Source organism: Barbus barbus (genome assembly GCF_936440315.1).
Source record: "Barbus barbus genome assembly, chromosome: 14".
NCBI classification, from domain to species: domain Eukaryota; kingdom Metazoa; phylum Chordata; class Actinopteri; order Cypriniformes; family Cyprinidae; genus Barbus; species Barbus barbus.
In genome coordinates, this window is record NC_136742.1 from 16,685,734 (window position 1) to 16,829,912 (window position 144,179).

General features: G+C 38.4%; 1 protein-coding gene across 4 annotated transcripts; it reads right to left on the bottom strand.

The window, feature by feature from the left end:
* Positions 1 to 21,289: 21,289 nt before the first annotated feature.
* LOC306880257 (ephrin type-A receptor 7) lies at positions 21,290 to 100,012 on the bottom strand. Of its 4 annotated transcripts, none has more exons than XM_079433672.1 (17): positions 99,817 to 100,012; positions 98,336 to 98,400; positions 96,322 to 96,991; positions 79,399 to 79,554; positions 70,723 to 71,058; positions 38,685 to 38,809; positions 36,563 to 36,737; positions 34,894 to 35,002; positions 33,997 to 34,052; positions 30,526 to 30,651; positions 29,888 to 30,073; positions 27,661 to 27,722; positions 27,244 to 27,453; positions 26,875 to 27,024; positions 24,071 to 24,264; positions 22,716 to 22,871; positions 21,290 to 22,440 (listed from the first exon to the last, which is right to left on the bottom strand). In XM_079433672.1, the coding sequence occupies exons 1-17, from the start codon at positions 99,908 to 99,910 to the stop codon at positions 22,326 to 22,328; spliced, it is 2,985 nt and encodes a 994-aa protein (XP_079289798.1). In that variant the 5' UTR covers positions 99,911 to 100,012; the 3' UTR covers positions 21,290 to 22,325. The 4 variants fall into 4 exon arrangements, with proteins under 4 accessions (XP_079289798.1, XP_079289800.1, XP_079289799.1 ...); XM_079433674.1 differs by having other exon boundaries at positions 30,526 to 30,639; positions 99,817 to 99,994; XM_079433673.1 differs by having other exon boundaries at positions 30,526 to 30,639; positions 36,551 to 36,737; positions 99,817 to 99,994.
* Positions 100,013 to 144,179: the final 44,167 nt, after the last annotated feature.

The window sequence follows — 144,179 nt, forward strand, 5'->3', positions numbered from 1 at the left end:
TCAATTCACAACAAAATTTACAGTCTGTAGTTACACTTGTCAGAAAGAACACGAAAGCACAATTAAAGTCGTAAAAGTGGTTGATTTTTATGATTTTGTTTTTTTTTCTCAGTTGATTCATTCAATTCACAAAACTGGTCAGAATGATTCATTTTCAAAGGCTGATCCAGTACTTGAACTCACTTCATTAGCTTGGACTGGTTGCAGTGGTTAACAGCTGACTGGATTGGAACATTTTTAGTGAATAACATCATAAGGACCATTATAGTAGTTTTTTTCTGATGCTTTTATGCCCTTTTTGATGCTTGAAAGCTTGTGTATTCCATGGACGAAAATCTCATACAAGGGCAGGTTTGGAATCACACGAGGGAGAGTAAATCATGACAGGTTTTTAATTTTAGGGTGTCCTATTCCTTTAAAAGGAAAACTGGCCCATTCAAAAGAAAACCCATTTCAATCTCCAACTGACACATTATTATTTGGTAACACAGAGGCAGAGGCGTCCTCCGGCATTGACCTCTGAAATGGAGGAATTAGCAGTGGTTATGTGTGAGGAAACATTTTCTGTCAATATCTCCTGTGACCTACAGATCCCAAACCAAAGTCTGTCTCCCCGCAGAATGATAGTCATCTTTACATGCGGCAACATACAAAAATAGCTCAGAGATCAGCCGATTGCATTGTGAGATGCCCCACAGCATACTGATTGCTATTCCTGAGCTCCTGTCTGAGAGAAATGAGTTCCCTCAGCATAAACACAAGCCCGTAAAATTAAAGCACTGTATGTCATGTAGGATGGCTGCTATAATATCTTTTCATCTCACTCATCTCATTGATTTCACGATGTGAGAACACGCACATACAGATGTTTACATGCAAGAGGCTAGAGGGACTCATGAACATCATATTAAAATACATTACCATGATGCAACAATTGGCAAATAATATCAGTTCAATCCAAATCACAATGCACCAATTTCCTGTAGTACTTCTTTTAGCAGACACCAACGCACCCCAGCAGTTGTTGGGTCAACATGTTGAGCCTTTTGCATTTGTGGGGTCAGTGTGAAAGTGACAGTTGCGTGAACTTGCATACTCAATGAATATGCAAAAAAAAATTATCAGCTATTACATTAGCAGAGAAGCAAAACCAACTTATCTGGATTATTTGACAGTGGTTATGGCATTGTCATAGGAGTATTCCAATATGCAGAAGAAAATAAAAGGAAAAGTATATGAAAAAACCTAGACTAAATGCAGTCAGGTCAAGGTTTCTTTAGGAAGATAGGTGAGATCTGAACAGATAAATGAAAGAGGACAGTAAAGATTCAACTACAGGGGTTGAGGGCGGCATAAGACACTGAGCACAAGGGTTCAGCTCACCTACAGTGGCAGTTTTGATGAGAGAAATGACCAGCAGCAGACAGCCCTGTCTGTACAACTGACCAGTCCAGGGATAGAGTCTGAAAGAGGGTCTCACTTCCATTTGTAAAACCCCACACCTGCATGTTCATTTCAGGATGGCTTCCTGGACAGCAAATGGTTCCCTCGTAGCGATTCTCTCCCGCTGTCTCTCTCTCATAAACTAATTAACGCACGTAGAACATATGGCCGCAAGCACAGGGAAGTAATCATATGCAAATCTCAGAGATGTATTTTAGGGGTTTCATTTTGCCTGGGACACATGCCATGAAGCCTGTCAGGACAATGCGACGAGGAAATATCCGACTCTGCGGTATTTGTGTCCATGGAGACTGCAAAAAATATCAAATTATGCTTCTCTCTTCCATGGATGGTAAGCTTAGGCTGTATTCTTTATTTAGTGAAAATAGGAAACTATTTCACCAGCCGCTGCACTTCAGCGCCATTATATATAGTCTTGTGGAACTAAAAGTACTTGGTTTATTTCAGAGGATAATGAATGTGACTATAAGCGCGACGTTCACGACTGTTCAATGATCTCTCTGGCTTCTTTGATAGATGTGTGAGTTCTTGATAAATCTCTGCTATAAGTGCCGTGGATATGTCAAACTAACATTCCTCCGTTAAGAGCCATCGCTAAACCATTTGTATCATTTTCCAGAACATTCTTCCTCGCACTTACCCTGCCTCGACAGATGTACAACACAGCTGACAGCTGCATTACTCACCAGAACAGTCATAACCCAAATCAAGATATCTCCTGAACAATTACTTCCGAATGGATGCCAAGAGGTTAATTTACTAATCATGAAATCTGCATAAATGGGAGATGGTAATGAATTATGTAAACTGATGGCGATGCTCGCCACACTGAGGAAAAAGAAACAGGATGCGTTTCAAGAGGGAATATTTATAGTTGTTGGCCCATAGGCTTATACAGACATAAATATGGCACCCAAAACAACTTGAAACTAGTAAGATTGGAGTTCTTTAAGAAGAACCTTACCTTTCCTTTAGTGAGTAATAAGGCTTCTTAAACAATCTGCAAATTACAAACTCCATCCCAAAGCGAGAAACAGAAACAGAAAATGTTTGCCTAAAAAAACGCCTCGTTTGTAGTCCTGCCATTATTTGCGTGACTTAGCAATGTCACCATGTTACACGTTTACATAATGTCTGTCTATGGCTGCTTTGGTCTGCCCTCAGCGAACAGTTGGGTAAGTGATTTTTTTTTTTTCTTTGGTAAGGGCCACAAAAAAGGACTTACAATACAGGCACCATAGTTAAACAAAGGGTGTTCCATTTCCAGTGTTGTGCAAGTTACTTCCAAACTGTAATACATTATAGATTACTTGTTACTGTTATTTAAAAGTAATCCCTTACCTTACAATATTACTGTCTCAGAATTGTAATGCGTTACATGACTCCTGTATTCGAGTTACTTTCACCAAAATATCTACAGAAGTAGAACTTAACATTCTAAAATGACAAAATGTACTAGAGCCCTTCCCTAATGGCAAAGTGTTTATATTTAGTTCTGGCTTTTTATCATTTAGAAAAAAACGTTTGGAGCATTTTTTGTTCATTAAATACGTTTTTTCTTTCTTAAAGTAACGACCAAGCAGCCAGCGGCAGACCGGCAGGCTGATCATAGCTTATGTTTGATCAATTTAGCCTTCTGAAATCATCATGACTTGTCTAAATTAAAATCTATAGATATATTAAAAGAGTTCAAGCATATAACAATGTTTAAACGTTAAACCTAGATAAATGTGCGCTGCATCAGTAGTTTGTGTGGAGAGTGGAAGCTAAAGCGCAGGACATGGAGGCACCAGCGCAATCAATTGCAATTTTTTTTAAATGGAAACAACCTACGCCATAATTTTTGCTCATAGAGGTAAGAGTAATACATCATTCCTAACTGTAAAGGGTCTACTTTTATTTGTGTGCACTCACAATATCAACAAAACGTCGTGCTTTTATCTTGAACAGGAGTGCTTCACAAAAATGAACCTAAAGTCAGCGACTACATGCCTCACAGACATGATAGATATATCTATAGAAAGCTTTAAATTACTACGTAACGAAATAAATAAAAACGAAAACAACTATTTAATATAATATTTATCCGTGAAGATGCACTTCTCTCTAAAGGTGCGTCTAACGAGGAGATGGCGAATCCTTACTATTTCCCCTCGGACACATTCGTGGTAATTACTTTTGCTGGGGCTTTTGTTTTATTGCGTGCATTTGAATGCAGAACTCTTCTGCTGTGCTGACGGCTCGCTGCTGCTGTGGGACACTAAACACAGTCGATTCGCTCTTGACAGTCGCGGCAGCATGGACTCATGTTATTTCCACCAGCGCGGCAATTTTTTTTCATCAATAATTGATGGATGTCTAAAATATAAAGATAAGGAGAAGCCTAAAACAGGCCCGAAGACTGGCCCGCCTCTGAACTATGACGTGAATATTGGCCCGAAGCCCGGGCTTAGGGACGTAAAAAAGTCGGAGCCCGACATTAAATTCAATAAAAAAAAATAAAAAAAAAATAAAAAAAATTGGGGGCTAAAAGTGTGTTGTAACGCAAGTGTTACTGAACATGTACCGAGTAAAATATTACTGAAAATTGATTAGTAATGCCTTACACTACTACGTTACATCAAAAAGTAATAAGTTACTGTAATTCATTACTTTTGTAACGCCTTACTCCCAACACTTTTCTAACACATGCTTTAAGCGGTTGACCAATCACAATAGACTGGGCCAGCTGACCAATCAAAGTAGACTTGGCTTTTCGGAAAGCATGCCTTTAAAGAGACAGGAACTGAAACAGAGCATTTCAGGCAGAGGGTGAAAAGGGGTGCAAGGCTCGCAAAATCCAATGTCCCAGGGCTATTGTGTCTTCCAGTCGGGCTACCAAAATGTACAGTATCACCGCCTGTGTGATTGGCTGTCAATGGTTTTTATCACTCAAAGGCTGGGAAAAAAAAATTATTCCAACAACTTTAATGTTATCATTATAGTTATTATCCTTGGTGTGAAGAGGCCTTAAGAGTTTGGGAATGTGAACTGCACTTGAGAATGTATCTATTTTCTCCCACAGGTACAAGTTGATGGTATATTCTCTGGTATGCTGTAACTGTGTTGCTCAGGTTTTAATGCTAGACCCAGAACATCATGAGCTCTGGTCAAGGGGGACATGGTTTCCCATGATCCTTATCACCATGCACAATGCTCCACAGGTAAAGGTGACAGTAAGCTAAGTAAGCTAACCCAGTTTACAATGAACACACCACATGAGGTGAGGAGGAGACATGTACACCATATATCATCAAGGCAGTTTTTCAAACAAGGACAATACACTGGAGGTTGACTAAGCACTATAGAGAAATACAAGCTTGTTATGTTGTTGTGGAACCATAGAAACATTTTAAGCCAGAAGCATTATAGTTTAGTCTGTTAACATGCAGCTTCCTTTGTAAAACAAACCCAATAAATGACATAGCTAGCAGAAATAACGCACACTCACAGAGTCATTAGTTTGGATTTCAATAATAAACCATAAAAAGGATTTATTTGCACCTACTGCTGCTGCTTATCAATTAGCCGAAGCACTTGCATAGTGTATCTATTAATCATGGAAACATTCATCATTGATAACAATGAGGACTAAATTCGTAGAAAGATACGCCAGCAACGAGAGCCATAATAGTTACTCCTTGATCTTGAAGATTTAGGAGAATTTTCTGCCAAATTCCCCCGTGCTGTGGTGGGATTACACTGTCTCATACCCCTGGGAGTAATCAATACCGAATGTCTGTTGTTGCCGCTCAGAGCTCCGCTTTCCTTCTTAAAGTTCAGCTGTGTTCCCATTTAAACACATCAGTAACACACTGGGACCCAATCAATGGCGTCAGTATCACCACCCCCTACAGAGGCATCAGGGTATCGACCCGCTCCGCTCACCGGGGGCTGTACAGCTCCAGTCGCTTGTTCTTTTCTTTTTCTTTGATTTTTGTTTTGTTTTCTTTTATTAATAATAATAAAAAAAAAGTTTTTCAAGAAATGTTTTTTTTTTTATATTGAATTATTAATAACATTTTTGAGGAGTTGCACCACTTAACATTTTGTAACCTGAGCTAGTGTTGCCTTGGTCAAATTTTGTAATATTTTAAGAAACTTGTATAATAATAATAGTAGTAGTAATAATAATAATAATAATAATAATAATCATCATCATAAATTATGATTCAATTCAGCTGTTCAGATGTAATTCGTCATACAATGACTTGAACCTTAAGATGAATTTCAGCATAAAATACTTTTTTTAAGGGTAAGATGGCAAGATCATAATAACATAATAATAATAATTAATTAATTATTGAAATATATATATATATATATATAATAATAATAATAAAAAAATATTATTGAAAAATTAAATCTTAATCAGTTTGGAACTGATTTAATCTTTTTGACTAATCTTTTTAATACTACTACTAATAATAATAACTACTACTACTACTAATAATAATAATCTTTCATCTTAATAAATGTACTTTTAATAAATAATAAAAGATTGTAACAAACTATTTATTTTATTTTATTATATTTATTTTATTTCTGTTTTTGAGGAGTTGCACCACACAACATTTTACAACCTAAACTAATGTTGCATTGGTCAAATGTGGGCAAATTTTTGGAAATTGATATGTATACATCTGAAATCTGAATAAACAAGCTTTCCATTGATGTATGGTTTGTTAGGATAGGACAATATTTGACCGAGATACAACTATTTGAATATCTGGAATCTAAGGGTGCAAAAAAAAAAAAAAAAAATCTAAATACTGAGAAAATTGCCTTTAAAGCTGTCCAAATGAAGTTCTTAGCAACTTAGCAATTAGTTACTAATCAAAAATTAAGTTTGAATATATTTATGGTAGGAAATTTACAAAATATCTTCATGAAACATGATCTTTATTTAATATCCTAATGATTTTTGGCATTAAAAAAAATCAATAGTTTTGACCCATACAATGTATTTTTGGCAATTGCTACAAATATACCCCAGCGACTTCTATCGATGATCTAATATATTAAGAAACTTGTAAAATAATAATAACAACGACAATCATCATCATCGATCATAATAATAATAAATAGATTTTTCCATAAGAAATAATAATGAGCAATTATACCAAACAGTTTAATTTCATTCTTTTAAAAAGGCCTTTTTTCTGACATTTTTTGTTTTCATGAAAAATTACACAGAAATTCATCGTAAAATGTGTATTCAAATCATTGAATTAAAAAAGTTCTTTCTTTCTTTTTTTCACCCTCATCATATCTTAATGACTGGCTCTTGCTCGTGTGAGTGGGTGACTGTAATGTTCAGCTGTGATTATTTGCAGCAGTGGAGTTGTTATCAGCTGTTTCTATCCAAACCTGCCATCCTACCAGAGCATCAGCCAAACATCTGTTGGCACCTCTGCTACCGCCGCCGTGCGGATAAATCATTACACATTCAGCACTTCTAACTTATGTCTGTCTGTCTGTCTGTTTTCCTCCATGTTACTCATTCTGGCTGATTGTCGTTTGTTTTTTCGAGCAATGTGTAATTACTGAGATGAGTAAAAACAAGGCAAATTGCATATGGATAGGAATAGCAATACGAAATTGTCAAACAGTTCAGCGTCGGTGTACCAGATGTCTTTCTCAGTGCTATTCAGAGGAACGAAAGTCATCAGTTTGGGCTTTCATCCATAGCTAAACTTCACATAGCAGCTTGGTGAAATTCAAGAAGAAAGTCTAAGATACAAATTCAAAAAACTGATTCCAAAAATGTGCTTTATGCATAATTATGGGGAAGTTGTTGCCTAATGGTTAACGAGTCGGACTCGTAATCCAAAGGTTGCGGGTTCGAGTCTCGGGCCGGCAGGGATTGTAGGTGGGGGGAGTGAATCTCCAGCGCTCTCTCCACCCTCAATACCACGACTGAGATGCCCTTGAGCAAGGCACCGAACCCCCAACTGCTCCCCGGGCGCCGCAGCATAAATGGCTGCCCACTGCTCTGGGTGTATGTGTGTTCACTGCTGTGTGTGTGCACGTTGGATGGGATAAATACAGAGCACGAATTCCGAGTATGGGTCACCATACTTGGCAGTGGGTCACTTCACTAATTAGCATCGTAACACGTGACTGGGCAACCTGTTGAGGTCAAAAACTGAATATGTCAACCATTAAAAGCTTAAATGCATCAGAATGCATGAAAACTTGACCATCAAAGCCTCTGGGATTCTCTGTTCTGCCCATTATTATGAGTAATATCCCACATCTTTTGCGAGATGAACTGATAATGGTGTCACAATGCTGTCACACATCTCTCCCCGAGCCTTATCCACAATGGGCTATTCTCCCATCTGTTGAGTATTTCGTGCTTTGCATGACTGTGTGATGAAGTCTGAGGCTGAGCCTCCATCTCTGACCCCACGCACATCCAGCGCTCGACCTGTGCTGATCTGCCTGCCAGACTCCCTTTTCACTTCAATCACTGCCATGTTGTCTAAAAAGAAATAAATCAAACAAATCAAAACATTAACTTCAAACCAAAACCAAATTATATCTTTTGATTATCACTGTCATTTTTCGATGCTCTCTATGAAGTAGCAGAGTATGTGACATTTTAATATTAGACACTTTTTATTTAAAATGTTAAATGTCTTTAAATGTTATGCTATGTCTCAAACTTGATATTCACACATCTACTCTCTTTAATTAGTTTGTTTCAGTTTAGAAACCTTATCCCTAAAAAAAAAAAAAAAACTTAATTTAAACTGAAATGTAACACATTTTGTGCATTAATGTATTGTGATCAAATTTATTGTAATTTGTTTCAGTACAAATACTTAAATATTATTAATATTAAATATTAACCAAAATGCCCCCACTCTCATGTTATTAAGTTATTTTAAAATAAATAGGAAACTTTATTTCTTCTTCATCATCATCTCAACATTAATTTTTACTAATTAATTCATTTATTATTATTATAAAATGAAATATTTTTATTAACTATTTAATTTTATAATGATGATGAAGACGATAACATTTGTAATTAAATATTTAAATTACTATTATTATTATTATTATTCTAAAATAGAATAGTTACAGGTTTTTTTCAACTGCTTCCACACATTTTCAAAACTTTGCCTCTTTTTTCAAACCTTTACACACAAATCCAAGAATTACACACACTAAATGCAAAATGCCTCTCATCTCTTGCAAAATTAAGCACTGCATTCAAAATATCACAAGCACATCTCAAAAGCAAACAATTGAAACACCTTTACCATAATATACATTCCTGTTCAATTTTTTGTGTGTTACATAGAGAACTGTGTTGTGTTTTGCAAAAAGTGTCTTATGAAATTGAAAACTGAGAATTAGTGTATGGTTTTGCAGATTTGTGTGGCTCTAATGTCCGAGTGTCAGGTTTCAAAAATTGTGTGACAAGTAAAGATTTTGTGTGTAAGCAGTTAAAAAAAACACTGTATATGTGATTGTATATTGTGAGTGAGGTGTGTGAGTGTGTGTGTGTGTGTGTGTGTTTCTTATAACTTCTACTATCATCTCAGGAGGTTGGTGGCCATGTGATTTTCACCCCTCTAGCTCATTTTTAATTGGTTAACCTGACTCTACAGTCTCACTTACTTTAGTTTTCGGTCACACAATAACAACATCACCCAATATAAAGGAGAGGATGAAAATAATGCAATATTTTCAAATTAAAACCAGTCTAAAATTCATAAGGGTCTGTTTTGTTTCTCGGTTCTGGAAATACAATGCTAATCCATTTATCTCGCTGACCTTTGAAATCTCTTCAGGCCTCAGATGCCGTAAGCGGCGTGGTTGCGGCCATCATTTCGAGCTCCATCCACACCTGCAGTCATTTCACCATCATAAATGAAATCTCTGTCCTTCCAAATATGAGCTGTCCATGCCACGGGCTGGCTAATGGCGGCACCCCTATTACTCACCCCGCTCCCGCGTGCCTTTGAGGAAACCATCATATCTGCCAGATCCATCAGAGGAGGCATCAGCCAGCCTGTGAAATTGATCATCTGCTCAGGAGATGGGAGAGGATGGCAGAGAGGGGACACATATTTTACTGGCTCCTTTAAATACTTAATGCCATAAGGTGCCGTGAGCCCGACTGTAAAAAAAGGAAATGTGCAGCAGTCAAAGCGCTCAGACCGAAATTGCCTTTAGGTGTAGCAGGGATACGATAAGAGCATCTAAAAGGCTTTTAATAAACAATACAATATCCCAGAGTCCAGTCACGCCATCGCTCTCCATTCACCGCTAAACCTGATATAAAAAAAGAGCAAAAGCCATAATATTGACTTTGAATTCTGCAGTGTATTTGCATCGGAAATGGAGATACCGGCGATCTTGAGCCAAGTGCCATCGGTCAGCGTGTGACCGAGGGGGAAAGATGTCTTCTTTTCAGCATGTTGATATGAATGGCTGATTATTAATGTTATTATAACAGGCATGCTGGATCCCCTGGCAAAGAAAGCACTTGGCTATCATTATTGCATCACAGTGCAGGGGATGGTAATTACTATCCAGAAACTTTTCTGCACCTTTCCAATTATATGCTACATCACGTTCCCATGGGTATTGTATAACCAGCAAGGAATGAGTATATTAAAAAGGGAAAAAATAATAAAGGAAGAACGGACAAAACACTGACACATGCGCAATAGATACACACATATATCAGACTGTGTTCATGAAGCTGCATGTGCTGACAGAACCATTAATGTAAAAGAATATTCTGGCTTCAGTACCAGCTAAGCTCGCAGGAAGGCATTATAATGTTGATTCCCACAAATAAATAAAATTAAATCAACCCATGCTTTGTTTTCTTTAAAAGAAATATGTGTATATATATATATATTAGGGCTGGGACTTTAACGCGTTAATTTAGATTAATTAATTACACAAAAATAACGCGTTAAATTTTTTTAACGCATTTTAATCGCACTTATTTTTGCACCGCGGAACGTTTCTCACTGGATGAGTTTCGGCGGACCGATTATACTGGAGCACCAACGAACGGACTTGCGTTCTCGTGGAGACCGGTCTTGGCAAGCTTCCTTGGAAGAACGAACTCGGAAGGACGCGAGAACACAGAACGCACACTTATGAGAACTGAGATGTACTGCGTTCCTGCTTAACTGACCGCATAGTCTCAGCATAAGCAGCGGCCATTGAACAATATTACAAAATGTCATAACTTATTAAAACATTTCATACTATTATATATATATATATATATATATATATATATATTACTTTCATATAATTGTATTGTTTTATTTTACAGCGTTATATGTTTTATTGTTAAGATTCATTTTAATATGCCAATAAAAATACAGACTTTCTCCGGGTCTTATAACTTTATTAAAATTAACCAAAATAAAACGATAAATGTTTACTTTCAACTTCAAGAGCCGTTAAGTATTTGAGAGAGCGAGTTTAAAGCTTACAGGCTTCCGTACACCGGCCGCCCACAGCGTTTTCTGGGATTTCTAACGGCTCGATTCTCTCAAGTCTGCAAAGTCTACACTCGATGCATCCTCAATTTCAAGAACATATCCGGGCACTTTCATGCATCCTCTGTACTTGCGTTCTTGAGAATTGGAACTGAACTTCGACGGTTAATGATGACGTAGAACGAGAACACAAGGACGCAAGATCGCTGAAGAACGCATATTGAGAAACAGCCAAAAACAAACCACAGTGAACACGGACAAAGAAGCTGATGAGACCGCTTTGGTTGGCCCTGTGGATGGGAAATTTAAAAATCCATATAAAAAAAACTTACTTCTCACTGTTCTCAGGTCAAATATTTATATGCGATTAAAATGCGATTAATTTCGATTAATTAATTACAAAGCCTCTAATTAATTAGATTAATTTTTTTAATCGAGTCCCGGCCCTAATATATATATATATATACATATACAGTATATGTACCTGTATGTGTATGTATGTATGTATGTATATATATATATATATATATATGTGTGTGTGTGTGTGTGTGTGTATATAAATATATATATATATATATACTGTATATATATATATGTATGTGTCAGAGAGTCACCACAGTCACCGTAGTCTCCACCAATGACACGCACCAGATCCCAATCCCCTGATTTCTTTTCACTGCCACCTGTCAGCATTAATCAGCAGCACTGGTCAGCGCTCTTCGAACAGCTCTCTCTCCGGTCACACACCCTCAGTCTGCCTCTGCCAGTCCCATGGCCATCCCTGCAAACTATTCCGTGAGGCGGTTGAATGTAGCATTTTTAATCCAAGTTTCACTCTACATAGAGATGCAATCCCATATATTTTCCAGCGAACGGGCTAAGGTTGCCTTCCTGATCTCCCTGTTAACCAGACGGGCATTGCTCTGGGCACGAGCCATCTGGAACTCACAGACCACTATAATTAACTCTTTCTATGCTTTCTCTTCCCACTTCAAGGAGGTCTTCGGCCTATCCACCGGCTCTCGCTCTCCATTACCGATCAACTCATCCGCCTCCGTCAGGGGGATTCTTCGGCCAGTGACTATACTCTGCAGTCCCGAACTCTGGCGGCCTCGTGTGGATGGAATCAGGCAGTGCTACTCACTGCTTACCGTCAGGGCTTGGATCCACAGATCAGAGCCCAGATGGCGATCTATGATGACACTGTCGGTCTGGAGAGCTTTATGCAGAAGGCCGTTAAGATCTCCCAACGTCTCACGGCTTGTCAGCCGGACATAACCGCTCATTCTCTGTCCTCACCAGCTGCCTGTCCTCTGGTACCACAACCTATGCAAACGGATACAAGACGCCCCTTACACACTGAGCGTGCTCGACGACTCGCCACGGAGCTCTGCCTCTACTGCGGAGTTCCGGGGCACTTCATTCGGGTGTGCCCCTCTCGCCCCCCATTTCATCTCACGAGCCCTCCTAAAACAGCTTGATTTACCCCGCCAGAGACAGGCCGAGCTGAAGATAGAGACCATAAAGGGAAAACCGCTCGGGCGTGGGCACATCTCCGCCGATCACTCTGCAAGTAGGCTGTCTTCATTAGAAGAGGATTTCCTTTCTGGTACTGGGGGGATCCATCGTCGATATCATCCTGGGACACCCCTGGCTATCTCAACATTCCCCCAAAGTCAGATGGGATACCAGCGAGATCCTCCGATGGAGTAAAACCTGCATCCAAAACTGTCTCTCCAATGTCCCTGTACCCCTGGTTAGTAACCTGAAGCTCCCGGAACCTGGCCGAACATCGCCATCACGTGACGCAGGTCCTACACTAACTCAGGAAACACCACCTCTACCTGAAGCTTGAGAAGTGTGAGTTCCACCGCCCCACGGTCCAGTTCCTCGGCTACATACTCAGTGCGGATGGGATCCAGATGGACCAGGAGAAGGTCCAAGCCATCCGGGACTGGCCCCAGCCTCAGTCAGTAAAGGAACTGCAAAGATTCCTCGGCTTCGCAAATTTCTACTGGAGGTTCATTCTGAACTTCAGTCTCCTCTCAGCCCCCCTCACTTCCATGCTCCGTCAGAAACCCAAGTCTCTGTCCTGGAACTCCGAAGCTTGAGCCGCCTACAAGAAGCTCCAGGAGGCCTTCTGCACTGCTCCCATTATCTCACATCCCGAACCCCAACTCCCATTCATAGTGGAAGTGGATGCCTCCACCACTGGCGTGGGACCAGTGCTGTCTCAATACCACGGAGAACCTCCCCGAATCCACCCTTGCGCTTACTTCTCCCGGAAGCATTCCCCAGCGGAGTGTAACTACAATATTGGAAATCGTGAGCTGCTCGCCATTAAACTAGCACTGGAGGGAGATCTCCATCTCCCTCTCACGTATCCATGCCCCTGACGAACCCTCCACACCTGAACCCATACTCCTACCCATACCTGGACCTGTCCTTGTGAGCCCCATCCGATGGGCCCTGGATGAACAGATCCGCATCGCCTCCATCACCGAACCCGCTCCGCTGGGAGGCCCAGAGGGCAAAACCTACGTGCCCACCTCCTTGAGGACTTCTGGGGTCCCTGCATGCTTTCCCGGGCTCTAGACACCCAGGCAGCCAGCGTACTCTCTTGCTCCTCCAAGCTCACTAGTGGCCCAGTATGGCCCGGGATGTCTCCCAGAACGTTCGTGGATGCTTAGTCTGTGCCATCTCCAAGACTCCACATCACTTACCCGCCAGAAAATTAGTCCCATTACTCATTCCACGTCGCCCCTGGTCCTACTTCGGAGTCTACTTCGTCACAGATCTCCCCAAGTCAGAAGGTTATACCTGCATACTCGTTGCAGTTGACAGATTCTCCAAAGCCTGCAAGTTAATTCCCCTTAATTCTGTCTCTCCCTCTGTCACAGAACACGACGAGCCTGCAGTACCTCCTCCTCCTGAGATCGAGGAGCCCCTAGTCTACAGGGTGCAGGAGATCTTGGACTCTCGGTGACAGGGTGGTCGCCTGGAATATCTTATTGACTGGGAGGGATACGGGCCAGAGGAAAGATCCTGGGTGGCCCGTGACGATGTGCTGGATCCCTCTCTCCTGGCCGAGTTTCACCAGAACCACCCTGACCGTCCCGCACCCAGAGGCCGTGGCCGACCCTGTTGCAGTAATAGGGCGTCAGGAGCCGCCCCAGGAGGAGGGGGTACTGTCAGAGAGTCACCACAGTCACCGCAGTCTCCACCAACGACACTCACCAGATCCCAATCCCCAGATTTCTGATCACTGCCACCTGTCAGCACTAATCAGCAGCACTATATCACTGTACTCCTCCCGTTCACTCACTGTCTGGTCTCAAACATTCTATGTTGACTAACCTGACCCACTTACCTTTTTTCTACCTACCAGTTGCTCCTGTGTTCCTATCCCCATTCTCCATCGCTCCTGTGCTCCACCGTCTCAACGCTCCGCTGTTGCCTCTGGATCCCCTGGATTAGGAAACAAGGACATTTACACTCAGATAAGCCCCAAGAGACTTTCCCATTCCCCGCCTGCTTACCCGGATTTACTGCTCATCTCATTCCCCTCTGCTGCTTTTCAATAAACCTGTTGTTTCTATTGCACTTACCTCTGTGTCCCGTGTCTGTCTGCTGACAGTACAGTATATATGCATGTATGTGTGTATATACATTTTTATTCAATTTTTTTTGCTTAAAAAAAAAAAAAAAGGAGAGAGAGAGAGAGAGAGAGAGAGAAAGGAGAGATGACTGGAAAAATTATTTCAGTCCTGTTTAACATTATATACATTATAAACATATTGATTGAGTTGTACTGAACCCAGAATATTCCTTTAATGAAAATGAATGACTGCTAATCAGCTGTGTTTAGTACAGCATATTCTAACTTTCAGTGTCTTAGTGTTGTGTTGTAGAGTGAGTTGGATTGAATGTCTTGGGAAACTTTGAGCAGGTTTCACGCTGAGCTGTTTTCATTAGTGAAAGCTGACATCTGAATGCGTTCAAGTCATGTAGCGCTTGTACACCTGACAGAATGAACGCTATACGACAGCTCCCTCGTTCATTAATGTCAAACACACACATACCTCCATGTCTGCGCTACAGCACAGTAAGCAGTGTCTAATGTTTTGCCTCACTATCTCACCTCTATATAGATTCCAGGACACTCAGATATCAGATAGGCAGACACTCGCAGGCCATGCTCTTAATTGACAATCTGTGGAAGATCTGTGTGAGGTGTTTGATGTGTCAGGGAATATGGCACGGATCAGTGCTCAATCCCCGCTAAAGTGTATCAATTAGTGAAGATCGGGAATGACACTGGCAAATTTTTCTATCATCATGATGGCAGGAGCAAAATGGACTAAAACAACAGTCTTAGTTTGAGCTGTAAAGTTATTGTTTTAAATTTTCTGTTAATTTATGTATTTAGTTATTTATAAATTGTAATATTATATCGTTTTATATTTAAAATATATATAATTAGATTAAGTAATTTTAAATAATTTTAAAATGAAAATTGTAAAAGATTCTTTAATGCTCACTGAAGCTGCATTTATTTGGTCAAAAATAGGCTACAGTAAAACTGCAACGGTTTTTTGAAATATTACAATTGTTTGTTAAAAAAAAAGAAAAATCTATTTTAAAATGTAATTTATTTCTGTGACGGAAAAGCAGCCATTACTCCAGTCTTAAGTGTCACACAATCCTCCAAAAATCATTCTAATATGTTGATTTGTTGCTCAAGAAACATTTATTATTATTATCAATGCTGAAAACAGTTGATCTGCTTAATATTTTGGTGATACACAGGTTTTTCAGGATTCTTTGATGAATAGAAATTTAAAAAGAATAGCATTTACTTGATAGAAAATCCTCTGAAACGTTCCCATAATTTTATTTATTTATTTATTTCAGATTGTCACTTTTGATCAATTGAATCTAATGCTAATGCTGTTGTTTAAAGCTCTAGGTGAAACTGAGTCTATTAGTGGCTATACTAGTGTTATTTTAGTATCATTAATATTTTATTTTAGTTTTTGTTAATATTCTTTTTAAAAATATTCTATTCCATTAATTTCTGTTTATTAATGAATTTTATTTTTTCCATTAATAATAGTGTTATTTAACAGCATTTGCAGAAATCTTCTGTAACAATACCATCATTTTTTTATTTTTAAAACTGTCACTTTTCATCAGATTAATCCTGCTAAGGCTGTTGTTTGAAACTCTGAGTCTATTAGTGTAAAGGACAAATAAACTTGAGTCTGTAGTGCACTTTGGAGAATGTGAAATTGGACCCAACACACAAACAATGTCTGGCTTAAAACAACAGCTGTGCAACATCTTGATTTGACTGATAGCCAAATAGTCGTTTAAACCAGCAGGTCATAATCCTTCATTCAATTCTTCTTACTTGCGAGAAGCTTGTCGTTTACAGGATCTTGATCCCTTTCATTTTGTTCTTTGGAATTACAATCTAAACTGAGCGAACACTAAACTGTAAATGTCATGGTATGAGTTGCACTGTTGTGTTTCCATCAAAAGAGCACAACAGCCTAGTAATTGTTGATGGAAGTAAGATTAGCAGGGATTTGGGATGTTCTGGCATCAGAGAAATAGCCCCGCTCGTCCAGAGTCTTTTGTATACAGCTTTTGAGACATGATGAGGTTAAGACTCCCCTCGAGTTAATAAAATAAATATCAGAATATCTGCAGAGATATAATCTTCATAAATCCATTAGGGCCTCTTTGTTTAACTCCCAAAGGGGCCGTGGCTCAATTTTCCCATGTCGGAGGCATTGGGTAATGTCTTTTTAATGACACTATCCAGGATCCTGTCATGAGCTGGGTCATCAAACAAATCTCCCACCCTCTCTTCCTTTCGCTCTCTGTCTTGTCAATACATAATGTTAATATTCAAGTCAAAGCACTTTAGCAGGGGACCAAACAATTCTCAAGGGTCACATTAGCTCTCGTTCCCTGTGTGTTTGCTGAATCACACAAAAAGCGAGTTAGAAAATACTTGGGTTACAATACCACATTCAAATCATCAAAAATTTGTGATGTGCAAAATTCAGAATTGAAGAATGTCTCACTTTCATGTGTAAATTATAGGGCTGTCAGTTTAATGTGTTAACTTAATGAAAAAATAAATAACGTGATTAAACTATTTTAATGCAGTTAACGCAGGCCTGCCCTCAGACCTGTACATCGTCTTACATTTCATACAGTTGACTGTTGACAAATATGATGCAGGGCAACAACTCCATAAATGCAGTTATGCCCTAAAATTCAAGATATTGGTGCAAAAATGCCCCTGTGTTTTTGTCTCATATTTATATCATCAATATCACAGGAGCGGCGAGAGCAATCTCACACGAGTGCTGATTGTCCCGAATATCACGAGTTTAAATGTGATTTTATACAACAGTTCAGTAAATAAGAAGTTGATATTGTGTTGTACTTTAAACACAATATTGTCTGTCTTTGCTCAGTTTTGCAGAGAACATATAACTTTTAAAGCCAATAAAGACAATACCAAACAATACCACTGTCTAACTGATAGGCCCCTATAGGCTTATGTCCTACTGAAAAAAACAATCAAACAAACAAAACAATAAAACCATCACAGAAAATTTTAACAGTTTCCACTACAAATACCATTACAAACCATTAACTTTTAACCATTAAAAATATGGTTTTCTGTAGTGTGTTTTGGGACATATTCCATTAGGATTTATTGGTTTTAACAAGCCACCAATAGAAGGCAACCAATTATCAGTAGAGACCCACAGGGTCCATTACAGTTTCCAGTAAAACCAATACAAGTCCCATTATAACCAGGGGTGCACATAAGTTTTTCAGCCTGGTTCTCATATGAGTACCTGGAGATTGGCTTTGGTCCTCACATGGGCCACGGCATGTAGTGTGACCCATAAAATAGAACTATAAATAATAATAATAATAATAATAGTGATAATAATATTATTGCACTTTATTTATTTATTTTTTAAATAAAATAAAAAAACTAAATAATCAAGTGTGATAATGCTATTTTATTTTAAAATAAAAAGGTAGTATTACATACAAATACAATTATTTTATAGTAAACTTAAAAATAAAATGCTACTATTTGTATTATTACTATTATTTAAATTTTCATTTTCATAATTTTCAAACGTAAAAGCAGCGCGCTTTTATTTTGACGGGTTGCCAGCAAGTAAGTATATGCGCTTCCGGGTTTAGCGCCGCTGATTAAAGCGCGTCAGTGAATGAAATGTCACAGTTTTGCTTTGAAAAGGGCAGCGGCTAGCCTAGATTATGCTTTCAGTTTGAATAGAAATCTTATAAAGTACAGTTTATCGATCTAAAATGGTAATTGTGCATCAACAGCTGTCATCAGAACTTATTTACACAACGCATTTTTAATTTTGGTCGCGCATGCGTACCTGCGGACCACTTATGTGCACCCCTGATTATAACCAGTAAAACCATTACTAATTTTGTAATGGTGTCTATTGATTTTTTTTTTTTCCGCAGGGGTTTTATTTTTTATTTATTTATTTTTATTTTATATATCCCTAAAATATATCATGAAATATCTGGATTCTCAAATATTTGTAAGTAAATGCATTTTGCACCTTTATAGATTATGTTATTTGGTCTATAATGGGCGATAGGCAAAGTAGCCTAATGCTGTAATCTATTAACTACGCTTACAAGCCTGTCTTTTTTTCTTAAATACCAGATATGGCTGTCATGCCATGGGTGTCAATACTTTTAATACGACTGACTTTGTATGTAATGTGAATTTAATAAAAACACTGTAAATTAATTAGCCTATAACACTTTCACTGTAGAAAAAGAAAACAAAGAACATTTTCACTTCAGTCCAGCGAGTTCAAGCAATCTCAAAAACTGCCATAATAATCTCTAAGGCTGTTTACACTGTGAAATTAATATCTTACTTACATTCATACATCTTCACTTGGTTGTTTCTGAAGAGAGAATGAACGTACTCCGAGAATTGAGTCAACCAGAGCGCACTGTGATGAAATAGCGGCACTTCGGCGATGACTCATCTGAACGCTTCTGATTGGTCTTTGCATTTCTAAGCTCAACAGAATCGCATGTGATTGGTTATAATGCGCAGCGCTTTAAAAATGTGTGCGTCTCTAGCTCTGTGCCAGCCAGCTAACGCAGATTTGAATTTAGCAGCTGGTGATGTTTTTATTTTTTATATAGTTTACAGGACAAACTGCGCATTTCACCCACAATTGTTTGCTGTGATATGATTTCAAATTTAGGGGGGCCAAGCTTGTTGACAGTGTGTTTAATAATAATGTGTAAAATTTAATTGATTTAAATTCAGTTCCGAATGGCGCATAACCCTGTTAATCATAGAGAAACAGAAATCGAAGGCACAGACACCACTATAGAGATTGCATTATATTTCCAAAAATATATGTACAGTCTATTACAAAGGTTACAAAGCAAAAGAAAAAAATGGTCTATGTAACAAGAAATCGTCTAGATAAATGTCCATACAGTTTCTCAACTGGGTAAAATACTTCTTTTTTTTTTTTGACCAATGAATACTCTCCATACTCTTGTCACAGAAAAATAAATAATAAATCGACAATTCATTTGTACTGTACATTTTTCCAACCTAAAAGAGAAAAGGAAAAAACAATAATACTCCTCTAAAATGGAAACCTATTAGCTCTCTTTGGTCCTAAATGAGAAATTATGTACAACTGAAAGAGTGAGGGTGACGAGAATCAGCTGCATGTGAGATAGAAAAATATAGTGCATTTCAATGAGCTCACTACAGAGTACTGAAGTGAAAAAACAAAGAAAAGAAACCACAATTATAAATAAAATATACAAGTTTTACAGCTAGAACGTACAAATTGTCTTCTGGTTTGTGATTACTCTGACACAATCAACAGTGCTGAACTCTTTGGAATATTCCACTTCACTTTTTGTCTAGGTGGGCTCTCTAGCATCTTCCCAGAAGTCTTTAATACCCTGCTGCACCATGAACTCAATCAATCCACAGTGCAAACCGTCTTGACTGAAAACTCTGCTACCATCAAACCAGAAAAGTTAGAAATGGCACAAAGCAGAAAAGGAGAAAAATTGACAGGTTTGTCATTGACCCGTACGGTGGCCTCAATGTGGGATTGATTGAATCCAGGCGTTAATCTCAAATTGGCTCAAACTGCTGTCTCTACAAGGGCCCCGGATCCGAGCGGAGAGGGTAAGGGCCTGCGAGGGGCCCCTTGGAGGCCGGAGTGTGAGATCAGAACGTATGGGCTGATCTGAGTGACTGCAGCTACTGCCGAAGCATGGGAGGTTTATGCTGACTGAGAGCCTTTCCGCTCGCATTCAATTCAAAGGCCTGGCGTGGACTCAATGCTGAGGTTAGCGAGATGGAAGGATAGCGGATCGGAGATGGGCCTCTAACCAGGCAACGATATGATCCGCATGAGACAAACCAGCTGGGTTCACAATGGAGACAGCGTGGTAAACAATGGCTTTTTTGAAGCGCCAACCGTTTGGCTAAATCCTCCAGTCATGCTGCGCTCCAACGGCTCCGCCTTTGCTTTCTTTCTAATCAAGAAAAATGCCACATGTTGGCACGGCTGTTGTGGTTAAAATGGCATTGGCTCCCCAAAATAATGAAAAACATGTTGTGTGTGTTTAAAATGTGTCACATTAAGGTTTCGTAGTAAATAAAACAAAACTACTTCAGCTCAAAGCTGAATAAGAGTTTTGTGGCAGCCCAGTTAATAAAAGGTCTACAGTACTCCTTAAAGTATTTAACACTAAAATGCGTTACATTTAATTGTCAACGAAACATTCAGTTGAGCGTGGAAGGCTGTTATGGCACTAAAACTTGAGCGTAAACCTCATCTTTGAGCTCAGCACAACAAAAGGGTGGAAGATACACACCAAAAGAGATCCTCGTATATAAATTCACCAACTCTCTTTGATCAAATTTCACAGCACTGCTGCTGATTTCCAAGCAGTACGTGAGTAAAAGTCTATACAGCACCTCAAATTATTGCTCATATTGGTCAGTCTCTCTCCAACTCAGCCGTGATCTCACAAAGTATCTAAGTACCTAAAAATAAGAGCAATAGTTGACTTGTTTAAGGCAGTATTACTCCTTTACACCACAACATTGTATGATTTTAAAGTCACCTGCTAGGAAACCAACTGATTCTAAACCAAAATGATACTGTTGCTGAAACAATTAAATTAAAATAGCCTAACATTTTTTTTTTTTCATTTTTGTGTATCTTTATGGAAACATATATTCATGGTAAATAATATCAATATTAAAAAGGACACATTCAACAACAGCACTGATAAATCCATTCACGTGGTAAATATAAACTTATAAAGAATATTGCCACCGTAATAGTTGTTCTTACATTAAAAAAACTCCACCTGAAGTGGTTAGCAATTCTCTTTGTACTAATTCACATCTGAATTGTCATGTAGGATCATAAAATATACCTAACTGTCTGCTCAGGCTGTTCTTAAACACAACCAGCCACTCTCAGGAGCTTCACGTAACCAAGCGGTGGGATATTTCTACTTGATATAAAAGACTGGCTCGACCCGACTCTCTGCCAATGCTTCAGTCTGGAGAGAGCTTCATGTAAATAGTGCTGGCTGGAGAAGACAAACCTCCTCTGTCGACTTTCAGCCTCTGGTTCTGTCTCTTTCCCTCCAGTTTTACCCTGTTGTCAGTTCCGTAACAATCCAAGAAAACAAGCTAACACAAATCGATCGAGTAGAAGAGTAACGTCTCACATTGTCTTAATGTGGATATTACAAACCAAAGCAAATGAAATCGCTGCAAATTCCCTCCTTATGATCTTGATTTGCGTGTTTTTATATTCACCCTTGATTTAAAAAAAAGAAATCAGTGAAATCTATAGCAACTATGAGCAATTCAACCTTTTGTGACGATAAAGACAGTCCGTACAAAGCATAAAAATCCTCTCGAATGCTCCATCTCAATGACGTGACGAGTTCTTTAGAGCATCCAGAGGTCACTGTCCGTTTAGGATTCTCTCTCTCTTGCCTGTTTGCGTTTTCCCTCCGTCTCTTGGTTTCCAGCACCTTCGCCAAAATCCTTCGCCAATAACAAAGGAATGATTCTGTTCTGCCAGTTCTGGAAGGTTAATCTCACCGCAAAGGTGCGGAAAGTTTTTTCTTTGTTGTTGATTAGATTTTTCATATTTTTTTGCTGTCACACACTTTGCGGTGCTGTCGTGGAGAGTTCTGGTTCATCCGACCGGGAAGGGCTGCGGATGCCCATCACACTTGAACGCCCGTCCCGTGAAGATGCAGCATCTGGGCTCTCATAGTCTGTATACTGCTCATGATCTTCTTCTGATGGCCCACCAAGGAGATTCCCAAACTCATTACATCCCTAAAGCAGAAACACAACATTTATAAATCACAGCAATGGAGCATGAAGCGCCCACAAGGTATTTCATTACCGAAGCAAAAGGAGACTGAGAAAAGGCCATATTAACTATAACACGATGAGTCTGAGTATGAGTCAAAGACATCTGATTAAAATGCAGCGCAATGTCAGGATGGTATTGTGAATGAGAACTGAGGGCTGAAATTACTCCTAGAAAGATCATGCGTTTCTATAGAGCGTGACTGTGTGCAGGAAAGATCATAGCAAGGCACTCTTACTCTATAGTCATTCTAGCAACAGATTCAAACGAGCTGTAGCCGGCAGCTGTGAAGTTGTCTATGTATCTCTCCATCTTGATGGCTTCCAACCACTCACTGACCAATCGGAAAGAGGTGAAATCTGGAGTGTTCTGGTCAAGCAGAGGGCTTATGGGTCTGAGGAAAAGAAGAGACAAATATGAGTGTTATGAAGGCACAGTACCATTATTTCTAAGTATAATATTTCTGGCATATGATACTGTTCTCAGTTGACCTATTTTGTACATTTAGATTATCACTGCCATTGTCTAACATCCGTAACATGAAAATAATTCTCAGTTTGGTAAAAAAAAAAAAGGGTCTAAACTGCCCAACTAATTTAAATTTCCTGGCCTACTGCTTGGCCAATGTATTATGTTTCAGAATCATGCAGTATAGACAATGCTAATAATGTAAATTGTTTTGATTGCTTTGGTATTTTCTTTTTTAATTTCTGAATTTTTAGAATAGCCGATACTGCTTTTAAATAATAAAAACAAACTTGGTCTGCATCCTTTGTTTCTATTTGTTTTACTGCTTGTAATTAGTTTCTTTGTCTAAATCAATTACATGAACAACTTGAAGCTGAACAACTGGAATGTTTACTTAATTGAGAAATATTTGAAGGCTGCATGCCATTGTTAAAATTTAATTTGTTAATTTAATAAGCATTTTAAATAAGTAGGAGGTGTTCAATAGCATAATATTTTTTGCAGCGGTGTTGGAACTGGTAATAATGAAATCTCACTAGTATCGTGCCAACCCTAACTCACATGGATTACAGACAAGGACACATGGTTTATTGTATTCACATTGTGGTGATTTAGTGAACTGTTGCTTTGCTTTACTTGTAAAAGATGGTTAGGTGGACCAAGGGCTTCTTCCCTAAGTTTTAAAGGTCATATCTTCAATGTGAGACATGGTTTCAGTTGTGATTGTAAACACACTTCCTTCCTTTGTCTTATATCACACTGGGGACTGGAGTTCCCACAAGGCTTTAAAGTCTCAAACACTCATTATGACAATTGATTTAAAGTGCTTGTTATCGAACATGAAGGCATGGAGGCTGTTTCGCTTTATTGATTCCCCGGGATTTATCTTTCATCAGTAAACCCTAGCAGATAAATCAAAAGCCGGACAGATGGAATTGTTCGCAAATTTACTCGCGAACCTATAAAAGGGCTCAAAGACATTGCAGGGAGGTGCAGGAGTATAAAAAAAAACAAGCAACTTCCATACGTCGTAAAAGCAAAGCTGGTCCGTGAACGGCATCATTTTCCTTGAGCAGAGATGGATAGCGGCAGGCAGTAAAAAAAATACTGAATGGGCGTCCTCACCGAGTACACGTTCCCATTGGCGTTTTTAAGGTGTTAGGATTGCGGATCATTTTGTCCAGGATGCCGACGATCTGATCGAATTTGGGCCGGTCTGCTCGGTCTTTCTGCCAGCAGTCCAACATGAGCTGATGGAGGCCAGGAGGGCAGTCCATGGGGGCGGGAAGACGATATCCCTCCTCTATAGCCTTTATGACCTGCAAGATCAGAGTAAGAGATGGAAAATTAGAAAATGTGTGAAAGAAAACCAAAAGTTCAGAGACAGAGATATAAGAAGACAAGGAAAAACGGAGTAGCTTAGCCATTAGCATCCAGAACAAAATGTACACAAAGCCTGCCTGCACCTCCAGCTCTCCATTTGCTCATCCTTTAATCAGGCATCTGTAAACAGCAGCTTTGCTGGATAAATCTGTTGTGGTTTACCTCCAGCATTACAAACTACAACACAGGGAAAAGTAGGCTAACCAGATGTGATTATTCTTGCATTGGTTATTGGAGAGCACGTGAGCACAAGAATAGGGCACCGCTAAAACTGGATGTGAATGAGGCAAGCGCACTAAAAGCCATCTGTTCAACAGCTGCTGGTGACTGTCATGAGTCTATCTAATTAACTAGCAAACAGGGTTACAGTTTAAACCAAAGATGAACGCATTGGCACTTGGGTGTCTGTGCAGTTGACTGGCTCCACATGTTGGGGTTTATGAATGTAAAGGAACCATAAAACAATAAAACCACCTGTTCTTCCACTCACTCAGCATGCTGCGTCTGAGTTATGTGTGCATACTAAATATACAGTACCGTTCAAAAGTTTGGTGTTGGTAGTTTTTTTTTTTTTAAGAAATTAATACTTTTGTTCAGTATAGATGCATTAAATTGGTCAAAAGTAACAGTAAATGCTGTTCTTTAACCTTTATGCTTAAATAATCCTGAAAAAAAAAAAAAAAGTATCATGGTTTCCACAAAATATTAAGCAGCACTATTGTTCCTCTTCAGGAACTTGAGCTGTGTCCGAAAATGCTAGGGGAACGCCTAGCGTTTTCAGACACAGCGTCTCATTCCCTCGAGGAACTAGGGTTACATACGTAACCTAGAGACGTTTTCAACATTGATAATAAAAACTGTAAAAAAATAAAAAAATAAATAATAATAATAATAAATGTTACTTGAGCACCAAATCATTATATTATAATGCTGAAACATCATGTGACACTGAAGACTGGAATAATGGCTGGTAAAAATTCAGCTTTGCCATCGCAAGAATACATTTTAATTGTAATATTTCACAATATTACAGTTTTTACTGTATTTCTAATCAGATAAATGCAGCTGTGATGAGCAAAAGAGACTTTCAGAAATGTGGACTCACAACTAGCAGCTAAACTTATAGAATTACTTGAATCTGAGTTGACTAAACTAAACAGAGAAAAGGCTTGTCCAGATCTATGATTTTTCCCCTCGTCTACTACCGAGGAATAGTAGAAGCAGACTGTTTATTTTCCCCAAATCCTCATCTGCTATTCTTGTCGTGTCTCTCCAAACAAGGCTTGAGCTATGGAAAGAAAAGTGTCAAAACAGAAAGAATTGAAGAAATGTAAATATTTCCTTCTTTTTTAGCAGGCCTCAAGGAGTTGTTCGCCTCCCTCTCAAAAGGGTATAAAAACATCTGACGCTGAGCCCTGACAAGTATTGTTCGAACGCAAAAGATAACATTAAAGACTGATACTAGCTAGTTGCTACCACTGAGAGCTAACGTTCACTAGTGAGCAGAGAATTACAAGTCATCATTAGTCTCAGTGATAAGGGCTGTTTACCTTCTCTGAGGATGTTCAAGCTTGTGTAATTTTGACAAAGAATCTGCATACACAAGACAAGTGCCTACATACAGCAGCAGATTAACAACACTTCCCCTCATACATATCGTTAGCCGTGACCATATCTGAATTTCAGTCTGCTTCAGCTTGAAAACTCTGCATGCATGTGATCAGAATGATGAACGGCACTTTGCTGTCCCAATTTCTTTGAGACAAAAGCTCGGCCCGCAGATCGTTCAGAAGGTTTTGCATGGCTAAGCAGATATCTTTGAATTGATTGAACTCTGCTAATGATGAATTTGGCTCGCATTATCATTTCTCATTATAAAGGTTGAAAGTGTAGCTGAATACAAAAACAAATTCTAAAAGCAAAACACTCCATTCATTTCCGCAGATCCATTAAACCTTTTAATGCTCAAAACATATCATTAAAACAAGGTCACTCATGACACCTGTGTTGATATCTAGGTAGAAAATGCTTGAATACCTACAGATCATGTTCACAGAGTAAAAATAGGCCTTTTGGTGCAAGCTGTGGTTTTACGAGACTATAAGTAAGATGAACGAACAAGAGAATTGTCTTTTCTTCTAAAAGTGCCTTGATGAAGTTGAAATAATAGTAGTTTCTGACTTTTTCATTTAAACCTCATGAGACATGTTTGAAAGTGAGCAAATATGTATAATAGCTGCATTAAAAATATGAATTAATGTAGACATGATCACAGAACCAACATACTGTATGCCTTGATGCATTAGTGCAGTGATAACTAATAATAATTAATACATTATTTTATAATTGTATATGGATTTTTATTTTATTATTTTGTACTATAATACAATTTGTAATCATTGTATAATTATATTATATATAATCTTTTAAATATTCTATGGATTTTTATTATATTATATTTTACTTTTATATTAGATTATATTATATTCAGAAACTATTTGATTTGATCGTACAAAACATTCATCTGTACAAAAACAGTAACTTACATCTTGATTGGACATGTCCCAGTAAGGTCGTTCTCCGTAGGACATGACCTCCCACATGACAATCCCGTAGCTCCATACATCACTAGCTGATGTGAATTTACGATACTGGATGGCTTCCATTGCTGTCCACCGAACTGGGATTTTTCCACCCTGTTTAGTGAGTAAAATTCACAATCAGTAAACTCTGCATCAAGCAGAGAAGAGTTAAAACACACTGTATTGATGTTCGGTACCATTCTAGCATCACAATGCAGCACAGACAGTATTTATATTTGTACTCCTATCTGATGCACGGATTGATTTGTTTATTCTGAGAGCGCCGTGGGCTTCCAAGGCAGGTAGGATGAGACAGCGGCTTAATTGACTCACTGTTGTTGTGTAGACAGCTTCGGGATCGTCGTCAATCACTCTGGATAGGCCGAAGTCGGACACTTTACATACAAGATTGCTGTTGACAAGGATGTTTCGCGCCGCCAGATCGCGATGGACGTAGCCCATGTCTGAGAGGTATCTCATGCCGGCCGCGATGCCGCGCAGCATTCCCACCAGCTGAATTACTGTGAACTGCCCATCATGTTTCTGTGCAAGCACAAACAGAGAAACGTTGTCTATCCATCACCAGAGCACAACAGACACAGACACATGCTCCATCCACCACGTGGAGGGGCTGACAGTAACACGGCCCGAGAATGAGCAATGAAATGGTAAATCGCAGTGGGTGTAATGAACAGAATAGAAAAGATATTGTATTCACTGACCAGATTGTCTAGGGTGGTTTATACGTACCCTGAGGAATGCATCTAATGAGCCATTTTCCATGTATTCAATTACTATCATGACTGGTTTTCCTGAAAGAGCAAAGAACAGACTCCATTAAAGTGAAGTGCAGCCAACACACACTGTACAAGAGCAGTAATGAGAAACAATTCGTAGACAATTCTACAACACCAGATTCATTTTAGTCTGTCGTCCAGGCTTTTCATAAACCCTTTTGGAGTGTACACTCTCCAAAAATAATAATAAACGACCCTGAGCCACAAATAATATTATCCAAATTATAAGATCAAATCATAACAATATGACTTCACAACTGAACTTAGGGTAAGTCATAACTCTCCGTTTAGAAGATTAATTGTATGCTTTAAAAGTTCAATTTCAGTCTGACTAAAATTATGATTTGTCTTGTTTAAATGTCATGTAAACACTTTAGTCTGACTGAAATCGCACGAGTCTGGTTTTTGCAAAGTCAGACTAACAGATTTAGATAATGTCATTCATCGGACTACAATTGGCCTTGTCATTTTTGATGTGTGTCCCTTCATTTCTTGACAAATCCTTGTGAAAAAGGAATACACTTTAGAATATATATATTGCTGATGTAATTAAATTTACTTTAAATTCATATTAAATGCAACTGGTTAAACGTTACAGTGCTTTTTTGACCCACTAAACACTACAGTGATTTTTTAAAGTAGGATTTAAGTGCATCTTTATATGCAATTTTATAATTACTTTTATTGTCTTTGAAATATGGTTAAAATGTACTGACAAGTATTTATGGTAAACTAAAATATACTTAATGTAACTGCTATTAAAACTTGTATGTCACGTATTTAAATGTATTTGTGATTGAACATTTGTTATTAAGCTGTTGTTTAGTAAATTTACTTTAAATACAATATCAATTAACACTACAGTGCAAATTATAATCAAGAACTTTACATGCGTTTTAGTACATTTGTCAACACATCAAGTATTTTAAAGTACTTTTTCACCCAAAAATGAAAGTTCGTTCCAAATCCATAACACCTTCATCTTTGGAATGCAAATTAAGATATTTTTTATTAAATCTGAGTGCTTTCTGACAGCTTTCATAGACAGCCATGGAACTGACATGTTCAAAGCCCAGAAAGGTAGTAAGAACTTTGTTAAATGTCCATGTGACATCAGTGGTTAAACCTTAATTTGATGAATCTATAAGAATATTTTTGTACGCAAAGAAAACAAAAATAATGGCTTTATTCAACAATTTATTCTCTTCTGTGTCAGTCTTCGAAGTACATTCATGAGAGTACCGCAACTTATTCTTGTAGCTTCATAACATTAGTGTTGAACCACTGACTATTTTAACGACGTCCTTACTACCTTTCATTGTTTCATTGCTGTATATGCAATGTCAGAAAGCTCTCGGATTTCATCTAAAATATCTCATTTGTGTTCTGAAGATGAACGAATGTCATTATGGGTTTGGAACGACATGAGGGTGAGTAAACAATGACCGAATTTTTATTTTTGGGGTGAACTATTCCTTTAAAGTACATTTTAAATCATTGTTTTAATATTTTTTTTTGTTGTGCTTTACAGTAAAACTTTAAAAAATTATATTACAAAATGTACTTTTTAAAAGTGTACTCGTCAAGAAACAGTCATGAAAATGAACTTAAGTACACTTAAATACACTTAAGTGACTTTTTATTTCATTGATATTATATTATCTGCAATTACAGTTTTTAAAATATATGGTAACATATGTATTTAAAGTAACACTTTATTTTAAGGTGTCCTTGTTACATATGTTACATGTACTTACTATTATAATAACTATAAATTATGCATAATTACATGCCTTATTTAAATGAAGATATTCAAGCAGCTTTTATAAAAATGCCTTAGAAGAAAATGTTACAGGTGTGCATCTTGAAACGGAACAATGGCACTGACATATTTTAAGATATGTCGGAGCAAGATATTTTCAGTTGAGACAGCTCATACAAGCATTTTAGTCTGGGACTAGCTTAAGCCTTGTCTGTGAAACCGGGGGGTAGTTCATTAATATTACTCAGTGCTTAAATGTATAATTAAACCATAACAAGGACACATCAAGTGTAAACAAATATACTTTTAAAATCTGAAGTACACTAAAAGTGCACATTCAGTACAATAAATTACACTTTTATTTCAAGAGAAGGAAGTCTTGTTGGTTAAGCTAGTTCTAGCATTCAAAGCTGCCCACCTCTGGTGACGACACCCTCCAGATGGACCACATTGGGGTGATCAAACTGGCCCATTATGCTGGCCTCACACAGGAATTCCCGCCTTTGTTTTTCAGTGTAGCCTACTTTCAGTGTTTTTATGGCCACCGACACGTCCCTCTTTCCCGGCAATTTCAGTCGTCCGCTGCACACCTCTCCAAACTCTCCTGTGAAAAACACAACCACCCGCAAGCTGAGTTCCAGAGATCCGGGCCACGTTTGACACCGTTGCCTGTACCTGTGCTGCTTCATACATAGCAGTCACACCAGAAGCAGAATTCAGCATTATATGACGCTATGCATGAGTACACAGGGGAGTGCAACCAAGAGAGCAGATAATTGGATATGCTATATAGAGGACACGCTAACACACTTATACGGTTTGTAAATAAAAGCGATGTGGCAGCAATTCATCAATGGCGATGCATTTATGTGCATCCTGGCCTTAAGAAAAGACATTTTAATTATAAACCAATCCTATAGCAGCGCTATCAATAACAAGAGGCCAAAGCGATGCTCAGGCCGCTATCGAAAGTGTAAATATTTGGTTGTCATTGTGATAAATGAGAGAGGTGTGTGACTAAAGCGAGGCAGCGGAGAAGACAAGGGAAGAGCTCACCTGCGCCGATAACCCTCTCAATCTTAATGCAAGAGGCATCCAGCTCCTTTGCGAACTGATGGACAGCCCTGTTCGGGTCCTCGTAGGTTTCAGGGTCAATGTACGTTTTGGTGCCTGGAAATTTAACTGTAGAAGGTTAAGAGGATTACTGTTACGATTAAATATGCATGCCACACACACATAGAGCCCCTGATGGACGGATGCGATTACTGGAGGGTAGAGGCGCGGGGTTGTGGGCTAAACAGCACACTGTGATGGAAGATAGCATGTCAAAAGGTCTCTTTCATCAAATAATAAAACCTATGCTTTTATTTTTCCCACATATTTCATGAAAGCGCTATTACATTTTCTTGTTAACCTTCTCACAATGGAGCTGAAAGGGTATTAGCCGTACAGCATGGCAGCAGCATTCGTAGCTGTCACTCATTGGATAATGGGTTTCAGAAGACTGAACTATTAGTTTGAATGCAGAGAAAGAACATTTCACTGCTTATGACCATGAAACTAACAGTTATTACAAACACAAAACTAGTCTTCTTCTGTTTTGTCTTCTTAACAAAAATATTAACAGTTATCAATGTTAAGTTTGATTATTATGTATTATTCATAGTAAAAAATGTGTGTGTGTGTATATATATATATATATATATACACATATATATATATATATATATATATATACACACAATATTGTTGTTGTTATTAATAATAATAATAACAATACAAATGTATTAACATTATCAACATTCAACAATTACATTATTATTATTAGTAGTAGTAGTATTAACATCAATATCATTGATAGTTGTCAGTGTTATTATAAATCTTTAATAATGCCATTGATTTAATTACTTATTCATTGTAAAAACTATTATTATTGTTAATAGTAAAATATTTACAATATTTAAAAACAACAACATTCAACAATTACAGTATTATTATTAGCAGTATTAATTATGAACATAGAATTAATAATTGTTATTATATATTATTCTAATAATAACACTTATTAATTATTAATTGTAAAAACTATCATTAATAATAATAATAATATTTAAATATATAAAATGTCATATTTAAAAACAACAACATTCAACAATTATATTATTATTATTAACATTATTAATTATTATTAAGATATTAATAACTGTTATTATGAATTCATCCAATAATAACATTAATTAATTAATTACTCATAATAATAACTCATTAATTAATTGTATTATTAATAATTAGTAATAAATATTATTTGTATTGTTAATAAATTTACAATTTCAATAACTATTTTAATAAAATTATTCATACAAGGTTAATTATATTAATATATTATAAAGCCCAGTTAGCAATATTGGACTTTCTTTTATCTATATACAACAATTTAGGCCCAATTAATGTGTTCACCCAGTTTGACTATCTAATCAAATCCTATAATTACATTGCTACCTGTCAACTTCAACTTTAAGCTCCATTTAATGAGATGCAAAAACTAATAGGCTACATCACGCTGGGATGAAAACGACTAAAATGGACTTGCTAACGAGTAATTAAGTTACTAATTTGCAACAAAAGCAATGTCGAGGAACAGAGAGAGAGCTTTTTCCCAATATCCCCCAGCTCCTTCATGGCCGTGTCGGCCTACACGATGATATAAGCAAATGGGCGGCATTGTGTTCCACTCATATGCAACGACAGCTGATATTTCCCTTCTTCTCGTCTGCTATAATTGCTTCGTCCATCTAGGCTGTCAGTAAATCTGATAGAACATGTTTATCACTGTTGCCCGCACAACATGAGCAACAAATTGGACGTACGAGTACGGTGCACACCTAATCTGCCTTTTGTCAAAGCAGCCAGCATCTTGTGCTTTTGTGCAGCCGAGCAGGTTCTCTTTACAAGCAGATGTTGTCTGTAGCGTCTGGTGCTGTTTTTGGCAGGGCTGTGCAGCGGCGAGAATATGGCAGTCTGTAAGCCTTAGCGTGTGGGCAAGAACGCTAGTGAGGTTGAGCTGCCCCTGTACAAGCAAGCTGTGCCACCTTGAACCTTTGTTTCCAAATCAGCAGTTTGCCTATAGCACTGATCATTAGCAGAGCAAGTCTAGGGAGGCTGTCGCCAGCACTATCTCCAGGGGCTTCATTAGGGCCTGCTGAGAGAAAACATCTTACTGGCCGAGAGGCCTGGGTGCAGGGGTTCAGAATCCAGAAAAGTCAAGCACCTAGAGGAACATCGTTTTTGCGCTTTTTTTAATTTTTTTTATTAGGATAGGACAGCATATATTGACAGGAAATGAGGTGAGAGAGAGAGAGAGAGGGGGGATAGGATTTAGGAAAGGATTGCGAGATGGGGCTCAAACTCGGGTCACCCAATGCGCAATGGCGCTATGTATAGGCGCACTGTCAATGAGGCTATCAGCACCAACAAACACTGGTTTTAAGAAGAAGAAAAAAAAGTGTAATGATTTGCTTTCTCATCTCTTAAATAACAGTCCATAATTTTATTAACAAAGTAGTATAGATCAGGCTTATTATACTACTTAAGGGGAGAATCACAGCTGAAAAGATGGGCTTTTAATAAAACTTGGCTGTCAATGCAGGAGAAACATGAAAACATTTGTGAAATCGAAGCTATGTGACTAGCGAAAACAGAGAAAAAGGGCCATGGTGTTTGGCGTTTATCCAACAGTCTGTGGGTGGAGGTATAAAAATGCGAAAGTTTGATCTGTAGTAGTTTTAAGAAAACCCCCGAAGTGGTCAAAAGTCAGCAAAAATTGTCAGCAAAAGTCTGCTAGATGCAAAATCTTATATAAATATGATGTATATTATTATATAAATATATATTATAATTATATTTATATAAATATTTATTCAAAGTTGCAACAAACTTAGGAACTGAAATAAAGTTGATGCGCTAAAACTATATATATATATATATATTTATTTAAAAAAACACTACAATTTAGTAAAACTAAAATTAAAATGAAAACTGAAAATATAAAAATACAAGCAAATTCAAAATATTAATAAAAACTATAGTCTATAAAAACTATTCAAATGACACTGCTACAGATTAATAATTACAGACCATAACATGAAAACAATTATTGACCAGAATGTCGATGTCGGTACATCCCTACTCTTATTGCTAGCTGAAAGCATTCAACTAAAAAGCAAATGTTCAAGATATTTCATCCAAACTGGAGCTCATGAGAGGGTACAGCTGTAATGGTTAACCAGAACATGATCAATGATGTACAGCGTGGCTCAGTCCTGCTCCTCCACTCCTGTAGAGTTTAGTTCCAGTCCTGCTTTAACACACCTGCCTGTAATTTTCAAGTGTGAGACCAAAGACCTTGATTAGCTGGTTCAGGTGTTTGATTAGAGTTGGAACTAAACTCTGCAGGACAGTTCTCCAGGAGCGCGGCTGAGCACCACTGATGAGCGTGTGTATAATGAGCTGATGAAAGCTGGCACTCACATTGAAAGTAGAGCTCCTCGTCCCCTTCCTGATCGGCCTTACTGTAGCCGCAGTGTCTACACAGGGAACAAAAAGAAACTAATTAGAGGCCTGCAGTGACCAGACATATAATTTCAAACATAACAGGGATATTGAGGGCAATACATCTCGGCTAAACCTGAAGAAATGGTGAAATCGGAAATGTTAATAAGAATGTTTTTCTTTACACAGAATAGAAATGCCATGAATTCCTGTTCCGGTCTGTTCCAAGCTACAAGCTTTGAGATAAATTAATCAATTAGATGATTTTGTGTGTGTGTGTGTGTGTGTGTGTGTGTGTGTTTGTGCTGGCAAATTATCTTTTAGAATAAATAGGTTTAGGAAAAATAAACACTGAGAATAAGTAAATGATCTGCATTCTGGAATTTCTGGAAATGATCTTGCCAGCTGATAACACATGAAATAACTCCATAATGAATTTAACTGATATGGAATACCAAAGCATTCAGAGCATTCAGTGCTAATGGACATGCAGGAGAGCAATACGTGTTTGTGAAGGATTCATGGGAATTAGTTTACTCCAGTAATATGACAAACACCATGAGTGAAGTTTTCAGATGGAAAAACACTGGCGATCTTAACAAACAGGTAAAAAATGGTGAGACTGAGAAGGGAGGATCTGCAGTTGTGAATCCCATTCTGGGTGTATGCTAGCAGCATGAGCTTGTGAGGGGGAAAATGCATCAGAGGTCACATTTCCACAGTGTACAACATGATGGTGGGTGGGTGTGATCACACGCAAGTGGGCAAGGGTGTGAACTCCACAGCTATGGTGGCCTTTGAGGGACAGAAAGGCAAACTGAAAGAGCGTACGAGACTCACAGTAGCGGAGAGTCAATGGGGGCCGCGAGAGCGTACCTTCTCCCTATGATGAAACCGAACACCATGAAGACCAGGATGATGGTACCGGCTACCGCCACCACCGCAATGATGATGACTGGATTCTGCTCACTCGATATAACTGTAGCTGCAATTAAAACACAAATAAATAACACAAGATGTCAATTGTAGTCCTGTAAGTTTGTTTATAAAATCTAGGAGTTCACAATATATTGGTACCATTGTTGTTAATAGCAAATATTCAAGTGTTTTTTTTTTTGTTTTTTATAATTTTGTTTTAAAATGGAATGCTCATTTCCCTTTTTTTACATTTAAGTTCCCTTTTCTGTCATCTAACACTCAAAATTTATTTTTAAAAAAACACTAGTAATTTAAAAAATACTATTGAATGTAATTTTTAGCAAAAAATAATATCCATTTTCATACAAATACATTGGGATGCATAAATTCACTTGTTGAAGTAAAATACTTAAAAATACATATTTTAGAAAAATAGGAAGATAGAAAAATATTTTATAATTAAGAATGTCTTGTTTTAGTTAAATTGTGGACACATTATACTATTTCATTCCTTTGTTTTAATTTAGTTAAATTGTGGCAACAATTTAATTAAAACCAGGGAATAAAATCATAATTTCTGTGACGAATTAATATAGCGTAGCCTCAGTTTACCTGAAGCAAATAATAAATTGTGAGAATAATTTTTAATAAATCATAGGAACAAATTCTTCACAATTTCTGCTTTGTCCCCTCATGTCATGTAACTATTTTGTTACAAAATATTTATATTTCAATTAAAAGCTGTTCTTTTAAACTTTCTATTCAAATTTTCATTATAATAAAATATGTTTCTTGAGCACCAAATGAGTCATTTCTGAAGAATCATGTGACACTATGATTGGAGTGATGACAGCAGACAATTCAGCTTTACCATGACAGGAAAACAATTACATTTTAAAATTACATATTAACAGAAAATAGTTATTTTAAATTGGAACAATATTTTATAATATTACTGTTTTTATTCTATTTTTGATCAGATTAATGCAGCATGTCATGCGTTGGGTTCTGTGGTTTTATTTCACATTTATTTACACAATAACAATGACTTTTAATCAGCCACTTACTGATCTGCTACTGAAATCATTCAGAATTGTAATATTTGTGTATTCCTAATTAACTATTTGGCAAAAGGAGCAGCAGAATATAGCTTAAAGCAAAGCTCCGCTGAAAAAGCATGGGGCGGTTGTAACCCCCTTTTCGTCCTCTCTCTGTTGCGGGGAGGGGTTGGCTCTATTTTAGGGTCTCGCTGAGTGCACGGTTCTACTGTTTCTGAAAGTGGGCTTAATAGTCCCAGATGGTAATACAGTGGCTTGCATTTGAAACAATGACACATTCAGGTTGGATTGTTTCTCGTTTGGTTTGTTTCTCCGAATCGAAAATACTGCACTCATTGACAAACTGCAGAGGGAACCGAAACTGAACATCTTATCGAAAATACACAATGTCTTAGGAACAGTCTGGGTCAGAGATTTTATCAGGAAGAAACTGGACCTTGCCTTTAAGTGTAATCGGATAGATCCTAATACAAAACCTTGCTAATTTAGAGCTAAACTAGCACACTGATTAACAAAAATTGATTAAAAAAATTGCTCGAAATAGCTGTTTTACATACTATTTTGCTCACCAGATCCAGTGGATTCTTCCTTGGTGGTGACCTCTACTCTGGAACCGAAAGTGCCGTATCCCGCGGCGGTGAATGCTCGGATCTGAAAGATGTACGCTGTGCTTGGCTTCAGATTATTGACTGTGGCTGAAGTAGACTTTGACTTCACGGTGGAGTAAATGCGATTCTTCTGGTCCTTTAGGTTCAAAAGAAGAAAACAAAATAACAATCTTGTTACAGGGTATCAAAAGCACAAATTGTACAAATTCTTTACAGAGAGGGGTGGTTACGCTGAAGTGTTTGGCAGTGAGTACTGGAGCATTTGGCCTTTTTCACACGCAAAGAGTTCAAGCAGAGGCAATATCACAGTATTACATCTGCAACCTAGGTAACCAGAAGCAAGCTGTTTGCAAGGAGCTGGTGCTTCATTTACAATCGGAATGTCAAAGAGAGCTTGAGGAAACACAAACACATGCACACCCACACAGAGTATACGGCTGATCCCAATTTGCATGCTATCCGTCCTATATAGTAGGCAAGATTAAGATTAGTGTGTAAGGTAATTTTCAGATAATGTTAAAAGTGAGAAATAAATTGTAAGGTATAAAGTCAGAGAAACAAGAAATTGGGAGATACAAAAGTTGCAATTATCCAAAAATAATGTTGCAATTAATTATTCAAATGAGATAAAGAGACAATTACAAGATTGAGATTCAGATATCACATTAAGATATTGTGGTTATATAAATGAGCTACAATTCTGAGAAAAAAGTTAAAATTACATGAACTACAGTAACAATTTTTGAGACATAAACTCAAAGTCACTACTGTCAAAAGTTTGGGGTCAGTAAGACTTTTTTCAAATAAATGAATACTTTTATAAAACAAGGAAAATACAGCTGATCAAATACATGCTGTTGTTTTGAACTTTCTATTTAAAAAAATCACAGTTTCCACAAAAACTGTTTTCAACATTGATAATAAAAATAAAAAAAAGTTTCTTGTTAAGATGATTTCTGAAGGATCATGTGACACTGAAGACTGGAGTAATACCTGCTGAAAAATCAGTTTTACCATCATATGAATAAACTGCATTTATAAAATATTTTAACATGTAATATTTCAAGATATTATTGTTTATATTGTATTGATCAAATAAATGCAACCTTGGTGAGCACAACATACTAAAAGAGAGCAATAGAGAAAGACAAAAAAAAAAATCCCAAGTTCCTTACTGTACATGCAACTGATTCAAAACTGCATGCCCCGTGTGAACACAGCATGCGTTTCCCACTGATCTGTAAATCTCTCATGGACTTCAGGAGAGATGAAAGAAAAAACCCTCTTAAATGGAATGCCACAGGCTGTTAGGAGTGAAGTCAAGCTTGCTTCTAATTTTCAAACAGGACAGACTACAGCCAGAGAGCGCTGCTCGGGAGACTGCTTCTGCTTTCACATTGCCTAAGAGACCGGAACCCAACAGGCCGAGCGAACGCGCTGGACCTTTCTGCTCATGCCTGACTAGGTGACATATGAGTTTGAAGGTAGACACTACGAAGCTGTGCTTTATAATGGATGGGGAGGGGGTGAGACTGAGCCGAGGTGAAATAAATTAAGTGTGTATGTGTTTGTGTTCATGTTTTTTGGGAGTACAATTCTGATTAATGTTTTAGTGGCAGCGTGTGAGTGCCTGCAAGGGATTGTTTTTGGGTTGTTTTTCATTGAACAAATGCTCAGGTACAATACCAGACGTACATGTGCTGCTCTGGTGTGTGTGTGTGTTTTTCAAGTGGTCTTAGACATGTACGAGTGTGGCTGTGGTAAACTGAGACGGTCCTGTGTATGTTTGTGTGGGATTGGTGAAGGACCTCAGTCTGATTAAAATCTAATGAGTGTCTCATTAATTATAGCAATTAGAGGGGAAGGATCCACTCAGACCGGAGCGTTTGACTGCGAGCTTCATGCACAGAGAATGCAAATCATGAAAAATAAAAATACAGGATAGGATGGGTTGCATGGGAATAGGAATGCTGATAGACAGGTAGACACACAGTCGTTGTCTCTCTCTGTCTTTCATTTTGTGAAACACACAGACATTTATTCATTAATAGGTTATGCTCTGGAGCAGGTGGTGTGTACTCACTTTCTCATAGTACTTGATCTCGTATTCGGTGATGACGCCATTGGGCTGCTCTGGTTCCTGCCAGGAGAGCTGAACGCTGTGCTGCTGAACTCGCTCCTTTATCACCTCACTCACTTGAGATGGGGCTGAAAGAAAGAAAACAGGAAAGATACTGACTTTTAGTAATTCTCTACACATGTTCAACTAGAACAATTAAAAGCAAAATAGTAATTGGCATCCACAGAAAAAACTAAAAATACATTTATTTCATACTAAGTACAGTTCAAATCTATTAACATATTTACTGACATATCGCTCGAGACTTACTGATATAAAAATCATAATTAAACTTTATTTGGAGTACTACTTGTGCACAATGCACATTTTTTAATATTAAGCCTAAAATGTGTTTTAATGTCAGATGAGGATTGTATGATCGTTGAATAATATCAGTCTTTAAATGCAAGATATTTAAAGTGTACCTAAAGTATGCTTGCAAACCTCAGTATATCCCTAACCTACTGAGTTAGGGATATACTGCTCCCTAACCTCAGTATATCTTTAGTTGGACTTCAGCACACTTAAAGTGAATTAAGTACACAATTAGTTGTTCCAGTTTAGCAGACTTTAAGTATACCAGTTTAGTATGCCAAAAGTACAATTGCAGAGTATTTTATTAAGCACATAAATAGTTAAATGTATTTGTAGTATACTTAGTATGAACTAAATGTATTTTAAATACATTTTAGTATATTATATTAGTATATTTTTCACTAGGGATATCATGCATTTTTAAATTTTTTCATTCATTCATTGATCTCTACAAAGCTTAAATGAATAGTTCACCCAAAAATGAAAATGTTGTCATCATTTACTCACTCTCACGTTGTTCCAAACCTGTATAAAGTCTCTTTTTTATGTTGAACACAAAAGAAGATATTTTAAAGAATTTTGAAGAACCAAAGATGTTGACTTACATAATGTGGGCCATCAACTGTTTGATTACCAGCATTCTTCAAAATATCTTCTTTTGTATTCAACATATGAAAGAAACTCATACAGGTAAATAATGACAAAATTGTTATTTTTGAGTGTTAATTTTGATCTCTTTAATATTTAATATTTTTTATTGATTTACATGTAATACTTACAATATAAAACTACATTATTGTACACTTTAAAAATGTTAAATTGCAGGAAGACAAGTAATTACCTATATTTAAGGTAATGCTTTAAACACTTGTTAACAAAATCATATATATAACAAGGAAAAATATTACTTATAGTATTAGATGGTGGTGTTTGGATAAAATAACCTAAAGCAAATCAACCTCATACTGAGCGAACAGCACCTTAATATATTCATATACGCATAAAAAAAAAAACCTATTCCCTTGCTTAAATGCAAATTCAGTACCTGGCTGGCACAAATGCACACAGACAGAATCTTGTGTCACTACTGCTCCTGCTGATGAATATTCACTTGGTGGCTGCTAAATGTTTACACCTCATAATGGAAATTTCAATTACTGAGCAAACAGCAGAAGACAGCCTTATCCCAGTCAGAGTAAAACTGCAACGTCTGGCTTATGAATGTCAATTAAGTCAAATTAATTCTGCCGACACATGCGGAAGCGCATTTTAGAGAAATGCACCCTAACCCCACAGCTGACTTTCCCGGCGTCTCATTTATTCCCTCCCTTTAGCACCACTTCCTGATCCACGTGTGCCTCCTATACATTTTCTTCTCCAGTGTGCCATAATTTTCTTTAAATTACAAAGTTATTGCACACTTTGTACATTGACTCTGTATACTATTTCCAAATGCTGTGTGAATTTAAAACAAGAAGCTTGTGGGTAACCCAAATTAAATTCCTTGTTTTTAATAACTTCAGAAATAAGATCCGTTCGAAGGTAACCTTCGGATAAGGACGTTCTGGAAGAAGTGCATGGAAATGTAGCGTTCATGCATACGCCATTAATGAGTGTCCATTCTCAGTGGACGTCTGTTAAAGAAAGAAAAGACTTTCCTCAAGTAGAAGGGAAGAAAAAAGAGAATTAGGCTTCGGGAGGAATTTAACTCAGGAGAGAGTGAGAGAAGCGGTGACGTCTCCGTATCGTGCCCAGTGATCCGTCGAGGGCAAAGTTTCAAGGTCACAACCTCATTTGACCCGGGATTTTGTTTTGCACTGACCTCGTGGTAATGAGCGATTCAGGATTAAAACCTCATTACAGGACCACGGATGGCAGCACAGATCCAAAACCGCAACAGTCAGATTGTGCTTTGACATATCTAGTGTAATCCAACTAAAACAATCTAATTTCCCATCCAGATCTGAAGGTCGGCCAGACCGACTCAGACATGAACGCCACCACACTGTGCCGACCTACATGCTCATTTGTAACAGCAGCCAAAATCCTCGCTCTCCTTACGAGGCTTTTCAATCCAAACCACAGCGATGGTACTGATGCATTTAGGGATGTTACATACTCAAAGTGTTTTAAACTCCCTCGGTTGGAAACTGTGCTGATGAAGAGCCTGGCTTTTTTTGAACAGGAGTGATTTCCTACTTTCAGCTGTAGTCAAAGCAGTCCGAGCATCTCAGAATCTGTGTTTGTTTTTCCTCTCTGTCCACATTCATTGTATGCAGAGGGTGTCAATTACCCATGAGGAGTGGGGCGATGCAGGCAGGACATAGCAATTTAAAGAGCACACTTGTAAGGCACAGAACCAGTTGTATTGGAGTAATTGGATCTTTTGGCCCTTTCAAACTGACTGCTTCTTCTTTAGTAGAGGGTATGAGGTGCTTGAATGTCTCTCGGAGTAATAGCCTCGCTCCTTTTAACCTGATCTGGCAAATAAAAGTTGTGACTGTTTCTCTGGAGTTACTTTTCGCACATGAAGTGTTTCCTTGTTATTCTTCTTGTATGTCTATTTCCATATCCAGCACACCCTCTGACTTCTGAATCTAGTTACACTATACAAATACACGTACGCTGCTTTTGAGGTCTCCGAGGCACAATTCCATTGACAAGTCAATCTGTTAGTCCCTTGTGTTTACTTGTAAAAGCACTAAATTTGACCCTGAAGTAAAAAACGTTTGTTAGTTTTGACAAGCCGTGGTGGTCACTTGTTAACCATAAAGTCAAATAATAGTAAGTGGATGTATTTGTAGAGACACTAGAAAAGAAATAAGTTCTTAAAAACCCTGTAAAATCCAAAGTGGACTTTTGAGGCTTTTAGTCCAAGTCTGTTAAATTACAGGCCATCTACAGTATAAGTAGTGTATGAAGGTAAATTGATATTCTGCCCGATATTGATAATTATATTGAAGTTATGGCTGATAACTGATCATTTTGTCTAAATAAATATAAATATATATTTAAAAAATAATGATTTTAACTGCTACAAGTTAATTTAGGTATCTTGTGTTACTAAAATAATCCAAATGTAAAAATAAAGGAATTGAGAATAAATAATTAAATATAGCCTACGATATCAACTGATAATTATTATAAATAAATAAAAAGATAATATTGGGCATTAACTTATAATACCAAGATATAATGTGTCCCTTCACTTATAACTAAAAACTTTAAATAAATAAAAAATAAATACATTTTTAAATAAATAAAAATCCTCAGCAACATTAAATATTATTTATTAAAACATTAAAAACTCATTTGATATGCCCACATATATATTTATTTGGCCCATAACTTTCAATACATCCCTCTCATGAAAGCTAAAACAAAAAAAAAACTTTTCAAATTTGACATCATTTACGGCAAAATCCAAACTTTTATCATAAATGTCTCGTGTTCCAGCAATGCGGGACCGGCTGCCGTCCCCTCTCTCCGCTGAGAACCAGCCGGGTAATTGAGAATCGAGCGTAGTGACAGCCCTCATATCGACTTGAATCTGAGAGCTGGAAGAGAGACCCTGAGTTCAGTGTTAATATGGATGAAATGTGTCCCTCACTCCCTCTCCGTGGCACCTTCCCCGTGGTATGTTTAACCACTGCCCTATAACAACCATTAAATGACATGCTTACCTCAGAGCGAGTCAACCCACTCCCACTTTTATCGCACAAAAGGGGCCTAGCGCAGCAGAAAATCGTATAATTGTTCCGTCTGTCCTGAAGCAGTTGTGCGCAGGGCATTTTGTGTGCAGTGATTGGGTGACATAAAAGCAGATATTAGTGACCTTCTCGAGCCTCCTAATGCATAAGTTAATTCAAGCAGAAGCAAGCGTCTATCATGTTCTGCATTAGAATACATTAGGGATACATTATGCATGGATGTTTTTATATACTCTCAGCTCCTTTCTCTCTTTCCCTCTGTTGGCCGGCTGTGGCGTTTCTAGAGTTTCTGAAAGCGCTAGAATGGCATTATATAACAGAAATTATTTTCTCTCTCCGCTTTGCTTGCGCAGTATTAACTTTGAAGTATTTTAATTATCCGGCCACTTAAGTCAAGGCTGACACTCTCACGTCCAGGGTTTCTTTTCATCCACCTCGAAACTATCAAATAACTTTGAGTGCTTATCAAGACATGCCGACTGAAACGGCGCCACAAACACGTTCTTAAGTGCTGCATTGCAGTTCCTGTTCTTTGACAGAAGCCTGAAATGGAAGAATGGAGGTTTCGCTTTAGCCAAGGGCATAGGAACAATCTGAGAAGCACATTGTAAACCTTATCATCCTGGCTCATGAATATTAATGAGGCAATGTGACTTTTGAGTTTTGATATATTCACGGTAGAAAAATTACAAAATATCTTCATGGAACATGATCTTTACATAATATCCTAATGATTTTTGGCATAAAAGAAAAATGTATCATTCTGACCTATACAATGTTTTGTTGGCTATTGCTACAAATATAGCAGTGCTACTTATGACTGGTTTTGTGGTCCAGGGTCACATATTGTAATAAATAAATAACCTTGCTTGGCTGTAATCTGTCATTTTATGTGTTCAACTACATTTTTTTCAGTAAAAGCAAAGAACCTAAACAAAATTATTAGTGCATAAAAAGTAACAGGGATGAATTTTAAACTTTCTAAAGGTGGTACAATAGTAGTCAGCGTGGCTTTAAATGTGGGGCAGTTTGACGCATGACTAAAGAAATCCTGCAGACATGCCGGGTTGGGGGTTAGACGGGTGGGTGGGACGTCATCTCTACCGATTCCTGTCGTTAGTTGGATATTTTGAATATTTACGGTCATCTCTCGGCTGGAGCGCTAGGCTTTAATAGGGCTGGGCCTCCCGTAGACGGCTTTTCCAGAGCCCTATGAAAACATCGAGATTGGCGACAGAGCTCTCGTCGCACAGACACTAACGAAGGCTGACGTAATCAACATTACTTAGCTTGACATTTTGACTCTGAGCCGGAAAAGAAAAAAGGCCCACGAAAGAGACGGAGCAGTATAAAAAAAAAACTCAAGGAGAGGCTGAACCAGAGTGTGAGAGTGTGTAAATGAATATGTGAACAGAGACAGAAAGCGTGGGTGTTAGATCTGCCTCATTATTGCCCCTGGGTACCACAAAGTGTGCGTGTGTGTGTCCTCTTGTTCCTCCTGTCTGCCTCTGCTTCACAAGGCCAGGAAAATGGTCTGTGTGTGTGTGTGTGTGTGTGTGTGTGTGTGTTTGTGCTTATTTAGACTAACCTGCATACTGAGTCTCAGACATGAGATTGTGTTTGAGTGTAATTTATATAAGTTGCTCTCAACTGGTGCATCATAACCAAAAATGACGACAAAATAAAAATAAATAAAATTAAAATTAATTAATAAATAAAAAAGCTGAGAAAATGCTGTTAATTTAAACGTCTAAATGGGCTAATAATTTAAATGGACTCAACAACTTTAAAAATACTTTTGAGTTTATTTATTTTAAAGTAACAGAATTTGATCCATAATTTTAACTGCTGCATACTTTTAAATAAATAAACAAATACAAATTTTGATAAAAAGTTAATCAAAATTAATCAAATAAAAATGTAAATAATAATAATAATAATAAATAAATTGAATAATATTAAATATATATATAAAAATTATTAATTAATATTATTAAATTCTAATAAATAAATAAATATGATATAATATACATAATATTACTTGATTTTTACGGACGTTTTTGTTTAATTTTTTGAAGTCCAATGTAAAATCTGGGTCCTGAAGTAAAACCAGCTGAAAACCATTGATGTACAGTACATCATAATTTGCTCGTGGCTGTGTGCGTTGGGACTGGCCTTACAGTGAAGGTTATTCACTCAGTATGTTGATAGCGCATATACAGTAGTTGAGTGCAAGCATTAGAAAGACTGAGTGAGAAAGAGAAAGAGAGGACAAAACCGAGAGAAATAAAGAGACAGAAGCCAGAAAGGGAAATAAAGCAAGAAGAGGAGAATTCACTCCGTCAGTAGAGGCTCAGTGATTCAGAAAATAAAGTAGGTAGCAGATGATGGCCCGCCTTTTTGATGAATGTTGCGGGAACTGGCAGAATTGCCGTGACAAGGTTTTCTCTTTTGCTGTCTTGTGCTGTCTCTCCCTTTCTCACTCGCTGTCTGTCCCTCGACCCCCAGCTGTCCTCCCGCTGCACACTACCAAACAGAAATGTGCTTTCCCAACCACCGTTACCAAGAGCTTTGTCACTTTCAGTTAGAGCGGGGCCAGGGGGACGCTCCGAATTGGCCCTCCACACAGGAACCGCTCAAGCTGCTAAGTAACGCTTTCATTTCTCTCAGGGATCAAAGCCCGAGCTTTTCGGCAAACCGTGAGACGCTTTAGAAGTGAAAAGGCCACTGAAACTCACACTTTTACAGTACAGTTTTGGGTCTAGTCACGTCTAGTTTGCTTGGTGTTTTCTTTAAATGATGTAAATGTAAGCAACTGCAACATTTTTGTCTCACAACCTATAATATTTTGCTGGAATATTTGAAAAGCTGAAAGCTTTTTCCCACTTCTCTCTCCTCACTTTCATTCCTTCTCGAATACTAATGGCAAGAATTCCTTATGAGAGTCCCTTATGACACATCCTCTGCTTTAGAGGGGTGTTTTTGCTATTAGGATAGCTGGATCTCAGGATTTTGAACTCTCCTATAGGGCTGTAGAGAGAAGTTGAATCCAGTTCAAAAGCTGCTACTGTACCCATGCAGAAAGGCTGTTCATTCTGGAGTCTGACTTTGGCAGAGCCGATTGATAAAGATGACTAATTAAAATCACTTATAGATGAGGACAAGCTCTGAAACATACAAATGATAGCATCACAATGTAAAATATAAAGTCTGTCCAAGACAAAAACAAATGAATACACACATACACACACACAAAGAAAAAAACTAAACAAACAAACAAAAAAAACAACAACACGAAAACCTCTTTTTCTAAATGAATAGTAAGAGTTTAAAATAATAAAGTCAAAATAAATTGACCATTTTTTTTTAGTCAGAGGCTAAATGAAAGCAGCAAAACAAAATAAAACAAGACATAGCAGAAAAAAAGGTTTATCAGACTCTAATATCTCTGAAGGAGGTCTGATCTGATCCAGCTTCTTTTAATTAATAAATAAATGAATTAAAATAATGAAGTCAAATTGATAAAAAAAATTATAATAATAGGTCAAATGTAATGGCAAAACCAAGCAAATAAAACAAAACAACAACAAAAATGAAGCAGACAAAAAAACAAAGATCTATCAGAGCCTCCAATATCTGAAGGAGGTCTGATCTGATCCAGCTTTATTTTATTAATAAATAAATAAATTAATTAAAATAATGAAGTCAAATTTATATATTATTTTTTTTACTCAGAGGTCAAATGTAATGGCCAAAACAAAACTAAACAAAAAACAAAACAGCAGAAGGTTATTCAGGTTTATTTAATATCCCTGAAGGAGGTGTGATCTGACAATTCAGCTTCTTTCAGTATTGTGATCATATAACCCTCGATCACATGTCTCACCATCCACAGGTTCATATAAACAGCCCAGCTGTCCTGTGCTGCGAGGCTGTCGTAAGTTTGGAATGGCATTCAGTCGAGTAGCAGATGCTGAAATGCCTGATAAAGCAAAGCTGGTGAAGACCCTCTCCAGACTTCCTCACATAAATTAGAGTCCAGCAGTGGCAGCCTATTATCCGCCATCACTGCTCCCATGCACCTTCTGACCCCACACACAGTCACCTGACCCGCATCAGAACCATTCATTTACTGACATTTAATCATACACTATTACTGACCCAAGATTGCCACTCTCCATACACTGTGAGGTCCACATGTCAGAGATCACTAATGAAAATGCTTCTATCAGGCTTTAAATTATCAGCATAGCAATTTTAGTCAAGAGTTGAATAAAAAAACAAAAAAAAACATGATTTTAAAAATGTCCTAGTATATAGTTTGTTTGTGCTTTAGTTTAGTTTCTCTGAGCGTTAGTTTAGTTTCTTTGATTAGTAACCCACAAACAGAATGTGAAATATTTTGCATTCATTTTACATCATAATGTTTCTTTGTTTTCTCACTTTTAAAAATCCCAAAGCTTTGTTTCTTCTAAATGTAATTTATACCTTGAATGTCTTTTGGGCCTCACTGTATATTAAATAGGATTCGTACTGCACAGTTAAACGTTTCCCCTTACATTACGGTCTTTGTAGTGTATTACTGTTATTTCATATTTCCTTTAATACAAATACCCAGACATCTGGTCAATAAGACTTAAGAAAGCAAAAAAGATTTGGAAGATAACATTCATAAACACAATGAGAAACCATCATCAACACAGAGACGTTACAAAACAAGCAACGGCGGAATTATGTTCTCATTTCCTAAAATGAGTAATGGTTAAGGGAGAGAATGAGAGACATCCGTGTGCATCCCTGAGTCTCTGCTGTGGGTGAAGAGAGAAGAAATAGAAATGGTGTGATTATGACTTGACTCCCATGTGCTAGAAAATACAGCACTCTGGATTTTAACAGGCTACCCAACATCCCCTCTACTCAAGCGTGATGGCCTCAGCCATAAGCACCTCATCATCTCCACAATACACACATCAGCGCTCTGCGTTCAATTCCCAACTCCGCCACAGCTTCCGTAGGAGAAACCCTCAGACCGCTTCTGACATTACACTCCCCACCTGCTGCCACGAGCTGCCCATGTGACTTACCAGCAAATCACCAATCAAAATCTTTGCATAAAACATCTTTGATCTGGATTTCTGCAGAAATAACAAGGTTGAAAATATGGAATTTGAGTTTGGGAGGCTTTTTTTTTTTTGGACTTCACTGGAAGTTTGTACATGCTCAGGCAGGCCTGTTCTTACAGCGTGTGCAAACACACACACACACACACACGGTGACTTAGCTAAATGGGGACATTGCATAGATTCCTATTGTTTTTATTTACAGTTAGTTATAAATACTGCAATATAATCCTAACCCACACTATAACTCTAACCCTATCAGTGTTATTTCAGTCTCACTGATATACTAATATAGTTTTTTTTTCTAATGTCACTTTTAAAATGTTGTGATTTTTTTGCTTGTCATTTTTATTAATTTTTAATGTCTCTATTTAGTTTTTGTTATTTTTCGAAACATTAATTTGTTTATTTAGTTTTAGTTATTTTAACGTCAAGTTCAAATAAACAAAAATGAGAAACGTCAAGGTAACTCGCTGAAATAAGTTTAAATATTTTTCTATTTTATTTTCTTTCTTTCTTTCTTTCTTTCTTTCTTTCTTTCTTTCTTTCTTTCTTTCTTTCTTTCTTTCTTTCTATCTATTTATACAAAGTGTATGTATATTATTATTATTATTAAATTGATCTTTAACAAGCTGAAATAAGTAGCTTATAAGTTTACATTTTTATATACCACTTTTGCTAATGAGAATATCTTTAAAGAAGGTTAGGTCAGGTTAAACTCACAAATTTGTTCCCAAAATATGGTTAAGTAGGCACACACACAGACACACCCACATGCACGCACAAACAAGCTTCACTCTAATAACAGACTTTTCAGGAACACAGAAAGCAGTGGTGGGGTTAAAGGTTGTGATGTAATCATAGAAATATGCCACAGACCCCTCTCTCACTGGGTGTTACATGCAATGTTCCCGACCACACGGCACATCGGAGCAAACAGCCAACCCCAGAAGCAAAGCAATCCAAATGAGGGATGAACGTCCTAGGACAGAGGCCAATTTCGGCCCACTCTTCCAGTTTATCTGCTGTCAGCCTGACCTTTGGCTATACAAGAAGCTACACGACTACAAGACATTCTCTGAGTGTTAACACGCGTTGTGCTTTTTATCGTTTGTCTTAATAAAGCGGAGGCTGTGTGACGATTCGCATTTGAAGGGCTCACTAAACAGGCAGAAGGACGTCAACCTTCTCATCTCAGTGAAATGTCAAAGTAATGCCTCAGGCCCGTGCAACACATTCACACTCACACGCCGTGCTGATTGCATATCTGAGCCGTGGCGGAACCGAAAAGCTAAGATTATTCACCAAACAAGCTGTGCTTTAAACTGATGGGTTTTTCAGGGTCAGAGGCATATAGCAAAAGCTATTATTTTAGATTCTGCATGCATTCAAGGCCACTTATCTTAGTTTCACCATAAGTTCAGTTCCTCTGACTATTTCTTAAAGAAACAGTTCACCCATAAATTAAAATCCTATCGTTTATTCAAACTTGTGTCATTTCAAACCTCCATGACTTTTTTTTTTTCCTAAGATGGCTTTGTATGAGAAACAGACAACTTTTATCAGACTTTTATGGTGCTTAAAAACTCTACTCTGCATTCATTGTAATTGTATGGAAACAAGCAAGATTCTTTAAAAAAATCTCCTTTTGTGTTCCACAGAAGAAATAAAGCGTCATTCTGTTTGGAATAACAAAAGTAAATGATTTTTGGTGAATTCATCCTTTTTCTCCACTGAATAAATCATACATTTTGCACCTGAACAGTACATTTTAAAATCTCAAACTAAACTGCACAAGCACTTTGGAAAATGATGCTATCGTAAATAGCAATTTATTATCCCAAAGTGTCTGTCATCAGCAATACGATTGTATTAATCAGACCTCATATGCTCTTTAATCACAGGTTTGGATGCCGTCCACATGGGTGGAACCAAATGCACCGCTCCGCTTTACATATTTTCACTGGTTAAATGCATGTCTCTGATTAAAGCTTGTGCAAGCGCCAAGGGTTAGTCACTCACCGAGAGCTGACTAAACCAAAAATCACAGTCATTGATCTTTCTTAAAAAAAAAAAACATGCAGAACGACTTATCACATGAGGAAAGTCAAAATCACACACACCCAAATATGATAAGATTAGACTCACAGATGCTCTAATTCTGAAAAAATAAATAAATATATATATATACATATACATACAGTATTCATATATTACACCTTTCTTTTTATATAAAAATACAGAACAACTGTATTTCATTTTAAGTTTCATTTTACATTTTTAAAATCTACTTGGCTCAAAAATCTCCTCCTCACTTCTACTGATCTTCTGATTCCGATGGATGCGATGTTTTGCATGCCTGCTTTCTAAGATGGTGAGTGATGAGGATAAATGGGAATGAAGGCAGAGAGAGAGAGAGAGATAGGCTTGTATGCGATGTTTTATTTGGCCTGAACGCTGCAATCAGTGGCAGGGAGAGGGACACATCTGCAAAAGCCTGGACATGCTCCGCTCCAGCCAAATTGGCATCAAAGCGAGTGAGAGAGGTAGAGAAAATGAGAGAGAGACAGATGAGAGATTGAAGGGTAAGAGAGAACTGCTCTTGTTCAACAAACACTCCAATTCCGCTTGTAGCCAGAGAAAATATGAAATGAAAAACAGAGGAGGCTGCCTGATCTTAAAAACCAAACAAAGAAAATACTTTTTCCTTCCACAAAGAGGCCAAATTATTTTCCAACCTACAGTGTGGACCCCGCACTTGCCTCTCTCTCTCTTTTTAATGACCCCTTGTTATCCTGCTAGTGATGGAGAGAACATTTGCTTAGGATGCTTATTGTCACCAACACGCCACACAGATATACGGTGGCACTCGTTCAGGTTGTGTTTAACATATCTGCACACTTACATGCCATATAGGCACTCATTCAGCCGGAAAAAACACCTGGCAACAAACAGATACATACCAAACAATGTTTCCGCTCAGTGTGTGTGTGTGTGCTCAGCTGGATCCAGAAAAACCTTGCTAATATTAGTTCTGGTTATTTCTTTAACCATTTAAACAGAGGGTTACAGATTCAATAACACTTGCCTGTTTTTGTTTGTTTTTTGATTTTTGTGTCATAGGAACATATAAAACATCTTAAAGGCAAAAATTATTATTATTATCAAGATTACATTTTTACAATCAAATTCCTTTAATATGTTTCTAATAATAATGATGCTGATTAAGTCATAAACATTTTGAATTTGCAATTTGAAGGCAAAATAGGATCTTAATATATTATTGTATTTAACTAGGATAATAATACTAATACTAATAATAACAATAATAATGATGATGATGATCATCATCTTAATATTTCTTCTTCTTCTTCTTATCAAGATTAGATTTTTTTCAATCAAATTCCTTTAATATGTTTCTAATATTAATGATGATGATTAATAATAATGATAATTACAAATTATTTTTTATTGTGATTAACAATAATTTGTTATTATTATTATTATTATTATTAATATTTGTAATGAAACATTAAATTAATTTCATTGTAAAATAGGATCTTGCTTTATTAGTAAACAAGGATTTGAATATAATAATACAATAATAATAATAACTATTATTATTAAAATGGCAGTTTTGAAAATATTTTTTTATTTTTACACATAGCATTGGGTTCTCTGGATCTCAACTGAACATGCGTAAATCACAAAATCGTACAACTCCTCATGTATCAAACATGGATGAAAAGAGACATTAAGTTACAAATCCATCCAAATCCACAGGAAAGGCCATACCAAGCATCCCATGTGGTATGTGCTCTTAGTTTGCATTCTTCAGTTGTATGAGCACGATCAAAGAGAGAACTGCTGTTATTGGCTGTGTTTTGTGATTGACCGTGTCGCGTCACACCCTACTTTCATGTTCGGTGTGAACAGACAAATTGCATGTGAGCAGAATCCTTGTTATTAGAGTTGAAAAATGGATGACTCAACATTACAACTGGCTTGTTTAGAGATGCGTCTGGTTTTGTTCTTCTGCTCTGCGGTGAACAGACTTTGATGGAGGTCATCTTAACTAATATTAAACTAATTCCAGACACGCTCACACACCAGCACCAGCTGTTCGTCTGCCACTGCGGCGAAAGTTGCACAAGACTTCTGAGTCATGCGGATCGTGTTTGTTTGCATGTATCTGTCATTGCAGGTGAACAGCCCTATCATTTTTATGTCTCATCTGGACTTGACGTCTTTACAGACGCACAGAACCCAGCGTGAAGGAATCCCTTCTGTGTATGAAAAGCCGCCACATCTTTCTTTTTTAAGCGTGTTTAGACAAAGCCCTTGTCAGTGCTTACAGATGTATTGCCTCCTAAAATTTATTCCAAGCGGTCTTGCTTCTGTTGGCCTGCGTCATTACTGTGCGGCGACGGTCCATCGGATTACAAATAATGAGGCCCAAAAAGACCCACTGCTCTGTTCTGTTAGCGAACAGAAACTTGCGTTGATTGTGATTAATGTCGAGTTGAAATGGAACTAGAAACAAACAGATTTGTTAATGAGGCTTTCCTATTAGAAAAAAAATTACTATGTGAGTTTGTAGTGGTTGGTCAGTAGATCTGTTTTGATCTCACCTGTAATGATGATTTGTTATCAATTACCAGAATGTTTACATTAGTCTCAATGAGATGATGCATGGCCCAATTAACATCTGCCTCTGGGAAACAGACGTTCGAGGGAACCGTACTATGCAGCGGGGCCTGAAAGTTCAAGCTGATTTCAGTGCTTTTATTCTTCTCTTCGGTTTTGTTCTCTCTGGCCTGAGAATAAGGTGATCAGAGAAAGAGCTGATTATTCTCTCTGTCTGAAGAGAAGAGGATTCTAGTATCCATCTGGCTCGCTTTAGTGTGAGAACCTGAGCGCTGCTGACGGATCCTGTACAAGCTAAAACAAAGCTCTCTCTTACTCAGTCGTGGTTTACCAAAACTCTCCTCTTACACCCTTTCCCACTAAATGAGTCAAATCGAAAAACATTTTCGTTTTGAACTCACAAGAAACCTTGAAAATATAATACAGTCCAAAAGTAGAAGTCTAGTAAAAATGTTTTTTTTTTTTTTTTAAATAAATCAATATTTTAACATAAAAAAAATGTATGAAATTAAAATATATTTGTTTTAAGTCACAGGCAATCTTGAAAAAAATACAGTGTATTTCATGTAAATAAACACGACTGATACAATAGAGTACACAAGTCTAAGACAATTAAAATTGTTTGTTTTAATTTTATTTATTAAATCTATTACACAAGTAAAGTTTAAGAGAAATAATATATATATATATATATATATAGTGGGGGAAAAAATTATTTGATCCCCTGCTGTTTTTGTAAGTTTGCCCACTGACAAAGAAATGATCAGTTTATAATTTTAATGGTAGGTTTATTTTCTGGATACAAAATAATCCAGAAAAACGCATTTCAAAAAAGTTATAAACTGATTTGCATTTTAATGAGTGAAATAAGTATTTGACCCCTTCGCAAAACATGACAGTACTTGAAGGCAAAACCCTTGTTGGCAATCACAGAGATCAGACGTTTCTTGTAGTTGGCCACCAGGTTTGCACACATCTCGTGAGGGATTTTGTTCCACTCCTCATTGCAGATCCTCTCCAAGTCATTAAGGTTTCAAGGCTGACGTTAGGCAACTTGAACCTTCTGCTCCCTCCACAGATTTTCTATGGGATTAAGGTCTGTAGACTGGCTAGGCCACTCCAGGACCTTAATGTGCTTCTTCTTAAGCCACTTCTTTGTTGCCTTGGCCGTGTGTTTTGGGTCATTGTCATGCTGGAATACCCATCCATGACCCATTTTCAATGCCCTGGGTCTGACGGTACATGGCCCCGTCCATCGTCCCTTTGATGCGGTGCGGTTCTCCAGTCCCCTTAGCAGAAAAACACCCCAAAGCAGTTGGGGGTTTGGTGCCTTGCTCAAGGGCACCTCAGTCGTGGTATTGAGGGTGGAGAGAGCGCTGGACATTCATTCCCCCCACCTACAATCCCTGCCAGCCCGAGACTCGAACCCGCAACCTTTGGATTACAAGTCCGACTCTCTAACCATTAGGCCACAACTTCCCCGCATTCAGCATTCCTCCTCCTCCAAACACGCCAAATAGCTCGATTTTGGTCTCATCTGACCACAACACTAGGTGAAAGTTAATAATTTCTTTGTCAGTAGGCAAACGTACAAAATCATCAGGGGATCAAATATATATATATATATATATATATATATATATATAAACAGATTAAAATACTTAACATTTATGTTTAATATAATATTTCAGTAATGTATGTGATCTTATTTAATTATATGTGGTCTTTGAAATAAAATAAACGTCAAATGGAATTTTAAAAAACTATTTCAGTCAGTTGCTAAGGCAATATATTTCATTTTAATTTAGTTTAGCTTGATGTGCTAAAAATAACTAAAACTAAAACACAGTGCAGAGATAAAAGAGAGGGCCAGTTGACAATCATCACCCAGGATAGCTGGCCCCTAATCCTATTTTCTGTACTTTTATGAAATGAGAATAACTTTGAACTTTGACCTGTGTGTGGTAGAAAGCTATTAACATACAAGCTCACTGAAATAAATGAGTATGCATATATACAGTTTGTCTGTGTTTTAATTTCTGGATACACAACATTTTGATGTGACGTTACTAGGTTGCATGTGAAAGCCTTATCTTCACTCTCTTCTTCAACTCGCAAAACTGTATTTTTTCCCCTGTCGCTGGTTTTTGCACAGCTTCTGCAAACAGTCGCCGTACCAGTTTTCTATGAGTTTGAGAGGATAGCAAGTGGAAAGTATTGAGACATAAGGGGGGGTGTTAGAGAGGTCTCACGGATCCTTTGAAGTCTGATTAAAGTCTGGAGAATAGCCAGATTCAAAACCTCCAACTTAGATTAAAAAATCTGCTTTTTCCCCCTGGAAAAGATGGACAAAACATAAAAATGCAGAAGTACAGAACGACGCACACATAACAAAGATGTCTTAATTTCCGGTCAAATGAACTCTCTGTCCATATGGAACTAATCAGTATCCGATGCCGTGAATCACTCTTAATGGCGCTGTCTCTAAAAGTGGTCCGCCTAACACAAGCATCATTAATCAAAGTACACATCTTTAAAAAAGAAGCTGCTCTAGTCTGATTTTGGTTTATTGGCTAGAATTACTGTAATCCCTCACTATTAAACCAGACCAATAGCCTTTCAAATTTAAAATCCCTCCCCCTGTCTCAGACTGGGCCAATCGGAACACAAAGACCACCATCACTGTAGCTCTTGTGGCTTTTAAACATACACAGGGTCCTCGTAAATTTCAATAATTAATTTAAAAAAAAATTTCAACTTGTTCATATATCGTGTTCACATCTGTCACCGAGGGTAGGGGTAAAGGGCTTAACCTGTTTACAGTCTGTGATTTTTCTGAAAGAGGAAACACACCTGTCTAGACCACACGGAATCCCCCGTCCTTTCTTTTCTACAGATAGAGAGGAAAGGTCAGAAAAAACAGACAAAGCAACACAAAGGTGGCGGTTTGTGTTTTGTTTTGTTTTAACGGCATGTGAAAGTGGGCGCCTGCTCTTCACTAAAGCAGGGGGAAAATGCTCTATATTTTCACAATTTCAGTTTTTTTCCCTCTGTACTGTCAGGGAAGAAAAATCTCATTCCTCTCAGCAAAGGAAAGTATAAAAGGAACGAGTTCTATAAATAAACCAGAAGGAAACGTAAGAAAGCAACAAAAGAGCAAACAACTGAGCATTTCCCTTGAGTCTGAAATTGTTCTTTTGCACAAATCTGCACAGGTACATTCCACATGGTTGTTAGTACAATATGGTTATGCCAAATGCCCTTGTTTGGTACCATTTACAAATTCAAACGTGGGGCTAAATATTTAACTAAAGTGTCTTGGCTTTCATAACCAGGGCTCAAAAATAAGAGATATTTTATTTCTGTTTAACTTCAGATTTGCACTTGACCCCACTAAAAAAACTAACAACAACAACAAGAACAAAAACGTATCTGTCTGTCTGAAATAGATTAATGTAGATACATTTATTTACATTGTGCTTGTTTTTGGTAAATACATTTCAATTAAAAGTTTCTATCTTTTCTATATCAAAAACAAAAATGCATTTATTGATTTATTAAACATTTTGCTATTTTTGTTGGTTAAAAAACGTTTATTTAAAAGTTATTTTTAATCTTTTCTATATAAAATAAAAAATATATAAACAAATAAAGAAATAAATTTATAGAATTTCAGATTTGCACTTGCCCTGACAATATTTTCATTAGTCCCACTAAAAAAAATAACAACAAGAACAAAAACGTATCTGTCTGTCTGAAATAGATTAATGTAGATACATTTATTTACATTGTGCTTGTTTTTCGGTACATATTTTAATTAAAAGTTTCAATCTTTTCTACGGAGCCCCTAAAGGGACATTGGCAAAAAAATAAAAAATTAAGACTTTCGCGTGCACACGCGATAGTTTCTCGTGCGCACGAGAAAGTCTTCATTTTTTGCCAATGTCCCTTTAGGGGCTCAGTACTTTTCTATATCAAAAACAAACAAAAAAATTATTGATTTATTAACGCGTTTGCTTGTTTTTGGTAAAGAATGTTTATTTACAACTTATTAAACTCTTTTCTATATCAAAAACAATAAATAAATAGATTTATATATTTGTATTTATTTATTAACATATATTCTGCTTATTTTTGCTAAATAATGTTTAATTAAAAGGTTTTAAATATTTCATATATCAAGCAAGCAATAAATAAAAAAATTAATGTATTTATTTAATTACAGTCTGCTTATTTTTGGTATTTAATTTTTAAACTTTATACAGATACATCTAAATAAAATTAATATCGTGAAAAACTGCATTTTCTTTGTAACTTATTTCAAAAAGTGAAACTTTCATATATATTTTAGATTCATTACATGTAAAAGTAAGACATTTCAAAAGTTTTTTTGTTTTAATTTTGACAATTAGAGCTTACAGCTCATGAAAGTCAAAATCCAGTATCTCAGAATATTAGAATATTTCCTAAGATCAATCAAAAAAAAAAGTATTTGCAAAGTAGAAAAGTTCAAGTTTTTAAAGTATGTTAATTTATGCACTCACTACTTGGTTGGGGCTCCTTTAGCACAAATTCCAGCATCAGTGAGGAATGGCATGGAAGCGATCAGCCTGTGGCACTGCTGAGGACCTATTGAGCCTTCAGCTCATCTGGATTGTTGGATCAACTGTTTCTCATCTTTCTCTTGAAAATATCCCATAGATTCCATATGGGGTTCAGGTCAGGCATTTTGGCTGGCCAATCAAGCACAGTAATATGGTCAGCAAACCATTTGGAAGTGGGTTTGGCACTGTGGGCAGGTGCTAAAGTCCTGCTGGAAAAGGAAATCAGCATCTCCATAAAGCTTGTCAGCAGATGGAAGCAGAAAGTGCTCCAAAATCTCCTGGTAGATGGCTGCATTGACTCTGGACTTGATAAAACACAATGGACCAGGAAAAACACCAGCAGACGTCACGGCACCCCAAATCATCACTGACTTCGGAAACTTCACACTGGACTTCAAACAGATTGGGTTCTGTGCCTTTCCAGTCTTCCTCCATGCTCCTGACCTTGATTTCCAAATTAAATGCAAAATTTTAATTTATCTGAAAAGAGGACTTTGGACCACTGAGCAACAGTCCAGTACTTTTTCTCCACAGCCCAGGTAAGACGCTTCTGACGTTGTCTCTGGTTCAGAAGTGGCTTGGTAGCCCTTTTCCTGAAGACGTCTGAGCGTGGTGACTCTTGATGCACTGACTCCAGCTTCAGTCCACTCCTTGTGAAGCTCTCCCAAGTGTTTGAATCAGCTTTGCTTGACAGTATTCTCAAGCTTGCGGTCATCCCTGTTGCTTGTGCACCTTTTCCTACCCAATTTCTTCCTTCCAGTCAACTTTACATTTAATATGCTTTGATACAGCACTCTGTGAACAGCCACACCTTTCAGTAATGACCTTCTGTGACTTCAATGATTGTCTTCTGGACCATTGCCAAGTCAGCAGTCTTCCCCATTGTTGTGGTTTCAAAGAACAAGAGATACCCTGAATTTATACTGTAGAGATGTTCGTTTAATGAAACTCAAATATAAATATCCTAATATTTTGAGATACTGGATTTTGACTTTCATGACCTTTGATGATCATCAAAATTAAAACAAAAAACTTTTGAAATGTCTTACTTTACATGTTATGAATGTAAAATATATATGAAAGTTTCACTTTTTGAAATAAGTTACAAAAAATGCAGTTTTTCACGATATACTATTTTTTTTAGATGTACCTATACACACACAAACACCCTTTTGGGGGGTGTGTGACAATTTCCTCAACTGGCTCGAAACACTCTCGCACTGGCTCCGGGCTATCAGACCTTCCTTATTGCCGAGCCATGATAACTAATCCAAAAGGATACAAATGGACACAAAAAGATAAAGAAAAGCCTCCTGGCCCATATCATAAGTGACAGAGATGATTTTAATTGTGGCGATACAAAGCTTGTCCTAAACAAAAGCAGCAAGCCTTCCTGTCCACTGCAATGATAGAACACCTGCTGTTGGATAAGACAGAAATAAGTTTTTCAAAGCTGATGGTCACTATCAGCCATCCCAGCATCCTCTCTGCCTCCTGTTACCCTTTTTTTTACGGTGTCCGGTCCAGCTGTGTTCCCCATCTGTCTGCCGAATAGATTCCTCTCACTCAGTCTGTGGATGCTGTAATCTTTTTATTGTTGTTTTATACTATAAACATTAAAAGCCAGGAGAGCAGATGGCCCTCATATCGTCCTGCAGCTTTGATGAAAAGGCACCAGAGCAATATGGCTGAGAGGCAGAGTGTGAGTGTCTGTGTGTGTTACCGTCACATATAGCTTACAGAAACCAGCAGGTGTGAGAGATGAAAAAAAGTTACGCTTACGAAACAGCTAAAAGTTGTCAAAAAAGTTGATGATTCTGTGCAGATGCCAATTGTGGAACAAATGTTTCTTTTTTTTTCGATTTTATTCTAGTGAACGTTTATATTCTCCTTCACTTATTCCCATGCCAAAAGTAGCTAGACTAAAACTCATTAGAATTTCTTTGGCTAATGGAGAGAATAGGAGGAGGTGCGAACAGGAAGGGATGAAGACATAATTAGTTTCCTTCTCCACAGGAGACGGTGCGTTGATGAGACAATGAACAACAGAATAATGAGGAAAAGGAGAACTTTTCCATCATCTTCTGGCCTTTAATCAAGTAAAAAAAGGGCCAGTCCCTAAAAAAGGGATGCTATGATGTTTTATAATATTACGATTAGACTGATTTAAATCAATAACAAAAAAGTCTCAAATACAATTTTCATACTGTGCAATATAATGTACCATGACTGATTTGAATGTTTACATTTTTTTATTTATCTGCAAAAAATAGTATTATATTTAAATATTATCCATAACATGAAAAATAATGATTAGCTTATTGGTACAAGACAGATTTTTAATATGGGCGCATATCTAAAATAAGTAAATAATTTGGTAACACTTTACATTAAGGTGTCATTTGTTAACATTAGATAATGTATTAACTAACATGAACAAACAATAAACAATGCATTTATTACACTATTTATTAATCTTTGTTAATGTTAGTTAATGAAAATACAGGTGTTCATTGTTTATTCATGTTAGTTCACAGTGCATTAACTAATGTTAACAAACTAAATTGACCAATCAGAGTCAAGAATTCCAGACAACCATTAAATATAAGGATCCTTTCCTTACTTATCACCAAAATGTGTGTATATGTCTGATTCCTTGAGTGTTTGACAAGCTTGACAAGGCTGTTCTAAAGTAGTATGATATCAGACGTGCCCGTCCGCTGTTCCGTTTGGCACACAGATTCGTGCTTGTCACACAGGCAAAAGACAGGGTTAAAGAATTTGCCTCTCTACAGCTGTATTTCACATTCAAGCACACACACACACACACACACACACTTTAAATGCACATGCACGCAATTTCTTTCTCATAGTCACACATTTTAAGTGTGAGCCGTTAAGGCGATGAGTTTGTTCTTGAGTGTGGTAGGTTGCGGCAGCTGGTCTCGGGCACCGCTGACACATATCTCAATTCAGTCACAAACTACCACAGTAACTCCCTATGATTCAACCCTTCTGCAGCAGGAAATGAAACACTCTAACCTCAGAACAGGCTAACACAAGGACACATGCTGCATGTAAACAGGAGGACAGAGTGGCACAGGTGCGTTTGTTTGTATTTGTGACTGTGTGCATGTGTGAATTTTTCCAAATAATTTGTCAGGTTGAAGCTGTGGACTAACAGTTAAAACACGTGTCCTGACATGTTGGTTGTGTCCAAAAGTCCAATAGTATAATGATTTTTTTTTTTTTAAGTAGAAATGGAGTCATAAATTATAATTATAATATAAATCCATTATATGTTTCTACTTGCTATTGTTATTTCCTATGTCACATTGTGTTTTAAAAAGGTCATTGGATGCCCTTTTTGCACAAGTTGATATGATTATTTAGGGTCTTAATTAAAAGTCTATAACATTAAATTTCTCAATGGTAGTGTAAAAAACACCTTTTTTGCCCTGTCAAACTCAGCTCTGTTTTCATCAAGCCGTTTTTTAGTCCATGTAGCTTTAAATGCTAATGAGCTCTGCTAACCCCGCTCCCTATTTTCCGTGGTGTGGCGAGCAGACTGTAAACTTCAGCAGCGAAACTGGCTAACTAGCACATTATTAGGAAAGGCGATTTGCAAAGATTCATAAAAAACCCTTACACTGACTTCTTCTGTAGGTGAGGCTGCATCATGAATGATTCGCGCAAACATAGACGCATTTAGGCAGATCGGGGACCGGCGCATTCCCTTCAAAATGAAAGTAACGTTAATCCTCTGTGTCTTCAGCGGCTCAGATGTTAGGAGTAAATGACAACTGCTATGTTCATTACTACAGCCAACAACAAAACACTTAATCAAAGACATTCTTGTCTTCCCCTGCTCCGGAGTCGACACAATGGCGGACTGTTATAGCTCACTCAGGGCGGGTCTAAGGTAAGACAGCTGTGTCAATCAACTCTCGTGGGAGCGGCCTGTACAGAACTACGTCATCCTGACAGGGACCTCAAAACAGCCTGATTTGAGAAAGGAGATTTTAATATACCGGATTAAAAAAAACAAAAAAAACATGGATTTTTATCATTATAGGATGGATGTGAACACTCATTATAGGATGGATGTGTACACACATTTCCAACACACATTTATGTTCAAACAACTTGAAAAGTGAATTTTGCTTCCGATGACTCCTTTAACAATTTTTTTTCTTTCTTTTTTTATAATGGATATAGATATCTATATAAATGTAATATTATTTTATATAAAATAAGATACACATTACCTCTTGTACTCCATCTTCATGCTAGAAAAACATGTGCTAGTACCCTATTCAGAAGTGCCTGACTGCTTCTGGGTTTAAAATATCCTCATAACCTCCTTATATCAGACTCATTGTGAGCTGAAACAGTTTTCTCAAAGCCTCTATGAATTATCCAGTCAGAATGTTCAATTAACTCCTGTCAGTTAGAACTGGCCATTAACAACCACCCGCCACGAAGGCCACCAGCATTATGTGACGCTTCCATTTTTGTTCCAATTTATATTTCTCTGCTGATGGCACATCTGAGGACGTTCAGGTGAAAAGTCTCAGAAAGTTCAGAAGGTGGTGACAATTACAAGGAGACTAAAGGCCACCAACTTTGATGCATGGTAGGCACCTGGAACTCGAAAAAGATTGATGCTAATTTGGAAAGTGTCTGATACTCGTTTGCTCAGATAGAGACAACGTATTTGATGGCAAAAGCAAGGGATAAAAGAGGTGGGGGGGGGGGGGGGGGGGGCTTTGTCTGAAATCTTTGTTGCTTGCCTCACAGGAATCTAAATAATTGAGCGAGTTGGTATCCGCTCATCTGACAGAGAGAAAAGATGACTTTGAGCAAGAGGGTGGTGGAAGGAAAGTTTGAATAAGAGGCACAGAAAATGAAGTGAACCTAAATACATTCAAGTTATGCTTTTCATACCTGCATCAGTCCCTAACTGAAAAAAGTATGAAAAATTAGTCTTTTTTTTTTTACTTTAAATGCTAGTAAATTAGTACTAAGAAACAGCAAGTAACACAATGTAATTTTGAAGCAGAAAGACAAATAGCTTTTCTTGTAAAAAATATATATTCTCTGTGCATACAAAACAAATAGGGGGTTTCAATTTAACTGTAAAAATGGACCAGCAAAATATGTATTTACTTCACTTTTTTTATAATTTAATTTTTTTAAGCTTTTTTTATCTATTTAATCAAAATATAAATTTAACTAGTATTTTAAAATTGCTTTTAAAGCCCTAAATTAACATAATGCTGTTGCAAATTAGTATTATAAGTACTTTTAAGTATGGTTCATCTGGCAAACCTCTGAACAGCCAGTTGCAATTGACTCCACTTGTTGGACGCTAGAAAGTCCTGCTCACATTCAGTCCAACAGGTCCCTTCAAGGTGGTTGGCAAACTTCCCCTCCATCCCCTCACTCATGCTGAGAGACAAGTGTAGATCTCCCTTTCTTTTTCTCTGTCTGTCTCTCTCACTTCCGTGACAGTGGCCAGTTTAGAAGGACACACTGGAGCAGTGGCTGCTGGGAGTCTGCAGTCAGTCAAGCAGAGAAGATTCTGGGGGATTTGGGGGGCTTCGTTTGCCAGCAATAAAAGACTTGCAACAGGATCCTCACTGAGATTAATGACCTAGATAGGCCACCGCAATGCCATTTAAATGGGAAAGTAATTAAAGTGCACCTTCCATGAAAATTATTCATTGCTGACGGATTGGGTGACGGACGAATCGCGAGGCATTCCGCACAATGCCACAGGTTAAGTGCCCAGAGTAAGGCCACTGAGGCCACTGTGAGCCAGACCACCAGCGATTTAACCACAGCTGTTGAATTGTAGCGACCGGTCCAGCTCTTATCAAATTACCACAGATGGAATTACCAAAAGAGGAAAGACAGAAAGAGAGAAAGAGAGAGAGTGGCTAGGGAGAGAGAGAGAAAGGCCTCTCAGGTAACATAAAATGGCATACAAATGCTACAAAAGAGGCTTGAGGGATCCGTTTAACAAGAAAATTACACCACCTAGCACTGGCCGACTGGGAATCCCGGGAATCAATCAATCCATTCTGTTTAACGTCCCTGCCACAGATTAGGATTTTGCAGAGATCAATCAATGGATTTATTGTTCCCCAAAGTGTGATTCTTCTCAGGGGTATTGAACGGGATCCATTTTGCAGTGATAACGTGTCGAAAAAGCAGCCGTATTAATTACGAGAGAAATACCGGGAGGATCGTCTTTCAGTCTGGGGCATGTGAATACTTTTCCGCACTTTATAACGCTTGGAGCGACACATTTGGACGTCGCCTGAAGCTTGCAGAACAAAACAAGCTCGTTTGGGTTCTCAGAGTTCAGCTTCATTTGAAGTATTACAGTGTTTATTAGAAATGACTTATCTGTGGACATCATTATTATTTAAAATCAATGCGCCTTCGTAATCTTTAATCAAAAACATACAATATGCCACTTACTTGAGATCACAGCAAATAGTAAACGACAATGATCCAGTCAATTCCTTACCAAATAATCACCTAATATTTTCTAGTTCGAGAAGCTGTATGTCACATTAGGAAAGAAAAGATCACAGTTGCAGTTGTTGTTTTTTTTTCTGACTGTAAAACATGTGGAGCGACAAAACAGTTCCTGCTAATGCGACCACATTGCCCTGAACAAGAGAGAACATTTTCTGTTATTTACTTCAGTCGTGCAGCTCGAAACACAAAGGTTCTTGAGATCAAAGTATGGTGCGAGCTACAGAGCGTTTCTCGTCGAGAGATGAGAGGAAATAACCTGACTGGAATCTAGAAGCATTGGAAAAACTGGGCTACGTATGGAATCCATGTGCCTCAACCAATAAAATTTCTTATTTAAAGCCATTTCCCCTCTAAGGCAGAAGATAAGAGCAGCATAGCGGAGTACAGGGTTAATGTGCTTCCCTATCAAACACTTAAACAACTTTGCAACATCCTAGACAGAGTGGGCCACAGTCAGAGGGAGCTATCAGCGGGCAACATGCACATCGTGCTCTTCTGACATTTAACCTAAGCATTAAAAATCCATTTCCACAGCTTCTCGCCTTCCCTCGCTTTGATTCTGTTTACCGCGCATGCTGTTTGCATCTAAAACGCGCGTCTCACATCTGGCTGCTGAATTCTGTGGCGTGGAAAGGGCTGTTCGGTGCCTGATTCCACACTGTTTTCCTCCGAAGGACTCTCCTGAATAAATATTAATGGTTATTCTTTGAGCTATTTCCGCTCAAGAGCATTGGGAAGAGCAATGGGTGTTGTTTAGACAGACACATAGAGAGATGAAGCGAGTGAAGGAAAGGGATAGAGAGAGAGAGAGAGAGAGAGAGAGAGAGAGACGCATCCGAGGGCATCTCTACAGAGATGTCAAGTGACAATAGAATGCTGATTGAAATGCTCTTCACCAAACTTCCCATGCAGTCCTCTAGAAAGAGGAAAAAAGGAATTGCCATTAAAGAGAGAGAGAATTCACGTGCGTCTGCAGGGGGATGGCAAGGGCCGTCAATGGAGAAAAAAAAAAAAGAGCATAAAAAAAAAAATGATGATGATGAACCTGCCGATACAGAAGCAGTCGCTATTTAAAACCATTTCATGGCGAGCAGGGAGGTAATTAGGCTTTGGAGGAACAATGAGTACTCCGAGTAGCCCCTCTCTCATACGGACACATCCCTTCTTCTGCTCTCTTTTTGCTGCTTATTGTGTCGCTCAGTAGTGGAAGGATAATTAAAGAGAGGACTCCTGATTTCCTCATCAGATGCATAGCCATCTGGATTCTGGCTCCGCACCTTTGCTTTCTGCTGTCCTTACCGTTTCTACTCCTACGCTTGGTGCCTGAAGCGCCGACTTATTCTCATGCAGATGGAGATGAGAGATGAGAACACCCCCCCCGTTTCATCCATCCCTTGTTTTCTCTCTGCCTTGTCTTTGTTTGGTGCTTTTCTGCTGTTAAAGGTATAGCTCAATATAACATTAAAAAGTTCAGGGTCGGTACTTTATTTATTTTTTTAAGTTTTTGAAAAGTCTCTCCGCTCACTAACAGTAAATATTAACTCAGTAAAATCATTACAGTTTAAAATAGCTTTTCTATTTTAATATATTTTAAATGTATTTATTCTGTCGATGACAAAGCTGAATTTTCAGCAGCCTTCAGTGTCACGCGATACTTCATTCTAATAAGCTGATTCCGTGCTCAAGAAACATTTCTTATTATTATCAATGTTGAAAACATTTGTAATGTTGCTTAATATTTTTGTGGAATCCATGATACATTTTTTCATGATTCTTTAAAGAATAGTAAAAAAGTTAAAAAAAGAACAGCATTTATAATGAAACAGATTTTCCTTTTTTTATATTATAAATGTGTTTACTGTCACTTTTGATCAATTTAATGTGTTTTTGCGGTTCATTTCTTTAAAAAAATGATAAATAAATAAATTTTAAAAACATAATGACCCCAAACGTTTGAACATGTAATATAATACATTTTTATCATATTCATCAGCAGAGGTGGGAAGGGTAGTTTTATTTTGACTGTTTTATTTAAGAATAATACGAACAGATTTATTTTTTATTATTATTTTAAAGATTTATATTTGGCATTTTCGCCTTTATTATGATTGAACAGATCAGAGCTGACAGGAAGTGAAGTGGGAGTGGGAACGGGAAAGGTCCTGGAGTTGGGATTCTCTCTCTATCGGCACGCTGCCCACAAGGCTAAAACTAATGAATCTAAAAAAAAAAAAAAAAGTAGTATTTATTAATGTGCATTAGATTCTTCACCTTTCCATTCTCTCTCTTTATACTCTTTCTGGTATCCTTCCCCAGGTAATAAGACTTGGGAAGAGCTTAAAAGATGCCATTTTTTTCTACTCTGAAGGCCTTGATAAAGTCATCAGTGTTAATGAGTGTCCTGCTCTGTCTGACCGGCCGGTAGCTTATTGTTTCAGGAAGCTCCATTCCCGCCCATTATGAGGTAGTTATCCATTGCAGTGGTAACCCAGGGGTAAAATTGTGCCTGTAAGGCTCCAGCGAGCAGAGAATTGAGCATGCTCAGATAGGGTTAAATTTTCCATCTCGGCTCTAAACAAGGGGCTGATTGTCCAGGGCTCCTATCGGTTTGCCATAACAGTGAGCCTGTTGTATTCAAATGGAGCCTGTGCTTAATTATTAAAGGTGAATCTTTAAATATATGAGTAATTGAGTGGGCAACCGTTTTATTTTCATTCAAATGTGGATACATGCAAAGCTAGACTCAAGGATGTGCAGTTGATTTGTCCATTTGGTAGTCCTGTATAATTAGACAGATTTGCCTGACCACAATCAGACGCATTTTTTAGAGGGACTTAGAAGATGGATTCTTGTATTCAAAATCAGATGAATGAAGCACAAAGAAATGTTCATTTAAATTCTGTTGCTAATGATAAAATATCAAAACTAAAAGAAAAAGGAGAAAATCCTAAACGAGCCAACCTCACTAAAGCTACATTCATATGTGGTTTGCAATCCAATTCAAATCGTATTCTTGGAAATCCGTTTTAGTCTGACCGGTCAGATCGGATTTAGCGTAGCTTTTTTACGTTCTCAAGCCACGTAAAACATAAACACATCAGAAGTTTTTGCAGAAACAAGCTTGTTGTTGTGAACTGCAAGTCAAGTGGGAACAGACATTATACTGCTAGTATACACACTTTTTTGAGTGTTGAAACCAGCAAAAACGGCAGCACGGAATAAAGTCACACATTCCAGCTTCCTTCGTTTCTGCCACTGCCTCATAAAACAAAATATAATCCAGAGTGACGGCAACATATTGTCATGTTGTTAGACAACATCTATATTGCAAACTGTATTGCTGTTTTTGTTGTTTTTAGCATGGGCATAACAACACAACAGCATTGCCATAGAAACCAACGCACATTCCGTAAAACAAAAGAGCACTTATGGACACACAAATCAGATATGAACAGTTGCGATACACTGTGTGGACAGTCAGTTATTCAAATCAGATTCCATCCAGATTCGCACAAAATCGGATTTGGGCTGACAGTCCGAACATGACTAACCTGTCATTGGAGGACTAGTTGAATTGTCAACCACAGAGACCCATTCCTTGCTAGAATCTATTCACATTCAAATGGGAAATTTTTATTCTGTCCTCCATTTTTGGCCTACTAGTTTGAAAGACATGAAAAATGAAACCGGTAATACTGGCACTACAGAAAACAGGGCTTTACTAATATATTTTCTCAATCTGACAATAACTAATGACTAAATATTGCCCAGGGTGGCTGGTGTAATTGTCTGTTGTCAGTATGCCAGACATAATTACGGCCGGCTCTCACTTTGAGACAAGGGTCTTTTCCCCCACTCTCTCTGTCCCTTATCTCGCTTTCTCTCTCTGCTCCTATCCTACCAAGGTGTCCGTGTGTCCTTGTGGCTCCTTACTCCAGCGAGTGTCTCTGTCACGATCCCTGTCATGAAACATACATCATCCCCTCTCCCCTTCCTCCTCAGCTCTGTTCCTCCCTCATTTTACTGGCTGCAGGTCATTATCGCCTCTCCCTCTGTGTCTCTTCCCTCATCTCTCTGTGAACACGTGCATGCATGAGCTGCTTGTGTTATCCTGTCACTGACCTTGTTTTGTTTGCAAACCATAAAAACAACAAAAATGCAAATGAGAGCTTGAGTTTTGAATGCAGGTGGTGAAACACTATGGATGTACAAAACTACACACTGTCAGAATCAACGAGTCTGTAAATTACCTGAATGACTGGATGACTAATTGGTCTAGATTAAAAAGAACCTTTTTTGTATTTCTTTGACAGTGTTTACATTAAACACATGCTTGCATTCCAAAACAGCTGAACTAAGCACAACACAATGGAACAGGAAGCAGGATTCTCGAGACACAACACAACAGACAAAAATATCTGTCTTGAAGATCTTAGGTGCTTTACTTAGCATGGTGTCTAGATAAGAATAACATATAATAATCTAGATAAAGAGAAAATGGACTACATATTTAATATTATATATTTTGTAGACAAAAAGAGATAAACTTGACAACATACCCATAGTGAAAAATAAATATACTACAATGTATTTAATTAAATATACTAAACTGGTATACTTAAAGTCTGCTAAATTAGAAAAACTCATTTTGTGCTTAATGCACATTATATGGGGAAGAAGTAGTGCTGACTGGAATGGTCATAGCAGAAGCTTGGTTTTGTGCTCAGTGACCCATTTTTGTGTTGTTTTTGAGGTTTGTGTTTGGATTATTGTCCGGTTGGAAGATACAAACCTGGCCCATTATAAAATTTCTAACAGAGTCAGTCACTTGTTGATTTTTTATCTGTTGCTATTTGATAGAATCAATGATGCCATGTGTCTAAACAAGATGTCCAGGACCTCCAGCAGATATATAGGCCCACAACATCAAAAATGCAGCAGTATATTTCATTGTACACATGGGGTACTTTTTTATCCCTGTGTTCCCCAAACCCATCTTGAGTGTTTGCTGTTAAAAAGCTAATTTTTTAGTTTCATCTGACCATAGAAGCCAGTTCCATTTGAAGTTCCAGTTGTGTCTGATAACTGAATATGCTGGAGATTGTTTTTGGATGACACCGAGACTCAACTATTTTCTGCAATTCTCCAGCTGTGGTCCTTGGAGAGTCTTTAGGCACTCAAACTCTCCTTCTCACCATGCATTAGGACGATATAGACACATGTCCTCTTGCCCTGATGGTGGAAATGGGAATTTTCACTGCTCTACCTCTTTTCTTAAAGCCACTTCACTAATTTGTGAAGCTCAATTATCTTTTGCTGCACATCAGAAATATATTCTTTGTTTTTTCTCATTGTGATGGATGATTAAGGGAATTTGGGCTTTGTTTTCCCTCCTATTTATATTTCTGTGAAACAGGAAGCCATAGCTGGATAATTTCATGTTCATATTCACCCTGGAGTGCTCAAAATTGTGAATATGAATGGGAGTAAACTTCAGAGATATTTTACTCATAAGAATTTCGAGGGGTGCCAATAATTGTGTCAAACGTGTATCTGAGAAAAACTTTTATTTCATAATGATATCCCCCCCCATTTCAAATTCTTATTATCCAATGATAGGTTAGATTTTTGTGATTTTTTTTTATAAAAGATCAAAAGGATTAACAATGCAGATTAATTTTCACAGCCTTCTTTGCTCATATTTACCAAGTGTGCTGATATTTTTGGCCATGACTGTATATTTATTAAAGATCATACAATCCTCATCAACAGTGACATTACAACACATTTTAGGCTTAATATTAAGAAATGTGCATTGTGTACAAGTAGTACTCCAAATAAAGTTTAAATATAACTTTTATATCAGTCTCGAGCGATACATCAATAAATGTTAGTAGATTTGAACTAAGTATGAAATAAATGCATTTTAAATATATTACTTTTTTAGTTGGGTATTCATGTCTAGATATAATTATACTAATTTTCTACATAAAACATCTAGATAAACTAGTCAACATATGTCTAGATAAAATTTATATTTATTTATATTTCTAATATTATATATTATATTATAGATTTAAAATTTAGACATACATAAAAATCCATATAACCTAATCAACAATATGTCTAGATAAAAATATTATATATTATCTAGATGAAAAAGTCAGCTTCACTAATCAACTAGTCAGTTGTTGGATGACACAGTGGGATCTCTTTTCTAAACAACAAGACTCACAACAAAACAGTCAAATATTGTATGTGTGAACATACAACAACACTGCAGTCTATGCGCTAGTAGCTGAAGCACGGTGCTAAGCTATCACTGTCTACTAACCTCTTGTTAATGACCAGAACCAGTATGCATTTGAAGGCAAATTGTATTTCATGGATGCTTGGGCATGAAAGAGAAATCTTGTTTTGCAGATCCATAAAAAATAGTTCATTAAAAAAACATGCATTTCTGTAGCATGTGCAGTCTCAGAAACAGCTCTTAAATTATGGCCAACTCCCGAGAGAGCGAGCGTGAGAGAAAGAGAGAAAGAGGGAGAGCCAAAGACAAGCAACCACTCGTCGAGCTAATAATTTTTGTGGCCATGACTTCAGCACCAATGCAAGCATTTGCCACCCATTTAATTTCAGGGGATAAAGTGAAAGCTCATATCATTTATCAAGAATTCAACAAAGAGTCTTGCGGAAATGTCAACCATGGCGACTGTAAGTGATATTTAAAGGTGACGGTTCTTCTGGCAGACAATAAAAACTAAAGGGGAAACAAGAGAGGTATTCTTGTGCGTGACTTCTATTATTTATCATCTGTTGTTGTTCACCACAGTATAGTCGTCACAAAACCACAAATTATGAACTGCAGGAACACGGTTGCCAGATAATTAGTTAAATTATCCCAACGGCGGTAAGTACAGAAACGTGAATACAATAGTTGAAATTATACAGCCTCGAGTTGAGAGTGCCGTCCAACCAAGCAACACGAAAAACGCACCAAGAGCACATCAGAATGGTGTCAAGCCGAATAGCCACTGAAGTCCAAACCTCTTACCTGCTTGACTGGTTGCGATGCTGACGGCCGCAAACAGTCGCTGGGTACGGCTAAGGTCGGACACGCCGTTCACAGCCTCGACCTCAAAGGTGTAGTTTGCGTGAGCTAACAGGTCGGTGATGGTGACGTAGGTGTCCGTTAATCCACTCTGCTGTGGCGAGAAGCCAACATTGCTCCCGCAAGGAAAGCACTCTTCCGGCTCCCAGGTGCAGCGGCGGCATATAATCCGGTACGTCACGTCGTTCCGGCCGCCCGTGTCAGCCGGCGGCGTCCACTCTAGGCTGACGGTGGTGTGGTTGATGTTGTAAAGCAGGTTCTGAGGAGCTGATGGTGGCCCTGTAGTAAGAAAAGAGGGGGATGCTTAGATAAACATGTGACTTATATCTAATAGCATTCTAGTCTTTTCTCGAGACAAAAACACCATGAAAATATGAGAAATCTGGGCCCTTGGCAAATCCTGACATGCAATTATACCGTAACCTAGATACATAGAGATGTTATGCTGAAGAATGCTGGGGAGTTGAACTTGAGCACTGCCAAGGTCGATGTAGACCAGGGATGTAGCAAAACAATGAAACGGTGCACAACAAGATACAGTTTCAAGGTAGAAAACCTTGAGAAAAGACCGCCTTGGTACTCATCTACTCGGTAGCGTTTCATTACTGAGCCAGGGAGTTATGAGTTTCCTGTGGAAAGAAAAGAGGTGATACAATTGGCAAATCACTTTCTTTTTTTTGATTGCCAGGGTGACAGGGAGTCTAAGCCATGGAAGACAGGGAGTCTTCCAGAATTTAAGAGTCTGATCATGAGCGAGTTGTCGCCCCGACACTAGCAACAGAGCAGGATTCCGCTCAGACTACAATAACCAGCTCACAGACGGATGACCACAGTGGAAAACAACCCATCATCCCCTAATCCCCGCCAGTGCCAAGGAATCTGGCACGTCTCATAAAGCAATGATTTATACTTTGCTACTTTTATCCAACCACCAAGCCCTTGCTTTTATCACTCTAATGTTTTTATAACAGCACCGTTGCCTGTTCAATATCTCTTTTATTAGAACTTGTCTTTGTGATGGTCTTGCATCATGGGTTTGCCTTTTTGGAGAGGTTCGATTTTTGTACATCAAAGTGAAATAGTGACCCGTATATGTCCTCTGGTGTGGAGCTGAATAGGCATTTTCAATCTGTTCTCTAGGGTAGCTGAGCTCACAAGAGGGATTGTGGGATTGATAACAGAGCAACTGGTGAGCGTTTAAAAAAAAAAAAAGAAATGTTAGCAAGAGGTGAAAATGTTGTCCACCAATGGCATCTCTCATATAGGAATTTAAAATCTACTGATAGTTTTTATAGTTTTTTTTTCTTTTTGTAGTTTACAGATTATTTATAAAAACAGCTGTTCACAAAAAATAAAAATAATATAATAATTAGATTTCAAATGCTATTTGCAAGCTTTGGGCAATATTACACCTATGCAGTTTTTTTTTGCATAAAAACTAAAATATTAAAACTAAAATCTATCAATCATAATATTTCAATGTTCTGGAGGATAATCGATAAATGGACATTAATAAACTTCAAAATAAATTAATACTATATTAATATATACAATTAATAAATAAAAATAACTTCAAAATATAATGGATAGTATGAAAATGGTATTTTAAGATTTGCTGTTTTAAGACTGATTTTTTAAGATTGCATTGAACTGTATTATTAAATAATTTTAATAATGATTATTTTAAAATAATTCAATTATTTTACGAACAGTTTTAAAGATGAATTTTAAGTGAGTGTTAGAGGAAGGCAAAAGTAATCTAAATGTAAAAGTAGTGTAACTGAATATGAAATATCATCCGATACAGGTAAATTATATACTGTATCTCTAATATGAACAAATAAATGATTTGGTACCAGTATATTTTGCATATACTGTCTGGTTTGCATTTTTACCTAAGTGATGTCGAGGTCATGTGTCGCTTCAAGTCGGGTGTCGCCAATACCGCCTGTCTGCAAAACTGCGGACATTTACTAACAAAACACTCAATGCATATGAATGAGGGGAAAGAGCAAGCATTAGAATTGTGCGAATGGTTAATATGACACTTAAAGTTTGCTCCTCATTAAAGCTAATGGCACACACATCCATCCATATTCATCAAAGTAGGAGGGGAACGAGTGAACGGAGGAGATGAAAGGGCCACCTGTGGCAGGAGAAGTGATGTAGTCCATCTCTCCATCTCTCTCTTCTCTGTATCCATCTCGCAAGCTCCAAGCACAACTTCACCTACTGATGCTAATGATGTCCCTCCTACTCCATTCCCCTCGGGGAGAGCCGAAACACACACACTTATCCTCCTGAGACTTTAGCATTCTATTTCTATGGTTACCTGTAAGAATAATAATAATAACACTAATGGCTCTATTTGGCAGGGCCTTCTCATTCCGCTCGAGTGGCAGAGATCAAGGGATTGTTTATCTTTAAATGGACAGCTGAGACAGGAAGGGACTCAAGTCAAGCTGTGATTGAGCATATCTATTCAAGCAACAAGGTAGCACTGAGATGAATCACTACTGGAGAGGTCCTATTGATTTAATTCTTGCAAAATGTTAAATAAAAGCACTGTAATCTAATAACAATCCATGATGTTGTTCAAATTTCATGATTTGAGGCTTTGTACGAAACTGCCCAGTCCGTTAATCACTTAATGCACAATGTTTTTGTATGAAGGCATGGTGGTTTCAGACGGCTTACAAGGTACCACGCCTGATCTCAATATAGAACAAATTCAAGTTTTAGACATATCAAAGCAAATATTTAAAGCGATAGTTCACCCAAAAATTTTAATTCTGTCATTCATTACTCACGCTCATGTCGTTCATGTCGACCTTTGTTCATCTTCGGAAAACACAAATTAAGATATTTTTGATGAAATCCGAGAGCTTTCTGACCCTGTACAAACAGCAACACAACTACAATGTTCAAGGCCCAGAAAGGTAGTAAGGACATCGTTAAAATAGTCCATGTGACATCAATGGTTCAACCTTAATTTTATGAAGCTACACAAATAATTTGTATGCACATTGAAAACAAAAATAGCAACTTTATTCACCAATTTCTTCTCTTCCGTGTCAGTCGATGTGCGTTCATGACAGAACCATGACGCAAGGTTGAACCACTGATGTCACATGGAAATAATCTTAATTTTGTGTTCCGAAGATGGTCTCCAGCTGAAGGTCTTACAGGTTTGGAACAACATGATTTTCATTTGCATATGGCAAATGCATAATGTACAATTTTTTTAATTATTACAATTAAAATAGTAGAATTTATCTCTTTGTATACATGGAATCACAATCAGAACATCTGGCATTTCTGAAAATATTTTCTTCTCTTTCTTCTTTTTCTTTTTTAAGTCCAGGATGAAAACAATGAGTATAGAATGAAAACGGCTAAAACAAGACTTTCCTGTCGAGTGTACATCTGGCGTCTGGAGAGTTCTGCAGTCGTCTTTTTTTCATACACTGTTGAGAGCGTCATCGTCTGCTGGTTAACAACAAAATGCCCTCCAAGTTTACTGCTCTCATTTGCTCTTTCACACACGAGCGCATATGTGTTTCTATATATGTAATCTGTCATCTCCTCTGCAGTCTGCTTTGAGACTGATTCTGCAGGGACGCTGGAGGAAGTCTGGGGGAAACTGGGACAAATATCTGCCACAGACAGCTTGATTCTCTACACCACAAACCAAACTATTCTTTTAATGGGTATGAAGTTTGCTTAAAGCCTGTGTGCACTCTTTCACACTCGTTCTTTTTGCTTTCCCCTTGAATCTTATTTTAAAATAAGTTTTTTAAACCACACTTTATAGTTTGTATAGCCTAAAACCGCCCACAGTCTGTTCATGGAGTATCTGATGAAGATTACACACAAAACTGCAAACTTCTCTTCTATTTTTTCTTGTGTTTTCTGTACAGTCGTTCACGGAAAGGGCCGTGCCATCTGAATATTTTTTTTTTCCACAGCGGTCCATTGTTGTGGTATAATCTATTTTGGATAAACCCGCACTTAAATGCGTGTAAAAACAAAAAATGTGATTGATTGCTTTATATGCAGGTCTTGCCCTCTCCAAGTAGGCTGTTCTTGGCCAGAATGAGCTGCGATGTGGACCACACTTTAAGCCTTTAGTCAAAAGTCTGGCAGATGATATTAAGTGACACATTTCTAAGAGTGATTTTTAACAAGGAGCCGAAAACCCTTCCAATCCAAAAAGTGAGATAATGAATGCGAAAAAGTAATAATAAAATAATCTTTGAAATCAGGAAAATGTGGTCACGATTCTTACCCTTGCTGTTTTCCTGTGAGGGAAAGTTAATTAGGTCAACCTGATGATCTTGTGTGTGTGTGTGTGAAGCCTGAAGTCTTAGGCCAAGCAGCACTGGAGCTTAACTCAGGAATCCAGTTGTTATCTGCACATTGAGCAGCTCTTGGCTGTCTTAGTGCTACTCCTCCTAGTAAAGGATAATTCACCCAAAAATCTTGTCATTCACTCAGCCTCAAGCTGTTTCGATCCTGTATGACTGTATTTTTTTCTGTGGAACACAGAAGATGAATCTTAACAAATATCCTATTTTCAATTTAATGAAAGGTAATGCCATTTTTGTTGACTATATATCTTTTGCAGTCAATATTGGAGTGAATAATGACTTAGATTTCGGTCTACTTGTTACACATAAGCAAAAAACATAGTATATACTCAAAAGATATTGCAATGTGTTTAATGAAGTCTCTTATGCTCACCAAGGCTGCATTTATTTGAACAAAAATACAGTAAAAACAGCAATATTGAGAAATAGTATTACAATTTAAAACAATTGTTTTGTTTGAATATATTGTGAAATCTATTTTATTATTTATTCCTGTGATGGCAAAATTGAATTTTCAGCAGCCATTACTCCAGTCTTCAGTGTCACATGATACTTCAGAAATCAATCTAATAGCTGATTTGCTGCTCAAGGAATATTTCTTATTATTATCAATGTTTAAAAAAAAAACAGTTGTGCTTAATATTTTTTTGTGGAAATCATGCTACTTTTTCGGGATCCTTTGAATTCTTTGAACGTTCAAAAGAACAGCATTTATTTTGTAACAATGAAAAGGTCTTTACTATGACTTTTGGTCAATTTAATGCATCCTTTCTGAAGAGAAAAAAAACTGAACCCAACATTTTTAAAAGGTAGTGTCTATACGGGTTGTATTTATAGTGATTTGTTTTGCCACAGAAGAAAGAAAGTCATACCGGTTTGGAATAACATCGGGATTAGTAAATGAGATATTTCATTTTTTGAGTGTCTATCCCTTTAAGACTCACCACACTAATGAGTGTCCCAGAGGTCCGCTACTTCTGAACCGTGTTTAAACAGTCCAGCCACTAATCCTTAATCTACAAACATGGTACCTGAACTTTGGCCTTACATGTACCAAGCACCATGGGTAGATTGAGGGATGGAGCCAGAGAGAGATGGTCGAGAGAGGCTGCTTTTATTACTGTACTCCTCCTGTCCCTTAGCAACAGTGGGAAAAAGGAAAGTCTCACCCTCAGGGACACGTCAACGAATGAAAGTGACAATTCCAGGGCTTGAAGAGAGCTGAAAAGAGAGTATATGTAGGTTATGCGCTCTCACTTTCTCTTACTTTCTTTCTCACTTTTTCAATGTCTCCCGTTCTCCCTTTTCCTCTTTTTCTCTCTGTCACAAAGTCCCACCCTCCTACCGCCCCTTCCAGACCTTCGCTAGTACTGACACCATGCGCAGCTGTCGGGTGATTGATGTCATCTCTGAAAGCTGTCAAGAACTCCCTTCTTTCGTTTTATCTAAAAAGAAAAAAAACTTCTCTCGAACGCAGCAGGCTCGCCTAAGTATCGCCCATTTATCTTGACACCTCACAGGTTGTGGTAAACTGGGAGAATTTATGCCATGGCATTGGGATTATTTTGCACTGTAGATAAAAATCTCAAATAAGTGAATATTTCTGAAAAACTTTGTGCTGTTTTTTCTTCCTTTCAACAATGACAGACCTTTCTTCATGTGAATATTAATTCCTTTCACTCTGGAAATCTGAATTTCATTAAGGTCGCTCTTAATCCGTGTTCTGAGGAGATGAATGCGTATTGACAGAACTTAAGATTCGTTAGGTTTACACCTCGCTCATTTAAAAAGCTGTCCATCAGGGTGTTTATTCAGCGAATGTAAATTCACCCCCAATTACCATTCAGTTCCATGCGGCTTTAAATCCCCAAAAAAGAAATCTTCATCCCAGACAATTCAGATGGTCACAATAACTTAATCCCGAGATAATTAAGACAAGTCTGGTGAGGACAGTATTTCGCATGCACAACACTTCAAAAGAGATGTGATTTATGTTTGTTAAAAGTTTTTTGTTTTACCCCCTTGATTTGCATTTTTTTCCCTCCTGTCACATCCTTATTATCCCAAAGTCTTGCCACATCCTTTATGACTCACTGTGATTTAGAATCCTCCCTTAATTCTTTGTGCAACTGAATTTCTTCTTTAACGTTATATCTTTGTGATTTAACAATGCATGGTGTCGCCTACATCGTTCTACACTACTGTCCAAAAGTTTGGTAAGATTTTTTAATGTTGCTACATTTGTTTGATCAAAAATACAGTAAAACAGTAATATTGTGAAATATTATTAGGAAAAAATAAAACTTTTTCTATTTGAATATATATTTTAAAATATAATTTATTCCTGTGATGCAAAGCTGAATTTTCAGCAGCCATTACTCCAGACTTCAGTGTCACAAAATCATTCAGAAATCATTCACATATGCTGATTTAGTGTTCAAGAAACATTTGTGTACTTTGTGAATAAAAAGTGTTAATTTCTTTCAAAAAAATTATATATTTTTATTTTATATTTTTATATAGAATAAGTTATATTTTTATAATATATTAAAATTTGTGTATATATATATATATATATATATATATATATATATATATATATATATAAAATCATTAAAGGCCTGTGTCGAAATTATAACTGCATTTCCACATCGTACAACTCATATGACTACAGCATTCATTTTCCCTCTGAAAAAGCCATTGCGAGAAACGTCATGACTCTTAATCCCTGCGTTCTGTGTGCATTTTTCAGTAACGTCAATGTTTTCATGCCCAGACAGAGTAACAATAGCCAGACCATGGTCAGGGGAGTAACAGATCTGATGTGTACTTGGAAGGAAAGAGAAAGAGGAAGGCAGCGGAGATGAGAGTAATTGTATGGTCAATTCGAGGCCTGTGTTTTCTCTGTTCTCTGATCGGGGGGCAATGGGCAACAATTAGACTAGCGTGTTTTAGTGTGATCATCTCTTTTGGAAAGCAGCGGTGAGACAAATGTGGGGGAGTTACTGTAAGAAAGAAGAAATGAGGGTGGATACAGACTGGAAAATACTGTGGAGCTAAAGCGTAGTTGAATGATTCATGTATGACATATGTGTCATAGGATAGGCTGCACATCTGCCTTGATCCACAACAGCACAGCTAGGGTCTAATATGTTTCTCTCATCTAGACAAATTCATTTGTCATTCTCTGTTGTCTATCATAGCATCATAGCACAGTTAACCAAATTAAAATCATCATCATATGCCTTTGTGCAATATTTAAAAACAAAAGGGACTCAGGATGCAACTCAAGACAGACAGACAGACAGACAGACAGACAGACAGACAGACAGACAGACAGACAGACAGACAGACAGACAGACAGACAGACAGACAGACAGACAGACAGACAGACAGACAGACAGACAGACAGACAGACAGATAGATAGATAGATAGATAGATAGATAGATAGATAGATAGATAGATAGATAGATAGATAGATAAAGATTTTTTTTCAATATCATATAGTCCTAATCCTTGCTTTAATGCGCTCTCTCCATCTCTTTGTCTTCAGGAAGTGAAGCACATCCTGAGATTCTACCTGATTGAACCTGTCCTTGAGCATATTTCCAGGTAGACCGACTCGCCCTGAATTCCCTCCCCGCCTCTTTTCACCCCTGTCTGGCCTGTGTAAATAAGTCATCAATGGCTGTAGAATAGATGTGTTATTCAAAAAGAGAGATGGCCGAGGAGAGGAAAGAAGAGGACAGGTGGTTATTAGAGGGGAGAGAAGCAGAGGAAAGAACTTCTGAGACCTGCTTCCGTTCCGACTGTAATTACCGGAATCATTATGCCCATTCAAACTGAATCCAAACACCTGCCCACTCAGATTTTTGAGCTAAGTTGATTTTATTATAAAAAAAAATCATGCTAAACAAATACTGTAAGACTGTAATAATGTAAATATACTGTAAGACTATGTCTCATACTTAAATTAAGTAAGAACTACTAAGCGGTTAAAACATGTTTTTTTCCCCCTCTCTCTCTCTCCTTATTTTGCCTTGGGCACCAAGTGAGTCAGGACTGCCACAGTGCTCCTCAAAATACAGAGGTGCCTGTCGCTTCTGGTAATTAAAATTTAATCTGACAGGAAACAGACAATTGCTTGGAATTGGGAATGAGACATGTCAGTTTGTGGATATAAAGACATATATAGAAGGGAAGGAAAGGAAAGGAGGAAGACCAAAGATTGGCAAATGGCTCACTCACTAGTGCAGGCGACAGATGGGGGGTCAGAGAGGGCTCTGTAGTAGCCGTCCTCACAGTCACATCTCCATGAGCCCTCTCGGTCGTTATAACTGTGTGCAGGACAACGGGAACACTGAAGATCCTGAGATGAAGACTTGTAGAATCCACGACCACAGGCTGGATGGTGATGGAGAGAAAGAAAGAGAGAATTAGCATGTGTTCACATTTTATATCATCTAGTGTTTGAATCAGCCCCTTAAGCACTCTCATAAGAAAGAAAGAAAATGTCTCTTTAATATCTCAATTGTTTCTTCTCAGATTCTCAGACCATGGTCATATGCATCTCTTCTAGGGTTTTCGAAGAGATCTCAACATTTGCAATAAAAAATCTGAGATTTTAACATGAACTCAAACAATTCTTATTAAATTCTCCCAGGAGCAAATGATCAGAGATATGCAAACCATATGAGTTTTATATTTACAGCCACTGTTGTATAAATAAAATAAAATAATAATGAAATGTTTGAAATGTTGTCTTGGTGTCATGAATGTGGTCAATGAACTTCCGTTAACTCACCACCAGACGTCACTCGCTCACCACATGGACTCTTGCACCACACTAACTGTTGCACGCCACCTCAGACTACAATTCCCATCATCCATTGCACTGACGACACACAGCTGATTGCACTGATCACACACCCTACATAAACCATGGACTTCCTCTTCCTCTCGGCCGAGTATTGTATTGAGTTTATCACTCTCCTAGTGTTAGCTGCCTTACCGAGCCATTCTGTGTTTTTCTGTTTAGTTATAGTATTGTTCTGCATTTATAAATCTCCTAGTTTTAGCTGCGATACGGAACCCACTTTGTTGTCATAGTCTTGCCTTGTGTGTTTTTCTATGTTTTGATTCTTGCCAGTGTTTCCTGGATTTACCCCTTTGCCTTGCCGTTTGGACTCTGTTTGCACCTCTCTTGGACCACTGCTCGTATACCTGGATTATCTCTCTGCCTTGCCCTGTTGGATATTGTTCGCCGATCGTCGACTCTCGCTGGCCCTAGGATTGCTCTGTGTCTTGCCCGTACCATACCTGTTTGCCGTTGTTTGACCCTGCCTGTTTAATGACTACGTTTATAAATAAAAGCTTGCACTTGGATCCGCACGTCTCACGTCTTGTTCGCATCGTTACACTTGGCAACTACCTGGAATTAAGTTGAAGTACTAAAATTACTAAAACTAAAATAAATATTAAAAAAAATAATTAAATATAAATATTATACATTTAAAAAATCAGTAGTTAGTAAAAATAGCAAAAACATAAATTACTCAAACTTAAAGTAAATTAAAACAAAAACTAATTATATAAAACTAAAAGTTAATTCAAAACATTAATAAATATATAATATGTAAATAATACTAAAATAGCACTGTTTATAGTAGGAATTTTGTCAACAATTGTCCTTTTTTTCTCCTAAGATTTTTTAAGACACAAGTTGATGCATAAAAAAATTAATAATCATTAAGAAATATGAAAAGATCAAACTCTGAGCACTAACATTTTCTGCTGGGTCATTACAACACACACTGCGTCACGCATATGTTACATCAACCAGGGGCCTAATATTCCTGATCACCCCAAAAGCACTAGCATGCTTGCCTTTACACCACCTCTAGCAGTCAGAAATGTCCTAGAGGCAAGGTTACTGTGGAAAATAGGAAACTTAAATGGATTATTTCAGTATTTCACCTTTTATGAGGGGAAAAAAGGACATCCCACAGGCAGCCAGGGATCAGAGACAAAGCAGAAATTAGGGCCAGATCGCTTTAGGCTATGCACAAGAATCACCCTCACACGTTCCAATGACAATGAGTCATTTACTCCCACTCTTTATTTCATATGCCCATATGGGCTGAATTGCCAATGAAGCACCATAATCATATATTACTATTTGCATTATAATTAGACAACATTAAATACCTAATAAAAAATTATTTTTCCCTTTTATTCCGTTTTTCATGACTTTATAATTCATCACCAGAAACGGTGGAGTTATTAACCTTCTGAAAAGGAAAAAAAAAACGAAGGGAACAAGTCTGGGGTGATTCCACAGTCTGAGGTATTTTCTAGTTCACATCAGTAAGCAAAGAGAAATAAGCTATTTTCGGTTTGGCCTTTTGGTCGGCACTGCTGAGAGCCACTAATCCACACTTAGCAGCTGTTTGCTTAAAACCCCCTTCAGCCTAAAGAGGGAATCGGGCGCACATGATTTTTCTTAAACCCAACCACACCCGCATCCCCTGGATAAATATTACTTTGTTCACAGCTACGCATTTTAATGATTATTACCAGGGACACAACACTACTGATTAACAATTCCAAGCCCAGTTTTTAGATCTCAGTAGTTGCATTATCGTTTCAAGGCCTTCAAAAAGAGGAAATCCTGCAGCTTTCCGTGACAAGACTAAAATGGAGAATGCACAGGAGGTCAGCTGATTTCCTCATTTTAAACACCACCTTGTTGAGATGGGGGGTGGCTGAGGGATACGGTATCCCCATTTTAGCAACATGAAAGCCCTGTCACTGTGTATTTAGCTCTGAAGCATGGCATGGTGTGGCTGTGCAAAGTAAAGAACAAGAGCCTTCTGAGGCTGAGAAGTGGAGGAAAGGGATGTGATTTTATCTGGGATCATTCTCAACCAGTGAGGTTGTAATTGAAAGTAATTGAAAGCGGCAAGTCTAGTTCATGTTGTAAGGAGGTGGTGCTGGCAGAGTGTACCGTGAAATAGCCATGGTTTAATGGTATTCAGGTATTTTTCATTTAGGATTCATTTTTCATTGTGTAAATTAATTAAATTAATTCCTAAATAAATTCCTAATTTGCTGCTTATTAATAGATAGTAAGTTAGTTGTTAAGTTTGGTATTGGGTAGGATTAGGCATGTAGAATAAGGTCATGTAGAATAAGGCATTAATATGTGCTTAATTACAACTAATAAATGGCTAATATTCTAGTAGTATGCATGCTAATAAGCAACTAGTTAAGAGACCCTAAAATAAAGTGTTCCCAAATATTTATATTTAATTAAATTAGATTAAATGTATTATATGTGTAGTGTCAAAACATACAGTTTTAAGATTCTTTTCCATATATTTCCATATAAACAAGGGATTTCAAACCGTTAGAAGAGAGAAGAAAAGAACGATAGGGAAAATGAACAGGAAAAGGAAAAGGACATGCTGAATACAGGAGGAAAAGGAAGGGACAGTTAAGTAAAAAAATTAACCGGTAAAAGGAAAGGTAAGAAAGAAATAGGAAAAAGAAGAAGGCAACTAAGAAAAAGTACAAAAACAGAAAATGAAACAAGAAAATGAAAAGGAACAAGAAAGGGAAAAAGGAAAGATAAAGAAGAAAAACAGGAGAAAGTACAAGAAAGGTAAAAAAAGAACAAAACAGAAAAGGAAAATGAGGGGAAGGGAAAGGAAGGGGAAAGGGAAAATGAAAAGGAAAAGAAAAAAGTAAAAGGAAAAAGAAAAGGAAAATGGAAAAAGACAGGTACAAGAACATGAAACGCAAGCAAAAGGAACAAGAAAAGTAACAGGAAAAGGCCAGGTAAGGAAGATAAACAAGAGAAGGAACAAAAACGTAAGTAAAGAACAAAACAGAAAAGAAATGGACAGGGAAGGTAAGGTAAGGTGAGGTGAGGAACGGGAAAATGAGAAGGAACAGTAGAGATAAGGCAAGGAATGGAAACAGGAAAAGAAAATGGAAAAAAAGAAAAAACAGAAACCCTTTTACTGGTAAGCTGGTATGTCTGTTAGTTTTAGTTTTCAGCTCTGAGCCGATCTGTATGGGGAAAAGATCCCATCTGAGCCCGAGAGCTCAAGACCTGGCTGTGGGCACTCAACGGCTCTCTCGTGAACATACTAAGATTAGCACCATCGCAAATCACCAAAACAGGAGGACTCTCGACTGCTGACTCGACTGGCTTTTTACGTTTCTGAAGCGGGAGCGGTTTATTTTTACATCCTTCTGATCAGGATTTGTTTATTGTGGCGTCTGAGAAGCCCAAGTATCCCCGAGTTGTTTACACAAGCAACCAACCAGCAAATTAGGCCTCAAATCAAATGTAGCGCTGACACGGGGGCCCGCCTGAGAACCTGTCTCCACTCCACCTCTCTGGTTTTACTATGAGTGACATGCACAAACAAGGCCATTTCAGGGGCCCAAATTCCTGCCCTCCAAACACAGATGCGCAAATACTGGCTAGGACTGGGCAATTTAGCAAAAAATTAAAATCTCAATTTATTTCAGAACGTTTGACCGATTCTTGATTTTTTTTACGATTTTTAACTAGTCAATTTGAACATGATTCAAATAACTTTTTCTTTATTTACCAAAAAAATTATATTCCAAGTGCACCACACATGAAGTTGTCAACATTATGTAAACGTTAAACAAATCACTTGTTAAATATCTTTCCAGAAAAAATGCATGAACTACAGCTACATATTGTACAAATAGGTGTTTATAAATAGGCTTATACGAGGAAAATGCTTTAAAAAAACCCCTCAAAAGTCAAGGTAATTCAAATTCAAAATGACTGAAGGTATAACACAAGTAGACTATTATTAACTATAAATGTTCTGTAAAAACAACAGCAGCTTTCAATTTGTCACCATGATCCAAACATGAAATATCAGACATACAGTGGTAGTTACAAGTTTTTTATTCGCTTGCGCTGCTTTTCCATAGTTTTTTTTTTATTTTCTATGCAAGCATGGACACATTTGACTGTTGCACTCGCATCTCTTGCAGCGTCTCGTGCATGAAACGACATTCTAAAAACGCGGTGCTCAAGCTAACAGAAGTTCAAGAAGTCAAAGTGTTTAATTCTAATATTTGGTAATATTTCTATTCAAAATCGCGATTCCTCGATTTCTAAAAAATAAAATTGTGGCAAAACACTAAATTCAAATTAATCGATAAAATCAGAAAAATCGTCCAGCCCTAACTGGCACTGAACTAGTCAAAAAAACACGCTACCATTGTGCTAACGCACTAACCCGCCACCGCTGAGATAGCTTTGTTTTCCCCTTCCTGACAGATTTATTTCTGTGGGAGAAAAAGATGAGGCTTGCCCAATTATGCCTCCTTCTGCCATGCTGCATAATGTCTGCTAGCATGTAATCATGACTGGATTAACGCTACATGACCCCGTGTGCCAGCAGCTCTTGAGAGCATGCTAACCAATCTATGAAACTGACATTGAGACGATATCCTCCACTTAACTGCCCATTTCAGCTCTGAATTGAAAACATGTTCTGCCAACATAACCGCTTGGCTGCTAAACTGTGAAACGGAAAGGAAAAACACTAGCTTAGATGGGTTTAAAAAGTTTGCTGAAGGACTTGGTGAGCACAGGATTTATTCGAGCTGCCACTGGCATGAAGGCGAGCTAATGGGATGTGCTTGTTGACATGGGCACGCAGAGCAGGCAACAGCAACCTCATTTACTGCACAAAGAAATTAGTCGGCCCCTTAGAAACACAGGTTGAGGTTAAACAGAACAACAGAGAAAGAGATTAAAACAGCCTGTCATTCCTCCCAGAGTCTTTAGCAGGCGGCGAGTGCCAGCGTCGCTAATTTACCTTTCAGTGGTCAAGCCCTCTGGTTCAGCTAAAGGGGAAAAAACAGGTCTCTCAGCGGTTCTTACATGGCACTGATAATGCAGAAAGACTTTGCCTCTATAATATATCAATCTCTAACATGTATTCACACAAGAAATTCACACAAAAACATGTCTAGACATTTGTTACGAGACTTCTGAAAGGTTTAGATACAGATTTCCTCAAAATCAGCTTTATCACTATTTTTGGCCTTTGCAGCAATAAATCCCTCCTCATTTTTAAAGACTTAGTCGAGAGATGTAATAGCAGCCCAGAGGTAAAATTCAAGACAATGTCCAGCTGAACTGCACAGACTGCTGACTTGTCTAAAATTAACGTATTGACTTCAAAATTCGCTAACAATCCTCCCTCTAGGGAGCCTGAGGAAATGTCCTAATCACAGGCTTTCCTAAAGCAAGCGCTGGTTTTTCTCTTGGTCTTGTGCTGTCAGTTGTTTTCTTTTGTTGGCTTTCTTTCGATGAATTTCCTATAAACTTCTGGACTGCCCTTTTTAGACCTCAGTATATTATTTTCTGATCTCAGGCTATGTTCAGAATGGAACAGTTTGTTACTAACAGAATACTGCATAGAACACACATTGTACTGAAAAACAAGTGTGCTTAATTGTACTGAATATGCACTTGTAGTATATTTATTATACTGTACTTACAGATAATAAACAGGCCACATAATTGTACCTCAAGAGAATACACTTTCATGACAATGATTCTTAACACACAAGTACACGTTTACAAAATGCACTTTGTAATAGTCAGTCGTTTTTTTTTTTCATTTGTTCAAGTTTTACTTTATAGTAACTTAATAATTAGCTATATTTTAATAATGTTTTGTCATGCTTTAAATCAATTAACATGCAGTTAATGTCACATTTAGATAGCAAGTATTATTTGAAAGTGCATTTTTTCCATAATACATACTTTTATTTTTCAGAAGGGATAAAGGACTTTTTAGTAATAGTAAATGAAATAGTTTATAGAATATTATTTAACTATAAATGTTTCAAGTATTATGCCACCTTATTGTCACATGACCTCGTATATTATCGTATAAGAATGACGTCCTGCTAACAGCTTGGAAATAAATAGGTAAATGTCTAAACATTTGACATTCAAATCAAATGAGTTTTAAAAACCAACTAATTAAAGTCAAGCTCATTGCATTGTGGGATGCAGTATCTCACGCAGTGTGCTCTGTTGTATACTGCACATTTTGGCAATTGTAGTAGGTCATCTGCATATTTCATATAGAACTTGCTCAAACTGTGCACAGCACACAAATAACATTTCTGCAGTATATTGCTGCAACATGCTAGTATGTGATCACACTACTTGAAAATGCTTAGAACTATAGTTTATCTGATGATATCTGGGCATCTATGCGAGTTATAAAAATTATCTTACATTAATTATAGTGAAACTTTTCTCTGCCTCATGCTGTAAAAAAGTAAACAAACAAGATTAGCATTATAGTTTTTACTCTTGAATAGTGCCCTTTCTGGCTATGAAAAGAAGTAGTTATCAAAAGATACTATTATTTCCACCCCTGATGAAAGCACTCTGAGAGAAACTAAAACCTTTCAAACTCACAGAAAGCCTGTTTCCATGCTGTCAGCCCTTGTGTGGCAATCATTTTAATCTTTCCCCCTAAGAGGGCTAGAAAGCTAACCAACTCCAGGAAACAGGCCGAGGGTACAAAGGAAAGGGGAAGAATCAAAAGGCAGCAAGAAAGCAACACACCAGGATGGGGTCCGGTTTTGGCCCTGTAGCCTTTGCATTTCTCCTACAACTCCTAGACTGAGACGGGGAGACGTAACGGTTACAGAAAAAAAGCCAAAAAGTTGGATTAGAGGGTTGTGAAAATGTCAGATTAAAATGTTAAAAGATGAATCTTGTACGGCGCTATTCGCACAGTGCCCCACGCATTACTGGGAGCAAACAGGTTGGATTAGGGGTGCGCTCCTTTACATGCAGACAAGAATCTCATTCATGGCAGCTACCTGTGTGGAGGAGAGATAAGTAGCTTTCCGTCAGAAACAAAGAGAAGATTAGCATTCTCTTACACTGTGCTGAAGGACACACCAGGATGCCCTCTGAAGCCCTCAGAAAGGAACAAGAAAGACTTGTGAAGAAAGAACAGATCAAAGCCTGTCAGAGTCCTCTCCTAAATATAGTTAAAATGTTAACATCATAAATCGTGCAAAAAAACAGCTGCTCGCTTTTTAAAAAAAAAAAGTCACATAAGTGCCATACATGCTCTTTTTTTTTAACTTAGGTTAAATTCTATACATTTTAATTGTGAAAGGGTTAAAACAAACACTGAAGAAAAAGCTCTGGCACAAACCTTCAGGAAAAGCAGCTGTTAAAATAATTTGCATGCCGCTAAGCTAAATACATTCTATGACATATGTAATGGCATCTTTTGTGCACAACACAATGGCACAACAATGCTTCTCTTTTACATGTATATTTTAAACAAAATAGGGAAGGAACGTTATATCTCTACAATTACTGCTGAATGCATTATGCTTTGACAGTCACATTTGTGTTGGCTGGAGGTGGACATCGTCCCTGCCAAGAAGAGATCTTTCAACTTGCTCCTCATTTCTCATGTGAGGCAGACTGCAAATAAATGTGATTATGCTCGAAATACGGCCTGGATGGACATAAAATTGTGGCAAAATACTGAAGAAGGGATCTGTAAAATGTTATTGCTGTTAAACAGACCAAAAAAGGGAGAGATCCATTTCAGTTAAATACAACAGCTCAACTCATCCCAATAGCATCTGCCCAGATGGCTTTCCTGGCACATGATATGTTCTGTGATAGCGGAAAAGAAGAAAACATGAAATGTCACTTTTACAGTGAAAAGAAGCACTTTTAGAACAAAGCGGCCTTTTAGGAAAAAAGGTTTTGGGCTTTCACCAGAATTTAAAATGCCTCAGGTGAAATGCTTCCTTCCAAGTGTAAATGCTGGTCGCTTGTTTGCGGCTGATTGCAAAATAGAAAATGGAAGCATATCCCAAGGCAACCGCACTTCCATTCGGCCTGATTTACTGCATTGATTAGCAAATGGAAAACAAAGAAATTTTAACACTAAACAAACGACGCCACAAATCATTAGCTACGTTTGCTTGCAACTAGATAAGACTTCGACTCTACAATTCTGAAAATGTGAAAGATTTCAAAGAATCTGAAATTGGATTGGATTTGTTCGTTTTGCCAAATATTTTTGCATGTAAACCTATCAATTTATAGCTTATATTACCGAGTTAGCTCCTCCCCCTTAAACTTTTTATTCAGCAAAGATTGTGTGTGTGTTTATGAAGTGCTGAAGTGAAGCACAGCTGTCACCGTAGTAAACAACCCCAAAATTTGGTCTTTTCTTGAAAGGTAAAAAGCAAAAGATCTTCTTAAGAGCACTACGACCATAGCTAATCGGATCTAAATCAAACCTCCACCATCAGCAAGTTGTCCCTCGCACACTCCGAGACACACAGTCTTTATGACTTTGCAGCTTTGACAGAGGTGACTAAGTGAACGCACAATGGCAAACTGGCAGAGGTCCCTCATTATGAAGCCAAACACAGCTGTGACCCGTCCGAACCTGCACGAACACACACCCGTTTGAACTAACGCACATCCACGCACACCCAAAGCCACCCACGCACTATCCCTATAGAGACTAAATGATACAGCACTCAATCAAATCCCAGCATCACCGCTGATGATCCATTAAAAACTAACATGCGGCTCACATTTCTATCTTCCAATAATCATCTCCTCAGACAAATGATCGTTTCATGTAGTCTTGATTACTGTGCCGCTCGTAGCTGTCCCCACAAAAGTAGAAGAACAGCATTACTTTCTAATTTTATTGATTCTTCTTTGGCACAATGTGTTCACTTCGAGTTACATTCAGTAATAACTTGGCTAAGAGACAGTGCTTTGTGTGTTTGACATTTCTTCTCCTTAATCTCATTTTATGAGCAGGAGAGAATTTAGTCTGCTTCTCATTAACAAACAGCATCCCGGCCCCAGCAGAGCACCGTGAATGTGGAACGATTTTGAATGTGAATTTGGAAAGCTTCAATAAGCATGCTATTTGTTTAAACATTCGATCGTAAAAGTACACTGTGACTTCTGAAAAACATTAAATTAGTGATGCCTTTTATGCAAACACGGTTTATGTTTATTTTAAAACTTCTCATTAATTTTATCCTTTTCCATGAGTGCTTCTGTTAATTAAACTGCAATTATATCCCGAAATAAATTATTATACAAGTACAAATAAAAATAAACATTTCAGTTATAACAAAAATTTTTAGTCCTATTTATATTATCACAAAACATCAAATAACCAGCCATTTTCTGTTTTCTGGATTCGATCAATCGTAAAAGTAGTGATGTATTTTATGCAAACACGGTTTATGTTTATTTTTTCAATTCTCATTAATTTAATCCTTTTCCATGAGTGCTTTTGTTAATTAAACTGCAATTATACAAATAAAAATAAACATTTCATTATATATATGTGTGTGTGTGTGTGTGTGTGTGTGTGTGTGTGTATATACATTTTTAAATAGTTGAAATAGTTTTAAATTGTTTCTTATTTATCTATTTACATAATATATATTATAAAACATTTCTTCTAAGTACCATATACACAATTTTGCCTATTAAATTCGAATTCACCCGACATCCTTAGCATCCTTATCCTTAAGATCCTGTAACTTTTAGTCTATGTATATCATGACAAAACATCAAATAACAAATAACATTTCCTGTTTTAAGATACTGTACACAATCTCAGCTTTACTTTTGCATGGGAAAGTGCAAAACATGAGCTTCCTCAATCCAACAGCGTTGAACACGTAATTCCTGTAATGTTTAATGAAAAACTTCAGTTAAGCACAATAAATCTGAAGTGACTCAGCAGAGAAATCTTTTTTTCTTTTTCTTTTTTGACTCAGCAGGGAAATGTGGCATTACATCAAACGCACATATTTTGACAGCGAAAACAAAAACGCTGAAGCAATGTGAAAATAAATAGTCGATGTGAATAGCCAGGAATCTTTGTCATTTCGCTGTGATTTCTGTGGTGTCACCGGGGTCGCTCACGGGCTGGGCATGGGGTCAGTGAATATTAACTTCATTTACACATGGTTGCAAACAGAGCAGCTTGCACAATGCAGGCCTGCCTGCTCTGCTTAGTAACGTGAGCAGCTGAGCTGACAGGTCACTGCCAGACTGGAAGATGGATGAGCTGAGCAGTTGACCCTTGGTTTGCCTGAGGAGCCAGCTCTATGGTTTCTTTCCCCTCTGAACAAAGACCCCCTACCAGAAACCGCCCTGCTCGCAACTCCAGCAGCACTAACAGGTCCCGACATCTCCATCAACCCTTGCACACACACACACACACACACAAGCAGATTTTGATAGGCTCTTTTATGCACGCATACACACACTACGGGCGGCTTACCGCCTTTAGCTGCCTAAACGCTGGCACACACACTTCTCTTTTCGAATTGCTCTCTGCTCATCCGTACTAATGGATGCAGTTGGACAAGCGGACACGGTGTTAAAAGCAACAAAGCAGCCGTGTGCGTATTGTGTGTGTGTGTGTGTGTGTGTGTGTGTGTGTGTGTGTGTGTGTGTGTGTGTGTGTGTTCAGAGCTGATTTGGCCCGAGGCGACCGGGTGAAAGTGATATGTGACCAGGTTGAAGGCCTTAACACTCAGTGAGCATCAGGGAGGGTCTGTTGTCAGAGTGACTCTCCTCTGGGAGAGCGGCAGAGCAGGAGACTCAGCAGCTCAATCTCTCCCTAAGAGCAAAATCAATAGCTTATTACATAACTGCACACTTTTCTACTTTACAAAGAGAGAGGGAGAGAGAGACAAAGAGAAGGAAGGAAGGAAGTCTTAGGAGGCTTGTTCTAGTATGAAAATGTCCTTTTTTACTGTGCTAATATGACAAAAGTAAAAAGTAAAGAGTGTAAAGACCATCAACTCTACCGTATGACTCCACTGGGCAGGGACACCGGCAAGGGATAGAAGTATCGCTTTTTATTTTAGTTTTTCCATTTATTTGTTTATTATTGGAATGTTATATGCATGTGTCAATTTTATTTAATTTCTTTATTTTCTTAAATATGTAGGTATATAGTATTTATAGAATTGTAACTTTTAGTTTTAGTTACTTTTTCTTATTTGTAAGTCGCTTTGGACAAAAGTGTCTGCTAAATGACAAAAATAAAAGTAATATCACAACCAAGACTCAGAATTGCTCGAAATAGATGTTTGTTCAGAAGTGCTGTTGTCCATGCTCATATTTAATCACAGTTATCTGCTGTGGTCTAGATCCAAGGGAATGCAAATTAAACGCTACATATTTATGCTTTACAACTGTTAAGGCTATCAGTTAGTGTAGAACAGCTGCAAAAGGCTGTGTCACTTGATTCTAGGGCTGAACGATATGGACAAAATTTCATATCTCGATTTTCATGCCAGATATCTCGATATCGATACGATACGATATGACTACGGGTTCGGTGAAAACCAAGCATTTCTCAGAAAAATTAAAACATCATAATACAAAAAAATTTGGAAAGTGTAGTTTTATTTTTAAGAACTCACTGGTGGACGTCGACTCGTACGGTGTAAAGGCCCTTTCACACACAGGACGCGGCATGCGCTGCGCTATGAAACCCATTCATTTTCAATGGCAGCGGAGCGCACCAGCGGCGAGCTTGCGCGCGCGCCGCGGTCAAAGTTCAAAATAGTTCAACTTTTGCCGCTGCGCTCTGTGACGTTTCCCCGCGCGGCCAATAGAAACGGGGCATCCAAACAAGCGCCGAACTCAAAATGGATGAACAGCTGATTCTCTGTGTGTCTGAATTTCCAGAGCTATACCATACAAGTTTGCGGTCGAATAGGGACCTCAGCGGTGCATTCAAGGGCACTCGTAAAACTGATGTTCGTTGTGTGACTGCCAGAGTTGTATGCAGGGCGGGGCGAGCGCGGAGAGGGGAAATCTATATCGTCTATATCGTTGCTTTTTTCGATAGTAATATCTTGAAAGTTCATATCTCGATATAGATACGATAACGATATATCGTTCAGCCCTACTTGATTCAACTTAACCTTGTATGCTCTATGCTAGACAATAACCAATAAACCAATAATATAACATTTTACAACAAAAGTTTTTTTAATAAGTACAGTATCTTTATTAATTCTTATTAATTAGTTTAAATATTAAACTATTATTAATCAGATCAAATCAAAGAATGGCTCACAGTTCTGTCAGTGAATTCATGCAATAGCTGCATGAATCATTGAGTGAGTCTAAGTTAAACGACTAAGTTGCCAGTAAGTTCAAGACTATTTCATGAATTGTTTGGAATGATTCAATAAAAAGAACCAGTTCAAAAGAGCCATTTGTTCCAGAATAAGAAATCACTGCACAGTGTTCTTTTTTCATACTTTTTTTCTTTTTTAAGTGGTGTGAATTTTTTTGTTGTTGTTTTATTTTATTTTTATTTTTTTTCCACTGTCAAGAGACTTATAATTGTTTTTATAAGAATCTAGTAAGAATCTAGTGCTTTAATTATAAATGACAGTTTGTTAATCATTTGCCATTTTACCTAAGAACTTTTTTTGATCCAATAAAACAACAGGAAATGTGATTGCGAACATGAAGCCACTACAACACATCAATAATTGGACTGCCGCCAACTGACAGGCCTGACTGACGACACAACACAATGACAGCTCCGTTCGTGTTCAAAGCCACCTTCCATCTGACAGAACCAAGGGGGAAAAACAAACAGTGCTCCGAGAGCACACCGTTCTTCTCCAAGACCCTGGCCGGGCAAGAAGGCCATTATCAATCAGCGGATGATTCTATCCCTGACAGCTTCAGACCCAACGGGCTTCCCTGAGGAACTCACCTCCGTTTGAATAATTAAGCCCACTTACAGTTCTCTAACGGATGGCCGTTTGTAGCCTTTACTTTCACACCTTATCAATCACTTGTTTGTAAGGCCTTTATACAATCTGCCCGCCTCCAACTCCTGGTGGCATCATTTGAAATGCAAAGCACGGCCTTCACTGAGCCTGGGTCTTGCTCTTGTGTCCCTCCACCCCAGCTACTTCTGCAGCTTGTCTCCACAGCTAGTGCCCTCCTTCTGTGTTCTGGCAATCCATCAGGCTTTGACTAACTTCTGTCCAACTATTTGGCATCTGGGAGATGGATGGTGTCAGCACCTGCCATTGCCAGTACCTCCTTCTGTTAGCATGTTAGCCAATGCTAGCTTGTTTTTTCCCCTTAGAATAATAAACAGAGGCTTGCCTTGTAAATAACACAAACTGGAAGAGCAGGTCAACTATCGGTTAATATTAGGCATTTCTTTAGACAAGATACGGTTATTAACGTGGCGTTATGTGACTGAGCAACATACATTCCAACGATTGTTCGCAAAAGCTTAACGAAAACAAAGAGATCAATGTCTGTCTACAAGGACTCTTTTTCTGCTTCCAAAGGACTTAGTGTCTCCATTTTCTCTGAGTAGCCACTGTTGAACAGAGCTTCGCAAATGAATAGACACTATTTTTGCTTGAGCTCTATGCAAATAAACTCTGGCATGCTGCTGAACACTTCAAATTGCTTTTTTCCAACACTCATAACACTGATTCTTGTAACTGTGAGGAGCGGATCTCTAGAAAAGCAGGAAGGGGTGAAGCCACGAGTGCCACGAAATGAGTTGAAGAGAGCAAGGGACAGAGAAAGAAAAAGTTATGGGATAGTTCATCCAAAATGTGGGTGAGTAAATGATGACCGAAATTTGGTGTTGTTCCAAACCTGTATGACTTTCTTTTTTTTCTGTCATTGGACCCAGCTGACATTCATACTGTAGTATATTTTTTCAAAATAGCTAATTTTGTGTTCTACAGAGGAAAGAAAATAACTGATGACAAAATGTTAATTTTTGGTTTAAGAGCTGAGAGAGAGTTTTAGAAGTTTGACATTTTAAAAGATGGTGGCATCCCAAACACATAGCACTCATGGCTCAAGACTCGTCACAACATTCAAAAGCATCCGCTTAGCTTGTGTTTACGTAAGAAAACAATTAAAATACTGTGCCAACGGATGCAAGAGTGTGTCGTGCAAATGCCCACATAAAGGAAGAGGAAGAGAGAAAAGGGAGGAAGAAATGAAAAACACACAATCCTCCAAGCATCTGATGAATGAGACGGTCAAAACACACATTTTCATGGCCCTCCTTAGGTTACCCCACTCAATTTTTAATGCAAGACATTTTAGACTTTATTTCGTATGCATGAGCGTCTGTTTGTGTATCCATATATAAATAGTGCAGATTTTATAAAGGAACGCGGTAAGGTGGTGTAAAAACAGGAGCTTTTGAAGGCATCAGGGTCACAGTGCCTTGGCCGAGCCCCTGAGGGAAGGAAGAGAAAGAAAAAGACAGCGAGAGCAGCAACATGAGCTGTACTCTTGGAAAGATCAGTCCTCCATATTAAAAAGACCCCTGTCACTCACAGGCCTTCAGCCCCAGATACCGTGCACTGTATTACTGTTTCTCCAGCAGAAGGGGAGAACACACCAGTATTTTTCGGTCTGGTTGGTGCTCGGGGGGAAACTCTGAACAGGCAATTTAATATCGGGAGGATCGCTAAGAGGAAGTGCTGATGCGGCAGTCTCATGCTCATTTTATTTAGATTAACTACAGCGGTAATATCACAGCCACTCATGCCAGGAGCGAAGCACAACTCATAAAGTGACAATGGAAGGGGGCAGGAATCTAACAGGGTGACAGGGTTTGTTTGTTGCCGGCTCGGAGAGAAACACGCAACATTGTTTTTGAGGAACGTAAGATGGCTTTGTGAACAGCGATTAATTCTCTGGAAAAGCATTCGAGACTTTCTGAGAGTTCAGCGTTGCATGCAAATTTCACTTTTATTTATTTATTTATTTTTTGCTATGAGTGAGTAAAAAATTCCTGAATGTTTAATAGGTTAAAAAAGAGTGGAATTGTAAAAAAGACATAAAACGCATCCTTTTATAATGCTTAATGTGTGCCAAATAGCCCATATTACATAGAAGCACCATCAACTTTCTCCTTTGCTCCCTTTCTGGCTTTTGAAATTGCTTTCAGCTTTGCAACAACCTCTCAGCGTGAAGCAGCCTTGCCCATTTTAGCTTTTGATAACATAATAGTGTTCTGAAGCACCCTTTACATGATAACTTAATGATGCAGACGTGTATGTGCACTGCATAAAAGCTATCCAAACCTCCCGGAGATATCTGTAAAAACATTACTGGTCTGCACACTTGATAATCTATAGATGTGGAGGTGACCCAGATTGGCGGAAAAAAGGGTGAACGGCCACTTCAACCACACAAAACCAAGAGATCCTCTCCCTCAGATCCTAATCATGTGTCATGTGACTGCCAAAAAAACAACGTTTAGCACCATTAGTGACAATGATGGCACTGGGAGTGCTTTAGTCTTAATTGTAGAGTATATCAGAGGCGACTGTAATTGTGTTTCCGGTTCGGACACTTCCTAAATAACTCTGGGGCTCCGCTGTTTGTTTTCTATGCCTGTCGGGGTTACTTGAAAGGTCCGGAGAGGGACCGGGCAATGGGCTGAACCTCCTCCGGACGCAGTATTGTTTGTGAGTGATGGGTTTGGCTCGGCGCCACATGGAAAGAGAATAGGAGAGCAGAAGAAAGAGAGCGGGCTGTTTCTGAGAGCAAGGCTGGAGTGCTAGTTATTATTTAATTCCAGTGTCAACGTGCATAAGGCTATAAATTAAGAGCCCACAAATCAAACGACTAACAGGGATTCCAATTATTGTGCCAAGGATTTTTTGCCCCCACATTTAATCCATCATTATTATCTCCGCCCAATAAGCATGTTTTTTTTTACTCTGCTTGTCTTTTATTAATCGTTCATCATCTGCTTTGTATTTTTCAGCATGGTTTGTTTTGTTATTGTATTGCTTTGCTGTTATTCGGATGAATTACCTCGCGTTGGGATAATTCTATGCTTGGGCACTCAATCAAACAATTGGAACAAGGATTGACTAGGCAAATGGACATATAAGCCAGTCCTACACATAATAATAACTTATTAATTGCTTCATTGTCCTTTCTTCTGTCTCGTGTAAGGTTAATCAGCAGTGCTCTAATACATGCCAACAGATGTATGCAAATGAAAATAAAGTACTCACGTTCACACGCATCTCCCTTCTGGTGAAATCCAGCTTTGCATATACATTTCCCAATGGGTACCAGCCACTCTCCTTCAGCGCTGCAGTGCATTTTGGGAGAGTTGTCGGCCTCCTCCTCTGCGTCACTGACGCATGTGCCCTCCACTTCCACCAGCGACGAGAACTCAGATCCCGTCACCGTATCTGGGAACGTGGCCAGGTTCTCAATAATTGACCAACACTTCTTGTAATACACTTTGACGGAGACCAAAGCGATGCAGGCACCTACATCCTGAAAGGCCAGGTAGAAGCCTCTGCGGGAGATGGGCCCGATTATACGCACCTCCGTGTTAAGCTTCATCTTTCTTTCCCCCAGGTCACCCTGAGTGAAACTCTCGTCCGCGGCTATAGTGTCAATTTTCACATACTGACTCTCCCTTATATTCCTACCCGCCTCCACGTCGGTTTCCTGGTAGTACAAGTTGAACGTCTCCTTGCAAGAGCCAACAACCCCTGGAAGGCTGTTACAATCCCTCAAGGTAAACTTCAGCTCCACAAAAATCCTCTGGGCATCGCCCTTCTCAATCCAGTTAGTCCGTAGCCAATTGTTCTGATTTGGCTCCATGACCTGGCAGACCTGGTACGTGCGAATGGGTGTGTAGTTTTCATCCAAGCCGCTGATCTCTTCCCACTGAGAAAAAGTAAAAAGCAGTTAATCATCATTATTTCGTGTGCTGTACTAAAATGCTCAGAACTAACCGCAAGCGAACAATCTTACAGCGTGTTAAAACTGGCCTCAGTGTGAACAAATGCACAACTCCTTGCTATAAAGATATCTACATGAATGCATCAGCAGCCAGGTGCTTAATTTTTTACATCTTTTGCATAAAATGAGAATTTGAAATGCCTGTCTTGTCAAGCGTTTTTAACTTAAAATATTTATTTTTAGTGATCTACAATTATATGCGCAGTTCTGATAATTGTTGGTATCTGTCGATCAATCCAAACACTTAAGCACATAAAAAAAAAAAAATCAAATAAATGTATTGCAAAAATTAGGCTACCTCATTCCCAATAGTAACAATGTACACTACCAGTCAGAATGTTTCCATTTATAAACTCCATTATAAAAATGTTCATGTTCAAAAAAAGGTGTGCTAGTGTGTGATGACATCAAAATGAACTGCTTTTAATTCAGTAAAAAACATTTTATATCACTCAACCCGACTGCTTTAGGATACACCGGCAAAAGTAATTTTCTGGGCTTCTTTTAAACAACTTTCACCTGGGATTAAATTCCATTTATGCTGGACACATGTTGTTTGTGTTTCTGTTATTGTTTGTTTTATCTCATTAAAAAAAGTTTTTAATTTGTACAAACACACAATACTTTGACCTCAATGACTGCAAGTTTATAACTCAAAGTGAGCAGAACTGACTAAAATTTAGTTAAATTAATAAAACCAAATATGTTGTTACAAAGGTGAAAACATTTTTAAAGTAAAATAAGATTCAATGCACACAAATCACATGACTAACAACAAAAAATCTGACAAATCTAAACTTTTTAATTGCTGTTACTTTTTTAGTTTTAGAATTATTTTGTGTTCTAAATAATTGTTAAAAACGCCTAAGACTTACAAAAACAACAAAACATCACAAGTTAATATACTAAGTTCAGCCGAAAATCACTCAGTTGGCCTTAGTTGAACGACTTTAAAACAAAAGTGTCTGTATTTTACGCCTTCCTAAACCTTTTATAAAAACTAGTTTAAGATCGACAAACAACTTTTAAAAGAAACAAAGCCGCCTTCGCATAAAGTAAAACCAAATTATCCATTGTTTAGCGTTTTAGAAACATTGTGATGTGGGACAAAGACTTACAATTGAAAAAAACAAACACAAAAAAAACACATTATGCCACCACATAATTTTAGGTTGCACTCAAAATACTACAAGCAGTAAGCGCATTACAAAAGAGGTGAAAATCATACATGTTTGCTGTAAAGTAGAAGTTGTAAAGTTTCCATCTTACCCCGCTTGGAGGAGACGATATCCATTCCAGCTCTGTCTGCTGCGCCTTTGAATCCAGCAGGATCACTGCCGACGACACATAAAGCGCACACTTACAATAATGCATCTTTAATTGCGATTAATGTTTGCCACACATCTCACTCATATTCCAGAAGCATTTTACACCGCGAACGAGCGCAGATACAAACCAAATGTGAGAGAGCGCACGAGTCTGACCCATTTTCAGCAGACAGCGGTGGAGGTTTATGGCAATAAGCACCTCGCACCTCTGAAACCTGTGCGACACCTGTTCATGTGTCAATATAACCGACGGGCACGCTTTCGCGTTTGGTGTAGATCGAGAAATCGGTAAAGTTCCTTCGTTTGAACCGTGAGAATATTATGCGGATAAGCGCGCGCGCAGCTCAGGTTAAGAACGACTTCATCGCGTGCGAAATTAATCGCTGTTTTGTTATTTAAATGCATTTCGTTTAAGCGTTATCTGGTTTTAGTCTGATCATATGACTAAAGGAAGCTGGTTAAATAATCAAATTAATAATTTGATTAAATATTGTAAATAAAAAAACTCTCTAAAAGGCATTCGCTGAGATCAGAACCTAATTTAAAAAATAAATAACATCAATTTGATAAATAAATTCGTCATTGAGTATGTTCAGTAATCAATAAACCTGTAAGTGAACTACAGCAAACAGCTATAAGATCATCTGGATCTATTTGTACCCTTATAGCTACAGAATTTAATGATTAATTTCATATTTCAGCAAGGAGGCACATAGGGTACCTTCGGCTTAGACTAGCTAATATAGTCGATTTGTGATATACATATTTGCAGTGCAGACATGTATGGTAGAAACACACTGCTCTTTATACTAAATCTGTAGGCTACTCCATAACTTGGTAATAGCCTACAGAAGCACTTCTATTGCTTAATTGTTGCAGGAGGTTTCTATCCCGGACAAATCCTTTACCACTACTACCTGGAGCTGATCCCATGAGTATTATAAAACAATAAGCGTGATCGGCTACATGTTGCAGTCAAGTTGCAGAACTGACTGTTTAACTACTGCCTGGTTGGTTAACAAACGCACATCAAGCAGATCTTTTTCAAGTTTGGTGTTGCTGTTGTCTCTTTGCAGTAAATGGAAAGCACGTAGTGTTTCCGATAAAATGAGAACGTGATAATGAGGAGATACAGGGCTGTGAGGTTTAAGCTTAACCAGATAATATTGTCTATGATGTGTAGTTGCGATATGCAGTTGTAAATCGTCTTCGTGTCTGATTAGCGAAAGTCTGTGCGTCAAGGAAACACATATTCATGATATGAAACACAGTCAAACGTATTATCGATATCGTATGTGTGATAATAAAAAAGGCTGTATGTTTGTCTGTCAGGCTGTCGATACTGTATCTGCTCTAACTAATGATTTGCTCGTTCTCGCGCTCGCGCTGTCAGGATGCAATGAAGGAAACTTTAGCACTCACCCTCTCTTGTGTTCTGTGCTATTCCAGTGTTCACATAAAAACATAAATGAAGGCAAAATATAGTCCACAAACACGAAACTGAGGTGCAAACCATGGTGCAATTGAAAGTTGGAGAAACAGTGTGCGCTTTTTCCAACGCGGCGTTCGCTTCCCATTGACGACGCTCCGGCAACCGGCTCTGGGTGAATAAAACAGCCGTCTCTCACTCAAATAGCATCTGCAGCTGGGAGGCGGGGCTTAGAGCATTTGGCGTGTCACTCATCTTGACTGACAGAGAGCGCACCCACATTTAGCGAGCGAAAGGCTGTCGGTGGAAAAACGCGGACGAATCATCTTGAAGCGAAGGCGGATCCTCAATTTTAGTCTAAAACCGACAACGGATTCAGAAACTTTAAGATGAAATACTTTGTTGGACAATGTAGAAAATCGTTTTATATCAAGAATAATAGATAATTTTCTAATGTCCTGCTCGAATTACTGTACTGGGAATTAATACTTAAAACGCTATGGGTTGAATGAAAAGTGAAAACAGTGAGTAGCCTACATCAAAACAAACTTTTGAGAACTGGTGAGGTACCTTTCCCTGCAACACCACTTGCACGGAAGCTATCAAGATAAGACTTGAACCCTGGGTAGGGCAGGCATGTCACGACATCCGAGGAAACGTTTATATTTTTCCCAAGTCATTGAAGAGCATTGCATCATCAGCAGATGAATCCTTGGCAAACTTTATTATGGTGCCTTTCGTGTTTGGCAGCTCTTTTTAAAACATACTCATAGCTTGCAATGTCAAGACTTTGTTTAGTCACTAACCTAACAGCACATTACCGTTTGAGTTGCATCTATATATATATATATATATATATATATATATATATATAATTTTTTTTTTTTTTTTTTTTTTTTGTCAAGCAGAAATTTTCTTTCTTTCTTTTCAATTTATAGGCTATTTGTGTGAGAACGTTATATTTGCTTTTATGTTTGCGTGTATCTCTAGACACTTACTATTTAGGATTTTAAAATAATTAGTTGACAAAACCAGGCTTTGTGTACAAATGTACTCCAAAGGGATAAACATTGTTAAAACGATGAACACATTTACAAATTTAGCACAATTCATGCCCGAGTTGTTTATATGTGTGTATTCCATTACTGAGGTCCAAACCTAGAAATTAAAAATAAATAAATCTAAGAGTAAAAATAAAGTTGACAATAAACACAAAAATTAAGAAATAAGTACAATTAATCAGTATTTAGTTAGTATTAGTATTTATTCAGTATTTATTGGTGTCAGTTAGTATTTGTTTTATCAAGTCATTTATTCCTTTATTAATTATTTATTCATACAGGCCTCATATTCCATGACATGTATGACACAGTGTTTTATGAAAATAAAAGTGAAACTCTTGTTGATTGGCCAATGAAGGGCAGGAGGTCTGTGTAGGTATAAAGAAATCGAGACAGATAAACATTGACTGCTGTGTTTTTTAGAAGGTCACCTAATGAAGGAAAGTGCCCTGTTGATTCTGGGCAATGGGTGTGGATGCATTGATTCATTATATGCGTTACTGCTCAAGAAACGTTCACCATGAAGATTGAGCTGCTGGGGTTTTAAGCGGCGCCAAAGAATCGAGATAAACACAAAACACAATTAAAAAGTGTAAAGTTAATTTCCTGCTGCTCAGATGACTTGCCAAATCACTGATAAATGAAAGCATGAAAGGGACCTCATTACCTCTGAACGTATAATGCATTTGTTACAGGTCACTTATGCATCTCCATTTCCTAGAATGAGTAAAACAACTGTAATTATGCCCCCCAAATATTGATTAATAAACTCTGTGTATCACAAATGGATGGAGGTAGACAAGGACTCATTTCAAGGTTTATTTACCTCTGTTTTTTTTTTTTTGTTGTTGTTGTTTGGCCTGTTTATTATGCAAATGATTTCTAATCCTCTTTACCCTTGATGCACACTCCTGTGTTGCACATTTCCATGTTGCTTAATTATTGACTTATTAAACCAGCTTCAATTAGTAATGTCTTGGATGGACATACTTAAGTAGCCTATATCTTAAACTAGTTCAAATCAACCCACATGGGTGTGAAAACAACAAGATATTCAGCGTTTGTTATACTCTTATGAATATCATCGTCTGAGTTGGATTAAACTGAGCCATGTACGCATGTATGAATTCATGCTTGAATATTTATAATCAACAAAATGTTCATTAACATTCTCATTCAGCTGAGTCTCGAGTGATAGCGCCAGGCTTTCCATGTTGTTCACATACTAATTGCACTTTTCTTCATTTTTTTTAACTCAAGAAGAAGAAAAAAAATCCCAAATCTTCATATTGCATTTTAGCAGCCAAATTAGTGAATCCTCGTCAGCTTCATGTTGCCATGGCATCAGTTAATTGAATTATTTTGTTTGAATTGGGATTACACTGTAGTAGCCATATAGAGATGACGGTTTGCGTAAGCAATGTTATACCTGACTCCACGTAAAGCTCTTAGCTGAGCCCTCACAAAGAGCTAATCATTTTAGAGGATACTTCATTCTGAGTAGGACTTTAGTGCGTCTTTCCTGTGAAGAATTACCATCCTTCAGTGATAACACTAACCAATATTGTCATTTTACCTAAATTTATTTTAAATGAAATGGCAGAGGTTGAGTGAAGTGTACTAGACTACTAAAGCAATATTTTATAATTTACCTACGTTGTTCAAGTGGTGGTCATGCACCACTACGAGGTCATACAAATGTTTATTTGGGACTTAAAAGCAATAGTTTTATTCCAAAAACTGCAGCAAACACGACGACCCTCAAGGGATACCACTTCAAACGAGCGAATTGACCACATTTATAAATGTCTGCCTACCCTCAAGTGCTTGTAACCATCAAAGAAGGCGTGAAAAAACTAGGACATGACTTGTTCTAGGTGTTCTTATTATGTCTGATCTTTCTGGCATTTATTTGTGCTGTTTTTCACAGCACAAAGAGTTTAGACTAGATCTCTTCATCAGCAGGCAATAACATGCCATCCTATTCTGTTATTTTCCTTCAGGACTGCATGTTTTTTTAATAGTTTCTCAGTCAATCTGCAGCAGCTGAACAACTGAGCCGAAATAAATGGAGGGCCAGGCCAAAAGTACTATTAAATACTATAATATATATTTTCCACTTGTTTATAATGAGAGTGGAACACCTTCAGAGCGGCAGGCTGTCGGCCTGATCCCTTCACTCAAGCTGGGTGGAGCACAGCCGGGCTGTCTGGATTCTTTGAGGGCTTGAAGAGAAAACCACCCAGAGATTTAATATCCAGAGGGACTGAAAGCTTGCTGGACGGATGGGCTTGGTGAGCACTCGCAGGAAATTTTTAGTTCTTTTTATAGGTTAGTAATATAGTGTCCCAACAGATCCAGACAAAATCGGGGGTGTTTAATATTACTCAGGGATTGCTGCGTGCTGACTAACATTCACCTTACATTGTCTGCTGGTGTAATCACAGATCTAGACCTGTACGGGTTATATGTTGTAAGACATGTTCAAAATTGTAAAATGATTAGGAAACTTATTTGGGCTTCTCAACAGACCTGGCTGTGTAAATTGATGTGATATACAGTAAAAAGGCAGGGTAGTTTTGGAGTTTGGAGTCAGTAAGATCTACATTTCATTGATAAAGTGTAACAATATGAATTTTTACATTATTGTTACAAAAAAAATCAGTTTCAAATAAATGCTGTTCCTCGCATTTTCCATAAAAAAATATGAAGCAGCACAACTGTTTTTAACATTAATAAGAATAAGAAATATTACTTGAGCACCAAATCAGCATATTAGAATGACTTCGGAAGGATCATGTGACACTGAAGCACGGAAGGCTGCTGAAAATTCAGCTTTACCATCACTGCAATAAAATAAAAATATCATAATAAAATAGAAAACTGTTATTTTAAATTGTAAATCATTACAATTTTAAATCATTACTGTTTTTATTGTATTTATGTATTTATTTGATTGAATAAATGCAGATATATTTTAAAAACATTACTTTTGAATGTACTGTATATATATATATATATATATATATATATATATATATATATATACTTTAAATAAATAAATAGGGTAATAAATTAATAAATAATAAAAAATTGTTAATAATAAATTAAACAAACCCAATTATATATTGTGTTATACATATACATCCAATATATCCATTGTAACAACAATATATATATATATAGGTTCTAGATAAGTTCTGAGATTTTTTGACTCACTACCACAAATGGCCTACCAGCTTTTTCAATTATAGATTGCCCTTTAGACTGTACACATTTTCGAAAAGCAACCATTACTTTTCAGGCTAAAGCAAACTGAAGGAATTTAATCATATCTCCTTTTACCCTTTTCAAAAAGAACAATTAATGAAATTTAACAGGTGCATCAATTTCAAACATCTATTGTGGCAGGTCACTCCCACAGTGTTTGTCTAGAGGAACAACAATGACACCTCATTTGTGTCGGTGAAAGCATGTTGCAGTGATCTGTCAGTTTAGACAGCAATGCTGTTTAACTCACTAATTGTCAGAGTAACATGAAAAACAAAGCTCTTTTTATCTGTAATTTAATTATGTACAGAGCAGCAGTCGCCATGCAGTACAAATCAGAGACAGAAGAGGGACTGCCTGAATCATGAGCTATGTGAGTCGGTCACCAGAGGCGGCAATAAACTCCATGCATTGATTGATCTGCGCTCATTAAAGTGAAGAACCAAAGCCTGCTCATGTTTCTTATGTGAGCATTATTATTAGTCAAACAAAGCTGATTTAAGCTGTTAACCACAGCTTGTATTGTACTCAAAATATGTGTGAAAGAGTGAAATCTGCAGTTTTTCTACAGCATGGGGAGTTTATCTGTCATTTAGGAAGTAAAACATACTCTGTTTGACTTTAAATACAGTTATTTGTCAGATGTAGCTTCCCCAGATGACTTTAAGACTCGTGTCCTGCCTCAGCGTTACTGTGGATTCACATCACAGGCATGTATAAGCGCTATGTATAACTGTGTCTTTAAATAAGCTCTTTATGGAGAGCTGTTCAGTTTACCCTGAAATGAAATACGTGTTTATGAAAAGATTAAAAACGAGGGGGAAAAAAATCAGTCCAAATTATATAATTCCACAGGCACTGCTCTCATGATTATCATGTCAACAGCATGACTATCTCTATTTCCCTATGTGTCAGTTTCCTGGTCTGTACGGACTACAGGGACACTTTCGTAGTTGTACACAGATTTTGTAGTTGACAGATGAAGACATCCAGATGGCTGCGCAGAGTTAGTCACACTAGCCTGCTACGCTAGTCCAGCATGTAGAGCTAAGCAGGGTTATGGCCATTTAATGATGTCTATTTTGGCCTTTCATATCATTCTACAAGCTTGGCATGCTACGTTACCACTTAGTCCCAGGATAAACAGACAAATCACATCTTGAAACGCAAGTGTGGAGGCGCCTGACACGCACATCTGGAGATGAATAGTGCTCGGGCTTTCAAAATCACACGCAGAAATCTGGACTTTCATCAAGGTGACTGTATGAAAAGATTTTACTCCCACCCATGTGTCTTGTCTTGCTCCCTTCACGATCGATGGAGATGAAAGCGAGGAATGGAAAGTAAAATTGGCTGAGTGATTTACAGTTGATCAGATATGAGACCTCTTTCTCATATATCATACCATGTAGAGCTACACAAATTCCTTTTAGCTTAAAGGTAACATCTAGCACTGATGCTAAAGGAAGACTGGAGCAAAAGACTGTATATATAACAAGACGGTTCACTCATATTTCTTTGAAAGGGAGAAAGTGCAAGTCTCATCTACTAAATAAAACAGCCAATCACCACTTGGTAAATTTAATGTGTCATTGTACTTCATTGCAACAATCAGCTGGACCAACCTGAAATCTGCTCAATTAGCATTAAGAAGGCATATAAGAAACAACAATTAATGTTATTTAAATGTGAGTTTGGCAAGCATCTTTTGAAATTTTGGTATTTACTCATTTAAGTGGAATGCTGGTCTTGGAGTTTGGCTTAGAGTTGGTCTTGGCTGCCCAGAGGCGTTGCAAATATGGATGCTGTGTAAACAGACTTTCCTTGAAAGAGCCTTTGATGTAGCTTGGCATGTTTAAATTCACTTTAAAAGTTCGAATTTCAGTCAGACTAAGGCAATAATTTGGCTTCTTTAAAATGTCTTGCAAATGCTTTATTCTGAAATTGTACCAGTCTGTTTTTTGCAAAGTCAAACTATCCAAGCTAGTTTCAATGTTTATGCATAGGTATTAGTACACAAGGCAGGGGGGTCATATAGACGAAGGTTTGAGACCAATTTATAGATATTTTTGGATCCCTTAACCCCGTAATCTCATTCAAACACATACATCACCAGAAACACAGCAAATTATTGCAATTGGTGACAAAGCAGGCAATAGCTAATGAGCATTTGATATCACTGATGTAAAACCATGTAAGACTTCTTGAAGTGGCAAATTCTGAATTTGAGTTCGGGATTTGACGATTATAGTCACTACTGAGAATGGAAGTGGAGATTGTTGATTAAAGACTGATTGATTGGGGTCTATTCCTCACAAAAAGCAATCATATGGATTCTTAAGATTTGAATTAGAGTGCACAATTAAAATTCATTACTTTTATGATAATTTTATGTTGCGATTTTGGTGTATTTTATGGTTACTTTTGAGTCAACAATATGTAATCCTTTGAAACTTTAGTTGGCACTAGAAGTCAAATGTGTACATTTATAAAGTTGTTCATTTGTAAATAATTTATTTTTTTATATAATGTCAATAGGTTAATCATATGTTATTCACCACACTTTAGGTAAAATACAAGTATTGTCGATCTCAGTACACTATCAGACGTAGATGATGTTACTGTAGTTCAACTTTGCTCGAATCGGCCTCTGCATTGAGCACATGCTGCAAAACTTAGACGAGACCTGCAACGTATCTAATCCTTTAAAAATTTGATTACGTATTTAGTCATGTATATTCAGACAGACAGATGAAGACTGTAACTTGACTATGCAAAAACTAGCTGTTGTTCAATTAGAACTGCAATGTAAAAACACTTACTGAGACATTTTAATAGTATAATGGAGAAAACTGGCTAACAGCCTTCATTTTATTTGAGAATCAGTCTAATTACCTCTTATGCATTATTCCCTTAGGATGGTAAACCACTTCTATAACCACGTTTCAAAAAGATGATGTATTATGTTTTTTTTAAGCATCAAAATACCTCATCACAACTCGTTTTAAGTTATATTAACATGAAATAAATGTTGTCACAGCGGTTAATTTGTATTAATTCAGTCTTGCACTGATGTTCTTCAGATATTTAACACAGCACAGCTGTTCTGCCATAAATAAGACAGATCTTAGCTTACCTTTCAAACAAACCTCCTGCCCAGGTACAGCAGACAGGCATGAACCAAATGTAGCAACGGTCTAACATTACTCAGCCGACTTATAAATCAACCAGCCGTGAGAGAAAGAGAGAGAGAAAACAGCCCATGTGGGTTTTCCATGGTGTGAAATAGTAGACGGTGGCCCCTGTTTGAATGTGAAGGATGGCTAGCAGAAAGGTGTATAATTTCAGTGTTACCCCAGCCGCCTCAGGCAGCCCTTAAATGCTGACGGTACTCAATTTGCTGATCCGTGACCCACCAGCCACGTTGCATCACTTCGCTATGCTGCCATCCGCACACGTGTGTTATCCAGACATCACTCCCTTGGAATTAATGCTAATTTGTTTGTGCAAATATGCTGCATGTTAACACATTAAAGGCTTTATATAATCTCCCCCATGACTTACGAACCAGCACAATATGTTTCACTTTATGACAACAATTATTAGCTAAATTTATTATGTATGAACATAATAACTTCAAATCATGCAATAACATCAGCTGTCATTTTCAGGCTGAGAGGGGAATATAGGTGTGAATTTACTATCCTTGAGGCGTGTGGCATATTGATTTTTAATTTCACAAAAGCACAAACAATAGTGATCCACAAACCTACAGAAATTATTGTTCAATCAGGAGGCTAATGACATAAAACACAGGCCCAAATGAGCTCACTTTAGGGAAAGCCATTGAACACACACGCACACACACACACTTTAATGACATGCACTCAAGCATCTGTGGTGATGAAAGCAAACAACATTGGTTTTCAACAATCCAGGTTTTGAAGACTGTCGTTATATTCACATGGGCTCATTACACAACATATTGCTTTGGTTGTATACAGAGACACAATAAGAGTAAGAGATATTCCACTCATATGAAAATTAATGGGAGAAGTCATAATGCTCAATATGGAGGCTATTCACATTTAGAGGCCAATCACATTTTTTTAAAGAGGAATTTATGTTTTGGATGTGCATTATATATAATAATTATTTATCCATATGTCATTTTATTATTATTTTGTTTTGTTATGTTTTGTTTTGTTTTTCAAAATTGAGCTATAGAAGCCCAATTTATGAAACTTTTTATAATTCCTGATTTGAAATAAGTTATTTAAATGTAACGCTGACAGACAGAATTTGGAGACTTTAGTGTTTCCTCATTCAAATACATTGGAGGCATATAAATGCTACTCAGTGGGTTTTCTAAGACGGCTGCTGAGTGGATTTGTGAACATTGGCACATAGGTGATTGTGGCTCATACAGAATTTAACAGCGGTGTTACAGTGATGATAAGTCATAAAGATGTGATGATATACAAACCTTGAGATGTCAGTTTGCCTGAGAAGCACCATCAGCTGAATGGTCAGTTGGAAGGGAAAAAAGACAACTGACAATCACTATGTGGATTCCACTGGCAGTTATGGCAATTATATGTGTCGTATAATCGTAAAAATGTCAATACATGACGTGTTTTGAGATATAGCATTTTTGCAATAGGATGGCAGGCACTAATAAACATGCCACAGCAACCTCAACATCATTACTTCATTATTCTTCATTATTAATTAAACTGTGTGAAAATAATATATATATATATAGTATATCTGTATATTAATTTTAATTTCATCAGAACATTTCGTGTAGGTTGAGAGAAGTAAATTGATATTTGATGATACCACGTCCAGTCATTAACCTGTGCACCTGAAATTTTATTAATCATTTATTCATATCATTTTGGCTGTTATTTATTTGTTAATTCATGGTAAAATATGCCAAAAAGTAAACAACCCAATGCCCGAGTGATTTCAAAAATATCCAAGGAGTGCTGGCTTGATGCTGAAGTGTCAGGTCCTTGGCACTTGCCACTCATTGATTTAAATTCCAGATTTTGTAGCTGCGTTAAAAGAAAATCCAGGAGATGAGTTTTTGTGATGCTGTATAGCCAAAGATGGATTACGGTTCTGTGAGGTTTTGAGGCTCGATGCCCCTCTTGATGCAAGACAAGCAGAAATTATATAAATATGATGTATGTGCATACACAGACACACATTAAACATTACATTTGAAGCATTACACCTTGCATCAAGGTTACAATATATACAGTATATACCACAATCACAAGCATTGTAAAAAATTAACTGTGGGCTTAAAGAGAGAGAGAGAGAGAGAGAGAGAGAGAGAGAGAGAGAGAGAGAGAGAGAGAGATGAGTACTACAAATAGTATAAAACATCAAAGCTGTCATAAGATGTTCCAAAGTGCTTTGTTTATTTCACACTGTGCCAACTTCATTTACTTCCCATTGTGCCAATCTAAGCTTGAGGCCCCTAGCAGTCATATGCCCCGGGGCAAAGGCCCCTATTGGCTCAGTCCATAATCCGTCTTTGTGTAGAGCTTTTTTTAATTTGTATTAATCGGTTTTCAGAGAAAACAATTGAACGAAACTGTCATAAACTTTACAACAGGCATAGAATTAAATTTGTTGTTGTTGTTTTTTCTTCATACCAACTTTAGAAAGAAAGCAATAAAAACTAAAATTTTTGTATCTTGAATGAACACATAAGAAGGCAGGAAGGTGAGTGAGAGGGGAGGAGAACTGCTTTAGCCCTTTTTGATAGTCTGAGTGCTCATAATGACATGCCAACAGCTCTCAGCAAAGTTTGGAGTCATCTCCATCATTAAGGAGCCCACATGGACTTTTGACTTTAAGCATAGGTAACATTTCCTTGAGGGAAAGAAAATAGGGCTTATGTAAGCTTTGAGGGGATTGGAGCACGTACATCCCAGTTCCTCTGCCTTGTTTCATCTTTTGATTCAGTTAATTCTTTGTAGGGTAAAGGAGGAGGTGAAAGCGCTGACTGCCGGCTGAATTTACTCTTTCTCTTTCATTTGTGCTCTTGCGCTTCGTCCTTCTCCTTCACTTTTCTCTTCCCTCACACCTTCTTCCTCTCTTTCAGTCGCACTTTCTCTCTCATTTCCAAATGCAGTGCTCTTTTACTCTTTCTCCTGTTTTTGTTGTTCCTGTCACCTCACAAGTTGTTTCACTGTTTGCTCTTCTCTGCACCCCACTTTCCATCACAGTGGGGCATAACATACTGATGCTGACAGGAAGACTCCAGAGTCACATCCGAGTTAGCTGGCAGCTCATTTTCCCAAGTTTATTCCAAACACACTGCTGTGTACAAATAGGCAGTGTTGACCCCACTCTGTGCCACATACAGTAAGTGTCCGTGCTTACTAAACCTACTCAGAAATTGTTCAACACAACGGAAGCACAAACAACCACTGTTTCCATTTCAGAAGCGCTGGCATTGTGTACAGGTTTGATCAGGACTATAATTCCTGAATTTGATTTGAGGTAAAAAAAACAGGATTCAGATTCGGAAATTGGTTTTGATTTTTAAGAAGTTGAAATGCAGATATGTAAGGGTTGTTCTTAATAATCTATCTATCTATCTAGAACATGGTCATGCAGAATAAGATATTAATATGCGCTTTATTAGTAAATGCTAGTAGTATTTATAAGAAACATTTATTTATGTATGTATTTATTTATTTATTTAAAGACTTTTTTTAGTTCTTGGGACATTCGTTCTTGCTGAGTTTCTCTGCACAATGTATTCAGCAAGATCGTGTGTTCTTTCAAAATGACAGTAGGCCGACTGTATGTTGTTAAATGATAAGAGACAGTCTTTTGGTAAAAAAAATATATATATATATATATTATTGAAACCTTGTGTTAATCCCCACATCATTCAAATTCGTTGTAATCTTAAAAGAGTTAATTATGATGAGTCATAAAAATGTAGTAAGTGCAGTATGCTTCACAGCTAAATTATTAATAGAGTATTGTTGCCCTTGCAGCAATGCAGGCAAACATTAACTATTTACATAGCTGAGGCAGCTTCAGGTGATGTACTGGAACACATAATTGTAATATTCTTATCATAAGAACATGCTAGAAATTACGTTCCAATTGCACAAATGTTCAAAACTCAGCCTTGGGTGCTATTCTGATCTGAAAGTAGATTTGTGATTTATGACAAGGAGAATGTTCTAGAAATGTGTCAGTGATGACAGGCACCGCAAAGTAATCATCTGCCGGACCTTGAGGACGGAAGAGATTTATAGGGATGGGAAAAAATGATTTCCGTTCAGGCCACGAGTAGCAAAGCTGCTTCGAAACATGAATTTAATTGAAGAAGCATCAGCCGCACAATGATATCAGATAATTAAATCAAGAAACAATTGTGCTTTATGTCGTCTTAAAATCTCTGACTTAACACGTGAAATCTGAAACCGCCACTCTGGGAGACACAAAGCCTCCCCCCAAAAAAAGGAAAAAAATATAATTTTAATTCCCAGGGATAACTTAGCATCAGAGGAATCGGAGAGCTCGTTGTCATGGAGGGCAAGATTAGCAATTATTCCTTATTCTGAGAGCTCTTCAACATCGCCGGCTATGTATAACAAAGGCCTTCAAAGTTTGCACTTTGCCTCTGAATAGGTATAAAATCTTTTTTTTTTTCTTTTGCTATTAAATTGAAATCCAGCTCCCCTGACATAACATATATGGCATCTGAAAACTTAATAAGTCATTTTCACAGCTCATCAGTCATTCCCATTCTAGAATCTTCGTCCTAGAGCCGTGGACATCGTGAGCCTCAGAGGCCAGGAGGATAATGTACTTTCTGTCAAATCGTGACACTTGATTGACATGCGGAGACAAGGTATTAGGCCTCATTTTCCACCCATACATCCATGAGTTAATATCTCTAGATGGCTGTGAGGAAAAAAAGGATGAAAATAGATTTGTTTGGATGAGTGTTTACTCCCCTGGATGCTTTAGAAACAAAGCCCTAAACAACATCCTATCAAAGCCGAATCTGTAAGCGAACGATACGCTTGATGGTCTGAAGTGTAATATCTGACCTCAATCTTAGTGACAGTCACACTTCTACAAGATGGATAAAGAATTTTATGAATAACAGTCTTTGTAAATAACATTAGATACTCATACAGCCATGGTCGTATTTGATAACGTTAATGTACATCCTTGGGTTCTTTGTTTTTGCTATGAAAACATGCACTTTAAGAGCTCTCCTCAAGTTACATAGTTTCACATGAATCTGGTTCCATGTGCAGTCATGCAAAAAGAAAAAAGAAAACATAAAACAATCTTGTTTCTTTGATTTGTGAACTTTTCTGTTCTTTCAGATCCTGATAGCAATCTCTTTCGGCATTCATTTTGCTCTCCACTCTGCCTGCGCTTGTGAAAAGGCAAAGGCTGTCAAGAGGACACGTCATTCTTTCCCATGATGCACTGCAGTCACATACTTGCACTAACAGCTGTAAGCTGTGTGAAAACACGGATCATCTGTTAAAATCAGACTTGCTTGATTACCAAACATGAACATTCTGTCATCATTTACTTAGCCTCATGTCACTGCAGAATCAATATTCGGACCCCAATGTTCTTAAAAATATTTTTTTGGGTGTGTTCAGCTAATCAAAGAAAGCCATACAGGTTTGGAACGACATGAGGGTGAGTAAATGATGAAAGCATTTTTGGTCGAACTATTCCTTTAACGTCAACATCAAATCACCATTGCCGCTGCTGTCATTGCAAGAATCTGGATCACTGAATTTATGACAATGCTGATAGACTGCAGATATGCTGCTTTGAGCAAGGACAGTTGGATATATTATGTGAAGAGAGAGCAAGAGAGAGGAATGTGTGGCATGTGAACCTACATAAACAGTAGAAAAGATGCTTTTCAACCAGCATTGATCCACAAAACAGTGAAGGACATTTGAAATCAGACTGGCGCGGGATTGATATTAAGATTCAAAGGCTATACCACAGCACCAATTTTTCAAAAATTCTCTGCTATCACATTTTACGCTGACCATTTGAGCAAAAAATCTTTCAGATTTAAAATTGATTTGCAGTCTGTTTTTAAATTAGGCCTATTTAAAATAAAATAAAAGTGTAAAATCAGAAGAATTTTTAGTATACACACAGACATGCACCCATAACCAAGTGCACCATGTACCGTTAGAATAAAATGTTAATTTTTATCATAAACAACCTAATGCCCTTACCTCTAGACCTGCCAATAAAATGTTCAACACATTGTTATGACTTGGTTTCTCTGCCACAAAAAAGCATACTGACTACTAAACAGCTATCTATATCTGTATATATAAATGTGATGGCATATAACAGTCAGGAAGAGACTCATTTATAATCACACTCCCTTGTGTCTTTATTACAGACCGCTGGAGGCAAGGTTTCAACAATCCGACAGATATGAGAGACTTCACAGATTTATCAATTTATACATTCTACTCTGCTCATTCCTAGCACACCTATTAACGCTCCATTAGTTTCTTGCCCTGGAAACTCTGAAGAACATGGCTATAGCATAACAAATGAAAATAGTAAATAATATGCAGCGCTTCTGGCAAATATGATAATTCAGGCTTGGCAGAAACTGTGTCCTGTTGGAAAGTAGCCACTGTTTTTCAGGTTGTCAATGGTGCAGAAGCTGATAAGGTTTTTAAAAGGAAAGAGAGAAGGTATTTAGCAGGTAATTAATCCAGAAAAGCCTGATAAGTTTCAGCTCAGTTGAAAAAAGTATGTGGGTCAATGAAACAATGCTCAGTTTTTGTTCTCTATAAGTATTTATGTATTATATATATATATATATATATATATATATATATATATATATATATAAAATGCAGTTCATTCACAAACTGAACTGAATTACCTATTCCATGATGGACAATTTCTAAATTAAAAGCATGACACAGAAAATCATGCAGACCCTAATGAATATACAGTCCCCTCCAAAAGTATTGGAACAGTAAGGCCAATTCATTTATTTTTGCTGTTAACTGAAAACATTTGGGTTTGACATCAAAAGATGAATATGAGATGAGAGATTAACATTTCAGCTTTTATTTACAGGTATTTTCATCTGTATCTGATACACAATTTAGAAGATAGCGCCTTTTGTTTGAGCCCACCCATTTTTCATGTTACCAAAAGTATTGGAACAGATAGAATTAACATAGATTAAAGTGAAAAAGACTTAATATTTAGTTGCAAATCCTTTGCTTTCAATAACTGCATCAAACCTGTGACCCATTGACATCACCAAACTTTTGCATTCTTCTTTTGTGATGCTTTTCCAGGCTTTCACTGCAGCCTCTTTCAGTTTTGGGGGGTTACTCCGTTCAGTCTCTTCTTTAGCAGGTAAAATGCATACTCTACAGGGTTTAAGTGTGGAGATTGACTTGGCCAGTCTAAAACCTTCCACGTCTTGCCCCTGATGAACTCCTTTGCTGTTTTGGCACTATGTTTTGGGTCATTATCTTGCTGCATGATGAAGGATCTCCCAATCAGTTTGGTTGCATCTTTCTGTAAATTGTCAGACAAATTATTTCTGTAGACTTCTGAGTTAATTTTGCTGCTGCCATCATGTGTTACATCATTAATGAAGATTAATGAGCCTGTCCCAGAAGAAGCGATGAAAGCCCAAGCCATTACATTACTTGTGTAATGTGTACTATAATGTACACCTGTGTACACTGTGTTTCAGATGAGCTTGTATGTTTGGGATCATGAGCAGATCCTTTCTTTCTCCAAACTTTAGCCTTTCCATCACTTTGGTCCATAAAATCAGTCCATAAAACCTTGTCCCAGAATTTTTGAGGCTCGTCTCCTATTCTTCTTGCTAATGAGTGGTTTGCATCTTCTGGTGTAGCCTCTGTACTTTTGTTCATGAAGTCTTCTGCGAACAGTAGATTGTGATACCTTCACTCCTGCCCTCTGGAGGTTGTTGCTGATGTCACTAACAGTTGTTTTAGGGTCTTTCTTTACAGCTGTCACAATGTTTCTGTCATCAACTGCAGATGCCTTGATCTACCTGTTTGAGGTGTTACTTAGTGCACCGGTGGTTTCTTTCTTCCTCAGGAGATTCCAAATGGTTGTACTTGCTATTGCCAGTGTTTGTGCAATGGTTTGATTGATTTTTCATCTTCTCTCAGCTTCACAATTGCTAGTTGTTCACCCATAGACACCTCTCTGGGTTTCATGTTGGTTACACGTCTAACTAACTATAAATGCAGTCTGCACGGATCTGAAACTGAGCGCAGACATTCAGTGCTATTTATTGTTTGAATAATCAATTAATAGGACACACCAGGGCAACAAAACACACCTGTCAGTCACATGTTCCAATACTTTTGGTAACATGAAAAATGGGTGGGTTCAAACAAAAGGTGCTATATTCTAAGTTGTGTATCAGATCCAGATGGAAATACCTGTAAATAAAAGCTGAAATGTTAATCTCTCATCTCATATTCATTTTTTGATGTCAAACCCAAATATTTTCAGTCTACACCAAAAATAAAGGAATTGGCCTTACTGTTCCAATACATTTGGAGGGCACTGTATGTAAAGGTCAATGAAATTTCCCAAATTTTATGAAATGTCACATAATAAACATTTTATGACATAGCAAGATTAGTTCAAGTTGTAAATTGCCATGTGATGTGACTCTGCAAAAAATATAACGATTATTATGGAATATATAATAAAAATTCATTATTTTGTAAAATAAGTATTGTAATGTACTGCTATTCAAAGATTTGAGGTTGATAAGAAGATTTTTTTTTTTAATTGCTGACCAAGGCTGCAATTACTTGAAGAAAAATGCAGTAAATATAGTAAATACATACAATTTGTAAGAAACTGGGACTGTTTTGAACTAATTTTTTTCATGTTTTCTTATTGTGAACACTCTCTTATATGTAATTTTCCCATTTTCTAGCTCTCTCTTGCTCCATTAGGCCATATAGTAGGCCGCCAGTAGCCATACACACAGCACCGAGACTGTACATAACAATGCTCCATCTGTGCATCCGTTGGTAGTTTAGAGAGTCCTGCTGCTCTAGTCATGGTGGGGCTGTCGAGGAAGCAGACTGCATAAACAGAGCTCCTCCTGCCAGCTGACCCAGCAGGTAGAAATCGCTAAGGTACATTCTCCCAACCCCAGGGTTCCTATCTTGTGCTCTTACTCCGTCTCAAACCCCGGCTAATGCTCTGAGCTCTGAATTTTCATTCTCATTTTCCAGCTTATTTGTCGTGTCAATTTATGAGGGATGTTGGCGAATGGAGCCTGTCATTTCCTTTGGCTCATACGAGTGCGGTTGGGAAACTGTGCCAATATTCGAGTTCCGCTCATGGTTGCCCAAATCCGACTGCTCTTTGCTGACATTTTACGAAAGAAAATCAATTTCTGAGCATTACCAAATTCAAAAATTTGCATTCTCTCGACCTCTTTCACTCTCTCCCTTTTTCTCTGCCATTTTGATTATGTCAAGACATTGAGCCCCACTGTTGCTCGTTCTATCTGGACTGTGATGTGCATGTTTGCAGGTAGAAAAGCGGACGGCTGTCAGCAAAGCTTGATTGTTATTTCAGGCACAAGCCCTGGCTCTCACTCAAGCGCATCGATGTATTTTATTTTCCTGTGGACTCAACTCTGCCGAGAAGTTCCTGCTTGGAGCATTGCAGAATCTTACACTGTCCTTCTTTCTGTTTTCTCGTTTCATCTCTAACTCATCTCACAAAAACATCGTAAACAGGATATCAGGATACATTATACCCCTCATGGAGCGAAATCCCCATGTGAATGTAAACACTCCTAAATTTGGAGTTTAGAATGACAAAGAACATGTTTACATCAGGCTGGGTTTGTTTGTTTAATAAGATATATGGATTCTGCAAAGCAAACTTATATTAGTTGATGGAGCATATTGAAGTTCTCCTTGCCTCAGGTGATTAGTGATCTCATTATAGTGTTGGAGAAGATAATCATTAACCTTTGCATGCGCTGCAACCCTTTCCCAACCTGACTATCCCATTGTAGCTATGCGATAATCACCTCCTTTAATTAGCCCATAGTAGCACCTTTCCCAGAAGAGCAGCGAGTCATTTAAGAAAATCACCCACATGAATCAATTATCGGCCGCTACAAGCCCAGTGGACAATGAACTGTTTGCACAAATGAAGTATATTGTTTGTGCAATAAAACAGTTACAGGAGCCCAATATTGCGTTTGTGTCTGAGAGGCTTTTGTAATTACTGGAAGCTTAAACTCGGGTAGAAAATAACAGTGTGTAATCTTGAGGATTACTGTCCTACTTTCATGAGAATTCAGATGAATTAATATCTCCACGATACTAAACACAATAAACTTTCCAGGTGGAATCGTCCCCATGGGGGGTCTGAGGGGTCCTGTTCAAAACTTTGGGGTCAATAAGAATTTTTTAAAGTTTATGAAAGAAGTGATATAAACACTACTAAATTTATTTTATATACACGACAAGCAATGATGCAACTTAATGTGAACATTTATGTGATATCAAGAGTAAAACATGGCGCTAGTAACACCAAGGCCATGGATTTGATTCCCAGGGAAAAGGTAACTTATAAAATGTGTACCTTGAATGCAATGTTATGAATTAGATTGTTATGTTATGCCAAATTCACACACACTGGATCTGGAATCTAAGGGTGCAAAAAAAATCTAAATGTTGAGAAAATCGCCTTTGAAGTTGTCAAAATTAAGTTCTTAGCAATGCATATTCCTAATCAAAAATTAAGTTTTGATATATTTACAGTAGGAAATTTTCAAAATATCTTCATGGAACATGATCTTTACTTTATGTCCTAATGATTTTTGTCATAAAAAAAAATCTATAATTTTGACCCATACAATGTATTGACTTGAGACTGGTTTTGTGGTCCAGGGTCACATATATTTATATATATATAATCTGTGATTGTACTTGAATTTCCAAAATGTCTTTTGAATTAAGTTTGGGATTTAAATTTTGCAATTAAACATCTGTGGCTTCAGTCAGGAATTAAATTAGGCCTACTTTAATAAATTAAATTATTATTATTATTAATATGTATTTATTTATTTGTTTGTTTGTTATTTTTGAACTATTTCTTTAAAGGGGTCATCGGATGTAAAATTCACTTTTCAAGTTGTTTGAACATAAATGTGTGTTGGAAGTATGGACGAGCGCTTCTAAAATGAATGAATGGATGATTCAGCTGTGGGCGCCATCTTCTGGTGAGACGCGGGAATTCATTCGCCGCGCGACTCTCACAGTGCATTCTGGGGATTCTCTAGCCGTTGAGTGTACATCGGTTGTACACTCGTTTTTGCGGTGCATTGTGGGATTGAATGAGTGCACTCGAGAACATCCACTATGGTTTCGAACACCACTTAAAATAGCTGTCCCTTCAAATAGTGCACTATTTGAGGGTATGGGGGCGATTTCGGATACAGCCCAGGAACGACGTTGCCTACCCCTGGTCTAAAGTAAACAGTATTGCTCATCACCCCAAGGAAGAGAGGGGCGGGGTCAGCAGAGCTCATTAGCATTTAAAGCAACATGGACTAAAATGGCTTTGCTAAAAACAGAGCTGATTTTGACATGGACATGACAAGGTGTTTTTTACACTGAGAAATTTTAACCAAAGTATGTTTTAGACTTTTCATTAAGACCCTAAAGAATCATCAACTTATATCAAATGGGCATCCCATGACCCCTTTAAATTCCAGGGTTTTTTCAGCATTTCACCAACTTCCTGATTTTGTTGGGATTGTGTTCACCGCTGGTCTGTCCTTAGTTACATAAGATAGTAAGCTGAATGGGAATTCTCTCGCTCTTTCCATTCAGTTCTCGCTCTGTCTGTCTCTCTCTCTCTCTGTGTGGAGGGTTTGGTGTTAAATTGAAGAGCATGGGACTGGCATGTGTTGGAGTCTCTGTATCTGACCGTAGATTGATTCTGACACATTCTTTACCAACTATCTCCCTGTGATAGAAACCAATGAATAAAAATCAGAAGCTATTTGTTGGCTGGTGAAGAGCCGTATGTGAGAGGGAGGGTCTCCTTTAATCCATGTAATAGGTTATTGACTTTGACCCTTTGAGAGCTGGGTATGAGCTATTAGGTTGGATTTAACTTACATTACCGTTTAGCCTGTGGGATTATCAAACTTCTCTTTATTTCTGTTCTCGCTTACTGTGCTTCACCCCCCAGAAAGCTATAAAGAGATGTCGCTGAATGTACTCTCAAAGATTTCACACTTGGACTACATTATTTGCAGCTTGCAGTAGATGAGAGAGCCAAGAAAGTTCATGGGGTTGTTTGCTAAAAGGACCTTTTTTCGGGTGTCTGTATGCCTTTCAATACCACATTAAATGGCATATTTGAGCAGCTTTTAAGTGCTGCAGTTCATTAAAGCACATCAAGCATTTCCCTATCCGAGCACAAAATCAACTGATTCATACAGAACTGACATAATCTTTGATCATATTTCTCACTCTGTTCAAGCTGACAAAAAGATTATTAGAAAGCATTGGATTTAAAAAGTAATGAAGACAGATGCCTGATGATAATAAAGGCATGTGCTGGTATGAGATTAAGTCATGTTTGAAAAATCTGATTTAAACCACTAACAACTTTTTCAGTGCCAGAAAACAGAGAAACAATTTTGTTTTAGTGAGTTATGGAAAGAGTATTTACATTTGAGTTAACTTGATTAGAATTAACCTGTTAGTAAAGTGTTTCAGATTGCCTGTGATTGCCATGATTGTGCAATTATGATTAATTCCCAACATTATCCATTATTATTAGATTTTTTTAATCATATTCTTCAAAAAACAGTATCTTATGGTGTTATTTTGAATTATAATATTTTCTTTAATCATATGCTTAAATTATTTATTTTTAATTATCGATGCTTATGATACGACATGATATATAAAGATGCAATTAACAAAAAAGAGATAAAAAGATTCAATTAACTTTTTTAGTTTTTGTTATGTTGCAATTAACTTTTTTTTTCTTTTTTTCTTTTTTTTTTCTTTTTTCCTGTTATGTGGCCAAACAAATTGCAAGAAAAACATTTGCAATTAGTTTTTTTACTTTTTGTCATTCTGTGGTGGAAATGGGCTTCCATGTGATACACAATCTTTATCCCATAGTTGTTGTTGTTGACATAAAAACCTTTGTTAATAAATAATTTTACTGACAAAATCAAGACATGTCTGTAACTAGTTTCTGATTTGCTAACTAATAAATTGAACTCCAGTAAAACACGCCACTGATTTTTCATAGAATGTCAGAGAAGGCCAAAAGTTTGCTCTAAAAACAACAAAATCCAACAATTTCTCAGTGACTCACTGTCTGTGACTGCTTAGTTTGTGTAGCTTGCTGCCTCAAGTAAAAGAAAGACTTAATCATTAAACTAGAGCAAAGCTGTGTGAATTGTCCTACAGCCCATTCTCTCGCTCTGAGAGGCAGGAGCTATGGAAGCTTTGTCGAGGCTTGAAAATGCATGTTTGGAAATTCATCTTTGGGCAGCCATTACACCATCATTATTGAGTTTTGAGCGCGCTTTAAGATTGTCTTGATTGCCAAGTGAAAATCCCATGTCAAAGTTTGTTTTAATTACACTAAACAGGTGTTGCTAAGCAAGAGACAGATAACAAAATCATCATCCACATTTGCAATACAATGAATGCGAAGCAACCGACTTGGCTGTCATTTAAAATGACTTTGCATAATTATGCATCTATTGAATAACTTTGCATAATAATTTATGTGTTAATGCTCCCCATGAGAATCTAAAGCATGGATCATAAACCTGAAAAACCGAGTGGGTTTGCATGTAATTGCTGTACATTCTCTTTAACCTGAGCCAGTGACAGGTCAAATGTATTCAGACCGTAAAAGTGTTACGCGTTAGTTCCTGTTTTGCCTTATTTGGTTTGTTTCCTGTTCTCATTAGTTCATGTGTCTAATTAGCATTCAGTCTGATCACCTGTGTTCTATTAATCATCTAATTTGCTCCTTTGTTTCCTGTCCTTTATAAGCCTTCAGTTTCTGTATGTTCTTTGTCTTGGTTTGATGTTGTTTGATTGGAATATGTGTGTTTAAGAGTCAGTTCTCCTGTCCCTTGTTCTATATGTTGGAATTAAAGGCTTTCTACATTTACGCTCTCGTCGTGCGTGGTACTACAACCATGTCCTGTGACAAAAAGACACCCATGCCTAATATAAAGCCACTCTCAAGTTGTATATACAGAGAAAAAATACAACAAAAACCAAGTGATTAATAAAACACAAGTGTCTGTAACTGCATGCTTAACATGCGCATCTGATAATTTGACACACATGCAGCATTTTGTCTTATCTGTTTACGTTCACTTAAGACGTAACCGACTGCGTTTACATTAATGACCTGCTAAGATGCACTAGGCTGACAACAGCAATATTTGTAATAACTAGTTCCCTGTTTAGTAGTTTATCTCACAAGTGTTCATGTGAATGCCACAGAATATATTATTTTGCATCTCTTCAGAATTATCTTATCTTAAGGGGTCAGAAAAATGCTTGCTTGAACAGTTGTATAACTCAGCTGATTGAGTACCTTGTCAGGGAAATTAAGTGTAGAGGGGTTTGGTCCAGAAACAGGTGGAGTCGGTGTGCCGGTCACACAAACTGGCCTCCTAGAAATACCCACACATTCCTGGACATGTGCTGTAGAAATTCCCATGAGTTCACAAAGTAATTATTTTATTTCAGATCATATCAAAACATATAATAGTAACAAATTTGCATGCAATCATATATTAGTATTCAGGCTTACAAATTATAACTCACCTAAAAATGAAAATGATGTCATCATTTACTTACCTGCACTCATACACAATGATAAAAAAAGGATACTATTATTTAGACTTTGAAAATATAATTGGCCAAAAAATGGAAATGTTATCATTATTTATTCACTCAATGGTTAAAAAACAAACAGAAAAACAAACAAAAAAAACCTTTGAACCTAATAATACACATTACTCACCTGTAATTATATAAAATGGTAAAAATAAATAAATAAGACAAATAAATCATTCACATTATGGTAAAAAAAAAATGCAAACAATCAAACAAAAGTATTTAGAAAAATATAATTCACAAAAACACCATCATCAAGATGCCATCATCATTTGCTCACTCTCATGTCATTCCAGACCTGCAATGGTTTGGAACGACGTTAGGGTGGGTAAATTATGAAAAAAAATATTACTCCTTTGAATCAGAAGGGCAGATTTTAGATACATACCAGATTTAGAACCATGTTTGAAAATGGGCCAAATTGAATGCAGAAAAAAAGTGGACGTGGAAGCCTGTTTCCACCAAAGAGAAAAAAATGTGATTATTTTTCAGAATCACTTTGTCATAACATAGCTTTATTTTTTATTGTTTACTTTATCTAACAGTTACCTGCTTTATTTTTTTACTCTGATGCAGAAACATGCTTCCGTACTGATCTGTGCCAAAAACCAGTAGAAAGAAATCTGAATTGGTTTACAATGTAAATGCAGCCGGTGAGACAAAAGCAACAGGCTCTGTTCATTGATGGATCTAATTATTAAAAATGTTCACCAGCTCACGGTCATAGATATTTTCTCCTATTCTCAAATGCAGCACAGTAGGAGTTGGAGCTGACCCTTTGGTCAGTAGGTCTGCACTTCTCTCCTCCAGTTTTTGGCAGACCCAAGGGGACCCGTGGGCTGAAGTGAGGTGTTCCAACCCCCTTCTGCCATATCAATTCCAGCCTCTAGCCCTGACCGACCAGTCAGAGCCCCATGTTTGTCCGAGTGCCAACTTCTGAAGGTAAACAACATGCACAAGGGCGCAGAGGTCAGGCTGCCAGACCGTCTGGACAGAGGCGGCTTTTCCCCTAAAGACAGATCCAGTCAGGGTCTGAGGCTGGCCTGTCTGTAGCCCGCAGAGCTTCGAAACCCGCCTGTCACTGTGGCTGACATCACTTCAAGCACTGGGCCTGCGGTTGTCATGGCGTAGTGCTGTTTCCTGTCTCAGACGTGCATCTTAGAATTTCACAGTCGTATGCTGGTGTGTGTGAGGCTGGAGGATCTCGCTGCAATTTAAAGGCGTGCTGTCAGTGAACACTGGCGTAAATGCTGAGCAGGCCGAGGCTTGAATACTGAGACTGCCAACATGACGATATGTGTATAAACAACGACAAGAGGGTGTAAATTAATAAATGAGGCCTCACCTGCTGGAAAATCCATATTAAGCGAGTAGCTGTCTTTCTGGAACATGGTAGCTGGTTTCCAGCAGGTCCAAACTGGTTATTAGTTGCCACAAGAAGGCTACCAGCTGGTCAAACCAGCTTTAAGTGGTCAAGCTGGTTTTTAAAAATGTGATGGCTGATTGATCCGCAAATGACCAGTTAAAATTCAGCCTCACCATTATTCAAAGCACTGCTACCAGTTTAATCCATAGTGGGATCCGAATTGAAGATATAATTGTTTCAGACTCTTGCATGTAATCTTATCTGCTACATGATAAGTAGCCCCTTGCTCGGATATAACTGATAGTTGAAAGAAAAAGAGGAAATGAAAAAGCTTTGTATTCCCAGTCAAGGTTAAAAAGGAATGCATTTGTATAATGTGATGAAGCAGGTATATCTAACTGTTGTATAAAAGAAAAATAGAAAGCAACTGTTCCGTAAATACCAGTTTTACCAGACAACAAGAAGAAAGTTTTAAATAGACAAATGCCAGATTTTTTCCATGATTTTAATACATGGTGACCACACTGGTTTACCATGTATATGCTAAATTCCACATCCAATCACTTACAGTTTTTTTTTACAGTCACATTTCTTGATTCACACACATTTCTTGTTTCATTTTTACATTGTAATTTCTAAAATGAGCATGTCTGTGTTTTTCAGTATATTCAATTTCAATTTTTGATGCTGTTTTTGAAAAACAACCAGTATGTATTGTACATTAGCTCTTTGTGCACAGATATAACAGTATAATAATTTTTAATACACACACAATAGTTTTACAATAAAAACTGTCATCTAGTTTACAATTGGACAGTTTATTCTTTATTTATTATGTTTCTGTCAAAAACGTGCAACCACTCAATAGGCTGCAATTCGAAGGGAAAAAAAGTATTTTTGTTGTGGTGTTCAGTCAGGTTTTATTTTTGACAATTCATATTTGGCATAGTTTATTTTGGCTTTTTTCAAATAGGACAACATGGAAAGTGGACAGGCATATGGCATTGGAATAATTTATCGAAAATACCGCAACATGGGACTTAAGCCTGGGTGAACTATGTTTTGCCTTTAAGATCATCAGCTAACCTAGTTCTTTTTATTGTCTGTTTTATTCTATTTCAATATCTGAATGTTAGTTAGAAGAATACCGAATAAAAAGATATCAATCTGCAAATGCAGTAGACATTGTTCATGCTCATGTTTGGTGCTCCTTTGAAGGCATCTTGAGTTCAACAACTCTATAGTTAACAAAGCACATGAACTGGAAGCGATACAACCTGTTTTAGTGAACATAAAAGTCTGTTGCACATAGAAATACACCACTATGTGCAATAACCAAGCGCCAACAGCACAACGTTTGACGGCTATAGGATTCAATTCAATGCAGATATGACTGGATGAGATAATACACTCTTGTGAGTGAAAAGCTCTTCTATGGTCACAGTTCTTCATTCACAGAGTATCAAGAATTAGATTTTTCGTGCTCGAGGTCACACTCGAGCACTGTGTTACTGTCGGCTCTTTGGAAATATGTGTGCAGTGCACTGAGTCATAGTATAATTCACCCTCTTTGACTCTCACCCCTTTGTGACTCCTCTTAGCCATCAATTAAACCGCCACCAACGCGCAGTGCTCTTCAAAGTGCTGCAGAGAGACATTTGGACCAGCCGTGTAACTTGGCATGACACCTGACGACCTGAGTGCAGACAGCAGATACTCTCCAGTGCTCGTGCACACGCTTTTGCGGGTTACGTCTCAATCAAACCAGGCGGAACTGAGAGCGTTTTTGTCTGAAAGGAGATGCTGGGAATCTAAGGAGCCTACCAGGTTCTCAAAGGTTTTGGGAGAAGTCTGAGGTCTTAAGCTGATTAAAATGCTTGTGAATCAGCTTAAAACAGACGGAGAACAAGACAAGCACTCAGTCCCGACCTCTGCTGCTCCCTCTAGCTCTGCCTTTGTCTTGAAAAGCTCCGACATGGCGAGGCACATGTTTGTGCAAGAGCTCACGGGCTCAAACAAGCAGCTGGGTCACAATTGATAACTTATTAAAAAAAAGACTCCAAACAAGGTGAAGATATATAAAAAGAGGGAGGGAATTATCATTTCGTTATTAAAGCAGTACAAGGGGGCAGATGTTTCTACGTAGCCATGGAATTTATTATGACAGAATCCCAGTGGATTTTTTTTTTTTTAGCTTTCGTTGCTCTGGAAATTTCACAGATATGTTGTACTTATCAACATCAGCCCTGTCTTGGATGTTTCTAAAAAAACAATCATTGGGAGAATAAGATTACAAGGGGGGAAAAATGGTTGTAGTTTATGTAGAAGTTCATATAATTATGTCTTGACAAACATTAGCAAGGTTTGGGATGTGCTGTGAACTACCATTTTCAGTAGCATGCCAGTAGTTCGTCTGTTTTGGAAGTAGTGTAGCTTTTCTGGTAACAGGCACTTTTTTCAATGAGTCACAATAGTCCAACCAAATGCTTTATTGCTGTTTTTAATGTCTGAGTTGAGGGAATAATAACATGTAATGCTGGAAATCTGCTTTGTTCATTTTAGTGAACTAATTAGTGGACTAAACAGTCCAAATCATTCATTCTGGCAACTCCTAAATGGTCCTCTCTCTCTCATTTTAAAGTCCGTTCCCCAACACTTGTTGTGTTCTAGAGGAGACACATGAGAGATTAATTGTTTTTTTTTTTCTGAGAAACATCTGAGATGTAAGAAACTTGAGTCTTTGCTGTCTATTTAATGAGATTTTTGTCTTCCTATTCTGTTAAACTCACAATTGTTGCCCAAAAATCTCAGCTTGTTGTATCAAATGATGTTGTGTTGCTATGTTGGAGTACATTTTAATATTACTTGCACAAAAAGTCTCTGCACACTCATTTAGGTGATTAGTTTGAACTATTTGGCTGCTTTAATTCTTCCTCTGTGTTTTTCATCGTGTGTTTTGTTAGCCGACAACATCACGACTGTCACAAGAGACCATCGACTCCATCCTGCCCATCTGCAGGTCACATTTGCAGTGGCACTCTGGGAGCTGGAGCTGAGCTGAGCATCTCTCTCCATGACTGAAGCATTGCTGCTTTCCTGTAGGTGGTGGACCACTTGGCAGAGGATGAGAAGTGGGTTTATTTCGCCTGCAGAGGGGGATAATTAAAATGCAGGCAAGCTGCGCCTGTTTCTCTTCTTAATTTAACCATAACGCTAGATACTAAATAATAACCCAGCTTTAAAGTAGGATGCGTGTAACACATTCATGGCAGATTAATTAAATGTGCTTGTGGCTTGTTTTATGGCCTCTGGAGGTTTTGTGAACTTTGGCCGAACCTGATATATTCAAAGTTTTGTACTTTGAGTGTAAGTTATCAGGTGAGCAGTATTTGGGCCGTTGACATGTTTGTGCTGAAGTGTGGCTCACAAAAACTACAAACAGGAGGTGGCAAAAATTGCTAAAATTGCTTTGATGATTGCTTTACCAAAGGCAACAGCAGTTATGTGCCTTATTTTCCTGTTGTCTTTGAGCTCCTGAACGTCAATGTGGGAGCTGGTTTTGTTTGAGAGAACAATAAGAGGCATTTACAATTGGTTGGGTTACATCTTGTATCTGTCGCCAATAGGGACACAACTATGTTGTCTGTCTGTCTGATACCAATGAGCTAATAAGCATATTTTTTGTCATGATAATAAGTAGCTGATATTAATATTCTATATTATTGTCTGAAAAATAAAGCTGTAAAAAAATAAATAATAATATTAGTCATTCTAAACAAGTGAATTTAGGGATCAGCATGAAAAATGTATATTCATCTTGAGATTTGCATTTAAAAGTGTTTTTAATTAATTTAGTATTGTTTTTAAAGATTATATTTTTAGATGACAAAAAAAAAAAAAGAACACAATTAAATATTCATTATTAGCCGATTTCAATAAATGAAAAAAATCTCTGTAACTAATTTGGCATTTTGGGGGCAGAAATGTGGTGTTTAGGGGTAGGTAAGATTTTTTGAAAGAATATATATATATTTTTTTTCTCACCAAATCTGCATTGATTAAAAATACAGTAAAATCTTAATATTGTTATAGGAAATATTATTATAACTTTTTTTCTATTTTAATATATATTTTAAAATATAATTTGTTCCTGTGATGGCAAAGCTGAATATTCAGCAGTCATTATTCCAGTCTTCAGTGTCACATGATCCTTCAGAAATTGTTATATGCTGATTTGGTGCTCAAGAAACATGCCTTATTATCGCTTATTTTTTTATTTTTATTTATTAATTAATTATTTTAATTATTATTTTTTTTTTTTAAGGATTCTTTGAAATAGGATCTGAAATAGAAATCTCTTGTAACATAATTACTGTCTAATTATAAGACTAATATATAATTTGTCTTTACTGTCATTTTTGATCAAATAAATACATCCTTGCTGATTTAATTTTGTTCAAATCTGTCTTGAACCATCTCCTGAGGTCCTATCCATCTCGAAAGCATCCCAGCAGTAAAAACGCACTAAGCACCCAAGTGTAAACACTCCCAGTGATGTTTTAAGACAACGTAGGGTCAAACAGTTGTTAACTACAACAAAAGACAAGAACATCTTAAAAGAAACTGTGTGTTGTAAATATAGACATCAAAGTCCTCTACTGTGTGCATTCGTCTTTCAGCTAAATTTAATGATTAGCATATTTGAACATACTCAAGTAGCCCCTTTGTATTTCCAACATAAATTCAGACTTGCAGTTGAAAGAAAGGAACGAGAAAAAAATATATATATCATCCATTACATTTTTGAGTGACATCCATGTGCAGAGACCCTGAATATCTGCCAAGAGACTTAAAGAAGAGCCATTCAGTGTGGGATTTAGAAAAGAGCAACATAAAGCTGAAACATGTCCAGAGGTGCTGTGCTGTTTAGCTTTTGGATGAGGCCTCCCCGCTGTGCTAGCTGCACATTCACAGGCTTTAGGGGACTTTCTGGAGTGTCAGTACACTGGTGAGGTGAGAGAGAGTGTGAGGGTGTTTTTCTGAGGAGACTGAGGCTGGTGCTTGTGTTTGTTATAAGGCATCTGTTCTGGATGTCAGGAAGAGACGAGCCTCTGGCATCTCATCCAGTCCCCAAGGCCACTATACTGCAGCAGGTCTCCACAGAAAGAAAGGCAAGACAGAAAACATATGAAGAGGGTTAGAGAGAGGAAGAACTTAGTGAAAGAAACACTGGAATTCTGTATTGATCATCGAAAGATTGGTATGTTTACTCACCTGCCCTGTCAATATTACACTTCCCCCGAGCCACTGTGAAATAAAAGCAGACATTAGGAATGTTTGCACATAGTGTGGAAAAACAAAATTAAATAAATAAAACAGACATAAAGTGTTTGCTGCCTTAAAACTGGGGGGAAATTCACTTGGAAAAATCTTTTCATTTTATAGTGCCGTCAATTTGAGTCATTTTAAAGCCCTGTTTACTGAAGAAATAATGCAAATCAGTAGGAATGCACTATATACCAGAAAAAAATAGGTTTTCAGCTGATATTAGACAGTTTTTAATTTATCTGTATCAATTAATATTGGATATTTATGCATATGCACATGCCTTATCATCTAACCATACCAAAGGCATAATTCACCCAAAAATTACATTACTGTCATCATTTACTGACCAAATAGTTAACCAAACTGCTTTAGTGACCAATGGGTTCAGCTGAGAAAAAATGGTCCCACTTTATATTAACTGACCTTAACTACTGTATACTTACATCAAAAAAATAAATACAATGTACTTACTGTGTTCATATGTTATTGCAAAACACTTTTGCTGCTATCGGGGTGGGATACGGGTATGGTTAGGGACAGGTTTGGTGGTATGGGTAGATTTAAGGGTGGGTTAAGATGTAAGGGTGGGGTCAACAGTGTAATTATAAATGTAATTAGAGAAATTAATTACAGATGTAATTACATGCAGTTATTAAAAAAAAAAATATATATATATATACAAGTACAATGTAAAAACATGTATGTACTCATAAGTGCATTGAATCAAATGATTACATTAAATGTGAGTACATAGAAGTTAAAGCCACCTAATATAAAGAGGGAACAACTTATATCTGTAAGTAATTTTTTTATTAGTAATTTCTGTTTTTTTATTTAGACTAAATAGTATTGAATCAACAACTTAATTACTGTCCATAACATGAAATTAATTAGCAGCTTGTATCAGCCAGAATTGTAACATTGGTGCATCATTTTATAATTATTTGGTGATTGTCTTCTAATGCACACAAGCATTTAAAATAAATGTGTAAATTCATACATTTTAAAGGAAATTTGGTTCCACTGACTGTAGGCACAATCTATATATATATATATATATTGTAGGCACAATCTAATAAGCCTAATTTGCACAGAAAGCAAGCATGTTTTGCTGAAAATACTAATAAAGTATAAGATAAGTAACTTATCATGCATTTAGCATCTGGATAGGTGGGTGTTTATGGATTATAATACTTTTTTGTGCCAAAATACCGTACACAAAAGTGACGCAACTATTTAGTGAATTCGCCCTGGAGCTGGATCTCCAATAACAGATGTTTAAAGTCTTTTCCATTTTCTGTCATTCTGCTGAATGTTGTACCAACTGTGTTACATTCTCCCCAGAGCAGAGGCAGTTTCCTCAGTTTTTACGATTACCTTTACTCTTGATTGAGAATAGCTGAAGGGGAGAAGAGCGTATGTGATGTGTTTCTGTTTTTCGCCCAGGCCACAGGAAACATGAAAATCTCAGTTTAGCCTGGAAGACACGTTCATGTTTCACACCAGATACTGTTGATCTCCCGTGCAGCAATTTCACTGCTTCCCCTCTTGCAGTTAGCCAGGCCCTGGGGCGCACCACAACACCACTGTCTCTCACACACACACCAAACCCTTTCACGTCTATTCAACAATTGTTCTCACTGCACACTGTAAGCTCAACAAACTAAAGACAAGCTGGAATCTAATTTTTGGCTTTTGTTGTCCACAGAGAATAACAGTGTCAAAACTGTCAATCTCAGTCTTCTCATAAGAACGGTTTAGTTTCAAAAATGTTTCACCAGTTTCTGGAATTAATAAGTGACTATGAATGGAGAAAAAGAAGCCCTTGAATTACTATATAAGAAATCTTCAGATAAGGCCATTATGTTGGCTCTTGATGAAAAGACGAAAAAGGGCAAATATAATTTACACAAATTCCTCAATTATCAGTGTAGGGAACACAGTGCTAGGTTGGCAGGTAAGCATTGTGAATGAAATTGAAGCTGACTGCTCCAGGTTGGCTCACGGTGTGAGCGAGATTGATTCGCTCACAAGGACGCCTTCCTGGAAATTTTCTCCAACTTGTTTCTGAGGCACAACGTTTTAGCGATCAATGGCAATCCACAAAATTTTCTGTACGCTGCAGTAAGTTTGAAGAAGCCCCGCCGAGCTCTTTCCTGTCATTCCCACTGTTTCTTCAGTCTGCAACAATGGATGTTACAGACACGTTGTGACAGAGCAAAACACAAACCGTTTCTTTGCCATGAGAGCGGCATCTCCAGTGGTTTTGAGTTCTTGGGCTCATCGACGGGGTAGGCCGATGACCCGCTAAGAAATTAGATGTGCATGGTATTTTCTGTCAGGTACTGATGCCCGTGGTCACCAGAGACTAATCTCAGGTGTCCTTTACCTTGTCAAATGTCAGAGATAAAATCTGTTGTGGCGTAGAGCTCAAATCTGCAGGGACACGCATGCATATAACATGTGCAATCGCATGGCGTTGCTTGTCTTGTTCGTTTGTTGTGATTTATATGTTATGGAGTATGTTATGTTTGGAGAGTTACGACGGCCCATTTACACCAGTTACAGTTGGTGGATATAAATTCAGTCGAAGCTTTTAAAATATCAAAAGACCCACTGACAAAAATATTCTAATATATTGTACAGTGTATATATATTGTAGTATTTTTAAAATATATTATATAAAACATTGTAATATTGCAAATATTGAAACAATTAACAAAAGCCTTTAAGTAATATCAATATAAACATACATAATTGCATACACGCGCACACACACACACACACATATATATTAGTGCTGTCAAACGATTAATCGCATCCAAAATAAAAGTTTTTGTTTACATAATATATTTATTAAGTATATATAAGTACACACACATACAGTATGTATTTTGAAAATATTTACATATGTTTACATATATCTATTTATATTCATATAATACTGTATATATTATACATAAATATATTTAAATTATACACATAACATATTTTTCTTAAATATATACATGCATGTGTGCGCATTTATATATACATAATATATACAGTACACTCACATTTATTATGTAAACAAAACCTTTTATTTTGGATGTGATTAATCGCGATTAATCGATTGACAGCACTAATATATATATATATATATATATATATATATACACACACACACACACACACACACATGCATTAGATATAAAGGCTTTAAGTAAATTGTTACCCAATTTAAAAGAAAAAAAAAGAAACAATTATGCCAAAGTCATTGAATAGATGAATCACTTTGTGATGTCTTGTAATTACAGTTTGTGTACATAATTTGATGAGTAGTACTTATCATATTTCCAAGCCACCCTCATAACATAAATTGTGTAATATTGTTAAGTGGCCTGTTCACTGGTGCTTGCATACTAATTATGCTTTAATATACAAATTATACCCATAATAACCAGGTTTACAAAAAAGTTCTCAGTTGTATAAATCTTCAGTTTCATATTTAGTATTCTGGCTTCATGACTTGCTCTAATGAGGTGTTTATGATTGGTCAGATATTTATGGTTGAATGTTTACAGCTCAGTGTCCCATACCTTTTAAATCATCTGCGTGTGAGATATCAAATATTTGACCTCTGCAAATGACATATCAAATTAACGGCACCGTCCATGCGAGCTTCGAGGAAATGATGCGTTATTATGATGCGTCTCTGACAACTCATATAAACACATAAATCTCTCCCCTCTCACTTCCTCCAGTCACGCTGCCCTAACAATCGCTTGGGCAAAAAAGCCGTAGCCTTTGTTGTTTCAGAAGGGAGTAACTACAGGCTCTGATTTCAGCCTGATAGGCACACACTCCCCCTCAGACAATTAATATTTCACCCGATAGGCTAAAGGGACAGGCTTTGAAAACAGATTAGAATGGAGGCAATTTAAACATGCAAAATGAAACCATTTTACCTCAGCGGAAGTGTAAGTCATCTCAGGCCAGCTGTAAAGGCCAGACGGCAAGGATCATTTCTCAATTATAATAAAAGTGCCTCTTTTTGCAGCCTACTGTTTGTTCTCTTCCAGCCTCGGCCCTTTGTGAACTCGGCCTGCTCGTATTCATTCCCCAGAAGAATAGCGCTCGTGGTGTGCTATTTCATATCAGTGCTCAGGTATACCCGGAGTTGCCACCTTCACTTTAGATACCCTTGTTGTTTGTAAATATGTGAGATATGAGTGATGTGGGCTCCAATGGATTATTACCCTTTAAACAGCCCGTGATTCCACTGCAGTGAAACTCAACCTCGTGGCCAAATTATTCTTGGAAGGACCCCTGGAGAGTGTGACTTTCTGCCCTTCTCATTGCCAGAGAGAACTGGCCTCCGACATTCCTGAGTACTGTACAGCGTTTCACTGCTGCTGTCACACCAAAACAAGCTCCGGGACGACCCCGTTTTGGGCAAGTCAAGGTATATATGACACTGTAATGTTGTGAAAGATGTTGTGTAATATGTTTTTTTTTTTTTTTGGTAACAATAATAAAGATGTATGCTGCTAAGTGAACAATTTTACTTAAAAACATACAGTTTTTACATGTTGTTTTTTGTTAATGTTACATATGTATATACTGCTGTTCAAAAGTTTGGGGTCAGTAATAATTTTTTAGTTGTTTTCTTAAAAGAAATCACTACTTTTATACAGCAAGGTTGCATGAAATTGATCATAAGTGGTAAAGCTGTTACATTGTTACAAAAGATTTCTATGTCAAATAAATGCTGTTCTTTTGAACTTTCTGTTCATCAAAGAACCCTGAACAAATGATCATAGTTTCCACAAAATAATAAGCAGAACAATAAAAAGAATTGATAAAAATAAGAAATGTTTCCCGAGCACCAAATCAGCATATTATAATGATTTCTGAAGGATCCAATGACTGGAGTAATGACTGCAGAAAATTCAACTTTGCCACCACAGGAATAAATTACATAATACATTTATTAAAACAGAAAACAGTTCATTTAAATTGAAATAATTTAGCACAATATTACTGTTTTTAATGCATTTTTTAGCCTTGGTGCTAAAGGATATTTTCATCCAAAGACAAAAACTAAAGGAAAAACAGTGAGAAACTGAACACTGGTCGGGAAGAATTCATTCAAATTGTGATGGATTAAGAGGGCTTATTTCATGAAACTTTACATTACATTTCACTTAAGAGGCAATTCTTAATAAATAATATCCAATTAGTGACCTGTTGTGTGACACCCAGATCTAAGTTTGAATCAGAACGTTTCCACACTAAGTCTTAATCTGTCATGGTATGTGGCAGAGGGTTAAACACTTTGGATATTGTAATTAGGGGATTTAGAGCCAAATGAAGAAAAGGTCATCCAAATGACAGACCCTAAATAAGCGGTTTTTTAGACCGAGGGTGAACAGTTTTGCTAATGTTTCTCAGTCAACATTTGAGTCTGCTGATATAGTCCTTCGCCCCTCTGCTTCCATTGTGGACATGTCAGACAGCATTGCTTTGTTTATGATGTCTCAATTCAACATCATTTCAAAAGCAATGTGGTGCTATAGCAGCCACCTGAAAGGAGATGTTTATATTTTACTATTTCGTCTTCGCTTACGCCACTGACTGAAAATTAATCAGCTTCAGCTGTTTCTTTGGATAAGAGTTACCTGGACGCTTTTTGCTTACTAATGCAAGTGTTCCCGCGTTAAGGATACTATATAGATCTACACAGAAAATCCATTTCTCCTCAATGAAATCTGAAATATTAATGTTATCCGCCCCCCGAGAGCGCTTTATATGCTCAAAGTGTGAAAATCTTTACTCTGTTCTGAAACAGTCTGGAGTTTCTGGTTTTGTGAGGGATTATTTCTTTATTTATTCTGATTTGCTACATGGCCACGTCCTGTCGTTCTTGCCAAATTGCTCGAGAAATTTATAAACATTTTCTGAAAGCCTATGTGCACATTCAAACTGTCAAGTCTGAGTATTTCTGGTGCTAAGGCTCTAAAAATACACCCAGGCAGACTGGAGAGACTTCAGCCCCTCGCAGAGCCGACGTCTGCCTTGACTGGAAGCTCCGGAAACCGAAAGAAAGATGTGAACGAGACAGATGAGTACCATAGTCCGACCGTGAGTGAAAGGCATGTCTGTCTGTGTGCAATTGTGTACGTGTATGACGTAATAATGTAGAGATATCTAACTATCAAAGAGGTGTTTGGAAGGGGCTGTCGGCGCTTGAGTATGCAGACTGAGCCAAGGGGAAAAACATTTCAGAGATGGTGAGATTTGTGTGTGCGCCGTGTTGTATGTGGGTGGTTATTTGTTCGGGGCTATGCAATACATATGTAATCGAAAACAGAACCTTAGAGCTGCGGCCTAGTGGCTTGTGCGCAAATGGAGCATATGTGGGAAAAGTGAGTTCGAATCTGACTTTTCTTGCTCATCATTTTCATTGCTGTCATTACTAATTAAAGTAACACAAAGGCTAAAACTGTAACGTCTCGGTTACGTACGTAACCCTCGTTCCCTGATGGAGGGAACGGAGACGTTATGTCGTGACGACATAGGGGATTTACTTGGAAGCCCCAATCATCTCTGACTTAAGAGAAAACGCCAATGAAATTGGCTAGTGGATTTTGCATACCTGAGCCACTCCCCGTGCATACGGGTATAAAAGGGCGACAGGTGCATCCACTCATCCGGTTTTACCCGCTGAGGAGCCGAGAACGTGTCCCTGGCAACCAGCGATGGTTCAAGATTGTGGCATGGGGACATAACGTCTCCGTTCCCTCCATCAGGGAACGAGGGTTACGTACGTAACCGAGACGTTCCCTATCTGTCGGTCACTACGAGTTATGTCGTGACGACATAGGGGTCATATGGAAAGCGCCACAACCTGAACCCCGTCACGACCTTGTGCATGCAAATGTTGACAAGCTAGTGCGTGACAGACAAATGCCATGCGAAGGTCGCAACCTTCCCATCGCCCCAGCGCAAATTCGCTAACCTTGGTGCCCGCAGGGACCACTGAGTACATTGCTGCTGGAGATAGCCAAGCCGCTGTTCCTTTCCCCAAGAAATCGGAAGGGATTTCGACCTTCTATGAAAGACTGCTTCAAGTCTTTCCTATTTGTTGTTACAGCTTGGCGGTAACGACGGGGAAGCGAGCCTTCCGGAGAAGGGCGCTACGGAGGCCACATCCTGCCCGAAGGGAGGTAACATGTGGAGACACTGATATGGACTGACCCAGGCCTGGGGCAGTACTACATACGACTGGACCCTGGGGCAGATCCTACCTAGGAGTAGGGAGGAGGGCTGCCAGCAGGGCCTGACAGAGCTCTGCCAAAGGGAAGACACGGGTTTACCGTGAGGGAAACCGTACCGTGGATGAATACACGTGTGGGATTACCCGAAGGGAATCAGGCCATACGGACACCTAGCCGAGTACAGGGGCTGACCGGAGACCCGGGCGAGCTAGCACCAGTACTGGGCCTGGCGTCAGACTGCTCCGCCCAGTCTGACTGCCGGGGGTGCTGGAGGTCTCCACCAGGGTTCGCCGTCCGGGGAACTGAACTGGAGGAGGAAAACAGGCGCTCGTATCCCCGGGTGAGGGGGAATGGCGCAGCAAGCGTGACACCGGCCAACTCTTCCCGCCACTTACCTGTTACCCAACACACGGGAAGAGACTGGCTCCACGCGGAGACTGTAAAATCTCGCGAAGGTGTTCGGTGTCGCCCAGCCCGCAGCTCTACAGCTGTCTGCCAAAGAGGCGCCGTGCGCCAACGCATAGGAGGAGGCAACACTCCGTGTGGAGTGAGCCCTCACCCCAAGGGGGCACGGCTCGCCTTGGGATTGGTACGCCAAGGCGATGGCCTCCACTATCCAGTGGGCCAACCTCTGCTTGGAGACAGCCTTCCCTTTCTGCTGACCTCCGTGGCAGACAAAGAGCTGCTCAGAGCTTCTGAAGCTCCGGGTGCGGTCCACGTATATGCGCAATGCTCTTACGGGACACAGCAACGCCAAGACTGGATCTGCCTCCTCCGAAGGCAGTGCTTGCAGGTTCACCACCTGATCACGGAAGGGCGTGGTGGGAACCTTGGGCACGTATCCCGGCCGGGGTCTCAGGACAACGTGAGAGTAGTCCGGCCCGAACACAAGGCACTCTTCGCTCACCGAAAATGCTTGGAGGTCCCCGACCCTCTTGATGGAAGTGAGCGCGGTCAGGAGCGCTGTCTTAGCCGACAGGAATTTCAGCTCGACTGAGTCCAGCGGCTCAAAGGGACCCCTCTGAAGTCCCGCCAGGACGATAGAGAGGTCCCAGGAGGGCATCAGGGGTGGCCTAGGCGGATTCAACCTCCTGGCACCCCTCAGGAACCTCACGATGAGATCATGCTTTCCCACGGACCGGCCGTCCACTGCATCGTGATGGGCCGCGATAGCAGCCACATACACCTTCAAGGTGGAGGGTGACAGCCTACGCTCCAACCTTTCTTGCAGGAAAGAAAGCACTACTCCAATCGTGCATCTTCGGGGGTCTTCCCGGCGAGAAGAACACCAGTTCGCGAACAGACTCCACTTCAGAGCATAGGCTTGCCTTGTTGAAGGAGCTCTAGCCTGAGTGATGGTGTCTACCACGGCCTGTGGTAGACCACTTAAGTCTGCCGCGTCCCGTCCAGGAGCCACACATGGAGGTTCCACAGATCTTGACGCGGGTGCCATATGGTGCCGAGCCCCTGAGAAAGGAGTTCCCTGCTCAGAGGGATACGCCAGGGAGGGGCTGTCGCGAGGAGAATGAGTTCCGGAAACCAGGTCCGGGTGGGCCAATACGGCGCGACCAGCAGGACCTGCTCCTCGTCCTCCCTGACCTTGCACAGTGTCTGTGCGAGTAGGCTCACTGGGGGAAATGCATACTTGCGTAAAGCCCGAGGCCAGCTGTGTGCCAGTGCGTCCGTGCCGCGGGGCCCCTCGGTCAGGGAGAATATAGCTGGCAGTGGGAGGACTCGCGGGAAGCAAACAGGTCTACCTGAGCTTCCCCGAATCGACTCCAGATCAGCCGGATCGTCTCGGGATGGAGTCGCCACTCTCCGAGAAAGTGAGCTGTCGTGAGAGCGCATCGGCCGCACGATTGAGCTCCCCCGGATTGTGGACAGCGCGCAGCGACCTGAGCTGCGTGTGACTCCAGAGGAGGAGATGGCGGGCGAGCTGTGACATGCGGCGTGATCGTACACCTCCCGGCCGGTTGATGTACGACACAGCCGCAGTGTTGTCCATGCGGACCAACACATGCTTGCCTAGCAGCAGTGGCCGAAACTGCCGCAAGGCCAGATGCACTGCCAACAGCTCCAGGCAATTGATATGCCAAAGCAGTCGAGGCCCTGTCCAGAGCCCCGAGGCTGCCTGCCCGTTGCATGTAGCGCCCTAGCCCGTACTGGAGGCATCTGTTGCGACAACAACATGCCAGGACACTTGTTCTAAGGGCACCCCGGCCCGTAGAAAGCACGGTCCGTCCAAGGGCTGAAGGAGCGGCAACACTCGCGCGTGATACTCACCCGAAGTGAACCGCGGCGCCATGCCCACCTCAAAACTCGGGAGTGCAACCAGTGCTGAAGTGGTCTCATATGAAGCAATCCGAGCGGCGTGACCGCAGCTGCGGATGCCATATGCCCCAGGAGCCTCTGAAACTGTTTCAGTGGCACCACAGTCCTGCCTCTGAAGGAACTCAGGCAGTTCAGCACTGATTGGGCGCGCTCGTCCATGAGGCGCGTCGTCCTACTCACCGAGTCTAACTCCACACCGAGAAAAGAGATTCTCTGCACAGGGGAGAGCTTGCTCCTTTCCCAGTTGACCCGAAGCCCCAACTGGCTGAGGTGCCGTAACACCAGCTCCCTGTGATCGCACAACTGCTCTCGGGACTGGGCCAGAATGAGCCAGTCGTCGAGGTAGTTGAGGACCCTGACGCCCACTTCCCGTAGCGGGGCAAGGGCGCCTTCAACGCCCTTCGTGAAGACACGGGGAGACAGGGAGAGCCCGAAGGGGAGGACCTTGTACTGCCATGCCCGACCTTCGGACGCAAACCGTAGGAACGGTCTGTGCCGCGGAAGGATCGAAACATGAAAGTAAGCATCCTTCAGGTCAATCGCTGCAAACCAATCCTGGGGATTGCACCCCAGGATTGGTCGAAGACCACCGCCTTTCTTGGGTACGATGAAGTAAGGGCTGTAAAAACCCCTGCCTCATCTCGGCTGGAGGGACCGGCTCGATTGCATCCTTTGCCAGGAGGACAGCAATCTCCTCGCGCAAGACAGGAACGTTCCGAGCTACCACTGAGGTCTCGAGAACGCAGCTGAACTTGGGAGGTCGCCTGGCGAACTGAATCGCATAGCCGAGTCGAATTGTGCGCGTGAGCCACCGAGACGGGCTGGGCAGCGCAAGCCACGCTTCCAGACGCCGTGCAAGGGGCTCCAACGGCACAATCGACGTACCTGCGGTGGTGCAGCGCAGAGGAGTAGGGCTGGATAATACAGAAGGCAGCGCGTTCTGAAGCATCCTTACCGAACTCCCTAGGTCCCAAAGGGGACTGGCTAGAGGTGCGTGGGGAGGCACTGCGTCCCCGAACCGCACTCTCTTGGCCGCTGGCAAGATGGGTCGCGGGCGAGAGTGAGGAGGCAGTGCGTCGCACACTGTCAACCCGCGAACCTGATAACCCGGGGAAAAAGGAAATTGCTCTTCTTTTGACAAAGTGGGTACCGCTGGCTTTCTTGAGCCAGCGGCGGAACAGAATGAATGATTCTCCCCCCAACCCTCCTTCGGGGGAAGGAGCGGCGCTGATCCCGCCATCTCCTGAGATAGAGCAGCTTCCCACACCTCCGGGTTGCCCGTGTCAGGGCCGTTTTATCGCCTCCTTGGACGATATCGGGGCCAGTTGGAACACGGGGGGGGGGGGGGGGGGGCGCCACGCTCCTGCAAGAGGCTCGACGCCCCAGCACAAGGCGGAGCAGCTCAAGGGGACACAGGAGGGCGCCCACGGTGACCAGCAGACTGGGGCTTGCCCTGTGGCGGAGCGGTGCATCACGCCGGGGCAAGATGTGCTGGACGGCCTCGGTCTGCTGCAGTACTGCCGAGAACTGCTGGGCACAGTCCTCGACAGTGTCGCCGAACAGTCCAGCCTGGGAGACAAGAGCGTCGAGAAAGTGTACTTTGTCGACTTCGCCCCTCTCCACAGGCTGAGCCACAGACGGCACTCTTGGACCACAAGTGTGTGCACATCGCCTTCCCGAGGCACTGCGCTGTGACTTCCGTTGCCCGTAGGGCAAGGCCAGTCGCTGAGCGCAGCTCCTGCGTCAACCTCGGGTTGGTACTACCCTCGTGCATTTAATGCCTTGGCCTGTGTACTCGCAGGATAGCCGTGGCATGCAGGGCAGGGGCGGCCTGGCCCGCAGCACTATAAGCTTTGGCCGAGAACGGCCATCAGCCTATAGGCTTTGGACGGGAGGCGCGAACGACTCCCCTAAGTGGCGGCGTTTCGCGGGCACAAGTGCACCGCGACCGCTCTCTCCACCTGGGGAATGTCCGCGTCACCCTTAGCCGCCCCGCCATCGAGGGTAGCGAGGATGGAGGAGGCAGACGCGCCGCTTCTGGCCGTAAAAAGGGGCCGTCCACGACTTCATCAGCTCCTCGTGCACTTCCGGGAAGAAAGGAACCAGGGCAGGGCGTGGTCGCGAGCCACAGCCTCTGCCGAGGAGCCAATCATCTCACCGCGAGGGCTCAGGACTGAGAGGTGTGCACGCCTCCAGCCCGATCTCGCGGCGGCCCGGGAAAGCACGGCCGTCAACTCTGGGTCCGATTCGGCGGCGGCCGCGAACCCCGCAGCTGCGCCGAACCTTCATCCTCAGAGGACGATTGCCCATCCCCCGATGCCGCGATCGACATCTAATCCTCTATCGGCGCGCCGAATGAAACTGCTGGGCACGCCGTGAGACGGCACAGCAGAATCACCGGGGAGCCGCACAGAACAGCTGCTGCAGGAGGAGTGAAAGGTCCGTGGGGACTGGCCCGGCGGAAGGCTCTCACTGTAACCCTCAGATCGCCCAGAGCACTAGCCGATGGTTCTCTGCTCGTGGCAGAGAAGCCAGCGCGGGTAGTGACAGAGGGGGCCCCTCCCATCCCCGTGAGGAGAGAGAGGCGCGATCGCAGCGCTGCTATGGTTACACGCTCAATGAACGCATAAACCATCCACGAACGCAGCTTCAGCGTGCTGGAGCCCCAGACACTGAAGACAACGATCGTGGCTGTTTACGGAGGACAGGAAACGACCGCAACCAAGAGGACACGGCCGGAACAGCGTCTTTAAAAAGACGTGAACCGACCATGATTTGCTCTTTTAGGAAATTTGCTCTTTCAGTTGAAGTGCCCAGGGGAATCGCTGCAGACAGGACACCGCTGTTCGCACCGTAACGCCAACCAGAACAGCTTCCAGACAGATGATGAATGGCTTTGTGGAGATCAACACGTTCATCCACTCGGCTCCGAAGCAAAAATCGGATGAGTGGATGCACCTGTCGCCCTTTTATACCCGTATGCACGGGGAGTGGCTCAGGTATGCAAAATCCACTAGCCAATTTCATTGGCGTTTTCTCTTAAGTCAGAGATGATTGGGGCTTCCAAGTAAATCCCCTATGTCGTCACGACATAACTCGTAGTGACCGACAGATAGGGAACTAACAATAGAACAAAAAAAGGACATGAGTTCTTAATGACTTATGGAGTTGATGAAGAAATTGGGAACTTTTGACTTTTCTTCCTGATCATTTCCTGTCTTCACTTTGCTGTTGTTATAAATAAAAGTGACAGCCAAAAAAAGAAGATGATGATGAGTGTGGCAAGATGAAAGCAACGCTTATGTAATCAGAAAACAAAGGAGCCGTGGCCTAGTGGCTTGCACACGTTTTATGCTCATATGGGAAATGTGACTTTGAATTTGACTTTTCCACCTTATCATTTCCTATTTTCCTTCTAAAAGTCTACAAAAACTGTGATTTTATTCTTCTCATCTTTTCCTGTCTTCTTTCTCTAAAAAAAAAATTTTAAAAAAGGAAAAAAAAGATAGAATATGAAGGTGGGAAGATAAATGCAATACATAATCTCAAAATCATCAATTCCTGAACTGAAATAAAATTGGGTGTAAAATATACTTTGAAATCATTTTCACTCAGAAATTGCTAGTAAGTTTTACAAATAAGTGCAAGGAAAAGACTAGTAACACTGAATTAAACAAGAAAAGTTTGACGTTGAAAGACTAATGGTATTTTCTTGTAAAACACAATCCAATTATTATCTTTCTTTTATTTGCAAATTTAAAAACTATTATGTTTACGGTGTCTTCCCTCTAAAAATTACACAATGGCCCAAAAAGTAAAATAATAATAATCATGATTAGGGTGGGGCAATGATTGCAATGCATATGCAATCAAAAACAAAACCTTGGAGCCTTGACCTAGAGGTTTTTACACACACACACACACACACACACTGATTTTGTGGTGCTGATTTAATGTTCAAATCTGATAGGTTCTCCTCATCTTTTCCAGTCTTCTCTCTAATGTAATTAGAAATAACACTGAAAATAAATGAAGCACAAATGTATTTAAAATGTTAAAAAATAAAATGAAGGTGGGTGCAGGTTGGAGTAGATTAATTTATAGGTTTGTTTGTTGCATACTTATGACATCACAGTGGTATTGTGAGTGTGTATGTGTGGATAAAACGGTGTGTCTGCCCCTGTATGTGAGTTAATACTCCTTATCAGGATCACTGGGAGGAAAGGGAGGACAGCTTACGGCCAATTTAACACATGAAGGCACACACTCACCGCTGGAATGGGCTACAGATAGAAGAGATGAGGGATCAGTCTTATTGTTAGCCCCCTTTCACTGCACCTGCATGGTGTGTGTGTATGTGTGTGCGCGTGTGTGTGTGGTCGGGGGTTACTGTGGCCTCAGCAATACAATAGACAGCGGGGCACGGTCAAGCCGTTTAGTTCAGCAGTGCACACACAGCAAGACATAATGGATAGATAATAAACGCACGGCTACAGAAAATAAGCATCAGCGTACACGCTAACACAACTATTATTTTAATCCGTTCTCACTCTCTTTCTCTGTCCTTCTCTTTAATACAACATTCCTTCACATCATTTAGCCCATTTGAGTAGCCATGTTACACAGGCTGTCTTCCCTAGACTCCCTAGGTTTGTCTTTTTTTTTGTTTTGTTTTATCGATTCCAACCCACTTGCCTTCTAGTCTCCCTATTTGTCCAGATTTATGCTCCCTCTTTCTTTCTGTCCCTGTCTGTTTTTCCCTCACTCTCTCCCCCACTCTCTCTGTGTTCTCTAAGAAGAATAATCCTTCCTCAGTAAATCTTTAAAAGCCCTCACTGTCCCTTATTGAATTACTGTCATCTGTCTGTCTATGGGGAAGTTTATGTGCAGATGGTTTTTATGCCTATACTAAAGATTTTATAACTAAGCATAAGGCCAACTGTGAATTATAAACAGGCTAAATCATTTTGTAATATTATTCTTTACCTCAAATGGATGAAAGATGTCATTGCATTCATGCATGTTTTGAGGTAAAATTCCTATTTATGTGAGTTCATGTCTTCAGTTTCCTTTTGTGTTTTCCTTCTTGTATTTTTTATGCAAAATTCATCATTAACCTTTTTATCTTCTTAGTTAATTACAGATGGGATTTCTTGTTTGTTTAATAATTTATTTTAACAAGTCACATTAAATTAGTAAACATTAATTTGAGGATAAATAAACATTAATGAATATGCAGTGACTAACAATTGTATTTTTATTTACTGTCAAGGTAATTGTCATGGTAATAGATTATTTAGCATAAAAATGATTAATAAAATTTACATGTAACAAATACTTTTATTCAAAGGAAGGTATACATTTTAATCAGTTCTTGTATTGTTTAGGAATCAAACTCATGATCTTAGCATCTTTAGCGAAACTGTTCTTCTGTTTGAGCTATAGGAATGTTGTAAATTTAATAAAAACTTATGGAGCACTCGTGTGGAGACAAAAAAAAAAAAAAGAAAATGTTTTCTTATTTGAGTTAAATTGTGGCCATGTTGTACTTATTTGTTCCTTTGTGTTAATTTAGTTCCATCATGGTCACAATTTAACTAAAATTAAAATAAATATTAACACATAGCCACTATTTACCTTAAATTAGGGCATTTTAATAAATCAGTTTCCTTTTTTTGTATATTTGTTTGTTTGTTTTGCTTGTCCCAATGGCTTCGTTCTCATGGGTATACAAATAATTTA

Coding starts and splice junctions, on each gene's coding strand:
- LOC306880257 (XM_079433671.1), bottom strand. CDS start 99,910: ATGGTTTGCACCTCAGTTTCGTGTTTGTGGACTATATTTTGCCTTCAT. Junction 98,401..99,816: donor AGCACAGAACACAAGAGAGG/GTGAGTGCTAAA, acceptor TGTCGTCGGCAG/TGATCCTGCTGGATTCAAAG. Junction 27,025..27,243: donor AAGCTGTCTACACAACAACA/GTGAGTCAATTA, acceptor CTCACTAAACAG/GGTGGAAAAATCCCAGTTCG.